At 41.1% G+C, this 135,765-nt stretch overlaps 7 protein-coding genes and 1 non-coding gene across 14 annotated transcripts; 4 read left to right on the top strand and 4 right to left on the bottom strand.

Annotated features, from left to right (window-relative positions):
- The first annotated feature begins 25,258 nt into the window (after positions 1–25,258).
- On the top strand, positions 25,259–40,699 carry cdc42ep1a (CDC42 effector protein (Rho GTPase binding) 1a). Its single transcript, XM_033611652.2, has 4 exons — positions 25,259–25,399; positions 32,943–33,051; positions 36,368–37,347; positions 38,957–40,699. Exons 3-4 carry the CDS (start codon positions 36,876–36,878, stop codon positions 39,673–39,675), a joined length of 1,191 nt encoding a protein of 396 aa, XP_033467543.1. The 5' UTR covers positions 25,259–25,399; positions 32,943–33,051; positions 36,368–36,875; the 3' UTR covers positions 39,676–40,699.
- A 202-nt stretch (positions 40,700–40,901) lies between these two features.
- On the bottom strand, positions 40,902–57,892 carry sh3bp1 (SH3-domain binding protein 1). The gene is made up of 18 exons (XM_033611651.2): positions 57,708–57,892; positions 53,509–53,551; positions 52,989–53,093; positions 52,824–52,900; positions 52,077–52,188; positions 51,626–51,702; positions 51,407–51,494; positions 51,225–51,293; positions 51,044–51,134; positions 50,811–50,947; positions 48,693–48,804; positions 48,158–48,239; positions 47,993–48,073; positions 45,723–45,836; positions 45,158–45,255; positions 43,848–44,019; positions 43,323–43,672; positions 40,902–42,078 (listed from the first exon to the last, which is right to left on the bottom strand). Exons 1-18 carry the CDS (start codon positions 57,755–57,757, stop codon positions 41,801–41,803), a joined length of 2,136 nt encoding a protein of 711 aa, XP_033467542.1. The 5' UTR covers positions 57,758–57,892; the 3' UTR covers positions 40,902–41,800.
- A 2,326-nt stretch (positions 57,893–60,218) lies between these two features.
- Positions 60,219–66,480, bottom strand: pdap1a (pdgfa associated protein 1a). The gene is made up of 6 exons (XM_033612137.2): positions 66,314–66,480; positions 65,248–65,330; positions 65,095–65,169; positions 64,630–64,754; positions 64,328–64,479; positions 60,219–61,757 (listed from the first exon to the last, which is right to left on the bottom strand). Exons 1-6 carry the CDS (start codon positions 66,324–66,326, stop codon positions 61,723–61,725), a joined length of 483 nt encoding a protein of 160 aa, XP_033468028.1. The 5' UTR covers positions 66,327–66,480; the 3' UTR covers positions 60,219–61,722.
- Positions 66,481–67,401: 921 nt separating this feature from the next.
- cby1 (chibby 1, beta catenin antagonist) lies at positions 67,402–69,163 on the bottom strand. Of its 2 annotated transcripts, none has more exons than XM_033612138.2 (5): positions 69,074–69,163; positions 68,734–68,832; positions 68,329–68,434; positions 68,077–68,189; positions 67,402–67,698 (listed from the first exon to the last, which is right to left on the bottom strand). In XM_033612138.2, exons 1-5 carry the CDS (start codon positions 69,077–69,079, stop codon positions 67,618–67,620), a joined length of 405 nt encoding a protein of 134 aa, XP_033468029.1. In that variant the 5' UTR covers positions 69,080–69,163; the 3' UTR covers positions 67,402–67,617. The 2 variants fall into 2 exon arrangements, with proteins under 2 accessions (XP_033468029.1, XP_033468030.1); XM_033612139.2 differs by having other exon boundaries at positions 68,989–69,126.
- Positions 69,164–69,606: 443 nt separating this feature from the next.
- trnar-ccu (transfer RNA arginine (anticodon CCU)) lies at positions 69,607–69,679 on the top strand. The gene has a single exon. It is a non-coding gene; the product is annotated as a tRNA-Arg (tRNA).
- On the top strand, positions 69,634–84,275 carry plbd1b (phospholipase B domain containing 1b). Its single transcript, XM_033612192.2, has 11 exons — positions 69,634–69,962; positions 70,512–70,734; positions 71,150–71,233; positions 72,228–72,369; positions 72,464–72,610; positions 76,316–76,460; positions 77,492–77,692; positions 81,741–81,881; positions 81,991–82,176; positions 82,340–82,446; positions 83,330–84,275. The coding sequence occupies exons 1-11, from the start codon at positions 69,896–69,898 to the stop codon at positions 83,504–83,506; spliced, it is 1,620 nt and encodes a 539-aa protein (XP_033468083.2). The 5' UTR covers positions 69,634–69,895; the 3' UTR covers positions 83,507–84,275.
- An 834-nt stretch (positions 84,276–85,109) lies between these two features.
- On the top strand, positions 85,110–107,726 carry kctd17 (potassium channel tetramerization domain containing 17). 4 transcript variants are annotated; one of them, XM_033610737.2, is made up of 7 exons: positions 85,110–85,576; positions 96,479–96,587; positions 97,330–97,421; positions 98,078–98,221; positions 100,332–100,457; positions 101,000–101,135; positions 103,357–107,726. In XM_033610737.2, the coding sequence occupies exons 1-6, from the start codon at positions 85,217–85,219 to the stop codon at positions 101,093–101,095; spliced, it is 927 nt and encodes a 308-aa protein (XP_033466628.2). In that variant the 5' UTR covers positions 85,110–85,216; the 3' UTR covers positions 101,096–101,135; positions 103,357–107,726. The 4 variants fall into 4 exon arrangements, with proteins under 4 accessions (XP_033466628.2, XP_033466627.2, XP_033466630.2 ...); XM_033610736.2 differs by having other exon boundaries at positions 98,075–98,221; XM_033610739.2 differs by having other exon boundaries at positions 85,112–85,576; positions 98,078–98,173.
- On the bottom strand, positions 105,120–133,039 carry gucy2cb (guanylate cyclase 2Cb). 3 transcript variants are annotated; one of them, XM_078163605.1, is made up of 28 exons: positions 132,541–133,039; positions 128,920–129,032; positions 125,743–125,810; positions 125,360–125,575; positions 125,012–125,124; positions 124,669–124,771; positions 124,204–124,318; positions 122,449–122,590; positions 120,185–120,267; positions 119,989–120,097; positions 118,650–118,731; positions 115,378–115,488; positions 115,098–115,200; positions 114,899–114,958; positions 114,732–114,803; positions 114,496–114,600; positions 114,245–114,331; positions 113,731–113,863; positions 113,491–113,628; positions 113,298–113,374; positions 113,114–113,205; positions 112,828–112,986; positions 112,542–112,734; positions 110,934–111,108; positions 110,671–110,769; positions 110,358–110,452; positions 110,108–110,184; positions 105,120–109,785 (listed from the first exon to the last, which is right to left on the bottom strand). In XM_078163605.1, the coding sequence occupies exons 1-28, from the start codon at positions 132,752–132,754 to the stop codon at positions 109,572–109,574; spliced, it is 3,348 nt and encodes a 1,115-aa protein (XP_078019731.1). In that variant the 5' UTR covers positions 132,755–133,039; the 3' UTR covers positions 105,120–109,571. The 3 variants fall into 3 exon arrangements, with proteins under 3 accessions (XP_078019731.1, XP_078019732.1, XP_033466625.1); XM_078163606.1 differs by having other exon boundaries at positions 125,743–125,807; XM_033610734.2 differs by lacking the exon at positions 115,378–115,488.
- Positions 133,040–135,765: the final 2,726 nt, after the last annotated feature.

Below are 135,765 nucleotides of genomic sequence, written 5' to 3'. Positions count from 1 at the left end.
TGTAACATTAAAATGATGAACACATTGATGTATCAGTAATTATAATCAAGTAATACATATGATTTTGAAATGGGCTATTCTGCATAAAGAGTACTTTTACTTTTGGTACTTTAAGTAATTTGATGCAAATACCTTTGTACCTTCTATTTAAGTAAGATTTTGAATGAAGGGACTTTTATTGTATTATTAAGTTAAATATCTGAATACTTCATCCACAACATCTCATGTAAATTGACTGTATATCTAACTGATAGTTGTCACATATGTACATGCATTTATTAGGATCCCCAACAACACACACACACACACACACACACACACACACACACACACAAAACCTCTCATCCATAGCAAACCCCCACATTCCTTCTCCAAAATTGGCCAGCTGTCGAATACCAACACTTTGGTGCAGCTGTTGACCCCTGGGAGGACACCAATTGATTGTAACACCTATACCAACACCTCACGGGGCATAAACATGCATGTGCGCACACACACACACACACACACACACACACACACACACACACACACACACACACACACACACACACACAATGTGAAAACGTTCCCTGACACTTGAGGCTTGGAAACTTGCAGCTTTTCACCTGTGAATGCAGCAGAGAAAAAGACACGGGAGAGTAAATAAAGAGAGAAACATAAGTTGGGGATATGAGCTAATGATATGTGTTGACTTCACCGTGATTCTCAATACTCAAAATTGTGCAAACACAACACAGATGTAAATTTGATCATGTTTTCTGGAGTCATCTTAAACTTTCACACAAGACTGATAAAACAGTTTGTATACAAGGCGTTAAGACACAGAAACGCAGTAGCAGGTCAGTTGCAGACAAATTTCTGAATTTTAAAGCATTTCTGGTAAAGGCTTACAAATGAACCTACCATATTCTTTCACTTTTACCTGCTCTAAAATATATTTTCCTGGAGTTTCTGCTCTTTTTATGTGCTTTCATGTGCAAGAGCTGTATCTTAACGTCTTAGTCTCAGATCACAGCATTACGTTCACAGGATCGTTCTGTTCCCTCCATTATCTGGGCACTGTGACTTTGACCTCGCACTTCTTATCCTTGTTTACACCCAACATTAATAATCTTGGAATTTAAACTTAATCTACTGCTGCTTGCACTGTGGATAAGAACATCAAGTAAAGTGTAAAGCAAGAGCAGGTCCAGACAGTACGTCTTTCAGTGTGGTGTTAACAGAGACAGGAAGTGGAGGTGCCTGGCCCAAGAATGTCTCTGCTCTCAGGTCCCACCCACAGGAAATGCCTGTCCAGCCTGTTTGAGTCTGTGCTGATGAAAAAAACTAGTCTCCCGTTAGTGGAGTTTGGCTTCTGACGGAGGAAAGGATGGATGGAGTTTGAATAATGAGGAGGCTGGGCCTGGTGCATGTACACTCTATGGTTTAGATAAGCATATGTCTGATGGTTTTCAGAGGTGTTCTGGTGATCTGTGCGGGTCAAGGGTTACAACCCAGGGAAGCTGAAGACTAAACAGAGACCACACATTCCTGAACTTTAAATTAATCATTTGCTGGAGGAGGCATGTGGAGTAAAACACCGATGGGAATATAAAAATGCCTTTCCATTCTCTAATTATCTTAAGATGTGTGGTATTAGCTAGTTCTGGTGCGCTACGTGTGTGTGCCCATGTTTTGCAAGCGCTCGTCCAGCCGTTCCTTCTCCTCTTTCTCTGTCATTACATTATGCCGTGAATATTTTTCCACTGCAGCCTAAAGCCACTGATCTAATTATACAACTTTGTAAATACTTCCAGATATCTTTGGTTAGGTTTCAGTGTTTCATAAGACTTGTGAATAGACAACTGATGATCTCTCACTGGACTCAGTTTCCATCAGACTGATAGCTGCTGTGAGCCTCTGAGGGACTGCCAAAGAGAAGCTGGAAAGAAATCTCAAACAGTTAAAATGACGACATTGTTTCTGTGTTTGTCTTCAGTGGCTCAAAGAAGGGGAAAAATAATTAAACTTACACTGGAATGCTTGCACTTCAGTTTACATTTCGTTTGTCCTGCAATTTGTTGCAAGCACTTTGTTAACTTTTTTAACATGCATGCCTAAACCAATGTCTCGCTGTTGGTTTTCAGTTCCTCAATTTCCAGTTTTATCCTCCTTTATTGAAGCTGTGGGGCATGCATTGGAACTGCTCGGTAAAACCACACTCTTCATCTGAACAGCTCCACTGGGACAGTTGCAGGGATTTGGTCACAAGTGAGACCAAACAAAGGGAGAGTGATGTGTTCACTCTCACACTCACACAATCCACACAAGAAATTTTATCCTCAGGTTATAAATCCAGCTCAGTCACCTTCAGGCTGCCAATTATTAGTATGAAACAATTTTTTAGTGAAATACAACCAATGATTTAATAACCCACCAAATTACTTACAGTGGTTTTACTCACTTCAAACATATGCCGCAGCAAAACAGCTTGTGTCACTTATACTTTATTAGAGGGTCATTGTCTACATGAGATGTTTTTGAATTGCAAACTAAATAGAATGAAAAATGGAAGTGTACAAAAGAATTTTAAAGATAATAAATGTGCCTGGACAAACAAGATTAAACATATTACAAATATCATGACACATCTAATTTACAGAAGCTTGCAATTATTTTTTAATGCCATTATCTTGAGATCACAAGTTAATTATGTTGTTATGTTAAGAAAACAAAGCTTGTCTTCTCATGGTAATGTGTGAATTTATGTTGTTTTTGAGAAAACAAAAGGACTTTTTTTTTTTAGATAACAAGATAATTAACCACGAGAAAATGACTTGTTTTACAGGATCCTGTGATCTTGGGTAAACAAAAGGGATAATTATTATCAAAGTGATAGTTATCCCTTGATCTGGAGAAAACAAAAGGGGATAATTATTATCCTGTGATCTCTGGAAAACGAGTTGTTTTCTCATGCTAAATTATCTCATTATCTGGAGAAATCGGCCTTTTGTTTTCTTAAGAATTTACATAATAGCCCCTTATTGCGATAAAATGAACTTTGTTGTCTCAAGATAACGAAATACTTAACTCCTGATCTGGAGATAACTCAATTGAAAAAGTATATTGCAAGCATAACCATTCTCAGCTTCCGTACTAAGTACAAAACTCACGTTAATTAGTGTGTTGATTAGTGAGCCTTTGATGTGCTTGTAGGTGGATTTTGTGGTATCAATGTTCTCATTGAACTCTCAGCAAGAAAGCAAATATTTCCCAAAATGTCAGACCTTTCCTTTCAATACATACAAGTAAATATTGTTATAATATTTTCTTTATAAAATGGAGCTGTCAGGACTTAGTCTCACTAATTGTTTTGTCAATAGATTCAGTCAAGTTTGTTTTGGTACTGCTGCCTCTTGGAGTGGTGAAGCTGGATGTTTAAACTTTTTTATTTTTTTAGCTTATCTGCCCTCTTGCTAACTAGTCCCCACACACTTAAAATCAAGGTGTATATGACTGTACCATCTGCCTACTGCAGCCAGATGATTACTGATCATTTGGACAATGAATATGTTAAAGATCTACCACAAGCTAATTTGAAATTCTATTTGTGATTTCCTTTTTGTCTTTATTTGTATATCAGTTATTCACCTGGTGTTAACTTGAAGTTGTGACGGAAATTTAGTTTCTCACATGCTTCCAGGGTGAACAAATTCAAAAATGAAGAAAAATTCTTGATGAATTGAAGTCATTGGAAGCTGCGTTTAAAAACAGCAAAACCTCCATTTACAAATTTTCACACAACTTGTGCAGTATAATCCAAGTCTTCCTAAACACAAGAATTTTCCCTAAATCATTACTATTTAAAACAGGTACTTAACACAAGTATGTGGATATATTTTTCATCAAGTGTGTATTCTTTTTCTTTTTTTTCTTTTTTTAAAATTAGCTGACCTACTCCACAAACTTCCTACATACCCCCAGGTAACTGTAAGTGCTGGTATCCCTTGCTTGAGCATTACTGCGTTAACACTTTACAAAATAATGCTTATCAACCATACTCCCCTTGAGCAGTGTTTTTTTTTTTTTTTGCCTCCACAGCCATGTTAGGAAGCATTATGTTTTTGGATTATCTGTATGTCTGTCTGTCCCATTTTCATCCATGCCATATCTCAAAAATGCCTTGAGGCAATTTAAACAAATTTGGCACAAACGTCCACTTGGACTCAACAGTGAACTGATTAGAATTCGGTGGTCAAAGGTCAAGATCACTTTGACCTCAAAAAACATGTTTTTGGCTATAATTCAAGAATTCATATGATAATTACAGCAAGATTTCACACAAATGTCTAGAACAAGATGTCTAGGAATAGGATAAAATGATAGAGTGATGATATTTTATATCCAAAAGGTCAAAGGTCAACTTTACTGTTACATTATAGTGTCTGTAAAAACATTTTTCTGGCCATTATTCAACATCATAACTCAGGAACAGAAGGGGAGGCAATTGGTCAGATACTGAATTGGTGACCCACTGTAGATCTTCATCGAAGATGTTTGTGAAGCATCCATGTTCGTGAGTCCAGACTGACATGATGAGTGTAAACTAACTACAACATAACTGCTTTGCGGAGAAGTATAACCATAAGGCAGTAATTCTAGTTTTGATCTGTGAAGGCCCTTTCAAAAGGAGACCTAATTAACTAGATCAGTGTTGATGTAATTAAAACATCTGATTGGAGTGTGTTAACCTGAGGGAGGCTCAGAAGAATCAAGAAAATTCATGTTTAGTTCAACCAATGAGGGATTTAAAAAGAGGAGAAAAAGAGAGAGTGAAAGAGAAAGGACTGTATGCGTGGCTCCTCTGTTCCAGTGTGGCTTGAGTTGCAGGCTGAGCCAAACTTTATCCGTCCCTCTATACCCACAGTCTGACTGCTACATCTGCCAGCACTTCCAAGAGGAGATGCCACACACAAACACACTCACACGCAGGACACACACACACAAAATCCTCTTTATTGGCCTGAATACACAAGCTTCTCCAAGCCTCAAAGCTCACACACACACACACACACACACACACACACATGAACTGAAGTGCGTAGAAGAAATAAGAGCTGAAGGCCAGGGTGGAGTCCATTTTGCTTTCTCAGCAAATCTTTTATTTTTGCACCTCAGCAGCAGCGCAGGCATCATAACTTACCTTCAAGATATGGCATTTCATTTCCCACTGCGAAAAAAGGGAAAAAAGAAGGCGAGGCTGTTTGTATGTGAATGCTATGTGTATTTTAGTAGACCCCTGCGTGGTCATACTGTGTGGGTATCCTGTGGCCTGAGTGAAAGTGTGGTAATGAGTGAGCGGCTGTTTAAAAGTGAGTGGATGTGTCTATAAACAGAAAAGGGAGGTTTATGACCAGCGGGCACGGTGAAAAAAACTGGAGTGTGACAAACAATTTGGAGTAGAAATGGCTCCTCGCCTCCTCAGCGAGGTCACAGATATATAACATCACACTCTATATAAGGAGACCCGCTGTGGTTCCTGCTCTCATTCCTTCCATTTGTCCTTCTCCTCTTCCTCCCCCTCCGATCCCTCTCTTCCCGTTGGCTCGGGGTGAGGAATGCTACCCAGTGGTGGCTGGGCATCGGGCCACAAGGAGACAGGCAATCACAGCAGCAGAGAGCAGGGAAAAAGATGAGGAGAAAAGGGACGCAAAGAAAGAGGCCGGAGAGGAGGAAGAACGAAAGAGCAGAGTGACGATGAGCGCTGCGTAGGCCATTACTGCTGAAGTCGTGTGAAGCAGTTTTACCTCTTCTTAACCACTTCAGTCTCGGCTTGTTGTTTTTTATTGTGCTCTCCAACATGTCAAGGAAAACCTGGTCCATGAAAAACCTCTGAAAAGACTAAGTGAAAATCAAATCCACCTTTAAACAGTTTTAAATGGCAGATGTTGGTGGAATATATATATACTGCATTCTCGGCAGCAAGCCTGGAGTTTAAAAATGTTGAGTAAACTCAAACACTGCTCTTTGTAGAGTTTTCAGTTGCAGTGTTTAAGGGTCATACATTTATTGTTGAGAAGGCACAGAGACACATTTCTCCACTGGCAGTTTCCTCAGTATCCCACAATGCAATACAACCGCAGTTTGCATCATCTTTGGATCTGACTGTCGCTGGTGGAGAGGGAACTCTGCGGCTGCCTCAGTGGCCTCTTTGTAATTTGCTCAGAGCAGCAGCACACCCTGACGATGTTCTCTGTCCACTGTCACTTTGATTCGCTATGGTATTGTCATCACTCTCTCTGCAGCTCATGTACTCTGAGATCTGAGAACTCCTCCAATGGGTGTTATCAGTGGCAGCCTGGGAGATATGGCTTATCGCTACTTGAAGTAAAAATTTTAAAGGTTAGTATGATGGAAAAATGCTACACTATAAAGCTACAATAAAAGACATTTTGTGAGGTCTTACTTTTTTCTTTACCTCTGTGGACTCAAACTCTTTACTTTAAAGCTGCTCTGATCAATATCTTTATATTAATACTCAATAAAATTACTATGTGTAACATTAAAGCAGGCACTTGTAGTAATGAACCCACAGAGAATTATGACCCAAATCTGCAGTTCCTCTCACTTTCAGTGTCTTTAAAGGGCCCCTATTATTCTCTTTTTCAGGTTCATACTTGTATTTTGTGTTTCTACTGGACCTTGCTTTAATGTTAAAAAATCAAAACTTAAAAACTAAACACTTATTTTTGTCATACTGTCCACTCGAATATACCTTTATTCACCCTCTGTCTGGAATGCTCTGTTTTAGCACCTGTTACTTAAAGCCCCCCTCCCAAAAAGCCTAGTCGTCTCTGATTTGTCAGTGTGTCTGAGTCTTTCGCATCTGCGGTCTTGCAGTCTCTGTACTGTTATTGAAGCAGGGAACTGAGAATAACAGAGTATAGTAGCACTTTCTACTGGGAAAAATCAAACCAAAAAAAGCTGAAATCTTCAAAACTTGAAATGTTCCAGCTGGAATATGATCTGAAAGTGTGAGAAATTAATTAAAAAAAAAACATATTATGACATCAGAAAGATGTTGGACAGTTGGACATGTTAAATTTTGGTTGGAATGAAAATGGGGTTGACGATACTTTAAATGTCTGACGATGTTAGAATTTCACATTGTGTGGTCGTTAGATTTTGATGTTTTGCAGATGTAGGATTTTGTTCCCCATACACACAACTGTCATTATTATATGTCAGGATGATGTTGGCATGAGACACTTGGAAGACGCTGGATTTTGGTTACTTAGCAACACAACTTTAAACCATCAAAACCATTCATCAGCGTCATCTGTCGTCAGTACTATACATACTACTGACATTGGCATTAGACATTGTCCTGACATTGAATTTTGGTCACCCATCGTCACAACCTAGATTCAACCAAATACATGTTACCCTGGTGTTAGCATAGCAATGAAAGTACTGTAAACATTTGTTGTAATGTGCCTGGAGCAGATGACCATATAAAGAAATCCGTCATGAGCTGACGTCAGCTTGTAACCAAAGTTGAAAACTTTTACATATGTTAACCTCATTATTTGAAACTTTGGCCACGTTAAATGTAAACATCCGACACTGTAACATTATATATATGACAGAAAATGAGGAAATGCATAATAGGTCCCCTCCCTTTTTTTTGGCCCACAACTTTACTGTTTTGGCTCACTCTCAAAGCTCTTATCAACCTCATTTCCAGCTGCAGCAGGCAGCTGTTTTTAACAGAAAAGGTCTTTCAAACCTATTGTACACTACCTGCTCAGCATCAAACAACAGACAGTCAAAGTTAGCAACAAGCTGGAGAACATTTAGCAGCTAAAGAGACAGATGTTTTCTTCAGGAGATGGTGGAGCCCAAAATGGAGCTAAAAGAAGAGTGATATTGGACTTAGATTCATTATGTTCACACAAATACACAATCAGAATGCTGACTGAGTGCAGGTTTAATCCATCTGAGCACTTGGCCAGAAACATCAGGTCAATTCGGGAGAAACAGTCTTTCCTGCCTCTGTTACCAGTATTTTTCCTAAACAGACATACCATCACAAGCAATAACAAGCACTCAGAATGTGACAAAATATAACCGTCATTCTCATTCACAGAAAAACCCTACTCTTAAAGCTGTTTTTCCTCATCATACTGAAATAGAAACTTCTAGCAGCAGACTCTGCACACACACTGCTATTTTCACACTTACAAACTTACCGCTGCAGCTACGCTCACACTGTTATTTAGATACCACCGAGCCAAACATATTGAGAACTAATTACAGTGAGGTGAGTGAAATCACACTGACACTGCCACTTGACACACACTGACTAGGATCAGCATCCACTTTTTGACAAATGTGTCCAAACACTCAGAGAGCATGTATGGCATGTTTTTGGTTTGCATGATTGGGGTTTTTGTTCTCGCTTTAGAAAAGAGGCACGTCTGGTGTATGTGTGAGTGAAGCCAGCACACACAGGTCTGTCTTCTGGGTCAATCATCCATACGCAAAGAGTAAAAAGGTCAGACATCAACATTCCTCACAGCACAAACACACACTCACACACACACACACACGCCTGCCCTGACCTCCCTTCTATCGGGGCTTTGGACATCGCTATTCGATGGATGAACAGAGTAAACACATAGTACAGCTTATATAAGAGTCTCACACCTTCATATTCACAGGCTTTGACGAGAGAATACACACACACACATACAGCACAGAAAACAGCATTGCCCCGCCAAATACCTCCAGTCTGTAAATAGCCTCCCTTCCTCTACATCTTTCCCTTCCTCTGACTCTTTTGACAGCCTGTGCGAATCCATAGATCATTCAGCGTGAGAGCTCAATTCTCCCACCTGACCTGAAAGGTGAAATGGACGAGGTCACAGGCTGAGGCATGGACGTGCTAGAGGACGTCGTGTGTGTGGGTACACATTGAGGTAGGGTCATGGAGAAAGACAGTGTGTCAAAGGACCAGCGTCTTGCCAAACTGATGTGAAGGAACAGTTCATCCAAAATACACTGAGCTTATTGGAACTCTTTGATGGGCAGTAATCTTTCAGTCCATGTATTTTAAATGTCAGCTGTGGCTGGATTGCGTATAATAGGTCAGTTATATTTGATCTGCTCTGAACGGTAAGATAAGGAGGGGTTGAAATTGTGCAGTCAATGAAATGCATGATTGAGAAACAGGATGGGGAACATGACGGCGTTTGCCGGGTTTTCTGTAATGCTGTGTGTTCGTGCAGGTTAGAGTGTGTGTATGCTTGTGCCCGTCTTAACGTGTTTTCCTGTTTTAGCCCTGCATGGATATAAAGTGCGGTCTTACAATAGCCCATTGTCCCATCTCCCTTCCACTCTTCCTGTCAGGTCAGAATTCACGGAAATCGGGACACAGTGCAAACAAACAGCGGCGGCTACAGCTCTCCACCCACTGTCGGGCCCTCCAAGAGGAGCCCAGCTTCGACTCCGGGGTTGGGTGGTAGCATTCCTGCCAGGAAGCTAATCAGCGTCGCATCCCAGTTTGACAAATGCAAGAGGTCTACATCTACAGTATGCATATGTGCACTCAGATGCGTGTGAATGTTGAGTGATGGGGACTGGAGCAGGAGGGTGGAGTGCAGAAGGGTTGGGGTTTGAAAAGCAAAACCAGGAATGGGGGGGATTTCCAACAGAGGCCTTTATGGTTTATAGTGTATCAAATAGAGTGTGATTACACCTAAAGTGAGTTGGTTTTCTTGGTGGGAAAGTGGACTTTTCACATTTTTAGGTTTGGCTGCAGATAGTTGAAACATGACCACTCTCTTTTTTAAGGCAGCCGAGGTTTAAAAAGTAAACATCCCCTTCATTTTCTTCATAAATATTTCAGAAAATCTCCACATACAGAGTTTTAAGCCTTGAACCAAACCAAGTAGTGATGATATAAATCTGACTTTAACAACTGCATCACACACAGTTTGCTGGAAAGTACAGGTGTCTGACCATGTTTGTTTGTACCAAGCTTGAATGACATCACTCTTACCTTGACAAACAGCATGACCTAGAGGAGATAACACGCTAGATTTGGAATAAATTACTCCAAGCATGCTTGGTGTAAATACAAGCCTTTATCTGACAGTCTCTTTTTGAGTAATGCCTCTGCACTCCAGGCCATTGGGTTCAGAGCAAACATGGCACTGAATTGGCACCAGCTTATGACACACTGTTTGTGAAGTCACTGTGGTATGGATTAACCAAATGAGATATAACATGTTAATAAGTGACCTTTACACGCTGGTATGTGGATTTTACCTTATGTTAGCTTTGGACAGAGCCATGCTAACTCTTTTACCTGCTTCCAGTCTTTATGCTAGGCTGTAGCCTCATACAGTATTTAGCCTACAGAAAAAAAAACAAAAAAATGAACCACTCCATCACCTCTGTCTGTTGTCAAACTCATGCAACTGAAAAGGATACTTCACTCACAAAATGACCATTTGTATAGATATTAATCAACCCATTTTCATATAGTTTGTATATTTTATGAAGATACACATACATCGGTTCAAATGAAATCTAACGAATTAGTAGCTATAAATGACATTATTTACTTAATGTAAAGTTACATACTCAATGTAAAGTTATGTTACTTTAGGCAGGTTACTTTGGTTAAGTTTAGGAAAGGAAACAAGGTGACAACTTACCGTAAAATAAGCCAAAGTTCACTTGGTTTCACATGGTTCCAAATACTAGTCTCCTGGGGGAAAGTCCTGTGTTTTGTGACCCACCCACCACCCCAACCTGCTTCATTTAGGGGGACGACTTCCGTCTTCACTCTCTTAAACCCATTGGTTATGTGATCACACCCTTCCCTGATTACATGGTTTGTACACGAAATACTGGGATATATAAAATCATGAATACGTGGGATATATACAAGATTGTGGTGAATTACTTTTTGTAGGTATATGTACAAACAGTGCATGAGAACAGCCTGTAATTAGTCGACCGCATGTTACCTTGAATTCGTGAAGAAAACTGTTTTTTCCACATTTCTTCACAAATTGAAGGTAACACGCAGTGGGTTAATGATATACAAATGGTCATTTTACTGGTGAAGTATTCCTTCAGTTGAATGAACCTCCCAGTTGTCATCAACTGGGCAAAGTCATACATCTGTGTGTGTATATATGTGTGTCAATATGTTGTGTCAATAATGCCTGCATGGTTGGAGCCAAGCCTAGTGCTTTTTGAAGACTATTATTATCACTGGACATTCCTTTGATTGACTTTGTTCATCTACTGTGTGTTCAGTGGAATTATGGACTCTGTGCGTCCATGTGTATTCGTGCATGCGTGTTCAACAGGTCAAAGGTCTCTGGGTCTGTGTTGTGGTTGCTTTTGTCCATGCATGTTTTCCTACAGATGAACGGATGACGGCACTGTATGAACATATTCTGGCACAGTTATGTATGTAAATGTTTAGTTTTTGAATTTCCTGTCTGTAGATTGAAAAGAAACTGAAAATTATTATTTTTTAAAATCTATTTTAGAGACAAAAAGTAATCGAAACCGCTGGTTACAGTTGGAAGATGGTAATCTGTAATCTGAGAGAGATTAACTGGCAGACATGCACTCATGCCTACATAGACAAAATACACACGCCCTCATGAGCACGCATGGACAAACACACACACGTGCTGCCAGATCCACAGACTAGTGAGCAAAGATCCAATCAGGAAACACACTTGATGAAAACAAGACATTTGGGATTTTTTCTCAGTAAAATAGTAAGACAGTCCCTCCTGAACACATAATTCAACCAGAATCCTGGAGAAAAGAGAGAGAGAGAGAGAGCACCTGTGTCCACTGCAGACTCCCTAGATGGACGTTTGGTTCCAGACTCCTGAAAAACACAGTAGCTGCTGTTATTCTAGGAGTCAAATTAGCGGACAGGCTACTGAAGGTTGGAGAGGCCTAATTTAAACCAGTCTGGCCGCTGGGGAGCAGACCTCGCAGCAGAAACAGGATTTACTAACTGGTACTCAATCTTTGTTTTAATGCACACCACTGCAATAAAAAAAGAGGATATTACTCAGACTGAGAATTTGAATTTAATTAAATTTAGTTTTGTTTGAAAGTGAGAATTTGTGCTTTATAAAACAGTCTGCTGGCAGGCCGAATGTCTGCTTCAGTGTCCAAAACTCACACAAAGGACACTGGACCACTTAAAAGTGTAGTTGGACTTTTGGGAGATTTCACTCTTTTCCTTCTTTACCAGCGAGAAGAAGTCATGGCTGCCTCTTTAATGTCCCAGCCTGCATTTTTCTTGGTATGCTAAATGGTGAGATCAGCCTGTTTTAGCTTAATCCGGACATGTTTTGAGGGTCAAGTAGCGGCAACATCATAAAACTCAACCAAAACACAACTATAATTCCTTTAAGTACACACATTATAACAGCACATAACTCTCTAATGTTGCTGCGCAATTTGGGAGGGAGACTGTTTTTTTCCAAACCATTACTTACAATTTCAGAGGGCTGTTGTTCATTACCTGAAAATGTCTCTGGTCTCAAATAAAAATACATTATAGTTCGCAGCTGGCTCAGCAGTGATTTTCTTTGAAAATTACTTTGGTAATTGGTTGAATTTCTTGGGCTTCTGCTGCTGGAAATGCTTTCAGCATACCTGGCAGGCATGTACACTGTGCAAAAGTCATTTCCTGGAAAGACATCCCCACGTTCTGTCTGTGAAATATTCATCCTGTTTAAGCACACCAGCTCACTCCCTTCACACTTTCCTTCTCTCCTCCTCCAGCTTCTTTCCTCCTTATCCTCTCTTCTGCATCCTTGTCTGCACCCTGACTTCCTCTCCTTCCTCCCTTTTCCTCATCAATCTCTTTGTCAGCTTTCTAGATCACACTTTGACATAAGATGCTTCCAAATGACTGTTTGCTAAAACCTGCACCATTACTAAATAAAATCTATCCATCTAGGTATTTTTCCTACTTCTGGCAAGCTTTCTGTTTTTCTCACAGCACAATTACGTGTTCTCACACAGTTTACAACGATAACAGCGGTACATTTTCCACTCATAGTTCTTGGTTATTTTTGAAACAATAAGTCTTTATTGGTTTCACACAGATATAGACAAAAGCACCTCATTTCTAGCTGGCTATCGTTGATTTTGTTGGCTTGAATGACAAATGTTGTTAGCAGATTTTACCAGTTGTTGCTAGCTAGGAAATGAAGATAACATTACTGGGTTACGCATGCTTTGTGTCTTTGGCTGACCTTTTAGTGTTTCCAGCTGACTTGTTTTTAAATGAGAATCTGTTAAAAAAAAAATCTTTTGATGGCTACATATTGTGCTAAAGCTGCTACTCCACATAGAAGACATGTACATAAAGAAACAGCATAACCTACTTGTATTACAGTAAAGTCCTTCTAAGCATGGTAAGAATCATACCTTTATCAGACTTATTCATTCTAGCATACTCATATTTGGATGCTTGGCTTGGAACCAACTACTGAAACTAGTATGCTAATTGGCTGCACATGCTAACGTTTACATCTTATGTTAAGTTGATGCTAGAATGGAGGTCTGGAGGAACGGGGCAGGGACACGTTTTTATGTAACCCACTTGAATGGCTAGACCAGGAAATATTGTTTGTCCTATCATAACAAACAAATATTTGGAGAGCAGGGGAACGAAATCCCCGGGGAAATTGACAAAGCCCACAGCTTCACATCCAGAGGTATGTGGACACTGGAGGAAAGCTGACAGAGGGCCCATGGGCACAGACCTCACTGATATTCTGACCTTCCTTTGGTTATCTGGCAGAGGAGCTCAGAGCACAGTCTGGGTCAGTGGGGCTTGCTTGCTGGAGGCTGCTCAGGGGCTGTGAGATAGAGCAAGACAGCTGAGAGTCAAGATCATGATGGAGGCTTTACAAGGGCTGGAGAGGCAGTTATAACGGGTGTGAGGAAAGCCCGGGCCTGCAAGGTATGTTAGAGAACCAGAGAGAGGGCCAGCCAGTGATCATGGCAGAGTGCCTGCTGTCGGCTGTTCTTCAGCGTCCACACAGCCCTGGTCGATTCCCTTTTCCTTTGGGCAACGTATCAAACAAAAATGGAAGTAGTCTCTGTCTGCATGTCTGTCTGTCCTTTGATTTTCTCAACAACCATTCGCCCAATCAACTTTCAATTCGCAGGTGTATTGGTGAGGACCCAAGGAAGTGCAATGTCAAGTGCAAGCTTTTAAGATCTATAGAACCAGAGGTACGCACTGTGTAGTGTATTGAGAGGGGACCACTATTAACTGTTACACCACTGAATGGCATGCAGGCTACAGCTTGCTCTCCGTCACTTGCTACAGTACATTCAAGATGAAGACATAGAGAGACTAGAAATGTTATATTCTAGCAAACTCAAACACACAACTCAAAGACAATCTTGCTTTCATCCCCCTCGGTTTAAAAGGCAAAAAAAAAAATCTTGCTTCCGAGCAAAATGCTGTGATTCACACCAGATGCGTCACAAAACATTTGCACACTCCAGCTGACAAAGTTCATGGTTGAATCTTCTGTCTTCCAGACATCACTTGGAAGGACTCACCGAGGCAACAAGCCACAGACAAATTGGTTGAGGCCAGACAGGCAGCATCAACACTCTCACAGACACAGAGTAAATCACACTGAGGGGTTAACAAGCACGTCAGACTCTGATTCTTGTCGTCACACACTTACTTATGGGGCAGGAGGCAGGTTTAGGGGTTGACTTTTGGGGGTCAGACATAAACATGTATTTTTCACCATCATCCCTAGCACTGGTGGCCATAGGGAAAATATTTTTGAGACAATAAACAGTCTGTGGGTCTGTGCTCCAACACTCCCCTCTCCTTTCCTCATCACTCTCTCTCCCCCTCTCTCTCTCTGTTGTGCTCCCTCTGGTTAGATATAATTACCCCTTCATCATGCTCGGGAAAGCAAAACAGTGATCTGTATCTCCATATAGGCATGGTGGCCTAGTCTAAACACAACCGTTGTATTGTTGTGTACAGGCATGTGTGTGTATGTGTGTGTGCACGGGGATATAAAAAGAAGCAGATCTCAGCATATGTCACAAGCAGAACGTACAGAGAAGTGGGTGTCTTTTTCTACGTGTGTTTTTATGGGAAAAAGTGTGTTTGTCACAAGATGCAAGAGTACACAAGCGCCTTGCATCAAAGGCTAGGCACTGTTGGGCAACCTGTTCGTGGTTCCACCAGTTCAATACGTGAATACACCAGTGGTGGGACCAAGTCATTGTTTTGCAAGTCTTAAAAAGTCCAAAGCACAAATCGCCCATTGGTTTGTGGACTACCATTTTGAAGCCTCGATGCCGACACCATATTGATGCTTTTGAGCCAGAAATGACCTTATTTTGGTGAGAAGCTGGCGGAGCAGAGGCTGGAGGAGTGAGTGGTGGATCTGACTGAGAAGCTGAGGACACTATCGGCAGACAGCCTGTCACTCAAAGTGGCTGTCCCTTAATTATACGTAATTTTAAGTCTTCATAAAATGTAAACGGGTGAGTTATGTAAAAATTCACCCCCGTTGATGTCTCATGAAGGGGGAAATTAGCTATAAAGACCAAAAACACCAGGCTGTAAACATGTTTACTTCTGCTGTAAAGTTGGGCACTTTAACATGTGGGTCTCCTTGGAAAACAGAGTTACTAGATTACAGTTACCTGTTGATATACAATGTGAGTTATTTGACCAGCTTATAGTGCCTATTCTTTTATATGAAAGTGAAGTCTGGGGATTTCATAAACTTGACCAAATTGAAATGCTTCACAGATCTTTTTTGAAACGTTTACTTAATGTTAATAAACGCACAGCAAATTGTATTATTAATGGAGAGTTTGGTCGAAATAGTTTAGATTTAAAGGTAAACATGAGAATGATTAACTTTTGGGTACATTTAATTAGTCATAATACAGCAAAAATCTCTTCGACTGTGTTTATTGTTTTCAAGACTTTGTATGATGACAATATTTTTCAGTGTAAATGGATTTCCAAAGTTAAAAATATTCTTGATGATTGTGGTTTATCGTACTTATGGCATGACGCTGGACTGATGAACCCTAAATATTTAAAATTAATGATTGAACGTAGATTATCTGACATGGAACTACAGAGATGGCATGAGAAATTACAAAGTAACCCTTTATGTGATAGTTATAAATTGTTTAAAACTGATTTCACTTTTGAACCTTATCTGATTATGTTAAGACCTGCCGAAAGAGTTTGTTTGTCTAAGTTTCGGTGTGGAAATCATAAGTTACCTATCTCTGAGCGCAGGTATGACCGTGAAAATGTCCCTCAGCAATGTACTCTTTGTTTGGCAATCGAGGAGACGAATATCATTATGTACTTGTGTGTTCTTTTTTTGATAAAGAGAGAAGAGAGTTGGTCGGACACTTCTATAGAGCAAATCCAAATATTTATGTTTCAAAAGTTAATGTCATCTCGAAAAGTAAAGGTCTTGTCAAATTTGTTGAAACTTTTAAAGAAAATCTTGAATAGTTTCTCTTGATTTGCTTTGACTTGTATGTATGTACACAAATTCTGTTTTCTTTATTTTGTTGTGCATTGGCTGCCGTCTGTTCTGATTTGTTAATGTTATTTTTTTTGTCTGCCCCTTATACCCCGGGGAGGGGTCAAAAGGAATAAATGAAATGAAATGAAATGGAGATTGACTAACTCCTGGAGCCAGCCTCAAGTGGCCATTCAAAGAACTGCACCTTTTGGCACTTCCATGTTGGTTTCATTTTCAGCACCAGAGGTTGCTGCTTGGTCCACTTCAAGACTGAAATGGTTACCTCACTATTAAGCTAACATCAGCTGAGCATTAGCACGCAAACTGTGTGAATATTAGTCTAGACCAGGGCTACTCAACTTAAGGTCTATGGACCAAATCTAAGTAAACTGATTCACACTCGGGGTGTTTTGTACTGTGCAAGTAAATAAGCTAAATAAAATAAAAAGAGTTTGTTTACCAAAAAAGTATCAGTGGAGGATCTGGATCCCCAGACAGAGGTCTGGGCTGTACCCCAAATGTCCACAAATCCTAGAAACACCCTTGACCTGTGTGGGACTGCTACTACCAGCTTTGCAAAAATGAGTAAGGACAGCAAACACTGAAAGGTTGAAAAGCGTCAATTCATTTATTATATATATTGAAAAATATTATTATTTATTAATGGGTCTCTGGCCTCCTGTCTTGCAGAAGTGGCCTCTGGCAAAGCAAGTTGAGTTTCTCTGGTAAAGACTTACTGTTCTTCATGCAACTTCAAATGTTGAATGAAGTTGGAAGTTGTTGCCTCTTTGTCTGTAATTTTCAACCCACACTTTTTGCATACTTTTATTTGTTTCTTGTTGACCACTGCATAGTTTTTGTACACGAATGAAATTATCTGTGGTATCATTTTTTCCAACTGGCACTCAGAAATGTAACGTTAGTTCTTTGTGGTTCTCTCCTGCAACTTGACTGGATGCTAATGGATTGGTTTAAACCAAGTGGATCATCTGGGGAATGAAGTGTCGACTTGCCAGGAGTGAATAGCGTTTATGTGAATTGATTCAGGAAATGGAGAGAAATGAACTGAGTGTGGCACATTTTTGAAATAACATATTTTTTAATCTTTGGGTTTGGGAGAAAGTATCAAGCAGTTTAGAGTCAAAAGGCTCAAGTCAAAGTAAAGTCACAAGCTATTGGTGTTAAAGTCCAAGTCAAGCTGCAAGTCTTTTTTGATTTTGTCAAGTTGAGTCTAAAGTCATCTAATTTGTGACTCGAGTCTGACTTAAGTTCAAGTCATTTGACACGAGTCCACACCTCTGTGAAACACACACACACGCTTTGTGAAGGAGGGAGACATTTGAGAGAATAAGCTAAACACTGAGATCAAAGAGAGAAAGAAAAGATGTAATCTGCGGTGAAAAATATTGAAGTTAGGATCATTTTGTTGTCAGAAAAACATGCAACACGACTGCAAGCCTTCAGACCACACAGGGAAAAGTGTGTGAACCGAAAAACAGATGATTGCTTTGAATGTTCTTGGGTTTATCTCACCACAGAACACCACATTCTGGACTCCCACCACACAAACACACGCAACCTTGTCACCAGAAAAATGTCCACATCAGGTCATCACACTATAAAAAGCTTCTCTAAACAAGTCAGTGATAAGCAAATGCCAAATTGGGAGTGTTTTGCCGCAGAGTCACTGAAGTGTGTGTTGTACTCTCACAGGGACTTGATACAGACTGCTCAGAGGCATGAGAACTGGTGTTGGCTTCTCCCCTCGTGTTAATCAGAGAAGAGCGATGAAAGTTCCTGACAGAAAATAAATCACGGTTTAACAAACAAGACGGGAATTTGAAGACTCTGTATGGTCTAACTGGTTTCACGAGGAGGAACATAAGGTCAAACAAAAAGGTGAGAGGGCATCAAAACTCACAAATCTGGGAATCACCAAGTTTCAAGTAAGAGATGTACAAGTCGTGAGAGCATTGGGAAGGAAAAAAAAGGAGCAGCGCAGACCAAGAAAAATGAAAAACAGAGAGGGAGATTGTGAAAAAGCACTAAATTTGTAATCTTGCCTCCCTTTGGAGACCCAGCTCTGAACGGCATCCAAAAACTTGTGAGCTTTTTTGAACAAATAGCTGACATGCCTCAGAACAGAGGTTGTTTATCTTGGGATGGAGCGAAGGGGAGAGAGAAGCGGGATGCAAGGAAAACTGGGGGGGGGGGGGGGGGGGGGAACAGGAACAGAGAGATGGACAGGAGGATTTGAGATTGTGCAAAAGAAATAAAAGGGAGGCAGAAGAGAAAGGAGATGCTTGGGAAAGTGGGCTATTAAAAAAACAAATGACAAGTTTCGGCAGATCTACAGAAACAATATTTTGCTTCTCACACTCACGGCAACAAAGACACGGGCAGCCTAGAAATCAAGACAGCCAACAGGTCCAGACAGATTTAATGTAAGAATAAATCTACCTAAGTGTGGAGTCGAGACATGCTAAACAGTGCTTCAAACACATGAGTCACAATGTGGTTTAGAAAGATAGGAGAGGGCTGGACAACACCAAGGAGCCTGCAGGGGAATAAGTGACGAACATAAAAACATTATGCTGCAGTATCAGCCTCCATACATATCTAAAATTGTACAAAACACTATTTTTACTTCTAATATCTTAAAAGGGTTTGCAGGCTGAAGTGCTGAAATAACGCAGATAACAAATAAGCTACGATAACAGCATTCAAGAAGTAGTGACTAATAACGACATTCAACAGACATATTTCAACAAGAGTCATGATGTAATAGAAATATACACCGCTGTAACAACATTTGCTATATAAACAAGTCAAAGATAGACTTATTATCAAGGCAACATTTAAGGTCAAGTGTGTAGGATTTAGGGGGATATACTGGCAGAAATGAAATATAAGAAGCATGTTTTCTTTAGTGTATAATCACCTAAACATATGAATCATTGTGTTTTCCTTATCTTGGAATGATGCGTTTATATCAACATAGGGACTAGGTCCTCGTCTATGGAGATGGCCATGTTGCACCGCCAAGTTTCTACATCAGCCCAGAACATACACACCAAAAACACTGGCTCTAGATAGGGCCGTTCACGTTTTTGTGTTTTTGAATTGGCCGCTGTTGTTTGCAGCCCTCTCGCAACAAACCTAACAGTTAAGTTATCAGAGAGGAAAGGTCAGTATACACTAGCAGGTGCTGGGCTGGCCGCCCATCTGTGATGAGCTGAATAGCATTGTAGATCGCAGAGCTGCTTTATTCAGTGATTTTATCAGTTTTAACCACCTGGTCCGTTTGTTTTGGACAGGATAGATACTTGTGAGGAGAAGAAGTTCATGCTCGGCACAGAAAAGGAGATGTCACTAATCCTGCACACTGCTCCTTTAAACACAAAACCTAATAGTAATCAGTCAGGCATCGTAACATCTTCACAGTACAAGTTTGAGCCCATCATTGACACAAGGTCAAAAACACAGGAGAGGAAAACATACTTTCTCTTTGCAAGTTGCCACTTAAAATCTACAAAAAGGAAGTACATTTAAAAGGTTGTAATTTTAGATACTGTAGCTGAAAGTGTTTGGCCACTTGGGTACAGTGCAACAAGCTACATAACACGTTGACAAAGTTTCATGTTGTTAAGTTGTTAGAGCTAGCACGTTAACGAACAGTTGTTTAGCTACATACCCAACAGATAGGTAGCAACATTAGTATTTAATTGGAGTTGTGTTTTTGGCCATCGGACAAAGGTAAGTGCAAAATTAAATTGGCTTTCGGCTCTGTTCAGTCTCCATTATCTTCTGACGGAAAAATCTGGCTCTTTGGCTGGTGCCATGTCATAATTCCGACATCCCATTATTTCGACATCCCATTATTCCGAAAATTACCGATCGTTCCGAAATCTCAATGTTACGACATCCCATTGGTCCGACCATATTAAACCCATTGTTCCGAAGTCCCGTTGTTCCGAAATCTCAATGTTGCAATGCAAAAAGTTGAAAAAGCAAGCAGCAAGGGAAAGCAGCAAGAGACCGTGTTGTTGTGTTGTTTACTGTTGCCATGACGACAACGGTCGCCCTGTTTTGAGGAAGTAGAAACGATGTTGAAAGTTATCATTTTAACCCAAACCATGATCTTTTCCTAACCTTAACCAAGTAGTTCTTGTGCCTAAACCTAACCAGACCTTAACCATGAAACAGTTATTTTGTAACAATGAAAAGTGAGATTTCGGAACAACGGGACTTCGTAACAATGGGTTTAATATGGTTGGAACAATGGGATGTCTAAACACTGAGATTTTGGAACAATGGGTCATTTTCGGAACAATGGGATGTCGGAATAATGGGATGTCGGAATTATGAGCGGACCCCCTTTGGCTGATGAATTCTCCACTATGTTTACCAGCTAGTTGCTAACGGTGTTTGTCTGCTGTTTGGTGCTGGGCAGGCAGTGTAAGTGGGTTGAACTGATTTTTTTGCTAAACAGGTGCCTGTGGTTGGAATTGACACTGATGAGAGTGGTAATACAGAACCAAAGCAGTAAAGTCGCGGGCTGTAAAACCAAAACAATGAGCTTAAAGGCACTAAAATGCTCCACACAGGTGAGGAGAACTGCAGAGTCATGTGTTAACTAACTTTGGGTTCACCACTTTCTTGACATCTTTCACATTACACGTAGTTAATTTATCCATTGTTAATACAAAAATACAAAAAAAGCTTTAACGTATAGGCCTGGTGTTTATTTTATATTTTTCTTACAGTCAGAAAATGAGTCCATCTTTCGAAACTTTCTGACTTCTCTGTAGGCTTCTCTGCCACGCTCAGCCACAAGAAGATTATTCTCCACTGAGGGCGTTAATCATCAAGCCTAAATAATTTTCTAAAACTGCTGGGTACTGTTGTTTTTAGTACACATAAATCAGAAAAAAATAAAACGGTGTATTTGTTGGGAACACATTTGGTGCTGTATGCGTATTTACAGCAACGTGACAGTGTATGTGGCATAGACTCAAAATAAACTACAGTGCCCATTTATGGTAATGAAGGAACATGTCACCCAGTGCAACAGTGTGGCTGATCAATGTGTTTTTAATAGTTTCTTGACAGCAATAGAAGTTGCTCAATGGCATAGAGGAGCAAGATATATCAGGCTTGGCTACACAAACAATACTTGATATTAAGATCAGTTCCCTCCTCAGTATTTTCATGGGGTTTATGGCAATAAGAAAAATATAGAATATCACCAGTGTGTTCCTTTTCAACTAGACACACAGACACACACACACACACACACATTAATGTGCTAACCTGTGGTAATCATGTGGAATGTTTTAACAAGAAATGATGTAAACCAGGACAAAAATGTGCCTCTGTGAGAAAACAGCTCCTTGATTCTGCCTGGAAACTGGATGGCAACGTTTTTTGCCAGTGCAGCCAAAACTTGGTCAACAAACATCCAAAGTGAAGGTCACCCAATGACTCTGCTGAAAGCACAGTGGAGCCTGGCTACTGGCGGTGTTAAATGAATGTCTGTTAGAGCTGCAGTTGGAGTGGCCGTGCCAGCACTTCATGCCCAGGAAGTGTGGGCATAGGTGGCAGCTGGAGACAGGACAGACCAAATACAGACGTGCTGTTTGACACACAGGCATGGAATGCGCACACACACATACACAACACACTCAGATGCCCTCCACTACTGTATATACAGATTAGAGGTGTGTATTAAACAGGGTATGTGCTAAAAGGACATTCAGCCCCTTTGTCACTAAACAAAGTATGAATCAGCTGCTGCTCCAATGATAACATTGATTAAACAATTAAATTAGTCACACTGAAAACATTTGAAGGCACAGTCCTAAAAAAAGTGGATCCTTATTGGCTGATAGGCAAACCTGATTGGATGGATTTTTGTAATACATCTATGAGGGGAGCTAATTAGGAAAAAGATTGCTGGATATATTCTGAAACTTCTAGTAAAAAATGTGGACATTTACAGTAACAAATTTAACCTCTTAAAAAAAGTATTTATTTTTAAAAAATCTTTGACAACGTGGGTAAACAGACGTTGTAAGATGAGGAAGGGTGTTGTCTGAAACGGTGAACGACGGCAGCATTTCAGATTGTGTGAGATTCTGTTTACTTCCGCCTGTCTACGTGTGAGCTCGTCAGTGTGTTTGTGTGTGTGTGGTACGAGGGGTGTGGGGGCAGCAGTAGCACTAAGAGGTGGCATGTGGCTGCGGCGTCATCGTTTGTGATGAACGCTGGCAGACTCACAGGCCACCTCAGAGCTTTAACGACAGACAGACCTGTTAGAAGCCTTTGAGGACGGGGTGAGGATGTTTCTGTTCCTGTTGATAAGGCACTGTTTCCTGTTGGACGGGTCAGCGTGGGACCACTGACATGTGCACTTCATGGGGCTACACCTCCGACGGCTGTTGTTCTCTGGATGAAGCTTTACAGGAGTCAGTCATGGAGCAGTTAATGAACTGAAGTTTAAAGCTAAACCTGCTGAGAGTTTGTATATAAAACTCTAGTTAACTCATCAGCTTTAAGTGAGTCTGCAAGAGAGTGAAGTCAACTTATCCCTGTGATGGAAATTCTATAATGTATATTTACTCGAAGTCAGATATTGTGTATAGGCATGTAAGCGCAAAGCCTATCCTAAACAGCAGTAAATGAACCATTTGTCCAATGACTCACTAGACTCAACTCTGGTTTCCTTCAGTTGAATCATCACAAACATGAGCCAACATGACGTAATTTTTTTCTTAGGATTCCAGTTTTCAGTCACATATAAACATTGCCAACTTAAAAAACTGCCCACAGTACAATTTCCAGCCTCCATCGTGGATTTTTAATAGCTTTGAAAACATGAAAACTATGTACATAACCACCTCCTGCATTTATTGTCAAATATATAACAGTATATCCACGGCATCAGCAGGCAACCATCAAGAACATTTGGATCTAAAAACAAAATTTAATTGTAGGCTAATTCATATGTAATAATACAACTTTTAGATATGTCCATTAAATATGAAACTACAACCAGGTCATGATTAGCTTAGCTTAGCTTATCTTAGCACAAGGACTGGAAACAGGGGGACACAGCGACCTTGGGTCTGTTCAAAGATAAATAAATATATATATATATGTATACAGTATGCGTATATCTGTCTACGAGCACCTATAAAGATACATATTCAGCAATAAACCTTTCAGATTTGGTTTTTGTATGGGTTAAACAAACAAGATATAACATGTAAATTAGTAATCTTTAGAGGTGCTGGTATCTTATTCCCTGTCACCCCCAACGCTGCAGGTGAATCATCTACGGCAGTGATTCCCAATTGGTCCAACCATGGGGTCCAGATTTCTCCTTAGGTAGTAGTTCGAGGTCTCAAAGTCTAATACATTAAGCGTCAGAAATGTATTGCACTTAAAGATAAAGCGTATCTAACACATTTGCGAGTCACTTGCGGTCCATTCAGAATGGGCCCATGACCCACTTTTGGATCACAACCCGCCAGCTCGGAACCACTGATCTAGGGTAGCAGTAATCCTCTGGGGTAGCCTACATATATAGCTGCTCAAAGTGCATACAAAGCATGGAGCACTCAGGGACAGTGGTTTCATGGGAGAAGCAGTACAACAGTAACACCATGTGTGTAAATATTACGATACTAAAACATACTGGTTTGTGTCATACTTTTTTTTTAAATACGCAAATTCACATTTGAATCAAGTAGAAATTTCTTCCTTGTGAACATACAGTTTTTCCATAACAACTGTTTTTGATAACAGGCTGCCATGTTCATGATGATATAATAAGATAAGTCAAGCATTTGATGATATTATGTACATGATAGTTTTCCACTTTTCACAAATGCATGTTAAATATGTGAAATATTTCCAATTTAGAAGCACATATATGCTGATTGATACACAGCTGAGATGACAAGGCTTCAGCTACCATACTTTGACATAACCCTGATAGTGTTGTTAAAATATCCGGACATATATAGTGGTTGCACTTGCTGATTTGAACATGGAAAACTGGGCTACTGGGTGGCAGAAGTCTTCGCTCTCTGAGGGCCCTGCTTGTGTTAGTTTAAGCCACATAGACACCCTCAGTGAAGGTTAGAGTCATTGTTAGATTTAGGTTTAAACTGTGTCACATTACTGTAACTTGTAGTGAGTTATTAAACATTAAGCCAAACTGCGTCATTGTGAAACAATTTCATAATAATGTATTTCCCTCCAGCTGAAAGTCAGCAGTTACTCAGCTGATGAAGTCTGATGATGACCACTTGATGATGGGAGGTGGCTGTCACACTGAGCCTCCTGTTTCACTCTTATGTATATGTGTGAAAAACATAAAGGTGAAATCAAAATTTGTCTTTTTAGAAAGCCTTAAAAATATTCACAAGGAGGCCATGTTACAGCGCCACCTAGCTTGGCTGTAAAGCCGCCTGCCTCGTGTCATTACATGTTTACTTACTGCTCCAAACCGTGGTGACAAGCCAATTGGCGTGTTGTAGGGAGACGTCAACTCGAAGTGTTAACCATGAGGCAGTGTGGGAGCTCCCGGTGTGGCTCTGTGATGCTTTCATTGGTATTTGATCCACGGCCCGCCCCTTTCCTCATCCTCCGCGCTGCGCCGCTCCGCACACCCGGCGCACCAGCGGGACAGTCCGGCTGCACCACCGGCTCCCTCGGACCGCACGAGCCTCAAACACACTGCTAATGGAAAGATAATTAAAGTGGAGTCAGGGAGAGTCCTGTTCTTCGTGTCGCAGTTTCCTTCGGTGAGTTTGTGTTCAGTTTTGACGATATATCACTACTTAATTTTCTCAGACAGACTCTCAGTGAGTGTAATACTGAGTGTTAAGTTAATGGAGACTTTTCTGTTATATTTTATATCATATTCAATAAGAGACTTTGATTTAGTTTGCAGTAGTGAGCTGAATCTGTAGTGACTTTTCAGTGCATATTGAGAACTTAATGTGTGCAATGTCATTTCATCATTGAGGGGATTTTATAGCCTATATATATCCTGAAGTATTCCTATAACATTTGTACAATATTCCTACATGTATTTTTCTGTCATATTTGTATTGTGTTCTCATATACGTACTGCTCCTCGAAGAGGAAAAATTACTTATCAATTGCCTATTGATATAGCTTCATAGGTTATGATTAATTATTAATAGCAATTGTTATTTTTTCTACTGTAGATATAGATTAATTAATAGGAGAAAAAGGCTCCTGTTGATCAGAGAAAGAGTAGTTTCAGATAAGATAATCCCATTAAGGCTTGTAAAAATGTTGACTGAAACCAAACTGTTATCAGACCTGGTGTTAATGGGCATATTGTGTTGAAGTGTAGGTTGTTTAAGTGTTGTGAGAGTCTCAGATGTCTGACATGAAACTCAATCCGCTCTGCAACATGTTTATATTCAGCAGCAGCAGTAAATTCTTGGTCAGAATAAACCCCTGCCAGTGCTTTCATATGTTGTCACTCGGCCTTGTAATTACGGTAGTTACATGACATAACCTATCAATTTTCATACATGTCACCGTAATGACCGAGATGGGCTCTGACTGAGTGGAACATGACAGGGTGAAGTTGAAGTCGGTGGCCTTGAGGTGTTTTAATTATGGGGACAAACAGACAGAGCAGTGTTGGACTTGTTACAAGTTGGGGGGAGGCAGTGGCCTTTTGACCCCTGCATCCTGCGAGCAGTCCACGAGGGAGGCCACCATGTGAAATACCACACACACACACACACATTGATTGAAGAGCTTGCTTGCCCTGCTAATGCCCGCCAATAAACAAACATCCCCAGTGGTGATCAATAAAAAGCCAGTCTGCTTCAGTGATAATAACACAGAATCCATTCTATGACGTGCAGTGATGAACTCAGACTCCATGTGACTTTTCATGTTTAACTGGCGCTCAGTCTACCCAGAGTAGGCGTACTGTACATCCTCTATGAGAACATGCTTTGATATTTCGATGTCAGCCTCTTGTATGCACTCAGCTCAGCCAGCAGCAAATGATTAACACATGTTGTATGTTTCCTGTACATCTCCCTCATATGATTTACACTAATGATACAGGTCTTGATGAAGTAAATGAGTGCAGACATTCACTGTGGTTTTCCCCCCGTTTTTTTTTTTTTTTTTTTACCTGAGTTCAACATTCCTCCGAGGGGGACCCTTCGTGACCTTTGGGTGTCATTGACGCAACCAACCAGGAAGGGGTTACTTGCAGAGGTGCGAACTCTGAATCCGGCTGCTGTATTTGTTTTCACACCACTGGGTTCCTTGGCTCTTTTTTTTGCCACACATGATGATGTTGGGAAAACTGCTCCTTCATGGTCCGTCGTTACTAAATGGTCACAACTCACTAATCTGACAACATGATCCAAATCCCCTGTAGTCGTCATATTTTATAAGTTAGTATTCAGTGGACTGTGTGGGTGAAATAAGACAACATTTTTGACCAAACCACCATGATTTTTTCATTTGAAAAACAGGAATAGGCTCGGGTCTGTTTGTTGATTGGCTGCTGTCCAGAATTTGACTGCATGTGGACCTTTCAGATGATGATTGATGTGGACAGTTTTATAGTTTCTTCAGCTCTGTCTAGTGTAGCTCTTCTCCCCAAAAGTATACAATATACTGCATGAAACTTACAACATGTTGTGCTGTGAGTTTGTGTGATAAGAACATGGAAAACAAAATCAGTGAGGTCATTGCTTCATGTTGAGGGATAGTAGCCAAGTACTCAACTTAACTTTAGGCCTTTTTTTTTTAACTTTTGAAACTGTGCCAGCTGCTTATCATTACTCTAAATTGCAAATGCGAGAATTTCAACATGGAGCACCAGCAGAGACATGTGGTTAGAACTCTCAGATACTGGATTTCTGAGGCCAGTATTGTTGCTGATATCAGTGTTTGAGGGTTTATGAAATGTAATAAGAAAATATCAGCTGATGCCCATTGTTATGTGTGGTTGTTTGCTTTTTTTGCTGACAGTTATATGAAAAGATCACTTGCAGATATGTAGAAACGGCAACCTCCGGCACTGAAAATGAAGCCAACGTGAAAGTGCCAAAACCTGTAGTTCCTTCAAAGGCTGCTTGAGACTGGCTCTAGAAGCAAATGTATATTTAAGAGTGGAGCCACTTGAGTGACAGGTTGTTGGTGAGGTGCAGCTACTGTACAGTCTGTGAGTCAGATCCACCCCTTGCTCCTCCACAGCCCCAGCCTCTCATCCAAATATGGTCACTTCTGGCTTCAAAAAACTAATATGGCAGTAATGCCAAACTCATGGTTTCAAAACCAATGGATGATGTTGTGGTAGCTATGTCCATTATTTTTTACAGTGTATGGTATGTGTAAGCTAAATATGAAGCAACAGCCAGAAGATGGTAAGCTAAGTGCAAAGACTAGAAACAGGGGGAAACACCTAGCTTGGCTCTGTCCAAAGGCAATCTCAGAAACCATCAGGTATAGGTCCAACGACCATAAGCCTCTTCGGGCAGTGGCCAAATTTTGGGAGATGTGATGTAGCAAGGGGATAGCTAAGCCAAGACTTTCTCTTCCTTGTGGCGGCCATTTCGTCTAATCTTTATAAACACATTTGTGCATGTGAGTGAAGATAATTTAAAAAAAAAAAAAAAGCTTTAAAAAAGCAAAATTGTTGTTAGATGATAGCTAATGTGTTCCGCCTCTCCACACAGACTATTTACCTGCTGCTCAAACGTGATTGGTCAGTACTGCTCAAAATGGAAACCAGAGCACTTCCTAAACCAAAAAGTTGTCCCCTTGCCTACAGATTCTGCATACATGTGCAGATATCTGTTTACAGAGATTAGTCCAAAGGTTACAAAATCTGTCTTCCAACACTTAGCTATTGAGCTAACCAGCTGCTGACTCTACCTTCACATCTATCATCGGTTACAGATATGAATAGGGCCTAGTACCTGTCTTCTCATCAACTCTCAGCAAGAAAGCAACAAAGCATAATTTCCAAAATGTCAAACTATTCTTTTCAAGCTGGACACAGAAAATAAACTTTTCACTGCTCTCTGGTGGACAAGCTACGTAATGGTTTCACTATTTCTACAGTAAATGATCTCAGACATATCAGTATACAGTATGAGTAAGATAAACTGACAGATACTATCAGTCATGTACATGTTTCAGTCTGGCTGCAGTGACGATGTGCTCTCATCACTTAACTGATAAACTAACCAATTTTCAAACTTTCTTTAAACACCTGTAATATCAAAAGAATAGAGAGGGAATGTGCATGTGTGAGTAGAAGAAAGGGAGAAGGAAGGAACACAGTTTATGTATGTGCGCAGTAGAGATATAAACTGAAAGAGAGAGGCAACAAAGAGGGCAAATTGGGACTGCCAGCTCCAGCAGATGCAGGAAGCAGAGAGCCTCAGAGAGTATGGATATTTGTTGAAGCACGAAAATGTTTTCTTGGCTGAGGAGGAAGTGTAGCAGTGTTTTGCTTGGATTCAGACCGAGCATGGATGGCGAAAATAGGGATGTAATTGAAAGTCAAAGAGTGAGCTTGAAAAATGCGGCCTTATCTTGTATGTTTGTTCACCTGGTTAGCGGGGTTAGTGAGTAAAGGACATGAGAAGCAGAAGGAAGGGAGGGGGAGACTCGCCATGAAACACAAAGTCCATGGCTGATTATACTCAAGACAAACTATAGCAGAGTAAACATTTTTGAGTTTAAGTCATCAGAAGTACAGATTAATGGGTGTATGTAGGCCTAACAGCTGGTTCAGCCTTCCAAAGTCAGTCAAGACACTCAAAGAGAAGCAAAGAAAAGAAATCAAAGGGACGGAAGAAGAGAGGAATTGAAAGAAAACAAACAGGGACATAAAAAGAGAAAAGAAAAAAGAGGGTAAAGAGAAAAAGCAGAGAATGGAGAGGAAAAGATTCAGAATGAGTGTAAAGTGAGTAGAAAAGGAAGAAAGAGAAGATAGAAGTTGAGATGAAGAGAAGACATTAGAAGGCAACAATGGAAAAGAAAAGACAAAGACAAAGTGAGGAGAGAGGAGAATGAAAGCAAAAAAAAGATGGTTCAGACCGAAACGTGGTTTCAATCAGCGCTGAGGTTGAGAAGAAGGATGTTTGATGGTCATAATCGAGAGAGAGACTCCACCGACCGATGCTCTGCTCAGGAATGTGTTCGTACACACACATACACACAACACACACGGCTCCTATTAGACTGTGGTTACTCTGGTTTATATCCAGCAAAGCCACCTCAAGCAAATACTGTACATAGTGACATGGAAATATTTTATTGAGCCCGTCTGTGATGTATGAACGCGCCGAAATCCCCTGAATGGTGAGTTGCCCAAGGAAAGCAACTCGAAGCTTCAGCAGAAAGATGAACCGAGCATTTTAATGCAAATATGCATTTTCATAACAAACTGGAGCTGTTTTCCCATCAACAGTGATTAAGTCTGGTCTACTGATGTCTCGCTGCAACATTTCTGGGTATTGACATCCGTTTTCAAACCACTACTACGAAGATATGTGTTTAGATCTGTCGGGTATACAGCGTTGAAAAAAGCTCACAATCAGTATGTGACACAACGTCAGCCTCCTGTTTTTTGCTCAAAGTCATGAAAACATCAAAACATTTTATAAATCATGAAGTTGTCTATAATACATCCAAGTCTCCAAACTAGATTCATCTGATAAGTGGCAAGAGTCACAAGACTCTACAGGACAAAAGACATGCTAACTATGGTTTTGCACGGTGCTTTAATAGGCCTTTTTCACACCAGACAATTTGACATGACACAGTTGCACACTACACAGGTGCAATTAATGAAATGAATCAGAGCTGAATTACATTTAGCTGCTTTGATTTCAGGATCCTTGTATCCTGCATGCTTGAATAGATCAGAGCCATCATTAGTGTTACTAAAAAAAACTGTGTTTTTCCTACTATGACAAGTCAAAATGTCTGCTGTGAGAAAGGTACAATGAATGAAATGCTAATGGAAGCATGCTAACATACTCACAATGCTAACATGCTAAGGCATAATGTTTACCATGTTCGCCAACTTAGTTGCTAAATGCTAAAATTTGCTAATTACTACTATAACTACTTGCTGGTATTTGGTAGAAAACCAAAGGATTGGACCTATGTGATGGTGCTAGAGGGAAATTTAAGGAATTAGCAAAATTAGGGGGAATGGGAAGGTATGTCATGCTCTGTGGGAAAGGGCGCCATCTTGTAAAGAAAGCACTGTTAGGCTATCAATAGCCCCTCTTACACTGCCAGATTTCCTGCAAATATTGGGCCGTTTTGCCGGCAAGCTGCGAGCGTTTAGACACACAGAGCCGGATTGGCGAGTTGATCCGAGGTGCCCAATTTTCCACCTCGTAGGGTAGTCATATTGGCGCAACCCTTTTAGTTTAAAAAGACCGAGGAGGCCTTCCGCAATGGGAGGGGCTGTTGAAGACTTGTGGGAGGAGCTGTTGATGACGCCGCACATGCGAGCCACTGGCGGTGGATAAACAGGAAACAGCTGATAGCAGGAATTAGCGAGAGCTAGTAGCAAGAGGGAAACACAAACCTGACAGACACTGTAAAGATGAGCAAATGGGGAGACAAGGAATTGCGCGCCATCCTTGTCCTCGCAAACAAAGAGACCATTAACCATCAGATGACAGGAACGGTGAAGAACGGGCCGACTTACAAGAGAATTGCCCAAGGACTGACCAGCCGCGGCTCCCCTCCCACATTACTGGTTACGTCACACGCTGAGCTACACATTTTGTTACTTGCTCACGCTCACCATTGCCCTGAAAAAGGCACATTCTGTATAAACAAAGGTAGGCGGCATTTTGCCGCACTCCCCGATTTTGTTTTATACTGCCAATGCTGAAAGAAGACTGATTGGGCTTTCCTGCAAATTTGCACAATTCCTATCCAAAAAGGGCTTTTGTGTGCTATGGTAGTTACCTGCTTACCTTTTACAGGATGGCTGCGAGTCCTTAAAAACTCAAAATGTCTTGAATACACACTGACTAATTGTCTTAAATTCAGATTGGATGGGTCTAAAATGTTTTTTAATCACTTCACTCTGAGAATTTCTGTCGTTGGCACTATGGGAAACATAGTTTTAACAGGAGGGAAATGCTGTGGGGGAACAGACTTTGACACACCACCTGTGTAAGAGGGTTTGAGTTTGAATCTGTTGGCCAGCTTGGGCCTCTTTTGTGTCAAGTTTGTGGGTTGTGTTGATTTTCTCTGGTTTCCTTTCACAGTCCAAAGACATGCAGGTTAGGTGCCCGTAGATGTGATTATGAGCTTCTGTCTCTGTGTGTCAGCCGTGTGATAGTCTGGTGACCTGTCCAGGGTGCACCCTACCTCTTGCCCAATGTCAACTGGGATTGGTTCCAGTCCCTCTGTGATCCTGAATAGCGTTAAGTAGTTACATGCAGAGTTAAAAGTTAGCACAGGTCACCAGCCAAATGCGGTAAAATATGCAAGTGGCTGCCAGATTTGCTTCACTCACCAGCCGAATAAAAGTAATCTATTGAGTGGTTGGTAGATTTTGGAATCCACCACCCACGGTGGCAGGTGGACAGGAAAGTTAATTTTCAACCCTGGTTACAGATGAGAGGAGACTTTTGAATTCAGCAAAGTGTATGCACACAGTATAAAAACAATCTAAGTGAGTGGAGGTAGTGTGTCAGGGTCTGTCATATAGGCTGCCAAGTCACATGGATCTATGTTGTTCATTGTGAGTAGTTTGTCCAGATACAGTTGCTTGGCATTGCAATTCAGTTTCTCCCAGTAGGGTCCCTTTCCTTTGTCTTTTCCCTTCTCTTGACTGCCAAGCAAAATAAAAGTTAAGCAGGTAACCACCTTAGCAGTTATAAATTATAAGATGAAGAAACAATGACATAAGAAAGGTGACTTTGATATGTGTTCCAAGACTTTTGTCCATTCACTAAAACCTTACTGGTTCTTTTATGTCTTAGTCTGGATATGTCTTTCCTTTCTTTTATGTCCTATCATTCTGCCCTCCTCTCAACACATTGCATCCCCTTGTTTCCTCTCCTCTGACCTTTTCTCTGTGACTCAGTTCTCTTAGCATCCCTTCCTGTCATCTCTTCTGCCTTGCTTTGGCATTCTCCCCCTTCACTCCTTTATATGAAAATGAAACTGACTTTTTACATCCCCTGCTTCCCTCCTATGATCACTCCTCACCCTGCCCCCATTTCAGTTTGAATTGACTCTCTCCCTCCCTGAAACTCATCTTGTATTTTATTTCCTCTACTCTGACAGGAATCTGAACCAGTGGAGCAGCCGTCCAGGGGAAGCAGCCAGGCCTTGCTTAAAAGAGGCGCCCTACCGGGGGTAACGGAGAAGATGAAGGATTAGAGGATAATCTAGGGTACGTCCGAGTCCCTCCTGTCGAGAGCTCCCCTATTCTTTTCTGATATCCAAGACGCAGGCAGGCAGGCTGCTACTGGGATTATAGCGTTAAACTAATTACCTTTTAAATAGTCAAAATATTGGGGTTTTTGTGCTCGTGGTGCTTTTAAGTACATTTTATCTGAGGCCTGAGGGTGCTGGTTGCCGAATTTCCGTGACTCAGAAAACAGAGAGCCCGTGCAGAGAGGAGCGAAGGAGGGGATAGAAGCATATGTGCAGATAAAATGAGCTTTGCCCAGAGGGTCCAGATATACAAGAGGAGTCGGAGGGAGCGACCCCCTCTGAGCTGTGGTCAAAGGTCTTTAACAGGATTACAGGCAAAGACAAAGCCAGAGCTTTCCGTAAGCACACAGTCAGAGTAATTAATGGCCCTGTGTGTATTCCTGTAACACTGTAGGATATCAATTAGACTGAGGTTTTCCTTGTGCAGCCTAGAACAAGACAAACTATTTCCCTCATTGGAAAGAACATAGTGCCATTGTGTCTGTGAAGGCTGTCACTGAGGAGTTGTAATCAGAGAGGTGACCTGTTGCTTCTGCTAGGTTCATGGGAACGTGCGCAAAGTCCCTGCAGGCTAGAGCCATCTCATATGAAAGATCACACCTTGGTGTACTGGTCCCTGGCGTCCCTTTGTGAGCTTTGATATGGCTCTGCTCAGTGCTGGTATGTGCTGTGTTTCCACCCTCTCCGCTCCCAGATGCCCCTCTTAATACGCCAGCCAGGGGAAGTGGAGCGAAGGGCCTGGGACTGCGGTCAGCAGCAAATTAGAAGGGCTGCCTTGGACCTGACGCAATCCCCCATCTCTTGAACCGTAGCAGGTCATTAATGAAGCCAGACGGGGCCGTGCATGCGTGGGAGGCCTGCCGACATTTAGCTGGTGTAGTGGAAAGCTTTTAAAAAGAACCAGAGGTCCTTGTCAGGGCTGCCTTATGCTATCAAAATATTTGAGAACTGGATATCCATTACTCTGCTGGCAAAGAACAACACATGAAAGAAGGCCAATTTTTTGTCCGCCTTCATTACAGACTTACAGACTTAGGGAAGTGTGGAGCTCCAAAATCGACAAAAGGCAGTAAAAGGCTGTCAGTCAACTCAAAAACACAGCTCAATATATCAAGTAATAATGCTGTTACTCAATTAATACAATTGGGGTGCAAAAAGTAATATAAAGCTTTATACTTTTTCTTTAATTTCAAATCAGTTGGTAAAAAAGAGAGATAGATAATGGATGCTAATATTATGAAGACAGAAATATGCACTGTATCCACAATTACATAGTAAGCACTCCATAGCCAATGCATAGGCTACTAATGTTGAACATACTGTGCAAAAAACACAGTAGTATGTATCTTTTCCGGCCCACTGAGCTGTAGTTACCACGTCACTTCCTGAGAGCCTCCTTGTCAGTTGGAGACATGTAACCATGGTAACCTGTGCCAACCTGAGCTCCATCGGTAATTTTGAAATAATTTTAAAACTATATTACACTTAACAAAGTGAAATCTTATAAGTTTAGATTTATGAGATTGACGTTAGAGAGCTGTCTTGGTTGCTATCTATTATGAACATTTGTTGCACTGAATTGTCGGATATTTATGCCGGCATAGTGTCCAGTGTTTGCATTCTGTATCATTTCACCGAAAATAGTATGTAATCCACATACAATTTTTTTCATACAAAGGTTTCAGGCACTCTAAAAAATCTTACATACTGTTTTAGCTTACTAAATACCATGTTAGTATGGAATTTTGGACAAAACCGTGGTATCTCAAGAATGCTAATTTCCGCTAGCCAGCCTACTTTTTTAGTGTTACCTTGCGGGCCAAAACATTTTAACTACTGTAACGAGAGTTTGTACAGTAACACTGGAGTGTGAGGTACAGCTGACTGAAATTATCTGCACAAAAGTTAGCTTTAGCTAGGTAGCTAACTGAAAAGGCCAGTGCCATGGATGTATTAGAGACATGGATACAGTGTTGGAGGCAGGACCCGTTCATTCCTATGAAAGCCAAAAACAAAACAAAAAACATTCAGCTGCCACGTAGGAATTTATTTTGATAATTGGCGCTGCTTCTGCGTCATTGGACCCATAGAGCAAGCGCACTTGAGACTCTACAGTGCTCTGCTAACTTGAATGGAGATAAAATGATGTGATCTTGTGGATCTTCTAGACCTTCCAAATGTTATCAGACAGAATGGATAAAATCCCTATAGTGACATGAGTCATGTCGTGGGAGTTGTGACTTACAGTTGTCTTTATCCCAATGTTAAGTCTATGGGAAAAGTTCCTTTAGGCCCAATGGCATCACGTGATAGATCGGAAGTTGTAATTCTACTGTTTGGCTACTATGACAAATTGACTTCAAAGTCCGTTGCACTTCCTGGGGGCCTGGCTGTCGCTCACTGTACCTCTCCGTAAAGCTAGCGTGCCACACAGTCCTCTCATTGCTCCACTGATCCAAAGCACACACAGGCAAAGAAAAAAATGTGGGCTAAATGAAAATAGAAATAACTGCAACAAATTGAGCCAGTGAAAGATAAATAGAAGAGTAAAATTAATTTCATCCACATATTGAAGGCAAAGGGGGAAAAAACAGGCTTTTATCTTTCTTTTACCAAGTGGAGTACAAATATTTATTCTTTTCACTCACCATTTGAATTAGTACGATTAATTAATGCTTTCCATTTCTTAAGTTGTACGATAATCTTTAAGTGCTTTCAACAGTGCCGGGGCTCTGTACACAGGCAGTGTAGCAGTACAGTTAAGTAGCAGCAGTGGTTTTCTTATCAGGAAATGTTCATTATCTCTTCCTATCTGGCGTAGCATACTTTGCCTGTTTATAAACAAAGCTAAGGCTGTTGAATAAGAGCTGCTGCTCGGCTTTAAGAGCGTGATAAGTCTCTTCAGTGAAATGTAAAATGAACTTTGTGTAACCTTCACGCCAGACAAAGCAGGACAAAATGGAAGCAGGAATTCCCTTAAAAAGTCCACCCATTTTATGGACAAGAGGCGGACTTTGGTTTGCTACACAGAGGAGTGTCTGTGGTCTAAATTTAGATGGTTCCAGACCAGCGAAGCTTTGGAATCCTAAAAACCTGCAGAAAGGCAGATCTAGTTTACATATAGTATTCAGCACAGTGGTCTCTCACTCAATCTCAGCTTCCACAGAATAAACTGCAAATGTCATACGTTTCTCTCAACATCCCTCAAAATCAAATACATCCCTGTCTCCTTTTTAAAGATAGATGTTTTTTCCCTGTTTTTGCTCTCATAGATGGTTCCATGGTGCGACCGCAGAACCGTTTGCAGCTGGACTCAGACCTATTTCTGAGCTGATGTCGACAAAGCCAAAGCCCAAGGCAAGCGGGGGAAACCAGGCAACCTGACCACACTCCAACTGGCTGTTTCCAGGAACACAACTGCACAGTGTTCTCCTCAGTTTATGGCCGTTTAATTCAGCCAGCTATGCATAACAACGAGCTACAAAGAGTGGGACAGAGTTTGGCCTGCACATGATAAACACAGATAATATTCCAGTGAACTATTTGGCGATGCAGGCCTGGAGTTCAAGCTTTCACAAATTACACGTTTTCAAGATCTTGGAATAACCTTTCAGAGCTATTTCTTAGGTCCGTACTTTGGACTGCTGGACTGTCAAAGCTTTTGGCTCAAATCTAAGAGGAGAAACATTCAGTTTTGCCATTCACTGGGATTAAAGGCAATTCCAGACATTGTTCAACGTTGATTTTCAAGAAATACTAAGCCATTCACCTCTTGTGAACATGAATCTTCAGGAAAAGCTGTCAGGCCTAAAAGGTCTGGTCACACACTCCCACAGCAAGCGCCGCTATAAAGGCGACCTCACGTTGGATATGATTAGCCCTCCTTTGGGTGACTTCCGCCACACCATGCACGTCGGCCGTGGTGGCGACGTATTTGGGGACACCTCCTTCCTCAGCAACCACGGCGGCACGGCCAATGGGAACAATGGGGAAACAGATTCTGTCTCCAGCCCTGACAACAAGATCGGAGCGTTCTTCTCCAGGACGCTGCGTCACATCAGGAGGGGCTCTGAAAACCGTGCCACAGCAGGACCCAAGGATCTGTCTCCGCCGCCTCCAGTCGTTTCTCCCATCATCAAGAATGCCATCTCCCTCCCCAGGCTGGATGTGGATATGCCGAATGGGAGTCCCACTGCCAAAGTGCTCTTCCCCAGTTCTCACAGCACACCAGAGGACAAGAAAAGCTCTTATGGTGAGTATGGTGATAGCCTGTGCATATTTTTTAAAGATGGTATGATCAATATTTTTACATCAGCAATGTATCAGACAACTTTGTGTGTGAAAGGGGTCGGTCATGGTGTTTTCTGTTTTAGTTCACTCTCATTTACGGATACAGCAGACAGCTGTTTTCAGCAATACTTAATTAATCCCACTTTATGCTACCTACCCATATGAGCAAAAACGTGTTAGTGTTGTTAAACAAATTAAACATTGTAGGTGATCTACTGAGGCTTCTGTTTAGGTGAAAATGTGTCTTTTACACAGGATTTCTCCCCCTTAAAATGACTGAAGCTCATTGGGCTTTTTGCTTAGTGTTTTGGATCACTGGAAAAGTGCAGTTTATCTACCCCTGGGAATTTCTTGACATAATGTCCTGTCATCTTTTTTTGCTCAATCATTTGAGGATTAAGAAAAAGTGCACCACCAAATCCAAAAATGGTCCCCGAGATTAAGGGTAGATGTTTCCTTGACATTAAATGGCACTGTGGTTGCACAAAGTGAAACACAGGGGTCAAATGAGTTAACCGGTGCTAAGTGGAAAACTGCAGAGAAGTGGAAACTGTCTGCAGAGCTGCAGTGAAACTCATCTATCAGTTCTACTCGCTAATCTAGACAGATTTCCCCCAGATGTCCTTATGAATCACCTTGGTTCTTAATCAGCAGCGCTCGCTCGCTGATAACACACAGAGATCCAGACAGAGCTGGCAACAGGCCGTCTGAGTGGCTCGCATTAATACCAAACTTATGGCTCGTGTGTGTGTGTGTGTGTGTGTGGTTTTTATATGGAGTTGTGTACGCAGACATTCTTATCAAAAAATCTTAAACTAAAATCACATAATTCACAGCTGACTTTTGTAGGGAAAACTGGAGCAACTCTACTCTCTAGTAATTACGCATTATGACACAGGGATAGGAGAATCTGCAAGTTAGCATCCAAATAATTCCCTCATAAGCTGGTTTCACCAATTACTGCTTTCTTGCAATTGGTTATTTAGCCCCCTTCTTGACAAGCTATGTTGATATGGTTGGTACCAATGGGTGCATCACGTTGCCTAGTAGTCACAAAATACCACTACCTTCATGATAGCTTAAAAAATGAGCGCACCACAGCCTCTTAAAGACAGTAATATCAGCCAGTAATATCAGCCCCTAATTATTTTTGCAGGGGAGGCCAGCAAATTGTATCAAGGGAGGCCCCCCCAGCTCCGCCCTGTCCCTAGTTGGTATGAAAAACCTCCCGACTCATTGCCCTTTGCGACTGGGATTGAGAGATGCTGTGGTAATTTTAGCCCTTTGGGTCATGGAGGCGGCAGTGTGTGAGCGTGTGACTTGTTAAGTGATCTGGCACGGTCGGGTAGATGATTCACTGTTCACAGGGCAGAACAACTCAGCACTTTGCTGGCTGGGGTTTGCTGGCAGGATGTTTTCAGATGGGTTTACATCGCCCCCTGTTGGAATTGTTTGATAAATCATGTGAATAGTGTGACTGAATTTTATTTAGTGTTTGAAACAAGGCACAACCACATAAACAAAATACATGCCACTGAATGTCCTGTATCAATCTGTGTCTGCGTCCTCAGGTCTGGAGTCTGGTTTCGTCACTCTGCCTCGTCTCTCCCGCGCTGAGCGACAGCAGCCCTCCATCTCCCTCCCCATTTCCTGCCCCCCTAACATCCACCGTGGCTCCCTGACCGACCCCACTGAGGCCATCTTATCCACCTGCTCCACCTCCATTGTGACCTCTGACCCCAAACCCACCTCCACTGCCTTCTCTGACTCCCTCCCTTCCCTCACCTCTCTGGACACCTTCACCTTTGACCTCGGCCCCTCCCTCATGAGCGAGGTGTTGGGCCTGATCGACGGCCACCCAGAGGAGCACGGCCACACCTGGGAGGGAGAGGAGGCGGGGTCAGCGTGCGGGCTGACCAACGAGGGATCAGAGATGGACTCGGCCACTATCTCCTACGTGGATTCCCTGCTGCGAGAGGACTGTGGGGGCAGGAAGAGCCCGCATGGGGCCGAGTGGGAAGAGGAGGGGATGGAGGTGAACGGAGTCGGGCTTTCTGTCAAAGTACCTGATGTGGTGATGGGGTCTCCTGAACGAGTGAGGTTGGGGATTGGGATGGAGAGTGAGCGGTTCCAGAACGCTACAGATGTGCTCGCGCGTCACTATGGCGTCAGCCACTTTAAGGGACAGAGCCAGATGGAGGTTGCAGATTCAGAGATGATGATCACCAGCCACTCCAAGAACAAAATATCCTACAGTTACATGGATGACGAGGATGAAATTAAAGTCTGAGCCGAGCAAATCTGAGACATTTTGACACTAAAGAACTGTTGCTGATGTATGATTTCTCTGTAATTCCAATCAAATCAATCATCAAAAATCTTTTTATGGTGAACGAGGCTGGCTCTTTGGACAGGATAACCATGAAAACTCCAATCCAATATCCTTAATGTTGGATCCTTTACTTTAATACAAATCATGCTTCAAGGATGTACAGTTCGGATGAAAAACTGTTGCTGAATGTACCTAAAAGGAGGGAAAGACTTGGTGCCGCACGTTTCCAAGCCCAGCACAGAGAGGGAGAATGCTTTTTTCAAAGGACAGGACTTAAAAAGGACTGAAACAAAGAAGAGGCGTGGACAGCAAGGATGTGCCAGAGAATGTGGATAAGATAATCTCAAAGGAAACGCCAACATAACTCAGTGTAGAAGCAGTCATTTACTTTATACTTTTCACACTTCCTCACATTAGAGGGGAAAAGATGTTCAGTGTGTGTCCCAGTCACTCACGAGAGAGGAAGTAGGGATTAGAAAAAAAAGATTTAATCTTATTACAGCCTTTAGGCCTCACTACAATCTCCTGTCAACTCCTTTCACTCAGGAATACACTACTAGGAAACAAAAAGGGAAATAAGAAATCTGGAATCTCAGGCCTCATTAGATAAACACATAAAACATCTCAGTTATTAGACTACATGGACTGAGGGAATATGACAAGTAATACTGGTATTTGCTAGTTGCAACCAAAGCTGAACCATATAATTGGTCATTGTATGCTGCAGACTTTTATATATAGAGACTCCTTGCACCTTTTATGATTATGAAGTCCGACTCCTGTATTACTTTTTAAAGCAGAGTTGTCATTTATGTGTTCTTTTATACAATGAAGATATTAACTGACCTCCTATAAATATGTACTTACAGTATGAGCGCCTGCAGCACATAGTGCAGTTCACATCCATATGCTGCAGTCAATACCAATGATATATTATGATGATATAAATTGACAATAAAGATGTTTCTAATTAGGTTGAATATGCATTTATTTACATTTTTTACAGGTCTAATTTTGAAGGTTGATTTACAGGAATAACCCAAAATCTTGAATCATACATCAGGAGGTGGTTGTAAAAAGTTTATTTACATTTTCCTGTACTTAATGAGCTCACATGAACACTATTAATTTGTATATTTATGGAAAAAAGCCACCCTGAAAACAGCACACATAGCAACTGGCAATCAGTTTGGATGGCTGGATTAATTTATTGTGTAGCTAGATACCAGAAAGACTCGCTCTCTGGAAATTACTTTGCACACTGAGAAATATTGGACATCAGTAACTGAAGTATAAATAAATGTAGCTGGTTACAGAAATGTTTGTAGACCCAACAAAAGGAAATTAAGCTGCAACACTTGAAGGAAGATAGTGAACAGCACAGACTTACAATAACGAAACCTTTATGTTTAAAGGGGACCTATTGTGCTTTTCCTTATTTGCTGTCATATATATATAATGTTAGAATGCGAGACGTTCATGTTAAATGTGGCCAAAGTTTCAAATAATGAGGTAAATGTATGTAAAAGTAATCCCTGTAGGCAAAATCCTCAGTACACTGCTACATGTAGCTACATGCTAACGTCAGGGAAACATGTATTCTTGGTTGCCAATGTTCCTTTCTTCTCCGATTCCGGTCAAATTTATGTTGGAACGTGTCTGGTTGTGAGGATTTTGGTTCATAAGCTTTTATTGGTGATTTTTCATGGTAGACGTTTTGCTGACCATACCCTGGGCTTAAAGAGACAGGCGCTAAAATGGAGCGTCTCAGACAGAGGGTGAATACAGGTGTTCCAGCACCGACAGAAAAGGAAAGGAAAATGAAGAGCTCTTTGAACATCTAAGCATGTAAACATGTTCTAGTAGAAACCCAAAATACACGTATGAACCTGAAAATGAGCACAATAGGTCCCCTTTAAAGAGCAACTTAACATCAGACTGAAAAGCAGTGTTTTGCTGCAAACTCTGGTTGATAGATTTAACCCTGTGTTACACCGGACCACAGCCGGCATCACTGATAGGTGTGATACAAGAAAAACAACCTTATTAATGAATGACACATATGTCATTTTTCTCACTGTGCTTAAGAAGGAACTTCTTTTGCCTGTGACGGTGGAGGAAGAGGCGGAGGGCAGTTTGGGGCTCTGAGTCCAGGCTTTTTCGGAGCAGGCTTTTTGAGGTTGGCCGACACAGCTCGAGGCGCAGGTGTCGGGTAGGTCCTTGTGTCCGCAGCAGCCGGTGCTGTTGTGGGGGGTGGAGGGGCCTGGAGCTTAGGAGGCGCTGGAGCTTTGGGTTTAGAGTACTGAACTGTTACCTGCTCGTTAGCTTGGTTGCCTTTGGTCACGTTGAAACATCTCTTTGCTGTAGGATGAGAGACAGAAGACAGTGGGGTTACAGGGATGCCACATGGGGGCGAATAGATTAGGGAAAGGGTTGTGATGCAATGCAAGACAGTTATCTACAACACGTTATCTACCCATGAATTAACCAAAAATGTAATGCAATTTTAAACTCGTTATATTAAAAAGTCTCACCGCTATGCTGCTTTCAAGTTCAAGAAAAGAAGTCTAACATTCATCTTACTGCTAAAGACATCTGCATTACTTTTCATTAGGAAGCAAATCCTAGAACACAAACTACACTCACATATGAGTTAGTGTTGGTGAAGGTATATGCTCTACCAAGAACTTTGTACTTTAGATTATAAAGTACCTCAGTTGGTTGTGATGGAAAAATCAGTGAAACACAACTTAACACAATGTCAGAAACAGTAAAAAACAAGTTTGTCATGGGAATCAGTTTCATAGTCAGACAAACATATCAGGAAGGGACGACTTATTAGGGAAAGTATTTCAGCCTCTACCCGCACTTGAGGCAGTTACAACAATGTGAGAGATGACGCATGACCCTAGAGGTTTATATTTTGGTCAATGGTGTGAGACTTCCTGTTTCCTACTTCCTGGTTGTTACAACAAGAGCAGCAGATTTATTTTCTCTCTGTCAGCCCGACGTGAAAAGTCGCCACTTTAGCTTTGTGAGAGGACAAGGGTTAGAAGTAAAGAATCTGCACAGGACATTACACAATAAATAGAGACAAATGATTAATGAGACGTGCTTTGTGCCCTCAGCCCAAAAACAAGAGTGAGTCAAATTTGACATGTGAAGATTGCTTTACTTGTCATGAAGAGTACTACCCAGCTCATGAAAACTTCTGTGGCTCTTAAAGGAGCTTTTTAAAATCTCAGAAAATAACCCTGATGATGTAATGGTGATGTCATCAAGGTAATCTCAACTTGGACTTAAGGTCTCAAACTGTTAACAGCAATTCTGTGTTGTAAACTTGAGGTGTTAAGTTTGAAAAATGTTGGCATTTACCAAACAGGAAGGGTGTAACAAAAGACACTTGATTTGCATTATGGGAATGTAGGATCCAGTTTTTGTGGAGCTAAGAGTCATGATATCTCAGCTTCTGCTACTTCAATTTGACTATTCTTTTACAAATATGTCTCTTGTGTATGTAACAAAAGTGAAACAAAAGTACATTGCTAAAACCCTTAAATGTCTTGCCTTTGGACAGCCATTGGGCACAGCAGACTCTGACTTACGTTTATACGGTGAGGTGATCTTTACAAAAGCTCTTGGAGAGTCTGGAGTAGCCTCCAAAATTGGCTCCAGCTGGCCTTGGTCTGAGCACTGCTTCTGTGTGGGACTCCTGATCTGACCTGGGGTTGGTGCTGATCCCATTGCTTTAGGAAGTGCTGTCAGGTCAGAGGTGGTGGAAGTGTTGGAGGCCCCAACGGGGCTGGGATCGAGTGAGGACGAGCTGCTGGATGTTGTGCTCTGATGGGTTGTTGCTGTTGAGTCAGCTGCAGGGCTGCCCCATGTGGAGGTGCCAGTACGACTCAGGGAGCCAGATTTCACAAAGACGAAAGCCCCACTGTCCTGTGAGGCTGTGCTGGTGGGAAGAAAATGAAACTGGAACATTACCTTTTGCTGCCAAACCCAGAGCAGCTTGTCATAAGGTCATAATCTAAGGCAGTCAGTGTGTTATGATTGTGCTGTCATCACAATAATGATACAAAGCTGCGTTGTGAATGCAATTTGTGAGCTGTGTCGTCACCGAGCGGTACCTGTTTGACTTTGAGAGAGGAAGGTGATAAGAGGAGCAGGAGGAGGAGGCAGTGGATGATGAGGAGACTGTTCTGCTCAGTTTCCCCCTTTCTGACATCAGAGACTGGGCAACAGGAACTGGTAGGGACACATCTGAGACCTCAGGAAGTTCTGGGATCTCAAAGGATACAGCTGACCAAAACAAAACAGAGTGAAATTTATGAGTGCTCCATCAAATAGACAGCATTTCTTTATAAGAACTGTTCTTCTTGTGTTTTATTTGTTCAGTTTTGGCAATATTTCCCATCTGTGATACCATTGTACTCAACTATTCTGTCCCTGAGATCTGACATCACAAACAATAAGTCCAGTTGGGCAAGAAAGCAGCAGTCAAATGACCAGACAGGTTTTAAACAAACCCACGTGTCAGCTAAATTGATTTGGAAAAATGAAACAACCCAAACTATCTGTTGTAAACATTTAGAGTTTATAGACTGACTTCCTGGTTCACCCTTGACTCATTGTACTTGCAGTAGTTGTTTGTGTTTCCTGTGCAGTGGGTGTGCTGACTTTCAGTTTTACCTCCCAAATAAAATTGTTCAGATTTGCAGTTTCCAGAGCGGGTGCAGCAGCACACTGCGATGCGTTAAGGACGGGCCAATAGTGCCACAAGATTTGGCCATTGTCATTTTTTTATTGGACATTCTAGTAAGGTGTCACTGTATTAAAAAAAAAAGGCATCATTTACATTTACCGCTTTTTGTATTATATTTTTAGACATAAAAATAGAACAAATAAGTAGTAAATATCAAAATCACCATATGAGAAAACCTGTTTAATATGAAGCTATGCTGCATGTAATGGCATGACAGCTTATACATTAAGGTGGCACCTGCGTCAATACATTATGCTGAGGCTCCATCTTGAAAAATTAAGATCTAGATTTATAAATCTGTATTATTTCAGTTTATCTTATGCTTATATGGTACATATTCCTCAATAAATCTGGGCTTAAACACAGCAACACAAACTAATTATTAATTACTTATTAATACAAATACAACTGCAAAGACAAGGGAAGAAATGGAGGTCAATAGGGGCCTACAGCTCCTTCTCACCCCCAGGCACCAGCCCTGATGTTTACAAATTGTCTGATCATCTGACTCATTGTAGCGATGCCGCTATATTCTTAGATCTCAGTTGTGGGTTTGAAAATTACAATGTCATTATAGCTGATAAAAATGCTAAATTCAAGTTGTATTAAACAGAATAACCCTTTAAAGACTGTGTACTGAGAGCACGTGAAGAGAGTACGTCAGTGTTTGTATACCTTCAGGGAAGAGGCTGGAGCTGTACTGAATAAGAGGCTCAATGACCGTCACCACTTGCACCGAAGACGCTGACGCCATGTCAAACAGAGCAGCTTCCCTAAAGAGGCAGAGAGGTGGAGGGTTAAAACGTGGGACGGATAAGGGTTCAGGCTGCAGAATATGGTGACATTAACTTAGGTTTTCATGGTTAGAGATACAAATCTAACTATGGTGTCACTCAAGTAAGACATTCTGTCCATTGAGGTTTAACCACTGAGAGTATATTTGCCATCAAGACTGCACTTCCTATAATTAATGCACCCCCCCCCCCCACCTCACTGCTAAGAAAACGTTAGCCTCATGAACCATCTGTCACGGTTTTTCAGTGAACAGGATGCTGCGGTTCAGTATCATGTGACCAGTAGGTCTGGTTTTGCTGATGAAATATGTCACAAATGCTCATCCTTCATATTAAGACACAAAGATGATGAAAGAGGAAGAGCAGGCAGGACAGGGGAACGTGTGAATGGAGTATGGTTACAGTACACGCAGGGTAAAGACAAAGATAACCAGGTTGCTGCGCACCCTTCAGCTCGTGGCCAGAGCAGGTTGGGCCCCAGCACGATGGCAATGTTACTGGGTGTCATCTTGTTTACAGCTTGCTGCTCAGACAGCAAAGACAAGAACTGGATCAGGTACCTGATAGGAAGAAAGAGGAAGAAAACGAGTAGTAAAGGGAGGAAGTTACAGAGCAATATTAAGCTGGCTATAGTCAAGAAGACCTAACTGCATCACAATAAACAGTTATGGTGCCCTGGTGTGTACAGGATGAAACGAGATGACAAATTAATGCTATCAGGTGAGAGGCAGACGTGGAGGAAGTATTCAGATCCTTTACCAAAAACCAAAAGTAAAAGTATTAATACCACACTGTAAAAATATTCTGTTACAAGTAAGAGCCCTGCATTGAAAATGTTACTTACAGTAAATAAAATCATGGAAGTATAATGAGGAAAACGTTCTTAAAGGAGCAGTGTGAAGGATTTAGGGATATTTAATGGCGACTAGCATTGAGGAGTGCTGATTGCAACCAGCTGACACGTTTTTCATGTGTCAAGTGTGAACTCCCGGTCAGGATTTTTTCAGCGTTCAGGTTTCTTCTTCACCACAACAAACGGACCAGGTGAAATCACTGAATAAAGCAGTTTCATATTACAAATCAGTGTTTCACCAACATTCTTATACTCACTAGCCCAGTGCCTGTTAATCCATGTTCACCTTTTTCTCTGATAAGATCCAGGCATTTAGGAGGTTTTTACTGGGAGCTGAATTATCCACAGAGGTCTCTTCCTCTCAAAAACAAACAGACCCAATGAATAAAAAAAATTAAAAAAAAATACTGAATTAAAGCAATTTCACATTAAAAATCTGTGTTTTTCCAGTGCTGTTTGGCTTGTTGTGGAGGGGCTGCTTACTGACATGAAAAGGTGAATGGCCCTATCTAGAGCCAGTGTTTAGTTTGTCTGTTTCGGGCTGCTGTAGAAACATGGCATTGCAACATGGCGCTCTCCATAAACGAGGACTCACTCCCTATGTTGATATAAATGACTCATTCACGGGTAACGAAAATGCGAAGATTCTTATTTTCAGGTGATTATACACTTAAGAAAACATACTTATTATATTATTTCTGCCAATATACCCCCTAAAATCCTACGCACAGGACCTTTGAGATATTAAATATTAAGTACTCAATACAGAAAAATTCCAAACAACAAAACAAACTTAATTTTGTTTATAATAGGTGTAAATAATTAAAATATAAAGCAGCATATCATCACATTTGTGAACCTGGAACCATGAAATGCTTTGCACCAAAAACTGACAATAATCAAAATAGTTGCCAATTAATTTTTTGTCAATCGACTTATTGGTAAATCAACTAAGCATTGCACCTGTACTTGTATATCCTGTTGGGTAGTTTTATAAAAAAAAAAAAAGGTAGTATTTCATAAGCTTTTTATATGTTTTGTATGCAAAAATCTTAAATTGTAAAGTAACTAGTAACCATAGCTGTTAGATAAATATAGTGAAGTAAAAGGTACAATATTTCCCTCTAAAATGTAATAGAAATTGAAAGTAGCATGAAAGGAAAATACTTGAGTAAAGCATAAGTAGGCCTACCTCAAATTAGTACTGAAGTACAGTGAGTAAATGTACTTTGTTACATCCAACACCAATGAGAGCTGAGATACCCTAACATGATGATTTCAGGTTTTAACCCCTCTTAAAACCCTTTGGATAAACCAAACTAGCTAAATGCTAATGTCAACATGCTAATGTGCTCATATGACAATGCTAACAAAGAAAATAGAAATAGAAAGAACTTTATTCAGCCCAGAAGGGCAGTTCATAACATGCTAATGATAGGCAGGTATAATGTTTACCACTTTAACTGGCTTAGTTTGTGTGTTGGCATGCTAATATTTGCTAATTACAGTAGCGCTAAACAGGAAGTTCACTAAAAATCACAAATGTTAGTCTCGTGGTGGCGTTACAAGAGAAGTCAGGGGATCACTAAAGTCAGTTGGCCTCATTCCCTGAGAACCATCAATGTGAGTAGCCACAATATTGTTGAGATATTCTAGTCTGGAGGAAAAGGTTGACCAACTGACAGAGCAACATTGCTATCTATAAAGCTACATCACTAGTGTGGCTAAAAATGTTGTCCATTTGAGTTGAATATGAGGATGTCCTTTGCCCCTGAAATGCTTTCTTTTTCAGATATGTGTATCTAGTAGCAGCAACATTTGATGATGTGATTCTAAAAACAAATGTACACAAAGAGTGCAGACCTGAGGTTGTTGTAGTTTTCAGGCGGTAGTTTCTTCAGTAGCACTTTGAACTGCTCCAGCTTCTCATTCAGGTCTTTCTCCCTGTGAAGAAAGACATCGAACTCAAGAAACAGACATGATACCGGAGTAGAAATAAGAAATATGTATTGTAGATATTATACACACCCTGCTGCTTTAAACCAGTCATTGTAGAGTTCAAAGGTCATTAGAGGTTCGGGGAGTTCTCGCAGGTAACACTTGAGAGCTCCTGTCACAATACATTTAGAGATAAATCATCACATCATCGCATATAAACAAGCTAAGGTAATATGTAAACTACTGCCCCTTTTTGTGTTGTCAGATGTATAATAATAATATATGACCTATGATATAAATAAACAGATAAATAAATAATATATAGTCATGATATTGGCTGTTTTCGCTCACTGTTTGGTAAAACTAGTGACTCATGCTCTACTTAAGTTATGAAAGCTTTCCTGTTGCTGTTCTAAAAATTCTCCAGCAAACAGGAAATTAAGTATTTTACATTACTGGAAGCTGCAACAGCGGCTGCATTTGGAGTAAACAGAAGAGGAACTGGGCAGTCAGAATGAGCCGCATAAGTCACATTGGCTTAGCAAACGAGGAAGAGTCCCCACAGCAGAAACTCAAGCTCAAACTAAGAGGAAATCTAAGGAAAAACAAGTGAACACATGCTTACCGGCCACAGCGTGAGGGTCCATGCTGAATTCGCTGTGGTCGACCGCTTCTTGATCCAAACAAGTCTTCAACCTCTTCACCACTGAGGCTGCTGCTGCCAGACGAAACAGACCCTGAGGGACGAAGAGGAAGAGGAATGAGAAAAAGATGGAGAAAAAGAGTGTTGAAATGAGAGCAGTTACCTGACAAAAACACTTATGTGCAGCCCACCAGCACCCAAAAATATACAATTTATTTTGACTTAACATCTGCACATCCTCCATATTCCTGGAGGAGATACGTGCCATTCCTCGCATGACTCAAGACAAATTAACTAACAAGTTTCTAGTGTTTTTAAACTTATATAAAGACTCTGTATTTCCTCCTGCATTTCTCAAGCACCTACAGTAGCTTGGAGCCAAACTCTGAAGAGATTTTGACTCTTTTAGCCACACTGGGTATGGCCTGAGGTTTGGTTATGTCGGTTAATCAGTCCGTCACTTTGGTCCAAACTCAAAAGTCTCAACAATTGAACAGCTGTACAGGTTTATCACAAAATTTCAGACATTCAGCTTCAGTTATGGTGCTTTGTGCCTAATGCTACTTTTTTATTACCATTGTTAGCATGCTAACACACTAATCTAAGATAGAGGACATGTGGAGAACATGGTCACCATTAGACCTGCTTAACATTAGCCTGTTAGCATTGTTATTGTTAGCATGCTGATGTTAGCATTTAGTTCAAAGCACCACTGTGTCAGTGCAGCCTCACAGAGCTACATGGCTGTAGAACAGGAAGTGTAGCATGTGGGCTAATGGCTGCCCTCAAACTCATTTTGCGTGGCCCCTGAGGGTGGCATGAAATGCATGCATTGGTTTTAATTATCTGTGGTCCATTTTAATATATTCACTCATAGGTGTAGATTAAGGAATGAGAATGTGCATTTGTTCTCCCATTAAAAAATTGAAAGTAGCAGAGAACTTCCATTTTACAAAATTAAAGACATTTACACCATAAATTGATGCAGTAAAGGCACAAATTTGTGCATTAAAATTAACCAGAATGCAGGTGTGTTTGATGCGAAAATTTTTCTGACTTTGGACCCCCAAAACCCCTGTTTCATATGTGTCTCCTCCAATGCAAAATGAAAGCTACCTCTTGGGCTTACATTTAATACACTACTCGGCTACTGCGTCAAGCTAACAAGTGTCTGTCAGGGCCGGGCCGACAACTTGTAGAAAGCCACTGGTGCCATTGCTGTGAGCTAAAGTTAATGATTGCAGTGGATAACTCAGCAGTTTCATATGGAAGTAAGATGGGAAAGATATTTTGTAATATGTGTGCACTTTTCCTGTGCAGCCATCAGTGCTGGCTTCTTAAAATGGCACTCACACAAGAAATAGAAAATGTGATGGTACGTCCCGCTGCATGAGACGGGGGCGCTTTTTTTGAAGTATGCCCTCTATTATCAAAGTTTACACACAGCCCAAAAATGAGATAGTTCACAATGTCTCGGTAGGCTACGTAGGTTGAGGTAGTGAATCAGGGTCTGTAATCCAGCCTTGGGATGCCAAGTCATGTGGATCTATGCTGTTATCATGATAAGTTTGTCCAAATACCGTTGCGTTGTGTTGTTTACACAATAACACAGTGTGGCCCTCACAAAATGGCGCCCCTGTCCGAAACATTTAACACAGTGTGATGTGAACTTCACATTCTCTCTAGGGTACAATTCTTGGCTTATGTAATGGCAATGTTTAAGAAATTTCATAAGGATGAGCTGATGTTTATCTACATGCAAAATGTTCGGACCCATCAAATGTGTGTTTATACATAGAAGTTTAAGGAACCTGCTGGATTCCACAGCTGAAATCTGTTTAGAGTGCCAAGAAGAAAATAAATCTAGCATCAATAAAACTACATATTTCTAAATGGCATCAGTCATCAACGTTAACAAGCAGTATTAGAGAATGAGAAGAGTCAAAATAAACCAAAATAAAACAAAAGCTGCCTGCTAGGATGGTGCACAGGTGCATAACTTGGTGAAGAATAAAACTAAAAGCTAAAGGCAGAATTTACATGCTTATCAATCTGAGTTTCAGGATTATAAGCCCTGGAGTCTCATCCCATCAGTCCTACCTCCTCAGTCATTCCCGTTCTCAGCAGCATGTGAATACACTCCTGGATGGGTGCCGCGATTTCTCTGTTGCTTTGAGACAGATGAGAGATCAGAGGCTCCCCATAGACCTTCTGATTAGGGAGGCTCAGCGGTTGCCCTGCGCAATCAGATAAGCACACAGAGGAAATAAGAATGCACGTAGAAATATCGCAACGACAGTGCAGCAAATAACATGGAGCAGATGAACTTTTACCTTTTTGGCTATGATTCTCTTTGAGCTCGCTGATGTTCTTGTCCAGGAACTCGTGCGAAATTTTGTGATAATCTGCCTGCAGCTCGAGAAGCTATGGACGCAGAAACAAGGGAGGTCCGTTTTTACATTTTAATTTGTTTGCACGTTTAGAAGACAAAAAGCCGTCACAACTCCAACTCACACGGATGAAGTAGTTAGCGTAGTCATCTTCTTTAGTTGCAAAGTGATACAGATCTGCAGAGTACTGGTCCTACAGAGACAGAGAAACAGAGAGGTCAGAGGTCGAGGCTACCGTACTGATTCCACAGAGGTGTCGGAGATGCATACTGCAGCCCAGATGGTTCTAAGAGAAAACAATGTTACCTTGATGCTCTCCAACTTCCTCCAAGCTTCTTCCACTTCCTCCTTGAGCCCATCCTGCCTCGCCTGGGGGCCAGTGCTGGCTTGGCTCCTGACCACACACACACACACACACACACACACACACACACACACACACACACACAGAAATGAGTGAAATGTGTATAAGCTACTTGGATAAACTGTAATACATGTAACTGTGACTGTAGCTGTGTAACTCACCTAGTTTTTGCATTGATCCAGTCTGTAGTGAGCTTTGCAAACTGCTTCTTGTTCTTGAGAATCTCCGGCAAATCATCCTAGGAGGGAAAATTAAAAAAAAGTTAAAATATTGGGGTTCAAGCCATTCAATATAAATTAGATTTTTATTCAGTTTTGTTATTAACAACTAGACATTTACACGTGCATAAAAAATATTGAAAAATGAAGATTAAAAGGACAAAGATGGAAGATCTGATAAAAATGAAAGAAAGATATTAGCTTGTTACTGGCTTTCTCTTTCCGCTTTATTATACTTCAATCATACTGGATCTTAAAATTAACCTACTTATTTATAGATGTAGTGCAGCTGTGGTCACCCTTGCATATACACATAGGCTGGCGCAAATGAAGCGCTGTAATCAGTATTACATTAGTTTCTGTCTGACAACATGCATTACGCAGCCATTCTCACCTCACTGAGCTTGTTGAGCGGCTCCAGAACTTCCTTCTCCACTTTCATCTCAAAGTCTGCCAGCATGCTGGCCAGCATCTTCTCCATGAAACAGCACATCTCCAGCACCCTCCTGCCACGCACACACACACACACACACACACACACACACACACACACACACACACAGTTTATGGTCAACTCCTGTCTTGCTGTTTCCATATTTTTTTTAAATGGATGTCAGAACTAAAACACATGCACATCTGGAAAAATAAACAAGTTGTAAAGAGGATCTTGCAGTCTGGAGAGGCTTCAACAAGCAGAGTAACTCGTAACTAAATCTGAAAAATAGTTGTTATTTCCCTGTGAATTGTAGCGGAGTAGAAGAAGGAAGTGCCATAAACCTCTAATTTGTGCTTGACTACGACGCTTAAATAAATGTATTTCACTATATGGCAACACTGGCAACAAGAACTAAACAATCTGACCTGACATGGATCTTCCTCGGGACTAAAACACAGTGGGAACATCATAAATCACCATCAAGTGACATGTAACTCACCTAGCTGGGTTATCAGAGCCTCAAAACTATAAATAACTGAATAGAGTTCTAGTCACAAGCTGCAGACAATGTGTAGGATCCTCTTTCCTTTCCATCCAGAACTGAAAACCACTGCACTAAAGTCATAAGGTTTTCACATGACAGCAGTCAACATCTAATCAGTCAACAGTTCAGGTCAAGAGCATGGAGGGAGCGATGGGTGTCACCTGATAGAGGACTCTGCGTCAAAGTCTTTGAGGCTCTCTGCCATGCTGATGGACAGCAGCATCAGAGGGAGCTTTTTCTGAGGACACAGAAGCAGATGTAACACCTTTTAGTAACCAGTCAAATGATTTTCAGACATGGCCACATGGATACTGTGGTTTCAGTACCATTCGTTTTTCAGCCTCCAGTCCCGTCTGACTCTGCATGCAGCCGTGCAGCTTCTTGTGAAGGACCTGGGCGGCCTTCTTGGCTGGTTCCACCCGCTGCTCAACCTTCATTCGGTCAGACACACACATACAGTAACGCTTTGATCTGTTAACCAGAAAATCTTGTGCATGTGTTAGTGTCTGAGGTTTCATATAACTTTGTCCATGTTGTGGTGATTAGGTCTGTATGTTTCATGTGTTTTTACGTATGTTGATATGTTTTAGAATGCAAAAAACATTTTCCATAATAAGCCTAAAAGCTATGATACAAACGAAAAACAGATGGTGTGGTGCTTGTGAAAAAATCAGTGATATGTGATGTGTGATATAAATTTCCCATAATCACGACTGTTTAGGTTGAATTACATTGTAATAAAATACAGCTTAAGCTATAAAGTCATCATATAATAAAAACTATATTAAGTCTTAATAGCAGATTTATAAGCTGTAAGGATGAAACAGAATCTTGTCTTTGTCTCACCATGACCAGGTCCTCGTGTAGAAGTTCAGTGGCATCTTGTGACCTGCAGACATGCGTGTTGTATTGGTTAGTGAATATACAGGTTAACAACCCTGATGTCAAAAAACAAAAATAATCCATAACAGATTTAATATTTAGCAAGAAAGCATATACACATATTTGACAATCTCAACTATTTGTTTAATCTGCTATTTTTGTGCACTGTTTCTGTCTACACCACAGACTGTATCATAAAGATGGCTGACATGACAGCACCTCAAAGTGAAGCCAAAACATCTTGATTGTATGCCGGAGGCTGGTTGCAGTATAGGTCATAAACCCCGCCCCCTCCATGTTATCTTAAGGGACATGGGCAAAACTAAAACCTCAAAGTACAATCAGATACCTTTTCCTCAAAGATGGTTTCTGTTGTTTGTTTCTGTTGCTTCTTCTGATGGTTTTAATTTGTTATTTGATGCTATTAAAAGGGGGGGGTCTGACATTATGATTGACAGCTGTGTGTGCCAGCTGAGTGACTGCCATCAGTGGTGCTGCTCGTGATTCGTTAGATGGTGGGCCCATTTTCTGCCCTTTAATTGTCACAGGGCTGCATTCAGTGACTCGCAGTGCACCATATCTAGAGTAGTGATGGCTGCTCAGATGTGTATGTCCAACCTGATTTTAGTGTTGGTGTGTGGTTTGGCGTGGCTGACGCTGAGTCCCCTCCTGAATGGGTTTCGCAGCAATTGAAACTGGGGCTGGCTTGTCTTCTGGCAGACAGATTCAGTTGTTTGTAGAGTAGGTGAGCCGTGGTCTGGTAGCTGTCATCTGCCTTTTGGCCTAGAGGTTGCATCTCTGCTCTCTGGCATGTGTATGCATCACAGTGTCTGTGCATCACAGTGGGCGGCTTGTTTCATATTCCCGGCCTTCTCTCGATGGTGAAACTGCTGCTTTGTTTCTACAAGGCTTTGTTTCTGTGAGTGTTGCTTCAGCATGTTTTCACGCCTTCATGTTTTTTGGCTGCTGCAATAGCTGGAGTTATTTTTTTATGCTCTTTGTGCCACAATCCTAGATGACATGTTTGGACTTTCATTGTTTCATTTTCTTTGTTTTTGATTAATCTAACTGGTTTTACACCGCAGCCTTGGCCTTCATTGCTTTAATCTATGGGCCAGGCCAAAATTTGGTACCACATTTTGGCGCTTTGAGCACCACAAGCCGAGTGCCATCTAGTTCCATTATAATGGAGAGAAGGCTGACATCTCTACAGCCGATATCTCCAACACTCAGCAACTCACACCAAAACAATCTAGACTGATAAATAGCACTACAGCTAAGAGGAAGAATATGTATTTTTGATTCAGGGGTGAACTGTACCTTTAATACCAAGTATGACCATGTTATATTCTGCATAACAATGACAACAATGACACAATCTAATTACTGTGTTGCATTCATGTGCTAGTGGGACAGTCTGAAATACAGGATTTTAAAACACAAGTCGACTGCATTGATGTCCTTAATCAGATGATCATTAAATATAAACTATTGTAGAGGCTTTGCATTTTAAGATTTGAGTACACTTTATCTGTGAGGGCTTCTTCTGTGGTTTAGTTCAGTACCAGCTCTATGAGAGGAAGGAGGCGCTGCCACACCATCTCTGCCACAACACGTGGCAGTGTAAAAAAAGGAGGGAGGGAGGGAGGAGAACAGCTCCACAGCTTTGACAACTTCAGGTTTGGGTGTCACACCAAAAGGAAGCCCAGCCCAGTTTGCAAAGAGGGCAGATGAGCTTCAAGCACCTTCATGGTGCAGCTTCTTATTTCCTCCAGTGAACACCTGAAGTTTCAAAACACAAAGTGGAGAATTCCCCGTAGTGTTTGAACCACATGCCAGTTCCTTTTTTTTTAAATCTCTGACTCTCATTTCAGCTTTTCCTTTTGAAAGCAACTCATTCCACAAAGAGTAGAATTACATCAGAGCAGATGTGTTGTACGCTCTGTTAAGAAAGTAGAAGTGTGTGTGGAGGTGTGTATGCTGATATAAGGGAGGTTACTCCCCACAGTGACATAAAGACCTGATTGTTACACTTTGACATAAAAACAGCTCTTTTCATACATAATGTACAGTACGTGTACATCTGAGTGTGTGCATGTGTTATTTTTGTACGTATGTGTTCATCTCATCAAAGGCCATAGTGCTGCAAGTGCAAAACTGAGAACTGGGTGAAGTGCTGCTGTGGTAGGTGAAGCCCACGTTGCTCTGCTGCAGATGCACGCTGCGTAGGTTTATTATTAAACCAGAGTACGCCACAGGTAGAGGCAACATGGCCCGCACGTAAGCACACTCCTATACCCCTGCTGCATGCAACTGTGTGACAAGAAAATCAGACAGGGTGGAAGTGTATGGTTATCAGACGCTGTCACGCACAGGCACAAACCCTCTAGATGAGAGGAATTCAACCTGTTCGACAATGACAATAAATACTTCTCCCACAAATTTTGTACATCAATTAGTCATGCCATGTTACGTTGAATTTGTGAAGGAAATATTTTTCTCGCATGCCTCCAGGAACATGGCAAGCGAATTGATTTATTAAATAATTAGGGAGTGCATTTTTTAACAACAAAACTACATCAAAACATCTGTTTTACACAACTTCTACAGTTTAATCCAAGTCTCATTTATCGAGTCGTATGTTCAGTACTTTCTAAACACATGTATTTTTAACTTAAAAGCCTCAGTAGGAAACCACAACCTTTAAAAAAATGAGCTTAAAGTGAAACTTATCTATGCTCTCTTCAAAGCCAGACTACAATACTACATTTTTTTGTCTTTGTTTGTACTGAGCATACAACTGGATAAATAAGACTTACATGCAGTCCCAGGTCAATCAATAAATCAATATGTCCACTGTTTTCTGTGCAGGCATGCAAGATAAACAATGCTTTCTGTACAAATTGAAGGTAACACAACATGACAAACTGATATACAAATGGTCATTTTGTGGGTGAAGTGTTCCTTCATGGTGTTTATTATCAAATTACTGACATATTAATACAAAATACAACTGCAATAAATCCTTTTTCATGTGTCAAAGTTTTGTTTCCTCTCAGAGAGATGCCACAAACATCACCCCCCTTTGGGTAGATAACCACTGCCTTCATAATTCGTTGCAAACTCGAGTGACTTTGTCCTCATGGCTTTCACGCCCCGAAGAGCCTGAGGTTTCCCTCAAAACCCAAACAGCATGCTTTGCTTTCAAGAGGAACCAGCGACTGTGTCATTCCAGCTTTACACACTTTTCAACACAGTGTTTGCAACAGTCAGATTGAGAAGATGGAAACAGAAACTGAACATTTCCTCAAATTTGAATAACACGCTGAAATGAAAACTTCTCCAGAGGTAATGGTGCACTAGAGTTCCCACTGGCTTTGCAAAAGGCCCAAAAGTGTCTCAATTTAAGGGGAAAAATGAGCTCTACAATTAAAATGATCCATCCATAGGTGCAGAGGACTCTTATTTTGGCAAAATTAGACATTTACACAATAAATTTGTCGCATAAAAGGCACAAACTGCTGCATTAAAATCACCAGAATGCAGGAAATTAATCATTTGATGCTTAAATTTTTCCTAAACCTCTGGTTTCAAAACAAAACCTACATCCTTGAATTAATCTTAATTAATTAACACCCAGAATCCAAAAGAGATTTAGATTTACAGGGGCAGCTTAAAAGTGAGACGTAACAAAATCAGCCGCACCAGGCAAGTCACAGTTAGGGGAAGAGGGTCACTGATAAAACAGCGTTGCACAAGTAGAGCAAAGTCATGAAGGCAGATGTCAGTTTTACAGAACTATCTATCCAAAGTTTGACCACACAGGCCACCATAAGCTGACCAGACTAAGTAATGTGTAGCAGCAACATCTGCACGGCTTTAAACAAGGCTGCATTTCATTGCTTGTGTATAAACTTCTCATTTTAAGAGGAAGATTGTGTTCTTTCTATGTTCAGAAGTTAGATGAAGTTACAAACTGTGATTTCTTAATGTGGTGTGACATCAGACCAAAATCCTAACCCACACCAAAACATGCCACTTCTTGGTTTACACGTCTTGAAAAACCCTTGAGTTCAGTGTACATGTGAGTGTGAGAGCCTTGATGTGCAGCTCGCAGTCTCAATGCAACAACAAGGAGACATATATCAGATTAAAGCACTTACTTTCCCGCAGAGCCCAGCTGCTTCAGGATGCTCAGAGACTGCCGGAGCATGCTGGCAGTGGAGTCAGACCAGTTTTAGTCCCTGACCTCTCTAAGTCCTGCTCAGCACCACGAGATATCCTGCTCTGAAGACGTCCGGCTGTGTCACTGCATTAGAGAAGGACGGCACACACTGGTTGCCTCTGCCTCTGTCTTTGTGTGTGTGGTGTGTGCGTGTTTTGGTTGTCAGTTTTCGTTCTTGTTTCAGGACTGTGCGCTTAAGTCACACTCAACACAAGGCAGTGAATGAGGAAGTTGCATAGATGAAGTGTCAGCTGTGAGGGGGGAAGAGAGAGTTTTTTTTTCAGGTTTGGCTGTCACACTATGATTTCAGTTAACTAAAACACACACTCCACCAGCACAAACTCACAGAAGGTAATGAGAGATTTGGTGTTCACCCTGACATTAGAGCTAAAATGGAAGAACATTTGTTCAAGTCAGCTTTCCAACCAGAAAAGTACCATTTCTAAGAACTGTCTGAGAGGGTAAATCTGTATGTAATATATCTGAATTGTAAGAGCACATTTGCAGATTTAAATCTCATTAGAGGTATTTTCACACTCTTCATATTACATGTCTGACAGGCTGCGATTAGTAGGTACTTCTGTAAATGCTAACAGTATGTGTTAATGAGTTAAAAGGATGTGAGAAGGCCAAAAGAGGAAACTATCAATGCTGCTGCCTGAAGCAGGATCTGTTTTTCAGTCAGTTTTTAAATGATTTTTTATTTAAATGTGTCTCTTCTCAAGCCTTCTTATTGGCATTAACTGCTATTGCTTTTAGTTTTTAACATAAAGTTAATTTTTTAATTATAGGTTTGGTAACAATTACTTACACTTCCTGTTACAAATACGTACAGAACCACTTTTTTCCTTATTTTTCGAACTACTTAAAAAAACAAACAAAAAAACAGGTGAGGTCACTACTTTGTGAACACAATAATAAAATAAATAAATAAAACACACACACACACTAGTAACTAAAAGTTTTTAAGTTGTACTAAAAAAAAAAAAGTTTTTTTTGCCCACTGTAAGCTTTAAAAACTGATATATCACATCCTTTCTATGTTTGGCCTAACTTGTAATATAACTATGTTCTGTAATTTGTCATTTGCTCATGATTATTTATTATATATGCTTTGTACCTATACATATTGAATACTTTAATTTTCCATCAGTGTACAGTTACATTTTTACAAAAACCCTTGTTGAACTTGTGATTAGACGAGCTCACCTGACAATCTCAGTGACATCCCTTCAGTCCCAACCCTAAACATTTTAGTGAACAGTGCAGCCTGAGTCACGGCTCTGCAGATTATATGTGGTAAATCACCATGAGCGCTTCTGTTGCTGTCTTTGGATTGTGGTGAAATGGCATCCTCTTCAGATGCTGGCAGTCACCAAGGCATTAAGAGCTGCACACAGGTGGAGGGTGTAACCCTGGTGACTGTCAGATGCTGCAGTCTAGTGGTGACAGTGGCAAAATGCACAGAGCAAGAACAACATGTCTGACATCACCGACTACATGCACAATACTATTCCACTATTATTTAGAATATGACAATATTCTGAATTTTAAATGAGTAACAGTATAGTCTATTTGATCTTTCTGATTTAAATCTTTTTACAAATGTAACATTTCCCAATTGAGATGCGGGATATGGAAGTGTTAAGCAGGTTTTAGGAGCATTATTTGGACACATATACAGCACATTAGATTATGCGTCTCAGCTGGGGTTTGTACCATACTTTGTGACACATGGCCTGTTTACAGTCAGCTCTGTGCGTTGTCATGGATATGTTGTACACAAACAAGCCAGTTTGGGTTTCCAAGGCTGGAGTAGAGATGCATGCCCAAAAGAAAAGCACACATATTTGGTCAAATGAAAAACACATCTACTTATTAACATTATGAAAGACTTGAGTATCAACATGTTTTTGGTGCAAATATCACAACGCTAAACTTTCAAGAAGGTGGTTGAAGGAAGGAAAGGAGGACAAGGCCGCCACTAGTGGAAAACTCTGGAAAAATCCTATTTTGATGCACAAAACGGCACAAGCAGCTCCAGCTGTTCCACCTTTCAATGTATTGATGTGATAGATAATGTTAGGGCACGTTAATGGGTGTATACACGGCTGCATGCAGACAGGAATATTAATGGAATATTCATTTTCATTAGCTATTTAAACACTTTAGTAGAAAAACTGTCTTTTCCAGAATAAAGGAATATTTTGTGCATGTAAACTTTGACATTGTGTCATTTAAGTCTTTCTTGAATTGCTTCTGGATCTGACTTAACTTCTGCGACATTCAGTATTTAATACACTTCTGTCTACTGGCGTCACTTTCAGAGTCAAAACAATTTGCAGGTAAAAGACACTTCACAGAATTAATCACGAAGGACTACAACTTTCAGCTGCTTTGACAAGTACATGATAAACATTTACAAATTTGAATACAAAACACAAAATAGTCATTTATCTATTGTTGAATTTATTCTTTAAAAATGACTTCAAATACAGGTTGGAAAACTGGAACTGGATTGTGGCTACATTTCTTACACTTCTCATCTCAACAGTTTGTTTTTTAAGCTATTTCCATGTTATTGGGAATACTGGTGTCCTGATCAAGGCAAATCCCCCACACACTGAGTTAGCGGTTTATCATGTACACCTGTGCAGTCCACACAATACAAATGCCCTGCAGTAAATCCTCTCCTTGTGGAGTTTAGAATTTTGTGTTCTGGTTTAAAATGTCAGAGAGCTGAGTGGTCGCTGGTAATTTTGGTACTAGTGCTGATGTAAAGGACTGCATTGAATTCTTCGTGTACCTAATAAACTAACTCAGTGTAGGTTCTTTGTAGGACTTCAATTACAGGAGTAAGACAGTGAACTGGTCTTGTGTAAACTGTGTAAAGGCAACAAAAGACACAATCCCTCCAACAGAACCACAGAGGACCCCATCAGAAACAGGGCAAGGCGACGGTTACTGAGGAACTTCGAGACGATGCTTTCCAGCACTGATGACAACTTAAAAACGCTTCTTGTAGGCAATTCAAGTAATATTCCAGATGCTTTGAACAAAGGATTACAAAACACATTCTGAAACACTTTTGAACTGACAGCAATATGATGATTCTAGTGAGCAAAGTGAAAATGTGGAGGGAAAGATCCATGAAAAAGCAAAGGAAACTAAATATTTTCTACTTTGAATACGTGTTGCGGAAGGAGGACTGCCAATTCTTCCAACTGTAACTTGCCAACTGAAACAAAGGGGATCAAAACATGGTGACTCTGGGACAAAAAGAAGCTGGTGGAGAAAGATTATTTGTGTCTAAATGAAGGGGGAAATCTTTAGAAAATTATACCAATGCCTTGTGCAACATATCCACAAATTCTAAACTACATTGTATAATTCCTATATATCAGTTTATCCTCTGAATAGTGTTCTTTTTCTCCATCTGCAGCTGCCGTATTACAAAACAGGCGAGATGGGAGAAAAAAAAGGTAAAGCACCAAAAAATATCCCCATGCATGTTCACTGTAACACCTGTCCAGTCATTAAGTAAACTCGTATTAGGTAACCTTGTAAAAATGTATAAATCAAAAGGAATGAAAATAACTTCAGCAGCTTCAGAATTAAAACCCTGCTGGGTGGGGGAAGAGCAAAGAGGCAGTGAAGCACTTGGAAAACCTGTGATTGTCTCCTCTGGAGGAAGAAAACTAGAGGCATCCCAAATGTTGCATTCCTCTTCGTCTTGCTTTGATCCACCCGTTTTGCCCCGTCCTGACCAAACTGTTATGGAAGACCCACGCCTCTCTGATTTGAAATGAGGGACAGGAGTTCAGGAGCACCCCTGATCTGATGCCACTCGTACTCGTCCCCCTCCCCGCTCTTCTCCTCCTCCTCCTCCTCCAGATCTCCGTCTCTCTCCATCCCTCTGAGACAAGTGCATGTTGAAGCTTTCAGGTAGTGGACTAGCGCTTTGCTTTGGCTTCTTCAGCTTCTTTTTCTGAAATAAAAAAAAGAGGCAACAAAGAGAATTATGTAAAGCTCAAAAGAAAAAGATGATAGTTACGAGGAGGGCCTGCTAGAACAACCCAATAAAGTAACAAATCTTGTGTGATGCCAGGACATTTGCTGGAAGTTCCCACCTCCTCCTTCTGACTAAAACACATTTGCATTTCATTGCCTTACGTGTCAGGACACCGTGTGTACACAGTAAGTAACCAGTACGTGTATGAACAAATCTTTCACAAAAAATCCTCAAGCTTAACTGAGAAAAAAAAATCATGACATCACAATCAGTAGCTTTCTGCACTGGAGCTCACTGGTGACTGAGAGCAGCATGTTTAACAGTAGGTAACTTGCTCATTAAAACCCATGATCATACAGAGCAAAAAAGGAATATGCAACCAGTTGCAAAACACGCTCCAGCTAATCAGGGCAGCCTTCAACAAAAAGGCAGTGTGGTGCACCTTGTATTCAGAAACCTGCATAACGCACTCTGTCTGATAGGGACCTAATGTTGTGTTCACACTACAAGCAACACAGCAACAGGTTAAAGGCCCTGACACACCAAGCCGACGGTCGGCCGTTGACCAAAGTCGGGCCATCGGTGAGTGTCTGTCGGCCTAGTTTTTGCAGTGTGTCCTGCGCCGTCTGCCCTTCGGTGTCGGTGTCGGCGGCTTTTTGGCTGATTGAGCATGTTGAATCGGCGGCGGAGCTAGTCGGTGAGAGAGATCACTCTGATTGGCTGTTCAGGTTTTATTTCCTTGCTCCTGTAGCAAGTGAATCTGCCTGTAGTGAAACTGGGGCTAACTGGTGCTTCCTCCTCAGGCTCCACTTCACTCAGCTGCCCACAGACCAGCAGCTTCTTCCCACTTTAACCTGAATAACAAACCGGAGCTAGCTGGGAGGCAAGCGGAGCGTTAGCCGCAGCATGACCGGAGGAATGCACAGCCAGTTAACCTCCGCTAGTCTGAGCTAGCCCCGGCTCTCTGTTTGGATCCAACCGGAGCACTGAGCCCTGGTTGGGTTATTCAGGTTAAAGTGGGAAGAAGCAGCGGGTTTATTGGGCAGCTAAGTGAAGTGGAGCCTGCAGAAGAAACATCAGGACCGTCTGAATGTAATAGTCCGTGGAGGTGCTGCAGTGCTCGGCTGCACAGATAGGTAACACTTTGGCTGTCAGGATGCACCACTCTGCTCTCTCTCACGCAGGCGCAGAACGTACGTGCTACTTGGCCGTCGGATCTAGTCCGTGTAGTGTGTTCAAATGCAACTGACACAGGGTGACGTGAGGCGACGTAGACGATGCAACAGTTGGCTTTTGTCGCCGCTAGTTCTTTGATGTCGGTTTGGTGTGTCCGCACCTTTAGAGTCTTTTTCAGTGGAAGCTGGAGACACGAAGCTACAAACTGACATCCGACACTTGATGCTGCTGATGGGCATAGAATAGAATAATCTTTATTGTCATTGCACAAATAAGGAAATTCTGTTGGAGCAGTCCTCCAGTTGCCCAGGCTTATAAATATAAAGATAAAATAAGTAAAAACAAAGAGACATATATACACAATAGGGCACAATTATCAAGCATGACGCACTACAAATAAAAGTTAAGCCGGCCTCAACTTATTTCAGCACTCTAATGACATGGTGAGGCATCAACCAATCATATGTTTTAGTTTGTAGCTGTGGTAGCCTACTGTATCATTTAGGTTACTTAGCGGACGCTATACTAGCTGTCTGTGTATTGCGGTGCACAGAGGGATGCAATGGGGAGGTGAAAGGTGTTGTTAAAATGTGGCTCAAACACTAAACAAAAGCATAGATCTTGTTTTCACCTAATACAAACTTTAAAGGACGTTCAGTCGAGGTGCTTTGTTGCAAGGAGCAGGCACACACAAGCCTGTGACAGCATAACCAGAGTTGGAAATTAACTTTTTGTCCACCTGCCACTGTGGCTGGTGGAATCAGCCACTCAACAGATTATCTTTGTTTGGCTGGTGGATGAAGTAAATCTAGTAGCAACTTGCATATTTTACCAGCATTTGGCTGGTGCTAACACTTCAACAGTAGCTCTGCAACAATGTAACTGGTCATGCTGTTGCTGTGTCATGTGTAGTGTGAAAACAGCATTAGAGCACCTTGAAAGCCACAAAATCAAACATAACTCTGTTGATGTAGATCAGTGATCGTAAACTAGTGGCCTATTCATATTTATGAATTCAGAAAATGTGAGGAAAAATAAAAATGCGTTCCAGTATTTTGGATATCTCGCAACTGAGATAGAGGTAATATTTATTAGGAATGATTTACCAACTTTATTAACTTACAGAAACATTATATGCAGTGTACACCTTCCACCTAAATGGAAATGTTCGAAACAGCAACAGAGTAAACTTGCTACTGAATTTAAGACAATCAGAGGCAGTCAGACGTGACTGATGATGTGTCTACAGCTGTTAAACAAAACTGAAATAAATACTCAAATCCGTGAAGTGATTTATAATTTCCACCCCGAGGACAAAAAGTTTTAACTTTACAGAACTGTTTGGTGTAAAAATCATTGCAACCTCTCACCTTTCCTGAGTTCATCTCTCTTCTTGGCAGCGTCCTCCCTCTGTTTCTTGATGATGGCCAGTCTGGCCAGGTCGGCCCTGGCCTGCTCAGTCTTCCCCTCATAATGGAGCTTCATGTAGCGTTCCTTTGATTTCTGCTTCTCGATCTCCTCTCTGGCAGAGAGAACAGGGGGGCATATGCATAAGATCAAGTTAACAAAATAAAAAGCCTGGTGCCAGGGCAAATGATTTGATTTAAGAACCTCAAAAATACAGCAACATATATACAAATATTCCTTTCCTAAGTAACTGTGTGACACCTACCTCTCCCTCCGAGACAGCTCTCTGGGAGCATCAACGTCTAACTCAGCCACCTTCTTGCTCTTCTGAGACACACGGTTGGGATTCTCGATCTCTATAAGCCCCTCCACTCCACTCCTCTTCCTGGACTGTGTACAAAAAGGGACACCTTTATAAAACACAAGTGAGACAGGAAACCACGCCTGCAGAGCTGGGAAATAATGGCAGAGGGTAGTGAACTTTTCAAAACACACTTTCAGACCCATTTTATTTTTCATGTGCATTTTCTAATTCCCACCAATGCTAAAAGTAATCAATGTTACATTAGAATACAGACAGCAATGACAATGGATTTTCAGCTACATGCATTTTAGCAAGGCAAGACTTAAATGCTAATTATTAGGTGTAGTGTCAGTCCTTCAACCCCACCAAGTTCTAGATCGAGTAGTTTCACTCCCAAGTCAACATTAAACCCCTGACATCACTCACGTCAGATTCATCTTCACTGCTGCTCTCTTCATCAGAATCTGCAGAGCTCTCCTTGTCTGCACCAGGATTTTCTTCCTGTTAACATACACACTGAATCAAACCAGACCTAGTTTGACAGTACCTCCATTTCTGTCACAAAAGGTTTTCACTCACCAACTCTTTCTGTGCTCTCATCTGTCGGTCAATCTCATCAGGGTTGCTGAATTGCTTCCCTCTGCCCTTGTGGCCCCTCTTCCCTGTAAAACAAATGTAATAGTTGTTAGAGGCAATTCAACTGCATCCATCTGTTTTTGAAGTTTGTCATTATACAAGCAAACTACAATGTGTGCGAAATCATTTCCAGTACAGGGACACATTTACATTTATGCTACATCCACTCAACAACTGTACGATGTAATGTCATTAAAATGTTGCCCTTGAATTAATAACAGCCTCAAAAAAGCTTTTTTAGTTGATACTGAAAGGCCTAGACGATACACTATGATAATTTCATCAGTCACAGTTTGCGGTGCTGTATAATCAAGATGGCATTATGTGGTACAGGTGTGTCTGTCTGTATGTATGCTCTCTGTATGTGGACACACCTGTTCCTAACCATCTCTGGATGATAACATCACAACACAGTTCAAACCTGTAATTACAGTTCTACATTTAAGATCTCAAGCTGGTGCAAAGTGAAAACAAGGACAGAGAGTATGTGGGGTAGGAGATGAGTCACACATGACGTTCACTGAGGGCCAGCTATTTTCACAGGCAAATGTAGAGCTAGTATTCGGGACAAGGCGGCAAAAACAGCCAGATACATATCCAGTGAATACTTAAACAAAAGATTTGCGCACATATCTGGTGGTAGCAACAGTCACTATCTGCTAAGAAGCAAAGTAAATGCTAATACATATGTTTAGGTAAGCTACAGCGCTCTACTTTGCACATGGTGCTAGCGGTTATAGATAAGCGGCCAGAAATAGACTCGTTAAACCATTTAAATGCTGAAATTATCATCAAGTATTCATGTTAAGACACTGATTAATCACTAATGGTACATGCTGTGTCTTTCCAGAATCGCTCACACCGGCAAATATTCCATGCTAACCGGTTAGCATGCTAAAAGCTAAGCATGTGAGAGTTCATAGGAATTCTTAGTACTTTAGCGAGCTAACAATTCGTTAGCTCGAATTAGCTTGCTGACATTAGCATTTACTTTAATGTCAATACTTACCGCCCCGAGGCATTGTTAAAAGCGAAGTGTACACAGATAAAGTCCGCTACTGAATCGCTGAATATTGTGATAGTTGTAAAAGCAAAGGCGACGGCTTGAAGTGTTGAAAGAAAAAGCTAGAAACTACTTGGTCTCTCCCACTGTCGGCACCACCAACGTTGAAACACTGCAATAACTGATGAAAGTCTGCGCCTGCGCAGTTAGGGCCATTCAACCAATCATTGCACTGAGCATTTAAACTTACATGTACAGCCATCAATTAGATAAAGAGGGTCAAATTTACTCATGTAAGGCCGTACCTTTCATTGACAGGAACCCATTATTAATTTTAATACAGTATATTATCATGATATGCAGTTGTACTTTGAAGAAAAAGTCCCATTTCAGAGGTGCACTCTCACAAGAGCAATGAAATTCCAAACTACTTTTCAGAATGGATAAGAATGTGATCATTACATCATGATATGGGGAATATTACAGTGTCATAAAATATGAGCAATGCAGAAGAGAATAAAAAGCCAAGATCTTCTATGCAGGTTGGTGTAAAAGCATTACATTACATTATCATGATCTAATTCTAATGTTGTAATAAACATTACCAGCATTTTGACCAAGAAGCTCTGCAAAAAGCCAGCAAGTAGCCTTTGAGAGTCAAACTACTGTCCCCAAGGTCAAGAATAAACTTTTAATTTATTAGGATTATTTAAGCAAGAGCAGGCAGCACAGGTGGAGCTGGATAAGGAGTGAAAATAGTTTACAATATGCTGTAAAAACTCAGATTTATCCTCGTCTTCTTGTCAATGTGTCACTGATTATGACTCAACAAACTTTCAGTCCAATAAGTGGTTTTAGCAATATTCTGAAAACTGAGTGAAAAACTGGCACTCCCTGTGATGGCTTTTACTTTTAATCTAGATAGAAAATACAGTAATACAAAAAAATGTAAAAAGAAACAGTCAGACAATACTTGTCATATATATGTAAAAGATGTAGAAGAAGATGTAGTGCATTGAACAAAGATGTTCACAGTTGTTTCAGATTTACAGTTACAAATGCAGGACATGACAAATAAAAGAAGGCACTAAATCTGATTGAAAGGTAGCTGCTTTTAACTACAAGCAGTGCCAAGATCTACAACACAAGAATCCTCATTATGCAAAAAAAAAAATGGGCTCATTACTTTATCTCTGTAGTTATGAGCAAACAAAACAAAAACAAAGTAACACTTCTTTTTACATCAGCAAACTTCAAACTGTCTGCAAATAAACAACATTTTCCATGATGAAGGCACTGGATCAGATTTGTCATTTCTTCCTTCGGTGTTGGGTCTTTATATCTTCCACTTCTTTTTCTATCAGATGGTACTCAACAGTCGTCTCTGTCAACTAGGAGGGAAAGATTAAATATCAGTCATTTAACAGATTTTGTAGGATGATAAATGACATCTAATATCAACTGCTTCTGATACCCATCGACTGGAAATTGAGTGTATATTAAAATGTATTACGCAAACTTTTAGAATTAATCCAAGCAGTGTTTGACTTGTGTTAAACCTATGTTGCAAGCATTGTTATAGAACCTGATTGCCTGAGCCATTCATACATGAAAAACACAGGTTTATCCAAGGTCATTGCATCTGTCTGAAAAAGGTTAGAGGAGGAAGGGGCCAGAATAAATTAGTAGCATGCTTGCAGAAACTTGCATATTCCATCTTTAATGCTACTGAGAATGTTAAGGCATGATGAAAGCTGCTCAGCTCTTACCATGTCCAGGAGAATTTCAATCTTTAGTTTCAAGAGGTTGTTCTCTTCCTCCAGCTGCACATTTCTTTTCTTAAGCCGCTGCAGCTCCCTACCAGACCCATTCCCACCAGATTCTGGTTCACCAAAAACAGAAAAAACAGGAATTAATGTTGTTTTGGCCATTCAGAGACCACGGAAATGGTGAGATTCTATGCACGTAAACAGTGGAAGCATCCATTGCACTGCTTTAGATCAGCATTTTTAACTCATTACCTGATATCCACTGTCCATCTTCAAATTTCCAACTCTGACCTCCAAGGTTCATCACAGGAGGTCCATACTCAAGGCCCAGCTCTATTTCTCTTGTTGAGCGATCCAACTAAGACATGAGGAGGTACAAATACAATAGGTCATTCTGCATGCAATGAATGAATGAATGCTTACACAATATCAAGATGCAGTCCCTTTGGCATAACCCACACCTCTATTATCCCAAAACAAGGTGTTCAACACATTTGCTTTTGTTTATCCCATCAGTATATCCTCTTGGTTGATCAGTGTAGATTAAAAGGTCAATGAGAGATAAGCCTTATTTGACCTTTTACATCAGCACACTTTATTTAAACAGTGTTTTTAGCACAATGACGTTAACTAAGAACACAAAGTCTCTAAACACACCGTGTGGAGGCTGGACAGAGATGCAGACTTGCGAGGTGGAATCTTCTTCGGACTGAATGTGTTTCCAAAGAGCGGCATCTTTAGTGACTTCTTAAGTTCCTGTATAAAAGATGGGACACAGTAGTAGCATTAGTATTTTACAGACGGAAGCATCACGTCGCCACAGTCAGTTGACTGTATTTATCGTTGCTAACGGCACGTTACCAAGCTAATGCTAGGTGGCTAACACTAGCTAGCTGTGAGTACTACCCATACCTGACATTAAATTGAAACTGTCGACTGCCTCACAGGCGGGTTAGTAGTTGTTTTGTCACTGAAAATATATATCTAATATATTTACCTCCATACAGACTATTTATTTAAATTCCTAACGTAGCGGTGGAAATTCTTTTCTCTCAAAACCATACTTGCTACTGCGCAAGCGTGTAAAGTCCAGTCTGAAATGGGCAACACCGTGAAATATTGCACAGCTTTAATACAAAGCAGCTGGAAAAGATTTACCAACACCAACAAGTTTACGATATTTAATATGAAATTCTATGCTTTAATGCTCTACCTAGGAACTTTTATGCATATTTTAATAGTAAAGTCACATTCGGCTAATGTAAACACCCCTATATAGAGGAGATAATGGAACCATCCATGAAACGTAAAGGCATCACCATGGTGACGCGTCACTCGACCTTTCCAACTGTTTATATTCGTGCATATATTTTATATTCAGAGAAACTAATAAAAATGTTGTTTCGGAAACTCAACTTGTAAAAATGGAGCTTTTGAATTTTACAAATATTATATCTACAGACATACCAGTTATAAACAACCGGTAGTTCCGGATATAAATAAGGTTGACCCCGCCCTTTCTCTCATACCGCCCCAGTGGCCTAATGGATAAGGCACTGGCCTCCTAAGCCAGGGATTGTGGGTTCGAGTCCCATCTGGGGTGAGCTCTTTTGCTCAGGAACGGAGAAGCTGTATGTTATGAGATATATCGTTGTTACGAAAAATGTTTCAAGCAACTAAAACAAACAGCAACCGGAAAACGGAGGTTCATCGGGTCTTGAAAACACACTCCATCCCCGGCGCCCTCACTGGAAGTACTCTTAACAAGGACATATATTTATTAAAGTAGGCAGAGATTCGCAGGAAAATATCAGCTGGCATGGAGAAGCAAAGCATCAAACTGTGCGTCCTGCTGAGCACTTTGGCCGCATCAGTGCAAACTAACCGTGAGTAATTTAAGGGAAACCTATTTTTAATCCAGCATAATACAATTAAACTTACTGTTAGGTTACTGTTAAAGACAAGCTGGGTGTTTATATTTTAATAGATACATTTCATGTTATCATACAAACATGTCACCTAAATGTTAGGTGTTATATCATATTTTTCTTTGTTCTATTCCGCACTATTCTATTTATATAGGCTATATATTATTTTTTAAACATATAAATTATTTTGTGTCATGTTATAGTTACTAAATCGCTCATGTTTACTTGTATGTATATACCTACCCATGCTAGAAATCAGATTTAGCTTCAAATATTACATTAAATTCTAACTGTATGTCCAAGTAACTACACTAATCAATGTGAACCCTGAGTCATATTCATTTAACAGTAACAAGTCAAGTCACCAAATAATAAAAAACAATTTATTTTTATTCATAAGTCCTGTTTTCCTTATAGTTCATTCAATTGGTGTCATGACATTATGTTACATAATATGTGTTATTCAACCTCAACCCCTTAACCCTGTCAATCCTCACACAATGGTAGAGCTCCAAGAGGCCACTGTGTACTGGGATGTTGCCCAGAAAAGTGTGATCCTGAAAGAGGGGGTGATGGAGACAGAGGGGGGAGCCTACGGTTACTTCAATGACACCCTGCTCCTCTCTGGATGGGGGGTCTTGGAGATCTGCGCGGGTCATGGGGGAATGACACAGGAGGATGAGACCACCTTCTTCCTAGCGGGGTACCTGGAGGGTTACCTCACTGCTGGGTGAGTGTCACAGGCCAACACAAGCAGACTTGTTTGAAATATCTCAAACTAAAACTCTCTGAGCCCACGCAGCCGCACCTGTAGTTTGCTACTGACGGACAAACTCACCTGAACACATCATCAGTTCAAGTCTTTGTTCTAGATATTGAATCAGAAAATAGAGAATTCTGGGCTTAACAAACAACCTAATGTTTTTCAGATGGAAGCCCCTGAAGATGGGGGTCTTTGGCATAATGTGTATACATTTTGGGTTCCTTGATATGAAAAAGGTTGAGAACCATTGGTTTCATTAATTGGATTACAGTACTGACTACAGTTGTGACAGTGTCCTTAGTAACTGCAGCTCTAACTGTATTTACTTGGTGTGTCATAGAAATGGTTTAATTCCCACAGTCTTCTTATTCTTTCTCCACAGACAGATGTTCAATCATTACTCCAACATGTACCCCCAACTCGTAAAGGATGAGAAGGTCTTGAATCCCCTGAAAAGGTTTTTAAGGTACAGTCCCACCATCTGCTCATGTCCATGGCTTACACTGAGATTAGATGCTAAGAATACTTTTAATATACCAGAGGTTCCTCCCTTCAGCTGCAGAGAAACAGTCTGTAAAACTTGCAAGGAATGAGAGAAGAGAGAGATTCACTGAAGTGATATCATGTCCTACGGTGGTTGAGATACTTTTTTACCTGACTAAATGGGTTTGAAAGACCAAGGGTGGATTAATGAACGGGCCTAATGGGCACAGGCCCAGGGGCCCAAAGTGTCAGAGGCCCCTCTACCTTTAAAATGCTACTCAGATTAACATGTACCAGCCATGACGAAATTGAAAATGACCACAAAGAAACACAAAGCAACTACAAAGACATGCAAAACAGCTGCAAAGAGACACAAAGAGACAGACACAACTATAAAAAGGGGCAAAACAACCACAAATAAACACAAAATGACTACAAAAGCCCACAAAATGACAAAAAAGAGACACAAAACAACTACTAAAAGGGGGAAAACAACCACAGATGCAAAAAAGAGAGACACAAATTTATCAGAAAGGGGAAGAAATTAACTACAAAGAGCACAAAACCACAGAGAGATGCACAACAACCACAAAAAGACACAAAACAGCCAAACAACAAACAACTACACAGTCTCTGTTTCTTGCTCCTATGTAGCAGAGGTGGTGGGGCCGTCTGTGTGTCTGTGCCCAGGAGCCCAGTGTGATCTGCCTATGTGAAATACTTTATATTTGTATTTATTTTAGTATTTTTATTTGTAGAAATTCAAATTTTAAGATTTTGATTGATGACTCACTGTCAGCTTCAGCAGAATTGTCTCATATTTGGTAAACACCAATTGCGAAATTGACATTTATGCATGCAGTGAATGCTATAATTTTGTACTCAGATGGACAGCTAAATCAAAAGAAGCTGCCAAAAGCACTCATTAGTGACAGAAACAGTCTGAAGTGGCTCTCAGCTGTCTGAATGATCTGCAGCAAACAGGACCAGTGGGCCAGAGAGCAGGTGAAACTGAAGAGATACAGTGACCCCCAGTGGAAGCATCTGGGACTGATCCTGGCCCAGCTGGACGGACTCCACGCCGGAGCTGCAGAGTGGGCCAAAAGCAACCATAGAGAGGTGTGTGAATGTGTGTGTGTGTTTAGAGAGCTGGTGAGAGAGTTGTCACAGTACCATCTCAGTCATCTCTGCCACCTCCGCCCTCTCTCCCCAGCCTCTGTCTGCGTTCACCTTCCAGTTTCTGAATGGCGTCGGCGACCTCCTGGACCTCATCCCAGCTCTGACGCCTCGCTCCAACTCCTCCACAGGGACCGGCACTTTTAGGATGCCAGGAATGGGCCACTGCACTGCTCTCATTAAGGTTAGGCCAAGCTCATTTGGCTCAAGCTGTGAAGGAGCACTTGGGAGGCCTTGACGCCTAATTAGTTTTATTGTGGGTCCTTGTGCATAGGGGTTCCTCTTCTGAAGTGTGTCGATGAGTGCAAAAGGCCACTGGGAGGAGGATGTTTTTCTCTTCCACCTGCACTCATTCAGGCAAAACAAAGTACAAATGGAATGGAGAAGATTGAGTGATGCATTGCAATCACATCATTAGGTTTTAATTAATGAGACTTTATTATTCTTTTCTCGTTTCATTACAGGAGCCTTAAAGGAATACTTCAACCCAAAAATGATCACGTGTATATCAGTTAGTCACCCAGTGTTACACTAGATTCATGCAAAGAAACTTTGATTTTCTTACATGCCTCCATGGTGAATGAGGGATCAAAAAACAAGAACATTCTTGATGAATTGAAGCCATAGGGGTCCACAGCAAAACTATATCAAAACATCCGTTGATAAACTCTCACACACCTTGTGAAGAATAACCCAAGGCTCATTTATTCAGTTGTATGCTCAGCTCTTCCCAACCACATGCATTTTCATTAAAACCTTACTATTTAAAGCACTTTTGCATGTGAGCAGCATGCTCCATTGGAATGCAATGGAGGCTGTAATGGAATAGAATTAATGGCGTTATATATCTAAATCAAAAATAGAAGTAACTCTGTTCCGTTACAGTTCAGCTACAGTTTAAATTGGTAGTATTCTGAATATGGTTACTGTCTTTAAATATTGATTATTTAAAGAGATTACATTATTTGTTTTTGTTATATTTGTTCTAACACCATGTCCTTTCTGAATGCAGTGTGAACTTCAGTTTGATTGTATTGTTTTCTACTGGAATGTTCTAACTGGCTGCGAGCAATGCAGCACTGATGTTTTGAGCTGAACCTTTTGTCAGTTGCCCTTTTTCTATCGATCTGTCGATCGCTTTTAAAGGTGCAGCTAATTTATGAAGTTGAAATGAGACATTATCTACACAACACCTCCTCATTTCACTACAAAAACCTAAATAAGGTGAGAGCTGACTGAAGGGACATTGCCAGGGAATGAAAGTTACTGGTAAATGACCATCACAACCTACTTGTGGAAGTGCATATTCAAAAGACTTAGTGTGGGCAGAGAGGGATGCTCACTTACTATTAGGACACGGTGTAAAATTCATATGAGGCATGCATTTTGCATGTAAAGATTTTTAACAAGTGTTTGCAGTGCATCGCTACATGACAATGGCAGTAGAGGTGCACAGCCAGGACACTGCCGCGTGTTTTCAGCACAGAAAAGTAAGACCCAGTCAAATGAACTCAGCAAGACAATTTTAAAGTATTTCAAAAGTAATCTAAGTATATACAGTACAGGCCAAAAGTTTGGACACACCTTCTCATTCAATGTGTTTCTTTATTTTCATGACTATTTACATTGTAGATTCTCACTGAAGGCATCAAAACTATGAATGAACACATGTGGAGTTATGTACTTAACAAAAAAAGGTGAAATAACTGAAAACATGTTTTATATTCTAGTTTCTTCAAAATAGCCACCCTTTGCTCTGATTACTGCTTTGCACACTCTTGGCATTCTCTCCATGAGCTTCAAGAGGTAGTCACCTGAAATGGTTTCCACTTCGCAGGTGTGCCTTATCAGGGTTAATTAGTGGAATTTCTTGCTTTATCAATGGGGTTGGGACCATCAGTTGTGTTGTGCAGAAGTCAGGTTAATACACAGCCGACAGCCCTATTGGACAACTGTTAAAATTCATATTATGGCAAGAACCAATCAGCTAACTAAAGAAAAACGAGTGGCCATCATTACTTTAAGAAATGAAGGTCAGTCAGTCCGGAAAATTGCAAAAACTTTAAATGTGTCCCCAAGTGGAGTCGCAAAAACCATCAAGCGCTACAACGAAACTGGCACACATGAGGACCGACCCAGGAAAGGAAGACCAAGAGTCACCTCTGCTTCTGAGGATAAGTTCATCCGAGTCACCAGCCTCAGAAATCGCAAGTTAACAGCAGCTCAGATCAGAGACCAGATGAATGCCACACAGAGTTCTAGCAGCAGACCCATCTCTAGAACAGCTGTTAAGAGGAGACTGCGCGAATCAGGCCTTCATGGTCAAATAGCTGCTAGGAAACCACTGCTAAGGAGAGGCAACAAGCAGAAGAGATTTGTTTGGGCCAAGAAACACAAGGAATGGACATTAGACCAGTGGAAATCTGTGCTTTGGTCTGATGAGTCCAAATTTGAGATCTTTGGTTCCAACCGCCGTGTCTTTGTGAGACGCAGAAAAGGTGAACGGATGGATTCCACATGCCTGGTTCCCACTGTGAAGCATGGAGAAGGAGGTGTGATGGTGTGGGGGTGTTTTGCTGGTGACACTGTTGGGGATTTATTCAAAATTGAAGGCACACTGAACCAGCATGGCTACCACAGCATCCTGCAGCGACATGCCATCCCATCCGGTTTGCGTTTAGTTGGACTATCATTTATTTTTCAACAGGACAATGACCCCAAACACACCTCCAGGCTGTGTAAGGGCTATTTGACCAAGAAGGAGAGTGATGGAGTTCTGCGGCAGATGACCTGGCCTCCACAGTCACCGGACCTGAACCCAGTCGAGATGGTTTGGGGTGAGCTGGACCGCAGAGTGAAGGCAAAGGGGCCAACAAGTGCTAAACACCTCTGGGAACTCCTTCAAGACTGTTGGAAAACCATTTCAGGTGACTACCTCTTGAAGCTCATGGAGAGAATGCCAAGAGTGTGCAAAGCAGTAATCAGAGCAAAGGGTGGCTATTTTGAAGAAACTAGAATATAAAACATGTTTTCAGTTATTTCACCTTTTTTTGTTAAGTACATAACTCCACATGTGTTCATTCATAGTTTTGATGCCTTCAGTGAGAATCTACAATGTAAATAGTCATGAAAATAAAGAAAATGCATTGAATGAGAAGGTGTGTTCAAACTTTTGGCCTGTACTGTAGAATACGTTACTTAGTTTGAGTAATCTAATGGAATACATTACAAATTACATTTGAGGGCATGTATTCAGTAATCTGTAGTGGATATAGTGAAGTTTTAAATAGTGAGGTTTTTGCAAAAATGCATATGTTTGGGAAGTACTGAGCATAAGACTGGATAAATGAGACTTAAAATATACTGCACGAGTTGTGTGAGAGTTTGTAAATGGATGTTTTGATATAGTCGTGCTGTTGTTAAACATGGACCCCTATGAATTTTCTGTTTATGGATTCTTCATTCACTGGCATGAGGCATGAAAGAAAAACAAAGGTTTTTTTTTCAGAATTCCATGTAACACAAGGGCGAGTTAATGACATTCAAACAATCATATTGTGGACGAAGTATTCCTTTAATGTTGCTGTCATGCAAACATTTTCTTATTAGCACTTAACACAAAGTACAGCTGTTGGGAATGTCATAGTTCTGCAGGTGCTAAATCATAAGCCAAATTATTGGACTGTTCAAAATTCTGGCGTGATCAGGGGAGCTGGTTAAAAAGTTTAGGGGGTAAGGAAATTACAGTTATAACAATTGTGATAGTAATAGTGATTCAGTAAATTGCATACATGCCCTAAATAGTCCACTGTTTTATTACTGCCAACGTCAGACACAACATGCACACAACCCTCACCACAACCTGTTCTCTCCCTCCTCTGTGTCCAAGGTGCTGCCAGGCTTTGAAAACCTACTGTTTGGCCACTCTAGCTGGTACACGTATGCAGCCACCATGCGAATCTATAAACACTGGGATATCAGGGTGTCTGACACACACACCGCCACCGGAAAGATGTCATTCAGCAGCTACCCTGGTACACACACTTGCACAAAGTACAGTGTCTCACTTGAGTTGCACAGCCTGTATTTACACTCTCTCCTCCTCCAGTTTGTCAACCTATGTTACAGCGATACACAGCTTTCTTGTAAAAGCCCTGCACAGAGGTGAACTGCTTGTCCTTATTAATCCACATGGTTTCATTTCCATCTTGGAAAATATAAACACTGACATCAGGGACTTAACCCAAATCCTTAATGTACATTCTCTTGCCTACTGAAAGTAATTCTTCTGCTAAGCACACAGCTTAGTCAGTGATGAGGAACCTTCCACCGCCGTGTGTGTACAAAACAGAGAAACAATGATGTATTCCCTCACCGTCGAGTCAGAGGAGGCTGAGTAATTTTGTGGGCAAAGATTTGCAGAGTGGTCCGGGCCATAAAAATCCTCTTACGGGCTCCGTTGCTATCAGAACAGTGGTTTTAATGCACTATTTTTAGAGACCAGCAGGCCAAGGATATCACTTCATTATATTAAAACGAAGAGATGAAATACACCCCTGCCACTGGAGGTGGTGTGTGACCCCTGCAGCCTTCTTAAGCTGCTTTCTCTCTGACAATGTGAAACATTCAGCGTACACAGTAGCAGGTCGGGGCCCACAGAGCCAGAACAGATGCAGATACATTATGTAGAGGTGGACGTGGGGGTGGTGGAAATATTCCTCTGCCTATGATTTACATTATTGATAGCAGCAGCTGTATTGTATAAGCATTAATAATAGTAGTAGCAGCAGCAGAAGTAGTAGCAATAGAAGTAGTAGTAATGGAAATATAATTTTAGTAGCAGAAGTGTTAAAAGAACCAGAAGTATGTCTTTCTGTATGTAGTTATAGTAATACCAGTAAGCAGTGGTGGATCTTCCTATAGGCAACATTAGATTAAATTTGCAAATTTGCACAAACTGTATTCTTGTTATTTATTATTATTGTTTATTAGCTCATGTGTCTCGAGTATTTCCCTAACATGACCCTAAAACCACCACCTCCTCCTCCTCCTCCCCCTCTTCCAGGCTTCCTGATGTCTCTGGATGACTTCTACCTGCTTGGGAGCGGCCTGCTGATGACTCAGACCTCCATCGGTGTTTTCAACGCCTCTCTGTTCTCCCAGCTCAGCCCTCACAGCCTACTGGCCTGGCAGAGAGTCCGCCTGGCCAACAGCCTGGCGTACAGCGGAGAGGAGTGGGCACACGTCTTCTCCAAATACAACTCAGGTAAAATCCTCTTAATGTGAGTTAAATCAAAGTAGGTTAAGTTTGAAAAATTGTTACCCACTTTTCAAATACATGAATACACCAGTCTCTCTTCAGTTGAACAGAATCTGTTCTAAACCCTTAAATCCCTCCAGACGTGTCAGCAGATGACATGATGTAGAACTCCCTTATCTTTGCCTGAGCAAACATTTTGATCGTACGGATTATAGCTTCTGCCTGCCTCGCATATTATTATGTAGACTCGATCATCTCACAACCAAAGAAATGGCTGACAGACTAAAGATCAACCATGACTAATCAGTGCCAGCAGATAGTGGCCAACCAGGTATCAATACTGAGAAGGTAATTTAAATAAACAATCAAATATATAGAGAAAAGGTCAGGGGATCATTAATATAAAGAGATATCTGCATACGTTTGTAGAATCTGTGGGCAAAAAGACAAGATTTTGGTATCAAAAGCCAGACCCCCATAAAATTTTACTAGTGGCCAAATGTGGAATTACAAGTTCCAGGTTTGTCATGTGATGCCATAGACTTAGGCTACATTGTGAAAGAGACGTCTATGAATGAGTGGATATGAAAATGACTCATTTCACTATTGGAATATGATCCATTTGGTCTGATAACCTTTCTCAAGTCTAGAAGAGCCGCATGACTAAACTATTTTATCCCCATTCAAGATAGAAGAAGGCTAAACCAGACGTTAGCTCCTCAGCCAGCAGAAGATAGCCACTTCTGTTGGACTGGAAACACTGTATCCAGTTCTTGTTATACATCCAGGGCGAAAGTGTCTAGATTTATGTTTGTACTATTGACCAATGCTGTTTGAGTAGGCTTTGGTTGCATGAAGGTAAACAGTCTATGTGAAGAGCAAAAGAGACAGACCTCATAGGCCGAAATGCATTCTCGGAACCCATCAGCTATTGGCCGAGGACTTTTTATCAGCTTCTATTTTTTTGTGTTTATCTACATTCATATGAAGATACCATGACTCTGTGTATACAATGTCTCAAATTGCTAATCAGACAGCTATCAATAACCGGCGCATGGAAGAGAAAGTCTTGGCCGTCATCTGGATATCCACACCCAAACCCCTGAAATACTGGTCGTTGTCCTCCGAAGCTAAATCGTTGTCACACTGACAGCCAATGGCTTCGGAAACTGGGGATCACCAACGTTATTACACTTTATCCTGTGGGGGGCATGAACATCAGTACTAAATGTCACAAAAATCTGTCCATTAGTTGTTGAGACATTTCACAGAAGTTGGTAGAGTTCATCCCCTGCGGACCATGAATGTCTGCACCAAATTATATGCCAATTCATTAAACAGACGTTGAGATATTTCACAGGATAAGGGGAGAACTTTTACCTGCTTGTGGCGCTGTAGGAAAAGTCAGGGGCTCACCAAAGTTATTACAGTCCGTCCTCAGGGGGACATGAATATGAGTACTTTTACTTTAACAATTAATGTAACCTATATTTGAGTAATAGTAAGATGGGAGAGGGCAGAGAATTAAGAACAGACAGGAAGAAAATCAGACTTGCAGAAAGGCATGAATGATGAATTACCTTGGTCTGGAGCTAAAACCCTGACTATGTAAAAATTCACATGACAAATTTCCATAGAGATTTACCAGACTCCCAAACAGACCATCCTTCTCATTACATGACACTTGTGTTAATTGGGCAGCTGCTTTGATCTTTCACGTCATGTTGCTATGGGAGGGCACAGGAGAACAGGACAGAGTGTTCTTGAGACTGAAAGTCCTCTCATCACCCAACAGCGCCTGCTCTCATACTATCCAGTCCTGCCAAACTGTTGTGGTGGCCTGCAGGCATGAGAGCCTTTACCTTTGCCTGTTCTTAATCTTGACGTAGACATGGTTAGGTTAGGGATTTATTGTCTGTGCAAGTCAGTGACTCCAGAGCCAGAAGTTAACCATCTCTAGTGTCAGATCCCTCAGGCACATGCAGGACTGTGCATGTTATTTTTCCTGTGCAAATCACACACTGGAAGCAATGCAACTAGATAATAATGCAACTTTTTTTTGTATTACATAAACCCACTATACTATTGTGGTAGGTGTGCATCTTTTGGTCCAAATCATGTAGGTTTTATGTCAATGCAAACTTTCCAAAGATTAAAGGAAGTTTTAAAACTAACTTCCTTCTTTGTAGAAAGTAGTGAGTTTATGCCAATACAGTATTGCAGTGCTCACAGAGACAGTCTAACTTTACCTGTTGGTGTGTTCAAGGATGTGTTGATATCTGATATTTGGAAGATCATTGTGTTTGATGCTCCTTTTCAGCAGCTAGCTTAAAGGGATAGTGCATCCAAAAATGAAAATTCAGCCATTATCTACTCACCCATATGCCGAGGGAGGCTCAGGTGAAGTTTCAGAGTCCTCACATTCCTTGTGGAGATCCAAGGGGAGAGGGGGTAGCAACACAACTCCACCTAATGGAGGCTTACAGCGCCCCAGATTCAAACATCCAAAAACACATAATTGAAACCACAAAATATCTCCATACTGTTTGTCCGTAGTGATCCAAGTGTCCTGAAGCCCCGACATTTGAACTCTATTTTTAGCCTCATTGTAGCCTGTAGCTCTAACTGCTTCTCTGTGCACAGTGCCCACGTGTGCGTGCTTGCGCGAGACCGTGAGACATGGGCAACACTTTCATGTGTGTTCATGTGCTTTCCCTGGTTTCGCGCGTAAGCGTTTTTGAACGTTTGAATCTGGGGCGCCGTAAGCCTCCATTAAGTGGAGTTGTGTTGCTCCCCCCTCTCCCCTTGGATCTCCGCAAGGGATGTGAGGACTATAAAACTTCACCTGAGCCTCCCTCGGCATATGGGTGAGTAGATAATGGCTGAATTTTCATTTTTGGGTGCACTATCCCTTTAAGGAGTTCTTTAGCCGGCTAGCAGCATGGCTCTAGGATTGGCAATGTCGGTCCATTACCTAAATACAGATTCAAATATCTTTACTGATTGATGGATTGCAGTGAAATCTTATGCAGACATTCATGGTCCCAAGAGGATAAATCCTACTGACTTTGGTGATTCTCTGACCTTTCCTTTCGCACCACCAGCAGGCCAAAATTTTTAATTTGTCCAATACTTGACATAGCCTTTAAGCTCAAAGCACAGTTGGTTACAGTGCAGCCACTGGTTCTGATGTGTGTGCGAAGTTTTGTGAGTTTTGGAGCACCTTTAACCCCTCAAAAATGTGATTAATTTCAAGGAATAAAAGAACAGTAATAATGTTCCTTTATTTAATATAATATCACATTTTGCACCCCTTCTGATGTGTGTGCGAAGTTTTGTGAGTTTTGGAAAAATGCAAAAACGTGATTCATTTTGAGGAGGAAGAAGAAGACGCCATGGGTACTAGCAAGGCGCTGAACAGTGCGGCTGTGCATTTCTGTAAAGTCGGACACTTAACTGGTATTTCCTGCGTGGAGTGTGTGAGCTGGAAATAACCCAATGCAAACTTCGTTCCTTCCTGTATCCACTATGTGGTGCTAGAAAACAAATACTAATTATACTTCATGTTGATCTATATCAGTTGGAGACCTCGCCATGTAAATTTCATGTAAATCAAATGATGACTGTCCCACAAGTTTCACTTTTCCATCAACACAACCGCTTTTTACCAACTTCCCTTTACTTCTGATCTGTCAGAGTGTCCTTGAAAGTGGCAGCAAGGACAGTTTTAATGATGATCCAGGCTTTAATACCACACTATTATGATGTAACCATGACCAATAATAATGGTAAAGAGAACATATTGTTCACTGTAATGGTTTACCTATTTAAAGCATGCAAAAGTGTCTCCAAATTGATTTCTGTGCAACCAATGTCTGCTGTAGAGCTATCAGCATTCTCTGGAAATATGTAAAATTTGTGTAATTTGTGGCTAAAACATGCAAAACCACTACTGTTTAGGTTAATCATTTATAGTGATACTGACTTCAAAAACCATGAGGATTCTTTGTGCCTGTGAGGCAGGAAACAGAGCATGTCCCCCTCTGTGTTTTAGGTACATATAACAGTCAGTACATGGTGGTGGACCTCGACAGGGTTTCTCTGGGTCACAGTATCAGGGATGGAGCTCTGACTGTGGTGGAGCAGATTCCTGGGAAGGTGATGCACTCTGATCAGACTCAAGCTTTACGCAGAGGTAAGAAATAAAACATAGGCCTATAGGTTTATTGGTTTTATCCAGGATGGCTGTTTTAGGTGGTGATTTGTCTGGACATCCTCCACCTTTGGTGTGCTGCATTTGGCAGGTTATTGGCCATCATACAACATACCATTTCATGCTGAAATCTACAACCTGAGTGGGTACGGTGTGATGTGGAAAAGATACGGAGAGGATTTCTCTTACGACCTCTGTCCCCGAGCCAAAATCCTCCGCAGGGACCAGGCCAAGGTGTCTGACCTCAGCTCCCTCAAACACATCATGAGATACAACAGTAGGTACAACAATAAGTCATACATTCCTCATATTTCATATCCTTTCCTGAACTCAAAGGGCTTCAGGGATGTGACAGAAAACAACACACAAATAATTCAGGATATTGTTGCTATTTTCAGACAGTAAGCAGTGTGACTTAGGTCAGACTGATTCTATTTCAGACTACAAGAGAGATCCCTACTCCAAGGGCCATCCATGTAAAACCATCTGTTGTCGGAACGACCTGAGACCAAGGAGACCACGTCCAGGAGGGTGCTATGACACTAAGGTCAGAGGTCATTAGCACATCAGTGCCCCAATCAAGTTTAAGATTATGTACATTAAAAAAATGATTTTATAAAATAAATACAGACTTGTTTTGGGTGCATTTATGTGTTTTTGTATCGGAATGATTTCGTCTTTTGTTTGATATTGTTTATTGGCTAGGCACCACTGTCAGTGGGTGGCACCCCCAGAAATTTTTCATAGGGGTTGGCAGATGGGGTCACGGAAAATCTTGGGGTGGCACACCAAAACAAAAAGCCAAAACTGAACTTAAGGAATTCGATTATATTGTACCAGCCCTCCCACCCTGAAGTGCCACTATCTCTGCCCCCAACTTTCTAAAATGTTTGTAAAACTTGCAATGATATTTTACAGTCTTTACCCATTGTGTTGAGTCATTTGATAATTTTACTATATTCTTTGTTCAACAAGACTATAGTTTACAGCCTAGCTAGCTGATGGGGGCTAACATGCTCACAATGACAATGCTAACATGCCAATGCTTCATTGGTATAATGTTTAAAGCAATGTAAACTGCACATGTTTCAATCAAAGATGCCAGATTTTAGAATATGCACATATGTACCCTGCCTTAAAGAGCTGCAAACATGGAAATAATTTTGACAGTCCGTTGCTTACATCAACGGCTTTCCACTCTAAAAAAAAAAGAGCAATCAGCAATTTAAATATGACATAGAACAAACACTGATTGAACACAACCATTACAAGTTAACTGCAGGTTCTGAATGACTAAACTCCATTAACGGCAGCAGAAATGTCCTCATGGATGTCTATTAGATTTCTGAACCATATTAAGCGACCTCACTTCCTTCCTGTTGCTCACTCTTTCCTTTGTGCCCTCCTCACCCATCTATCTCATGGTACAGGTGACGGACTACCAGATGGCTGTCCAGCTGGTAGCGGAGGCAGTAAATGGCCCCACGACACAGGGGGGGCTGCGTCCGTTCTCATGGCAATCCTTCAACCTCACGACTCATCAGGGGCTCCCACACACCTACAACTTTCCCTTCGTCACTATGAGGCCCACACTGCGTCAGCCCTGAGAGCACAGAGACAGAAGATATCACCCATCCAGGAACAACTAGTCAGGCTTCCCTGTTTAAATCAGCAATACAGACTTTGTCACGACACTAGACATCCTGGTGCACCTGTGATTACTGGGCACAATGTAACAGCTTGGCAAAATATGGTAAACTGTCTCTCTAATTTGGACAAAATATAATTGAATTGTAAGTGCAGCACTAGTGCAAATTCTCCAACTGTGCAATATTATAACTAAAAATGAGTCATGAAAGGGTTAAATACAATCACAGGACAATATGAATGACTTCTTCTCCCATTGTCAAATATGCAGTCTGCATAAATTTAGTGTTATAATCACTTTTAAAGCTGATTAATGCAAATTTAAGGTAGAAAGACAGTTTGATTGTTTGACATTAAACACTAACCATTAGTATATTATCCTAAAATGCATTTTGTTTGTATGTTTAACTGAGCACCAGCCATTAGCCACAAGATGATCCTGTTAGAATCACTGCAGCTCTCATTTCTCAGTGTCCATCCAAGAGTGGCTGCATTATGACAGTGCACTCAACAGTGGTGTCTCACAAATTGTGTAAAGGTTTGATCCACACCATTTGGGATTGTAGCCATCAGGGAAATGCTATTCACCTTTTTTTTGTCTCCAATAAATACTAATTTATCTGTTTTGATGTGTTTTTCCAAGTTCTATGCAATGTTTACTCAGGTTTATACAGTGTGGAGCAAATTTATCTTACTAAATACTGACTATAATAAAGTCTTAATATTGTTCTTTGTGGTGCGTTTTCTCCTTTATTTTGTGTTCAGAATAGTTTTGCAAAAAACTACAAAACCCAGTATTTTGTCTTTATCTTTGTCAAGTTTTCCATGGAAAACTAGACCAAAACTGAAAATAGGAAACCTTTCAAAATAAAATGTTGAAATTTGCTTTTCAGAAGAACTGCTAAAATGTGTGAGGCATAATCAAAGTCCGCCCTAATATCTACAGAATAGTTACACAGCATGTGATTGTATGACAAATCAGGTCATCCACCATTCCCTCTGAAATATATAACTTTGGTACCTTAGGACAGGGGCGTAGCAAATGTTGCGCCTGTTGCATAAGCAGTCTGTGTGGGCCCACCCTTCCTCTCTTGAGCCATGTCTCTGTTACACACCTTTTTATTTTTTTGTTGTATTTATTATCATTCTTTTTTTACAATGTCAATTTGCTTTTTCTGCATTTCTATTTATTTATTTATTTTTTTACTTTTTTTGGAATCCTAATTATCCCTTCTTGGGGAGTTATGTCCTTTATATGATTTATTCAGCCAATAAGTTTTTTTGTCAATTAATTTGTGCAATGAATATATCAGGCAAGAAGCATAATTAAGTAAACTAGTAGTAAACGATTTCATTTTTTAAGTTCTATAATCTGCGTCCCATATAACAAAGGTAACGTTACAGCCAGTTTAAATATCCAATAAATCTTCTACTGGATTTTATTACTCCACGTATTAACATGCTTGGGTTAGCCGGATGGAGCTTTTATTTTGAAAGTATTTCTCGGATGTTCTACGTCTGACTTTCCGTAACTTCACACGCCTGATCTTTCAGTTCGGTTGGGGGCGGAGCTTACTCCGGCTGGTAACGGGGAGAAGAAGCCGAGGCAACAGCGGACACGGACGGACGCCCTCGCTCATCTTCATCTCGTGTCTTGCGGCTGTTTCCAAATGGCAACGACAGCGGACGACCAGCGGGAACCGGAGGACGTCGCCGCGCTGTCGACGCACCACGGCTGCCACCACAACAGCAACAACAACAATAATAATAATAATAATAACAACAACAAAGACAGCGAGGCGGGAGAGAGCGCGACGTCCGGCACCGCCAGCACCACTGAACCCGGTGGGACGGCGTCGCAGAGCATCGGTAACGGCTCGGTTATTAACCCCAGCGGGGGGAACAACGGGAAGTGGGTCCGACTGAACGTCGGCGGCACCGTGTTCCTCACAACGCGGCAGACTCTCCTCAAAGAGCAAACTTCATTTCTTTACCGGCTGTGCCAACAACAGGACCTGCACTCAGACACGGTGAGTCCGGTCAGGACACTTCAACTGCCGGTGAACGTTACTTTACAACACGCCTAACACAAGTATTACTTTGGTACAACACTTTGTAGTACTTAGTTATTAGCAATTCACTGCGTTATTAACTGTGGTGATGCTTTAATATTCCTATCATGTTAAGTTTTGTTATAACATGTTAGTGACTGCGTGTCTCTGTAAGCCAACATTTAATATCTCTTAAGGATATTAAAGAAGAAGGCTGGTACTGGCCTAACGTGAAGGGTATGTGTAACAAAGTAGACTGTTTCCTTGAAAAAACACAATGACAATTCAGTAACATTCCTGTAGTGACTCACAGTGACGTGTAGTAGTGAGTTATGATACCCTGACAGGTGGTTGTAGTTTGGCTTGACATACATTTTACAGAATATGTCATTGATTAATTTTGTAAGGTGGATTTTCTCTAAGCTGACTAAAGGGATTGCCAAAAATACATGTGCAGGTATTGGCATGAAGAAAAGCCTTGGTGTAAAAAATCTGCCCAATAATAATCATTGAATTGTGCTCTATGATGCTTTTTTAATCTCCTAAATTACCACAGTAGTGTTAAAGTGACCGTCTTACTGTGTTATGTGTGTGCCATTCCCAAAATCACTACACCTGTAATCTGCAGCTTTAAAGCAGGTGTACAGTTGACTAATGACCACCTGATATACAGTATATGTGCAGTATGACGCTCTCTCCATGGCTCCTCTGTGTGTGTGTGTGTGTGTGTGTGTGTGTTTCAGCATCATTTTGTGGTGTGAATGTAGCTTGGGTCAGATGGATGAACACGTGCCTCCTCTTCTGCAGGGAGCTGCACAGTCAGTAGCTGTACAGCTGGCATCTTATAGGGAGAGAGAGGGTGAGAGAGAGGGAGAGAGATGCATTATGTGACTCCCCGTCACATGGAGAGCGAGCACACTGTAAGGACGGGCAGGTCTCATGAATGATGCAGATTTCTATTATGCTGCTGCCTTTGATATGCATGTGTGTGACAGGGGGAGGAGGGGACAGGTCTACTGTAAGTTGACATTTTGTAGATGTCTGGTGAAAGGCTTGTATCTCTAAAATGTCAGCTGTTATAGCGACTGTAAGACAATTCGCCATAGGAGGGGGTAATGTGGATGTCCAATTATGGTATATGTAGTCTTATAGGTTGGTACAAATTAGAGCTGTAATGATTAATTGATTAGTTGTCAACTTAAATTAATGGCAAGCTAACTTGATAATTGATTAATTGGTGTGAGTCATTTTTAAGAGCTTCTTGTATGTAAATATGTTCTGGTTTCTTTATTTCCTGTATGAAAGTAACCAGAATGTGTTTGGGTTGTGGACAAAACAAGACATTTGAGGACGTCATCTTTCCTTTAGGAAACACTGATTGCATTTTACACAATTTCTGACACTTTGTAGACCACACAAAATAGGGTTGCAACTAACACTTGCAACCCTACCATTATGTGGGTTGTTTTGGCTATTGTACCGTATGCTTGTATTAGATAAGATAGACAAATAAGACATCTGAAGACATCGCCATGGGCTCTGTGAGTGTGTGATGTGTAAATGTTTAAACATGTACTTGAGAAATTCATCTGTGCAGTAATCAATAATGGAAAAAAAATGAAGAGTAAACTGCAGCCCTAGTTAACTTTTTTGAAAATCAATAAAATAACTTTTTAAAGATGAATTAAGAGAATGAAAGATGAAAGAAAAATCGAGGTATTCACATTTGTGCAAAACATATTTCGGAATCCGTCATTGCTGTGTAACAGTCCTGCTCATTTCATCTGCGTTCTGGATCACATACTTTTTCCTTTACTTTACATACTGCACCTGCCGTTACAAAGCACATACTGTTGCATGAAGGATGGATACAGTGGGGACATATTACTTTATCATAACATTGTGCCTTGAACTTTGACCCTCATGCTCATATATCTGTTGCAGTCTGTGGTGCAAAATTTGAAGTAACAAAAAAAAAAAAAGATGCAAATGCAGCAGATCTTGATGTTACCTTGGAGATACAATAAAACCAGAGTCGCAGGTTAACCTGGAGAACTCTGCTTTTGCTATTTTGTAGATTGTTTGTGATTTACGGATTGATTGTTGTCATTGTGGGTTCTGTCAGCCGTCAAGCTGTCATCTGTCTGCGGCTCAGTTGGTGTGACATATTTTCCACTGCACAGAGGATTGTGGGTCAGAATAGAAAGAAAAACATGACATGCTGCAGAATGTGACTGGATGCTGTAGGACTTCCTGGTATTTTTGGCATATTGCATTTGACATACTATGTACAGGGATGAACTAAATCCTCTGGTATTCTAAATAGTATGATAGTATGATAGTATGGGTACTGGATCACACCATTACTTACGTCACCCACAATGTTGAAATACACCCACAGATACTACCACAGTACAAACTATCTATAACAGTTGATACATTTATATCATCTCACAGTATACATCGTCACACTGCCAAATCCTAATCAGCTCATGTTTAGTGTCCAGTCCAACCCAGTTGGGGGTTTCAAACTGTCTCTGGTTCGCCTAAAGAAAAACCTCATATCAGCAGAGCAGCAGGTTTGCCTTCAGCTAAAGTGACTAAGCCAAAATAACAACCACCAGAACTGGAGTTCAGAGATTTCTCCCCGACAGCAGTGATGACTGTTCCCCCACTGCACCACTAGACTCTGTGGAAAGAATATTCCCATGTGACCTTCAGCAGCGACCTGACAGGAGCTCCCTCTGCACTGCCCGAAGACACACACAGTCACACACAAAATCTCTCTCGGTCTCACACATGCACAAACACACACCTACATTTCTTTCCTTCACCATCGTCCTGTCCTCTCCTCATCCTCGCTCTCAGCGGCTGACTCACTGTGAGAGCTTATCGCGGACTTGTTCTTTCTCGCCTTTTATTTCTGCTCTTTATCACAAACTCTCAAATGCGGAGAGACGCAGAGAGGCTTAATTTTAGTGTTTTCTTTTTCTTGGGCCATCACAACACTGTCATCCTAAAAACAGGAACTGAGCTGTAGGCAAGGCTCTGGATCCTCCATGAGCTGTGACCCGTGAATATGATGGCGAGGAGAGACAGGGCTGCTTTTTGTCAGGCATCTAACACAGCCATCCAAAGTCGGTATTTAGTATTTACACATGATACACTATAGAAAGACTTGATGCAAGAGACAAAGCCTGTGCTTCTGCCATTATGTAAGTTGTTACCATAGACACAAGGACAAGTTCCTTTGTATCGTACCTAGAGATTCAGATTTTCAAGTCAAGAACAAAACACCGGTCGCTGGAGGATTAAGGATTTTACTGAGCAAATATGTATGCAGCTAAGGTTGCCCGTCGTCAGATGTATTCAGAGCAACAATCCAGTAGCCAAAGGAAAAATGTTTGGTTAGATAACCACCAGCAAATCAAATCGCTGTACAAAGTAATTCTGTTGTAAGTCACAAGAATAATTGCAGTAGAAATGTGAAATCAGGAGTAAAAGGAAAAGTGAATTTGCTTTTATTTAGTGGTTTTACCCTCAGAAGCCTCATGATAAATGTTTCTTTGGATCAGTAATACCCATTGATCCTAACAGCTGTGAATGCACACAAGCATGAGCCGCACAACAGATTGAGTGCACAGCTAGTTTGAAAATTGGAGTCTGTCTCGGTATAAATTTAGCATTTTTCTAAAATGCAACACAGAGGCAAGTTTATCTGTCTTTTTAGAGGAAATGTTTAACATACAACTGCTCGATTGTGGCAAAAAATCATGGTCACAGTTATTTGGGTCAATATTGAGATCACGATTTAACACAATTACTCATTGACTTTGAAAATACTGTATTTATTTATTGAACTTTTTTTTAAATGTCTTTTTGGCAGTGCATTTTCTTGAATGTAAAATACATAATAGAAATGTAAAAAGCAGAGTGCAAGAGGAGGGGGATAGAAAACACTTTATCTAGCAAGGAAGTCGCCATGTTGGCAACACCGGGTGCACAGTTGTAAAGGAAAGATGTGGGCTGAAATTGTAACAAAGACAAAAGCGAGAACATCATTGCAAAAGAGAATGCAGCACAATATATTTTTTTTTAATCTTAATTATCCTGTGTTCATAGCATTGGAAGCCAAAATCGGAAAAGAATCCTCTCAGCTCGTTGAACCAGCAAAGTTGTTTTACTACATTGAAGTTAATATTACAGACCAACCCGTACAAGTTGCCTGCTAAATTTGACCTTATTGACAGTGATCATGCAAGTGAGGCAGATCTGCAAAGGCTTCCCCTTCACCTTCACTAAAATCAGAAAAAGTGAATACACTTTCATGAAAGAAAACAGTAACCCTCAGGGGAAAAGAGCTACTGTTGTCTTTGTTTAGGCAGCCATCTACAAGCTAAATGGATCAAGATCTGGGTTTCCTCCCACCTCTGCTAAACAGTTAACAGGGGGCACCCTGTTGCTGACATCCTGTAATGTTCCTTGTTGTATCAGGGAAACAATAAAATTAGCAAACTGCAAAATCCTGTCCCAAATCTAGGCCTGGAAGGGGGGCTAATTGTGCCAGCGTGCTATCTTTCCCAGCAGACATCAGATTGAAACTAGCCTTTGCTCAGGTTGTGTAGAGAGACAGAAGAATCTGAAGCTGTATCACACAGAGGAGCAGTTCAGCCTGTGTGTGTGTTTTCTTGTCTCACTCAGGAGGGAAGCTGATTTTATCCATGCTGGATGGAGTCCCCGTCTAATCCACTGGCGTTAGTGTGTACCTTGTCAGGGGTTCTTTGCTGTTTTTAACCACCCCCACACACACACACACACACACTGTCTGGCTGTGTGTGACTGTTTTAATGAGATTACCAGCACCTCAGCTGCCCTGCCCCCCTCACCGAACCAAACCCAAAGCTATCTGCCGTTAATGCGACCCAAGCTGACCTCAAGCCGTCCCACGCCAATTACATTATGCAGCTGAGATTCAGTTTTGATGATGCTGGATTATGTTAGCTGAGCAGGTGTAACAGGGCAGCCAGATGTTGACTATAACTGCTTAATCTTATTACCACAGATTTGTGATTATCAGCAGCTTAATTCATATGAATTACCACGGGGATCACTAGGTGAGTTTGTATCCTGGGTTATTTGTACAAACCTTCAGATGTTTTTATCTTATGTTAAATCCCTGTCCCATCTCGCAGTGTCAGCATGGATTCCACGACATGCCTTGACTCGCTTTACCGCCGTATCTGCACCGTGAGAGGTCGAATATGAGGCGTTGGCAGGGACCAGTAATCATGAAAATGATGCAAGAACCAAGCATTTGATTTGAATAAACAGTGCATAGCTGTGTGAACTTGTCCCCTGTCTCCCCTCAGGATACATGAATAAGACTTTGGTTTGGGCTACACAATAAGACCTTGTTAGATATTTAGTTAAAACACAGGGCTGGGATTGACAAACCCTTTTCAGGAAAAAAGCATTGAAATTTTGCCATTTTTCACCACAGTTCTCAATTATTTTCATAACAGATTTGCTGTTTTGTTTATGTACACTTACTTAAAGCTGGAGTGTGGAGATTTTTTGTGTAGTTACACGAACACTGTGGAAGTGTGCTTATGACGTATGCCTGCCGCATCTCCACCACCCCCAGGAGCACCCGTTTCATACTTGAATCCCTCCTCCAAACGCTGAGTTTACTATTTTTTTTCTTGACCATCAACTCCAGAAATTTTTAGACGCTTCTGGCTGCTGCTCCGTCACTATGGTTTCTACCCCCTTCCTGCCCCCTTTGTAAAACACATCACTTCCACAGACACAACAGCTCCAGTATATACTGCGAAATACAGAGAGTTTTACCTCTCAGCAGTAGGCCTACTCAGCATTTTGTGAACTCATTTGGCAAGGGCTTGAATGTAATGGTCATTCATTCATATGGTAAAGTTCCACACTCCACCTTTAAATACATAAAAACAGGTGAAAGTAATACAGTTTGCAGTGAGGTGAGAAAATGCACTTGAGAAGGTTACTGCCACTTTGGAAACAATTGCAGCAAACAAATTAGTTACAAGCCCTTTTAAGAACTTCCTAAAACATCCAAAGATTGCATTTAACCCAGAGCTGTTTCATTCACCCAGCATGGAGTCGAAGCACATATATCTAAATGTGTTAATCAGCGTGGAGCTCCCGTGATGCCTCCTACATCAAAAATGTCACCAACACCGAGATGTCGGTGGTTCAGCCAGACCATCTGTGGTGCGACGGATGATAAATTAGGCTGATCCGTAATTAGATATCTCACGTATGTCCAGTTTTTTTCCCACAACTCTTGTCCGCCTTTAGATCAGAATGAGCAGGCCAAATATTTGTATGTGTGTGTGTGTTTTCACGTTTTCACTTAGGCAGTATTAACAGTATTTCAACATCTACATCACAATTAATGCCAGTGTTATAGTAATAACACAAAGACTCCAATGTGATATTAGTCATATTAATCCCACTATGGTACTCTTAAATGTGGCAACCTTAGCTTTTTAATGGCTTAAAGTAAAGCTTGACATTTTAGTCTTTCAAATGATTAGGTTGATTTAAAGCAACTGCATGTTGAATTTTACTTTGTACAATCAAAAACCCCATACTGGCAGAGGCAAGGTGCTAGTTACAAAGCTACAAAATGCTAAAGTAAAGAACTAAAACTTCCCACCTTTTAAAAAAGAACTTGGCACCCCTTCAGGCTTTCTAAATATTTAACTAAATCCACGACAAAAGGAAAGAAATACTATCCTGAACCTTTTTTCCATGCTTGCCATGCCACAATTTCACAGTCTGTGTAAGACAAGGAAGTGATCAATTAGTATTGATTGAATGAGACTGATGCGACTGTGTCATGTGCAATCAACTAAAAAATTTAACAACTGCCCTACTTTCTCTTAAAAATGTCTTTTGAGCGATACATATTAAATTATGTCGAAATTAAACTATAGAATTTTGGAATGTTGATATTTTTCAGTATCATTCAGCCCTAATATTTACACCTGCTCAAGCAAGCACCAGTATGCAGACAGGCGTGTGTGTATATGTGTGTTTTGAGAAGTGAACAGGGCTTTTGTTTGGCTATTGGTGACAGCCCGTGGGATGTACTTACCTCTGCAGGGAGATGTTGTGGAGTCACATCTTATTTCCCTGAACAAATGCTCTGTAAAACATTAACTCACCAACTACGCGTCCCCGTCCTCTCAACAACTGAAAACATCAACTTGTGAGAAAGGGAATGTACTGTGGCTGCAAACGGGTCTGTCGTAATGAATAACAATACTGATTCTGTGTGTGCGTGAGAAAGAGAAACGGGGCTCTGACACATTCAGGAAGCTTTTCCCCAGTGTTGTCATGCCCACACTGTCAAGTCAAGTCACGTTGATGAGGCGTCGGTCTGTCCTCCACTGCAGCTCCGCTCATTTAGGATGGTGTGTGCGTGCATGTGTCTGTGCTCTGTGCTGCAGTCCCAGCCTTTACACACACTAATAATTGTGATTTTGGGTGCAGACACAAAGACGCATAGTGGTGTCTGTACATGCTGCTTTTTGGGCTTCATATCGCGTCCCTCCATCTGTCTGTCTCGATCCTCTCTTTGTGTCTCTCTGTCTCACACACAAACACAGAAATCCCATGTGTCTACATCCTCCGTCTCTATGGCAGTGTCCCTCTATGCTTCTTTGTCCTTGGAATTTGCAAGTGCGTCTACCTGTCATTTCTATTAGGTTATTCGTCATGCAGTTTTCTTCTAAGATATTAGTCTTCTAGCTGTTTATTTCTCCTGTTGATCTGCAGGTCTCTCTGTCTTCTGTCATGCCTTTTTGCCTTTTTCTCCACCAATCCATCCCTGATCTAGCAGCATCGCACATCCTACGGACTGCTTTACAGTCTGAATCTGTCTATTTGTGTATGTAGGTGTCCTCGTTCATTGCATTCGTTCCATGCCTCACATGGGGAACGGCTCATCAGAAGCTCCTGTCACGCTTCGCCAGCAAAGATTGGCTGGACTTGAAGAGATGAGCGTCAAGACACCATCTATCATGAGTGTCCCTATCTTGCAGATTCTGTCCATCTGACTGTGGGTTTCTTCTGGGACTTGTTCTACAAATCTGTCACACTGGAGATGATGGATTAGAGGAAGATGTAGACGACAATGCTTTACTGGCATACACAATCTCTAAGCACTAGATAGTTTCAAACAAGTGACTTATTAAGGAATGTGTTTGCCAGTAATAAACCTTAGCAATGGGTAAATTGGTTGCTGGTAAAGATCTGTTGTTGTCCAATCAAATCTGTAAACAGGAAGTCACTGTACTGTCACAAGCAACAGAACATGTTAAACTTTCAATCCTTTTTAAATCAAGGCATCATTTTTGTTTTATAACCTCCGCAGAGGAATTATAAATCTGGTTCGGTTTGTTGGTTGTCAGCAGGATTACAGAAAAACTACCAGCTTGATTTTCATGAAACTTGGTGGAAGGGTGTAGCATGGGCCAAGGAAGAAAGGTCTGAGTGCCCTTCTAGGTTATACATGCATAGATGGAGAAGCGTGTCTGTCAGAGTTTGTAGTATTCATGCAGTTTAAAATGGGTGGTAGAAATGTAATTTAAAATCGTCCCAGTCTATGTTGTTATTAAACAGCATTGTATGAAGTGTGAGGTCAGATGTGTCAACCAAATTGCTGCTATATTACGCACGAAACACTCCTATATTAGCAAGCTAACATTTGTTTTTGTCAGTTCAGTTGGCTACGCAACAGCTACACTGGCAACTACTTTTGTAAGACGCAGTTTGTGTGATGCACATTTTGATTTAGTGATGGATACATTTCCACTAACACTGAAGTTATTAGTTGGTGAAGTTTAGGTAAAGAGCTGGTGCAACCACCTGCAGCTCCATAAGATGGGGGCGGAGGCAGGACTATGGGGTTGGTGGTCCTACAGGAGTGTATGAAAGGAGGAATTCCTTGATACCCCAGTAACACCTTGGTGACAGCTGCACCAATGAGGAAGAAAGAAAGAAAACTGAAGCACCCACAGGACCTGCAGGTTGTCCTTTGGCCTCCTCACAGCAAACACACTCCCACAGGGCCGGGCTTCAGAGTGACCTGAAAGCCTCCACCGCCACCCAGTAGGACAGAGTATGGCCTCTGATTCTCATAACTGAAGCGTAAACTGGCTGTAATACAGCTCTTTTGCCTACAGTTCAATTGGACAACTGTGTTGTTAACCTGGAACTCTCAAGCTCTCAGTTCCAAATAAACAAACCGGGTTTTGCATGAACAGCCCGAAAGTCCGGTTAATCCCCTTAAATATTTATAACAGCACTAAACCCTAATCAGGTCTACCTGCAGCAGCTGAATTACACCACTAAACTGGATTAGGAATGTCAGATACATTGACTTTTTTTTGTTTCTACACTGTACAAATGTCTGGATTCAGCATTTGAGGTTAGGATTTTAATCAAATAATTAAAGGACATAACAATTTCAGTTGGTGTGAGTGGTGCTGTCTGAGTCACTAAGGATCTGCTAATAAAAGCGCTAACATGCTTACGTGCAAAGATGCGGCTGGAGGCTACAGTTGTCCATTGCCACTAATGCAAATCATGAAAAGAGTCAGTCATGTGAATACAGTAGGTTCACATTATGAAGCTTCTTCTCATTTTTCTCACTTAACTTAACCACCTCTTTAACCATTATTTTTAAGGTCTCGATTTTAAACATGTAGTGGGTGTAAAGCGGTGACAGTGGTTTGTGAATTGTGGGACTTACTCGTCTGGAGTTTGATTTCAACTGAGGAACCAAATGACATGTACTTGTGTTGGCCTCTGTGCTCCTTTCTGTCCTGAATGCTTTCTACAGAGGCCACTGAACCATGTGTTAATGACACATGATCAGCAGATGTGACTGATGTTATTTAACTTCCTCTTCCCCTGTATATCCCTACGCCTGGGTCTCCTAAAGGCCTGTATGTTTTTGTATGGATTTTTCCAGCTGTAGCTCTTTTGTGAAGTCAACTCTAAAAAGGGGGCTTTAAGCGTTTGTCACGAGAACGAGCAGAGGGAGGATTTGTGTGCATGTTGGAGGGGCAGTAGACATGACATAACAGCCAGGCAGGCTTTGCAGATGTAGCCTGGAGGTGGGAGACAGGCAGCCTGTCAACAAACGTGTGTTAACAAAGTCAGCAACAACTACTCAGGAGTTCCAGTGAGCAGTTGCTTCTGTGTCCAGCTGCAAAAATGCTGTTGTTGTGGCAGGAATGTTAAATAGCAATGTTGTATAACAGGGAGCAACAAAGTTTAATGTGATATTAGGGAATGCAAGAACTTTTTATAATCAGTGCTGAAGAATTACTTTCCTATCTGACTACAGGTAGTTGCACTGCCTTTTAACGCAGCAATACGGCAAAAAAAGTTTCATAAAGTTCCCCATCTGCTCTGTAGGGGGCTGTTATTTTGGAGTCTGCAATTCATCTTCATCAAACATCTGCTCTGACAGCCAGTACTGCATACGTAAGATGAAAATAGCCAACCAGGATGTTATTCCCCAGCTGGTGAACTTTTGGATCTAAAAATACTTGTTATATCTCAGAAGAGCTCCATTAATGGTCCGAAAATAAAAGTAGCCACATCCTATGTTTATACACATTACCACAAAAAGTTGTCCTTAGTACTGTAACGACTTACAACACACACAGTTAATAATAGAATAACAGTGCTCAGTTTACAGCCCTAGTTCAGGTCAATAAAAACCCAATGGTTCATTAGGGAAAAACACAAGAAAAGCAATGTAATTGCGTACAGTTTATAATGTGTGGGTTCTTTTTCTCTGTCTCTGTGATTATTCGTGTGTAACAGGATGAGTCAGGAGCCTATGTGATCGACAGAGACCCGACCTACTTCGGGCCCATCCTCAACTACTTGCGGCATGGCAAACTGGTCTACAACAAGGAGCTGGCTGAAGAAGGTCTTTGATTTGCTTTGACTCTGTTCAGATGGGTCCTGGGTGCATGAGGTGGTTTTGCTGGACAGTTAGAAATTAAGAAAAATATGAAAGAAGGATCAGTCACGATGACAGTGATGGCAATCAAGGGGTCAGACTTTGGTGTGAGTTGCATCTCAGCCTCTGCTGGGTAGAGCCATGATCTCTTTGGAGATCAGTAACAAGGAATATGAATGTGTGTTTAATCTGGTGGAGGGATTTTTCAGTCAAATATGAAACAAGAAAGATATGATGGGTTAAAATGGGATTTGCTGTGCTCACCCATTGACTCTAATGGAACTGACACCAAAGTCTGACTCCTCGAACGCTGTCACTGTCGTTGGGACTGTTCCTTCCTCTATATTTTCCTTGGTGGAAATAGGGAACTGGCAAGCAAATACGGTGTGCCTGATGTCATGTAATTTCTCATTAAGCACTTTATATTCTAGTTTATTAAATCTGGAAAATATATGATATACTATATATACAGATAGTAAATGTTGTAGATTGTAATAGTTATCTGAAAGTGCTCGATTAATAGGTGCTAATAGTTCATTGCAGGGGAAAAAATCATATCCGCTCATTAATTTCTAAATAATATCCATTTAAAAATCTGTTCAAATGAACACATGACTGTGGGGTTAACATAATGTCTGACAAACATAGCTGGGAATCACTCTGCTTCGGTGTGCACACAGGAGCTGAGTCATGTTTCTTTTGTCTCAAGGTGTCCTGGAGGAGGCTGAGTTTTACAACATCACCCCACTGATCAAACTGATCAAGGAGAGGATCGTGGAGAGGGACTCCAAAGCCACACAGGTATACACAGAACCTGTCAAGTAGGGCTATTTTTATGATCGAAGAGTTCGCTTTAAAAACCTAACAGCACATTGCCTCAGTCGCTGCAGTCGTCTTTAATGAAACTACCAAATACAGTACATCATGTGCATATGATGTTGAAGATATACTGTAACACAGCACTTACGATATGTACTGTACTATATTTTTCAATACCGTCTGCGCCCAAAAGAAGCAGACACATTGTACATATCCACATACACATCATTGTGATGCAGTGCCTTTCAGTCATCTTCTTTTTGTTTGTGATTTCACCCTTCTTTGCTTCTCCAAAGAGAGCTCTGCTGTAGTGCACCAGGCTTCTTTTCTTTTCTCAGGATGGTTGCACTCACTACTTACATAATCCCGCTGCCCTCTCAAACAGACACCCACTTTCCCTGTGTTCTACTGTACTTTGCTGGACTCACAGCTAGTCTCTGCCTGAGGTCAAATGTGGTGCCAAAATATGAATATAGAAGTGCTGGTGTTGTAACTAGCCCACAACTACTTTATTTTTTCTCTTTCATTCTTGTCCACCACCTCCATGCCATCTTGCAAAGGCTCGGACAAGGGAAATAAATGTGCTTCTGAGATGTGACCCTGTCTTCTCAACCCCCTCTTCTCTCTCTCCCCAGCAGGTGCCCCCCAAGCATGTCTACCGAGTGTTGCAGTGCCAGGAGGAGGAGCTCACCCAGATGGTCTCCACAATGTCGGACGGCTGGAAGTTTGAGCAGGTCAGCGTGCGCGCCTGCAGAAAGCCCCGCACCGGACTGCTCTGGACTGTGGGTTGGACTCACGCTGCTGCTGACCCTTCAATCTTGACCCTTGGCCTGACCCCTTGGCCCTGAGCCCTGCTATCTGCACTCCCAAAGTTTAGGACTCCCAGATAGTATCAGTCTTAAGATCACTTTATTGACCTAAAGTTGGACTAATCTAGTGAGTTTTTTCACTGATAGTCCCAACAAGTCAAATCTTAAAGATTGTCCATTGCACTTGTACTTAGAAAAAAACATCCCGCCACAGGCACAGCACCCAGTCTTCAGTATCTTTTACCTTCATACCTTCATCAAGGGTTCAGAATCCATATCAGGCCCACATCCTGCAGTGGTGCTGGAGTAGTCCTGGGTGTGGCCTGGGATAGTCACAGGCTTCAGTCACTGTGTTTGTTAAAGAGGTTTGTCTCCAGCTGTTAGATTTATAGTTTATTTATCAGAGTCATAGACAACCAAGTGCCCATTAGGTGTTGTAGGACAAAAACACCTTAACACAGTGTGTTCACATTATGAGCAACAAAATCAAATGCGTCACAGACTAGTTAGCTAGTTTTATGTTTCTGTTTTGGACGCATGAAATTTTTTTGCGTGGCTGAGCTAGTGGCCATGCATGATTTCACTGCCAGCAAGGGACTCAGACCACTACGTACATATATTCTCAGAAATATACATTTTTGCTTTGATATTTTTCTCTTATGTTTTGTCCCCTTAGAGTAGCGATATTCTAACAGCTAATTTCCCTTACGTTTAAACTGAGACTCTTCAACGAGTCTGAAAGTAAGACAGCAGACAAAGGTCAGTCAAAATTGAGCACATTTAATCTATAAGGTTAAACATTGTCGGGAAAAATATTGTATATACAGTATAAACGGAGCCAGTTAGAATTGTTAATCACCTTTTTCCAATAACATGGAAAGTATTTCAAATGCCACTGACGTGTCTGGCACTTTGCACCAGGCATTTATAACTATTGCCCATTATCCTGCAAACCATTACACCTTACTAAATAAAGTAAATAAATATCGAAAACAACTTATCGAAAATAAATCTTAGGAAAAGTGTCTGATTATTACAATGACATTTTCTTTGGGTTAACACAATTGCACAAGATAATACTTCTAATAAGAGGTTGGCACCGACTTAGCTAGGGTAGGTACGTTTAATAGACTGGTCGAGTAATCAGGAACATCCCTAAGTTGGACCGTCTTGACTTTTATCAACAGTAAATTAATTTATTACAATTTCAAAAGTCGTCTAAACTTCTTGAACCAAACAAACGATTTGAATATGTCGACTTAGGCTTTGTGAAATTGTTAGGTATTTTTTCAGACCAAATAATTAATCGATTAATTGAAAAGAAAAAATCGTGAGTCTGAGCCTACTCCTAAGAGTCAAAATTTTAAGTGTCGTACTGTGGCATACAAATGTTAAAAAACGAAGCTGCAGACCAGTATTTACCCTCACACTATCGACCATCTCTTAGAGTAGAGCAGCCCGTTGCTCACAGTGTGAACACACAGTAAAAGCAGGCACTGTTTTATTCATCTTTTAGTCACTGTTACATCAGAAATAGGGAACGTCTGTCAGTGTTAACTTTATCTTTTAAGGTGAAGGCCTTGCCTCTTAAGGGAGGCTTTAGTTCACAGATGTCCTCTGCAACAGTGACACACAGACTTACAACTCAGAGCCTGGTGAAGCCCTAATAGGTCAGTCGTCCCCACTGTAGCCCTAAAAGTCACAAGTAGACCCCCCCTTTTCCCACTGCTTTGGCACCAAGCTCCACTGCATGCTGCACAGCTCTGATTTGCACACAATTCCCTGCAGAAGCTCACCCACAGTTGTTTGTGCTTTTCCTACAAGTAAAAGATGCTTCCTGTCGAGTCCACTGCTAAGTGTGAAACAGCAGGCTGTCCGCTTTTTAGCCCCCCCTGCCATGCATGAGCACAAGAAGTCTTTCCTCGCTTCAGTCTGGGATCTCTCCGTTACTTTCTTTCTTTCTCTTGCTTTGTTTTCTCTCCTGTGATCTCTAATTCTTCCTGACACTCACTCTGTCTCTTTGTCTCTGTCCCTCTCTCCTCTGCATATTTTTCTGTGCCCATGTCTGTGTGTCTTTTTCTAGATGGTGAACATCGGCTCCTCATACAGCTATGGAACAGAGGACCAGGCTGAGTTTCTGTGTGTCGTGTCCAAGGAGCTTCACACTCCGGGATCTGGGCTGGCTACAGAGCAGAGCCACAAAACCAAGGTGAGTGTCCGTCCATAACTTTTTTTCCTCACCAACACACATATGTACGTGTAAAGACCCGCTGTAGGATCAAGCTGGAAGGCTGCGTGTCCATGTGTGGTCCTGTCCTTGTTTTGTATGTGTGTGTGTCTGTTTTGTTGTGGCATGTGTGAAAGAGAAGGGGGGTATCTCCTCTCATTGAAGCGAGTGTGCTTTGATCCTGCGCTCTCCACTGAAAGCTCCAAATGTCACTCGCCTCGAAATGTCATTCACAAACACATTCACTCCATCATTCACACAGCTCTCCCTCTCCTTCCTGCTGTTATCGACCTCTCACTTTGTCTTCCTGTCTATCTGTTTCTGTACCAATCTATTCTCTCTCTCTCTCTTTCATATGGATATATAGATATATATCTGCCTGTCTCTGTATTTACCTCTAAGCTTCTCACTATCCACTCACTGACACTCATCAGCGTGTTCATTTTTTTTGTTGTTTTCTGTCTTGTTTTGTTTTTTTCCCCTTTCTTTTGTGTTTTCCCCTCCGTCCTTCATGCTGATTGAAGCCGGCGGAGATGCAGGAGGAGGAAGCCGCGAAGGATGAGGAGGAGGAGGAGGAGGGAGGGAGAGATACCACACCAAATGAGTGGCTTAGAGAATGAGGGAGTCATGTTTCATTGTTCCAAAGAGAGGCGGGAATGGGTGAGGAACTGTACGATAGATGTGCTAGTGGGTAGACCAAGTAGAATATAGTGTGTGTGTGCGCGCGTGTGTGTGAGTATATATGTGTGTGATGTCTACAGAGATCTGGGGTGTTTCATGGCGCTGCATTGATTATGACCTCTAAGCTGTCCATCAGTAAACCCTGTGCTCACTGAAAACACTCTTAAATATTTCTAATAGACAAATGCAAACAGCTGTGAAAACAACTGTACACTGAAGTTTAAGGCTTTGATATTGCTTTTGTTTAACATTTGGATACGAGACTCAGGAGAAATGTTGTCTTCTGTGCCGATAAAATCATCATTAGGAGCTAGGGTGACCAGACATCCCAAAATCCAAGCAGCTGTCCCGAATCCCGAATCCTGCCCTAATTGTCCAGAAAATTACACTAGAGCAGAGTCTGGAGTAGTTATTGCTTGATAAAACATTAAAAACTGATCATGGTGGTTGAGTCGTCCTGCAGCTCCCACCGGCTGCATATTGGCTGCAGCAGTTCCTACATGAATTATGGGTGTTGTAGTTTTTAAATTGTGTACAGCAGTGGTGATGAAGTGGATGAAGAGAGCACAAGTTGCAGCCGCGAGGACAGGGAAAGCACAGGCAGCCACGAGAAGGAGTCTTGTTCTAACTGTTCAAAACTGTTCTACAAACTTGTTCTACGAACTGATACGCCTGTAACGAATGTACCAGGCATCTTGTTTTTTGTTTTTTTTTGAGTTTAAAGGGCAAGTGCACTTATATCGATCACTTCCATAAAATAAAACGAGAAATCGGGAAAGAAGAAAAGATTGAAAAAATTGTTAAAATTAAATTAGGGAACTGATCACAGATGTGTTGTCTGTGTGTTTTTACATCTATTGTTGCTTTAATTTGCAGCTATGCTTTTAATGAAGCTGACATGTCATGAGACTGATCAGCTGTTTCTGCTGTCAGTGTACTCCTGGATATTCCCATAACGACATAAATAACGACTATTATCTTTTTGCTGCCACTGGGTGACCACAAAATTTCCCTGTCAATCACTTGGTAAAAAGGTGTTAACAGTATCATAGATCTCATTTTCAGAGAGATTTTAGTTCTTACATATTTGTAACTCCTTGATTTAGAGCATAAGAAATGTGAACCACACGTTCTTTAAGCCATCTAATTTTAAAACTGTTGTACAGAAATACAGCTAACATCTAATAACATTAATTAGTCATCAGTAGGGCCGAGGGATAATTCAATATCACTATGTAAGAAAGGAAAATCTCATCATTATTTCAGTCAACACCCTCCAGTGCAGATACTGTGTACTGATGATGTCTGCCAGCAAACCAGGCTGACCTGAAACAACCACCATCATCTTTTCCTCCATTGTCCCTTTTCACTGCGGGCATCACAGAAAAAAGACCCACATCTTTTAGAAAAAGATGCTACAGTAAAGCTTATTTTTTGCTAGGAGGAGAACATGTTTCAACAGTTTCAGACTCTCAGAGCATATCTCTACAACCGTTAGGATGTAGGATACAAAATGCTTCAAGGTCATTAAATACAAATTAAAATGTGTCCCGTGTTGATTTAAGATGTCGTAATCTAAAATGCCCATTCGTCAAAACACCTCGCATGTGATAAATTTTGCTAATTGTCCACTGTCTGAAAATGTCACTCCCTCTCGCTGTTTGTCACAATGACCCACATCAGCTTGTGTAAGCGTCTGAACATGGACATGCTCGGTGTGGTCCAACAGTGACCTGACACAGCCCTACTAGATATTGATCGAACACTGTGTCTCTATGGGCTCTCATTACCAATGCTGTGACATGAAATATCCCTGACCTTTCAGTGCAGCAGAAGTGTTAGATGTCCTTCTTCCCAGTCTGTGTACATACTGTATGTACAGTCTCAACGTAGAGCCACACAGTCACACCCACAACATAACGGACACATATAAAGACATTTAACCATACAACAATAAAGTAAATGTTAAAGGGGCACACATTTTAAACATGTAATATGTGGTTAAGACATGGCTGTGGATGTATTTGTTCATTTGTCCATTACACATGTCAGTAAAGTCATTTGCTCTCATTCTATCACCATTCTCATCATCATCATCACCATCATTACAAATCACAGCATAGATTGTATAAACTGTTTATGGATTAGATTGCTATTGATCTACAAATCCTTATGTTTGTGTTCTTCTTTTCTTTCACAGCTTTTCCAGATCCATGGGTCCCGGATGTAGAAATGACAAGAAATTTAAGTTATTTTTTTCTAGGCTTATCACAACATGGTGTATGTGTGCGTCAATGGACACTCATCGAAACAGATTTGTAGCATTGTTATCAGTTCATTGACAAAATGCCAGTTAGGAAGATAACCAAATGACCAAAAAGAAGAAAAGAAAAAAAAGATCTTAAATCTCACAGTCAGACACAGCAATATGTTCAGAAATATTTTTCAGGCGAATTAATTTTATTAGTAGAGATGATAATGTGTCGGTGTGTGCAAACGTTACTTTGCCAAGGGCAGTAGTGGAGCTTAGTAAATTATAACCAAAGATCCAGATTAAAGCTGGCCGAACCAAGGTGCTGAACCGAAATAGAAAATCTGCCTGAGGAAAAATTGACATTGTCTTGCCGTTGTTACCCAGTGAGGAGCTTTTTCAGTGTCACTATGATCTGATGAATGACGGATGATGTGAAAGGATCAGATTTTAACTGTGTTACACGTACCCTAATGTTAATTCAAGGCAAATCCTGTAGTCTTCTCATTTATTTTGCACTTGAGGCAAAAGTTTTGACTGCAGACATTTCAGACAGGACCAACTTTACTTTACTTGTTAAATGAGGAGGTTATAATGATGGTAATTTAATTTAATGTTGCTGTCAGTGTGAAAACTAGGACGGCACCGAATGGATGTGGCTGTTCAATATGAATATTCATTCCTTTTTTCTATGTAGAGTTTGAGACTTTGAACAGGGTTTGGTCATACACGTAATACAGTAAACAAGCCAAGTGGGCCCTTCGAGGTAACGCAAGCTAACTATGCTAATGATATCAAACAAAACCAGAGACAATATCGTATTAAGTAGCCGTGAGCTGTAAAGGCAGAAGATAGCGTTATCTCAAAGCCTGACCGGGCAAAGCCTCTCTTCCTCTGGGCAGCTGCCTCCGTCTTAGTCAGGCTTACCTTGGCTCTTGGTCTGCAGCTACCTGTAACAGAGAGCAGCATGACAGCAAAAAGCTCTCACTCTGCAGCCACATCTGGGGACTGAATCGTCCCCAGAAATATACTGACTGACCAAAATAAAAAGACTGCCCGACTTGAGATCTTTGTTGACTATGGGGTCACCGACACTGATGAGTTGAATCTTCAGGGACTCTCAGGGGGCAGCCGTAGTGAAAACACTGGTTTGATCTTGTACACTGACCTCGCAACCCCTGTAGTCGAGGCTGGAGCAGATCTTGGCAGTGTGCACTGCATACAAAGCAGATATGAGTCAGTGCGCCTTTGGTTCTGAGTTGCATCGGGTGCATTGACCCTGGTCTACCTGTGTGAACATGTTTTAACCCTGGTGTGATCTCATGGTATTAGATGTTAGCCATTTATGGGTTCTCTTTGCTGACAGATGGATCAGTGTAGCTGGAGACAGATGTATTATCCTACGCCATTATTTACTGGTCACCTTACAAAGGCTTCATCTCCTTACAGACAGGCTATCATTGTCCAACAGAGCAGCCAGCACACCGCACTGACAGAAACACACACTGCTCTACATTTTCTCCCTGCGCCAACATCCTTCCTTGAGCTGATGCACACCTGCATCACCTCGTGCCACTGCATGCTCAGCAGCACCGTCGTCTCAGGCTGTCGCCCTGGCTGAGATCCAGAGCCAGCTTTGGCCCCAGCTGACAGAGAGATGTTGGTGTGAGTCAGAGAAGGCTGTAACCGAGAGGGGTAGAGGGCGGGAGGAGGGGGGGATCAAAATAAGGAGGAGAGACAGGAGAATGAGGTGTATCTCTGCCTTGCAGTAATGATAGTCACACTAGGTCCTCTATCATCTTTGTTTGTAAAATAATGAACAGCAGATCTGCCGCAGTGCAGGTGTATGATTGAAAAGGTTTTTAAGAAGCAGCAAGTTAGATCACACATGACTTTTAATGACCTCTGTTGGCAACTTGTAGGAACTGCACCACGGATCAAATTTGGAACCACCTCACAGGTCTGTGGCACAACCCCTGACAGTCTGTATAGTGCTGTGTAATGACATGAATTAGCAAATGTACCTGCCATGAGGTCTTCACAGCATATTCACTGGTAAAAATCTGCAGCTGCAGTTGTTGAATGCTGGAAAGTATCTTAAAAATAACAGGGTGTTCAGTTTTTATCAGCAGGTAATAAACTGTGTAAATACACATACAGCCTAGAATACACCTACAGTACCACAGCGTCATGACGTAGCCTATTAGAAAACATTTAACCAAATAAAACACAGAAATACATTGTAGAACAAATGCTAATGGGAGCAGGGCAGGTCTCTTTTAAAGCATTTCATGGAGGCATAAATAATTTAACTCATTGAGTTCATCTGCAGTGGTAGGAGCCAAAAAACAAAACAGTTAAGACATTACAATACAAAGGGGAGAAGAAGGCAAATGGGTAACTATGCTATGATATGTTGGTTGGCTACATATTCCAGTTCATGTTCCAAATTTAAAGTGGAAACAGACAACTTTACAACCCCCACACCAGGTTTTAGACCATCTTTGAAAGCCTTAGCAATATGCGGTCGCTCATGTTAACCCATTGTGGGATATTTATGCTGACAACATTTCCTTAAACATGTGGGAAGTGAAGTTTTTAGCTGCAGTTACTCTAACACGGGTACACATAGCATTTGCTAACCCAGAAGAAAAAAGGAAACACTAAACCAAACCACTCATTAAAGCTGTTCTTCACTAACCACTTTTTTGGCCCTGCCTGCAGAAGTTTACCTCACGCAGAGAGATTATTTCTGCCTCTAAAGATTTCTGCAGCCATATTGAGCGTTGGCTGTCAGCAGCTTATGTCTGACCCCCCCCTGCTGTTCAGCTCCTTTGTAACACTGACTGACCAGCAACATGCAGTCAGGACACACACTAACACACACGGCTGTTTTATACAGGCAATAAGCACTTAGAGTTACGACGTGAGACAATCGAGAATTAAGATCATGGTTGGCTACTTTTTTAAAAACATTTTGATAATTAAATCTGAAAAAAAGGCTGCAAATACAATACTGAGTGTTTGTGTGTGCGTACATGAAATTAAATGTCTCGTCCATCCAAAGTGTAAACAGATACCCTGGACTTTTAAGGTTCCTCGCAATACCTTAACGGCTGATTAGCAGAGTACAGTAAATGTTAGGATAGTGATGTTACATCATGCTTTTGATAATCATAACAGTGATATTAGCAGGAGGGAGAAGACTGTTTAATGTTTTGTCACTTCAGCTTTTTTTTTGCAGCTCTATTCACTCGAATCATTCGGTGCCTTGAGTTCAAGCAGCAAAACTGACACGTCAAAAGACCAGATGTGTCCAAATGATCATAGGTGTTTTACATTACATGCATTTTTTTAAAATGGCTGTTTTGATATTTTAGTCGACAAATGGGTAGTTTACAGTCTCACTGAGAGTCTAGGTTTGGTATTTGTGTACATTTCTTCCAGTGCATGTTTGATCTGAGAATTTTTATTTTTCATAAAGTAGAGATTGAGAGTACACGCAGCTGTGTGTGTGAGCTGAAGCTGGTTTCACGCAGCTCCTGTAGAAGGCTGTTTTGTATAAGATATCATGCCTTTTTGATTTTTTTTTGTACGTTCAGTTGTCTAATTTATTCTCAACATTTCTTTTTGAATGTTACATAGTAAAAAGAATCTGGGTTTTGATATTTTTAGGTGGGGAGGGGGTGTTAACGTCATCTTAGGGTGACTTTTGCTTTTTTCTACTTGACGACCTGCTTTTATTTTTGACTAACCTGATGATCTTCAATTACATAGAAATATATTCATCAGGTTTACTGAATATGTTAGTTAAGTTCACATAAATGCTGTTCAAAAGACATTTCCCAGATGATAGTCTTTTTTTCCTCCAATGAAAAGGAGTTACCAGTCGGTCCGTTTTATAAGCCTCCACTTGTACACTACGTGTTGAATTGTTTCTGCTGTACAGTAGAGTGTGTTTTCACATAGTGTTAGATGTGTAAAAGTCTACTTGGCAGTACTTTTCTTTATTCCGTGCAAAAAACAAACATCTGTCAGGCAGCTGTGGATAGAAAAACATTTTAATCTGATGCTGGAGTTTTTTTTTTTCCTTCTGCTGTCCATACTCAGTGTCTGTATACGTCAAACAATGTGACACATGCATTGTAACGCCTCAGATGAACCTGTACAGGCTTCGAGAAACGCTGTTTTCATTTCTGTATTTCACCTGAACAATATACAGCATTTTCAACAGATGTGACAGAAAGTGATTTTTTTATTTAATGTAAATGAATGTCACCATTCTCAACAAAATAAAATCTTTGTCCTTTGGTTTAAAATACAGATTTGAATTTATTTTTTTTTCTGCCAAGGCAGATGTTCCAACCGTGGCATGCTCATTATGAGTCCACATGTCAGTATACCCTGGTATTTAGTTTGAAAATGACGAAATAACAAAGCTGGTTATAAAGTACAGCCATGACAGCAATTATCTCCTAAACCAGTGCTTCCCAACATTCAGCGTCATAGTTGCGTTTGGACATGTCATCAAGCTAGTTTGCTGTCTCTGTGAAGTAGCTGTCCGTTAGTTACTCCCTACATGAAACAGCACTTCCAAAATAAAAGCTCTGTGCTAAAAAATTCACAGTACTTCAAAATCAAGTGTGTTTTTTACAATCTTGTCACTTGAGGTCCATTCAGAATGGACCCACGACCCACTTTTGGACCGTGACACAACAGTTGGGAACCACTGTCCTTAACCACCTCATATCAATCTGTGTTTGCCAGCACTCGATGCAGCTGCGGTCAAGTTGTCATTTGGGTAAAAAAATATATGAATAGAAAATAACTAGTACAAGAATAATGGCATTGCTCCATTTCAATATATTAGAAATTTTACACAAACAAAATGAACTTAAAAACACTTTCAATCAAAATAACATCACTCAGTAAAATGTCAGGACATTTTTAAGAATGAAGAATATGGCAGATAAAAGTTAAATCCTTTTGTCTCATTGGCTGATCCTTCTTAAAGCATACATATGATTATTTCTGTTGTGATTTTCAGCTGTAACTAACGTTTAAAGATATATATAGTTAAACACTGTGATCAGACCTATCTGACACTTCTGCTGTGCCTATTTTATGAACTAAGTAAATTGCTATCATCTTTGACAAATCAAATTTACCAGCACAGAAGCGAAACAATGTAGCAACCTAAAAAAATCAATATCAGTTTAAGTGAACTTTATATTTCGAATATTTTTCACAGCTTTACCTTACACACTACAAATCCAGACAGCGGTAGACTGGCAACTCTCGTGTTCTGTGAAGTAAAATGGTTATTGTTTGTCAGTGGAGTTTGGTGGCTCTGATATAACCACTTCAGTCTCCCATTGGAAAGGGTTGTCTGGTGGGGAAGTAAAGCCGTAAAAACATTTAAACACAGCGAACACTTTAACTCATACTGATTGTTTTTAGGGTGAGGCTTTTTTTTAGGTGGCCTAAGACTATCCAATTGAGGCAGCGTCTGCTCAGCACCATATTATTTTAATGTATGTGAAACAAGGAAGTTACTGTAAACAAATGTGATTCGGTCTATAGATTTATACCAGATCTAATAGGTTACTAGGTCACAAACTCACACTTTCATTGCAATTATGTTGAGTTGCTTCACACCTGACACAATAAAGCTACATCCAGAGCTTTGCTTTTTTTTTTAGTTTTTATGCTCCTGTTAATTCCTTCATATCGCCCTGCTTAACAGCAGTGATACACAAACCAGTTTCCTCCACAATGACAGACATATTAAGCACTGGGAATTAATAACTGCAATATCTTTTAGCTGCATATGACCCATGTTTACACTAAACAGCAAATGAATTACATATTTAAATGAATTAATGAACCTCACAAGAAAATGCAGGAGACATGTTGATATATACAAGAACATTATTAAGTTGTAGTCTAGACATTGATGCTGATCATAGCCTCAGTTTAGCCTTAACAAAATGGAACTGACCAACTAGTCTATACATCTCTGCTTGTTGTTATATTTATACTGTTATACTGTTGTAATGCATATACTTCCCTTCTTGTCTTCTGGTTATCTTCCCTCTCTTACTGCATAGTGTAATCACATACATACAGATTGTGTCAGCGATGTATTCAACAGTAGGCGTGTACTAGAGGAATGTACTGAGGGTGTTACCCACAGTGGCCAGATGCAGGTACTCAAGCTGGTCACTCTCAGACTCCACCCCTGATTCCTGCTCCTTGTCATCCTCCCTGCTCTGACTCAAGAGCGGCTTCTTCCTCCGCACAGAGCCTCGAGAGCGCCGCTCCAGACACTCCACGATCATGTGGGCGAGGTCCTGTTGGAGCCGCTGGAAGTTCTCCCTGGAAAAGCAGGAACCAGTACATTAAGAGAACAAAGGTTACAGTCCAGTCTGCAGTAGAATATCGTGTCATGTCTTTGTGTCAAATTTTAAATCCAACTGTACAAATTCAGTTTTGCAAAATGGTTATGCCTGATGCCTATTTTAAGAAAACCCAAATACTGAGAGGGTGTGTACATCTATATATTCCAAAAAAGAGAAAAACAAAAAGCAATTGCAAACTGCTCACCTCATAATTAGACTCACAAAAGCAGCTCAGAGAGCTACATAAGTTTAGAAGTATTAAAGAGATGTATTTGAGAGCAGGTGAAGGGTTTGCTTACGTTGTGGGTGGAGTTGGGAGGTCATAGTCTTCGCCCTTCTCACCCGTTAACCAGTAGGTTGTCTCTGTGCCTTTACCCTTAGAAAACACACACATTTACAACATTGTGCTTCAGTGTGTGGCAGTGAAGTCTGCAGACATCCAAGCTTCAGTCAGGGCTTTTTGCACAATTAAATGTTTCTGGATTCATTTAAAAAATTGATCATTTGTCTGACATTGTTAGTAAATTTAATGAAGAGGCCCATCTTTACCTTCAGATATGTTTCTCCTCTGAGCTCATACTCAAACTTGCAGTCTGTCCTCTGCAGGATATTTATAGTAGGCTGACTGACGTGGATCCGCAGGGCTAAAGGATATTAACAGATAAAACAACAGGCATCTGTTTTTTACCAAACCCTGGCTGTGGTTTATTTCTCTCATCAGATTGATTGGTAGCTTCTGTAAATGCACAGGAGTAATGAGCTGTACATTGCTATTATAACATAAGTGGACGGTCTTGGTTGGCAGCAGGAACATCAATGTAACTCGTGCTCATGGTATGGATGTTTTTATTTCTCTACTCACGGTGTCCTGTAGACTCCATACGAGACGCAGTGTTGACTGTGTCTCCAAATAAACAATATCTGGGCATCTTTATCCCCACGACACCTGCTGCACACAGACCTGCACACACACATATTCAGTCTTCCATCATTACAGCCGTGGCCTCACACTGCATTTAAAGATCAAGTCGTCTTAGCTCTTAAGTTTAATTTATAAATAATGTGTATGTTTTGACTGGGAGATTGAGAAATATTAAGCACAGCCCAGAGTTTGGTGCTGTCTACCTGAGTGAACACCGATGCGTATCCACACAGGGATACCAGGCAGGTGTCTGAGCTGGAAGGTACCCATGAACGCCAAGATGTCCAGCGCCATGCGGCAGATGTCCACTGCGTGCCTGTTCCCATTTCTGTTCGGAAGCCCAGAGGCCACCATGTAGGCGTCACCAATCGTCTCCACCTGATGGAGGAAATGGGGATGTCTGTCCATCATTAGTGAATTTCACCCTTGTTAAAGGGTAACTTAATTTTTTTCAACCTGGACCTATTTTATTATGTTCTTGTGTCTAAATGAGTAATGGGAAGAACAGTTTTCAAAAGTAGTTCAGAAATGAGCAAGAACACTGCAGCCAGCAGCTGAGAATCAGGCTGCAATGTAAGCACTTGGGGCATTTGTGCACCTTCAATGTACGTCCACTAAAGGTGCTTGTTTTTGCCACTGAATGGCTCAGATTGTTATCATAAGTGTCTGACAGCATCACAGAAGGGCTCCTGCAGAGATAAGACCTTTTTGGTCATGGGTAACCAAAAACAGACCCAAAATCTGCATCTCCAAACCCATCAGATTCCATTTAAATAAACAGTCTTGTTACCGCGTGTAGAGCCAGCATATTATCACATCTAACTGGGTGAATTAAGGGTTTATTTCAACCAAACCAGAGCTGGTAATTGTTGGAACAATTGAAAAAAAAACCCAAGGCTGTTATCTTGAGTTTTACTTAGTTTATGTGGACTTTGAATGAAGCGTGTTTTACAAAGATAAAATTACTATTTATTCAGATGTGTTGTGAGTTTGACAATAGAGATTTTGGGGCAAAGGATCTTACTCTTTAACAAAAAGTCTTATCGCTGTAAGGATCCTTTCCATAATGCTGTCAGACATTTAGAATAACAATCTGAGCCTGTCAGTGGCAAAACAAGCACTTTTAGTGGTAAATCAATGATGTACAACTGCCCTAAGTGGTTACACTGCAGACTGTGTTCGCCACTGTCAGCTGCACTCACTATTCAATACTGGACCAATTTTAAAAATTGATGTTCCTGTTAGCATGCATTCACACTTGCCCTATTTGGTCCGCTTTAAACAAACCCTGGTCCACTTCTACACGGATAGTTCAGTTCGTTTGGAGTGGTGTGAACGGACATTCGGACACTGGTGCGGACCAAACGAGCGAACCCTGGTCCACTTGAAAACTGGGGGTCTCGGTTCACTTGCAAGTGAACCCTGGTGCGGTTCGCTTAAAGTGGGAAATGCAAATGGACTATCCAGTGAACCAAAGAGAGGAAGTGAACCAAAGAGAGGAAGAGATGTAGAGCGCAACACATTTTGGTGTTTTTGTGGTGACCAAGCCAGCTGAGGGGGATGGATTTCCGTTTTCGGTCCTGGCCAATCAATGAGCTAGGTTTTCATCTTCCTCATACTTTCTTTCTTCCTGGTGAGTGGTCGTTTCGGGCAATACCGTCCCCAAATGAGCAGCTGTTTTTTAAAATTTTTCGGCATTCCCCGCCCAATCAAACCAAGTGCCCCGGACTATCCTGGTGTGAATGCACCCTTAGACAAAAACACTGGAAAATATGGTCCAGGTTAAAAATGTGCAGAGTTACCATTTATACCTTGTATACATCGTGGTGGTCAACAATGCCATCGAAGCCTTTGTAGATGTCGTTGAGCATGTCCACAACTTCCATCGGTGTGCTGTACTGGCACAGAGTGGTGAAACCAACGATGTCGCTGAAGTATATTGTCACTTCCTCGTACAGCTCTGGCTCCACCACACCAGTCTCCTTCAGGCTTTTCACAACTGGGCTACACAGAGAGAAACAAAGACAAATGAAACAGAATGTCCCTCCAGTTAACTTAGCCAAACCGGTTGCTTTTTAAAATGTATCCCCAGCAGACCGGGGAAGCAGCATGAAGTTGAGGCAGTCTGCTCTGTCCCTCTCAGCTTTGTAGAGGACCGTTCTCTCCTCCACCAGGTGCTCTAGGTTTCTGGAATACATCTGTAGCCGTCTGATCATGTTGTCCATGTAGCTCTCATTGTCCTGGTTATGAATTTTACTGAAGGACAAGGGAAAGGAAGAAAAGGAAGCAAGAAAACACAAACCTTAACTAAAACCAACTACAAATATGTCATCAGCTTCCCAGAGCACGAAGAGGAACCTCTGAAAGAAAACACAGTGACTACCTGATGATTTTCCCCAGACAGTTTTCTATCTTCTTGAAGTCGGGTCTTTTTTCAGGATCCTCATCCCAACAGTGTTTTATCAACGTGTACACCTACGAGATGGAGGACACAAAGCTTTAAAGACACTTCAAACACACAAAGCCCAACTGCAGATAAAGACGGGGCACAGCTGGCATTGACTCACCTCTAATTCTTTCTCTGAAGCCGTCTCAAAGTTAAGATCAGGTCTGAAGTAGGACATGATGACCTTGGCAAGCTTTTCTGTTAGGAAACAGAGACATTCAGTCTCCACAAAGTTGCTTACAATAGTGTTGAGTGGGTGGGAGGGTGAATGTAGGGGCTTAATTTTGGACAGTGGATGTGTAAGTGAGTCCCACCTGCTCGGTTGTGGTAGGTCTCAGTATAGAAGGTGTTCTTTCTGAGAACAATCTCATGAGCGATGATGGCAAAGCTGTAAACGTCTCCTTTCTGAGAGGTGCCCTGTTTCCTCAGGTGCTCCGGAGCTGTCCACAAGTCTGTCAGGAGGACAAGGAGAAAGAGGTGTAAGAAAGTGATGAAAGTGAAGGAATGAGCATAAACTCAGTGAGGGATTAGGAATACTGCGGCTGTTGCTTCACCTCTGCCGGGGCTAAGAAAACTGTTGCAGCCAAAGTCTGTGATCTTCACCACCATGCGATTGTCCATCACACAATTGGTAGACTTAAGGCGACCATGTACCTGGATTTGGCTGGAGTGGAGATAGGACATGCCCTGCACAGAGGATTTAAACACCAGACGTTTTAGATTAAAGAGGCACTAAGTCATCTGTGATCTTTACTGACATCTACTGGCTGCCAGAGGAAACTGCAGCCGCAATTCCTCCTAGTGTATGTGTGCCGCATTCAAGTTTAGGCCTGGATTAATGCCAAAATACACATAGTGGAAACACAAAAGTGAGCAAATTCTAGTATAGGAAGTAAAAACAAGTAATAACTCCTCACATTACAATTTAAAAAATGTTATTAGTCAGGTGTTTATACTAAAAATCAAAAGTAATTTGACTTTTATTTGTTGTTTTGTAATTTATTACAAAAGAACATATGATCCCTGATACTATCATTGAGTACGTCTGGCCCAGAGTCTCTGCCTCACCTTGGCAATGTCGTACATGACAGAAATCTTGAACTCCCAGTCCATGAAGGTCTCCTCTGGGTACGAAACCTTGTCGTTCAGCACATACTGGAAGAAATGGACATAAAATCTGGTGAATATTTTCTTGCTTGTTCTGTACTAAGCTACTGATATTACTGACTTGTCAATCAAAGTGATAATGTGACATGTGCAAACTGAACTTCTGGATGGACTTGACCTGCACATGAGTGACACGAGCATGCCATACTTACCCTGAGTGACCCCCTCTCGCCGTACTCAAACACTCCGAACACACCCTCATCGAACTTCACGGTTCCATAAAACTTGGTGAGGTTGTAATAGTCGATTTGCAAGAGCTGCAGAGAAAAGAAGAAACAGTAGCTCTTTGACTCGCACAATGGCTAGCTTTGAAAAAATTTAACACAAAGGACAGGCACACACGGGTCATCAGATCAGTAAAACCCTGACATCACACAAACCACCATACCGCATTAAGTTCTATCATCTGGTCCTCCTTAAAGTTCCCATCTGAGTGCTCCAGCTCCTTCAGGATCACAATCTGAAAACATCGCAGCACCAGTCAGCAAATCTAAATGTTCAGTGCTGTGCAAAAGCATGTTGATTCATTTGAAACCACTGTTTGTGTCCAGCTACCTTCTTATCGTAGTGCGCACGGCGGATCTGGAATTTTTTGTTTTTCCTCACCTCTTCAATCTGATGGAGCAGATGGAGGACATTTTAACAGAGCAAACATGTTCAAACTGTTTGTTTTTGTCCTGTTTGTCCTGTCAATAAGTGACAGAGTGTTGGAAAAGAGCCCCCACACTGACTGATAGACTTACACCTCATTTACCTTCAGAGAGACGACATTGAGTTCATTGTTTTCCAGCGGTGTGATGAGGTGAGAGGCGATGTGGGACCAGCGCTTCCTGTTCAGACGTTCTCTCCTGTTCTGTCTACATAAGAAAAAAATACCATAATGAAATACAAAGTGCAAAGTACGGCAGGGATCCACATCCATGAGCACCCAAGACATGCACTTTAAAGAGGACCTATCGTGTTCATTTTCTGGTTCATACTTGTATATTGGATTCTTACTTGAACATGTTTACATGCATACATGCTGTATTCACCCTCTGTCAGAGATACTCCATTTTAGTGTCTGTGTTTTTTTAAGCTCCCCTCCCAAAAAAAGGTCCAGTCTGCTCTGATTGGCCAGCGTCTCCAGATTGTCCGTATCCCGTCTGCACCATCATCGCAGCAGCAACATGATCCAAAGAAAACAACATCAGCAACTAAGATTACAAGTTTCCCTGATGTTAGCATGTAGGTACATGTGTGTTAGCAGTGTACTTGCAGCTGGGAATGATTGTGAACAGGCCTATTTCACGGCAGACATTTTGACTTGTCATAGCAGGAGAAGCACTGATGAAACTGATAACACTGACAATGTTAATGTCCCAGTGAGCTATTCTAGTGAGCCAGCACACACAGGGCCTCCCCTACATGAAATGCAGCTATCATTCATGTTATTAAATTTACTTGTGCTTTTCCTACTAAGAAATGTCAAAATGTCTGCCATGGAAAAAGGTCTATAGCCACATTCTCCCGTTAAAAATCACTAACTGAAGCTTCTAAACCAAAATCTTTACAACTGGACCTGTTCCAGCAGGAATATGATCCGAAATCAGAGAGAAATTAACAACATTGACGACCAAATTTACATGTTTCTGTATTGTTAGCATGGTGCTTCATGTAACAGTGTAGGGTATGTAATGTAAACACTGGAGCAGATGTCCATATAAAGAAATCTGTCACTATTTGACGTCATCTTGTCTCAAAAGACAGTAGCCAGAACTATAACTATAATATTATTACTTTCAATAATGTTGTTGTAAGCTACTGTTATTACCTGCATCTCTCTCTCTGTCTCTCTCTCTCTCTGTCTCTCTCTCTGTCTCATTGTGTCATGCGGATTACTGTTAATTTATTATGCTGATCTGTTCTGTACGACATCTATTGCACGTCTGTCCGTCCTGGAAGAGGGATCCCTCCTCAGTTGCTCTTCCTGAGGTTTCTACCGTTTTTTTTCCCCCGTTAAAGGGTTTTTTTGGGGAGTTTTTCCTTATCCGCTGCGAGGGTCATAAGGACAGAGGGATGTCGTATGCTGTAAAGCCCTGTGAGGCAAATTGTGATTTGTGATATTGGGCTTTATAAATAAAATTGAATTGAATTGAAAAGCATAAAAAACATTGAAAACAGAATATTCAGAACAGTCTGAAATCTGGGGGTTTTATTTATAGGGATTACTTTTACATATGTTGACCTTATCATTTAAAACTTTGGCCACATTTAATATGAACATCTTTCATTTTAACTCTATACATAAGAGACAAAAGATGGAAAAGCATAATAGGTCCCCTGTAATATCTGTACAGCCTTATTGAGCCTCCAGTTTTGTAAATGGGGTTAGGGTTACCCTTACTCTAGCTCTTACTCTTTAACTCCTACTCTAACTCTTCACTTTGCTCTAAAATCAGGACAAATGAATATTTGGCCTCAAAATTCTGCAGGTTGGTGAGAAAATATCTTTCAGGAGATCCAGAAACCAGCCATTTAAAGTGCTGTTATCATTTTAAATTTACCCTAATATTCATGCATCACACAAATTATATGTCCTGCTTTACGCGGATGATACAATTGTACTGGCAGAGAAATATAGACCACATTAAATGCAGTTGATTCTTATTGTAAAAACTGGTATTTAACTGTTAACACAGACAAAACAAAGGTTGTTATTTTCTCTAGGGGGAAATTACAGATACTCCCAGAATGGTTCAGATAAATTAGAAGTTACTTTTGAGTATGACTATCTTGGAACGCTATTTAATTTTAATGGACGATTTGATAAAGCAATAGCTAAGCAAGTTAAACTAGCTAAAAGAGCTTTATTCTCCTTGGAAAACAGAGTTACTAGATTACAGTTACCTGTTGATATACAATGTGAGTTATTTGACCAGCTTATAGTGCCTACTCTTTTATATGGAAGCGAAGTCTGGGGATAAATAATAAACTTGACCAAATTGAAATGCTTCACAGATCTTTTTTGAAACGTTCATTTAATGTTAATAAACGCACAGCAAATTGTATTATTTATGGAGAGTTTGGTCGAAATAGTTTAGATTTAAAGGTAAACATGAGAATGATTAACTTTTGGGTACATTTAATTAGTCATAATACAGCAAAAATCTCTTTGATTTTGTTTATTGTTTTCAAGATTTTGTATGATGACAATATTTTTCAGTGTAAATGGATTTCCAAAGTTAAAAATATTCTTGATGATTGTGGTTTATCGTACTTATGGCATGACACTGGGCGGATGAATCCTAAGTATTTAAAATTAATGATTGAACGTAGATTATCTGACATGGAACTACAGAGATGGCATGAGAAATTACAAAGTAACCCTTTATGTGATAGTTATAAATTGTTTAAAACTGATTTCACTTTTGAACCTTATCTGATTATGTTAAGACATGCCGAAAGGATTTGTTTGTCTAAGTTTCGGTGTGGAAATCAGAAGTTACCTATCTCTGAGCGCAGGTATGGCCGTGAAAATGTCCCTCAGCAATGTACTCTTTGTTTGACTGGCAATCGAGGAGACGAATATCATTATGTACTTGTGTGTTCCTTTTTTAACAAAGGAGAGAGTTGGTCGGAAACTTCTATAGAGTAAATCCAAATATTTACAAGTTTCAAAAGTTAATGTCATCTCGAAAAGTAAAGGTTTTGTCAAATTTTTTGAAACTTTTAAAGAAAATCCTGAATAGTTTCTCTTGATTTGCTTTGACTTGTACGTATGTACATTAATTCTGTTTTAGTTATTTTGTTGTACATTGGTTGCCGCCTGCTCTGATTTGTTATTGCTATTTTTGTTTGTCCCTTATACCCCAGGGAGGGGTCAAAAGGAAATAAATGAAATGAAAAACCTGCATTTAATGTACATCTATCGAAAGAAATTAAAAATAGATAGAAACATTTGTACATAGTATATAAAAAAAAAAAAATCAAAAACCATTGTCTAAAAATGTTTCACATTATCCATTATGAGATTAAAAAAAACACCCATACATATCTAAAATACTAAACCTTTAACCTATGACTTGATTTGTGGTTCAGTAATAGTAAAAACTGACAAAATGTGCGCACATCATAAGTCAGTGTTTGTTTCAGGGATCACTTTTTTCAGTTATCTTGAGCATACTTTAAATATTGACTGTGATCTGCCATGGAAACTGTGGTCAGAGTGACCTCTGGGGTTTTCCACATGTGCTGTCAGCTCACTTTAACCAGCATGATGTCCTTGATAAGAGATTTAATGCATTAGAGTTTGTTCATCACTCACCTGTAGAAAATGAAGGCGATGGTGGCCACCACAACCACTGTAACAGCCAACACGATGACAATGATGTCATGAGTTGCCAGGCCTGAAGGTGTGAGCACAAAAACCCCACACTGTTATAATTCAAAGTTTAGGCATTTACTATAACAAACCCTGTTCTTATTTAACTAAGGCTCCCAAAGAAAATGTATGTAACCACTTCAACCACTTCAACTAAGTTGTTTTGGAAACCTTTTTAAAACTTATTTTTATTTATGCAACTGCAAGAGCCAAGTTCCCCCAGTCATCACCCAAGGGTCTCATAATGGAAAAATAGGTCTCTACAAGAACACTAAATTTAAATATGACCTTTGGCTGTTTACAAGAAAACTCCACAGGCCAGGGAGATTTTAATCTAAGCTGAACCAGCGTTTCTGTGTAAAAGTGCTTCAAAGCTGCGTAACATTTGAACTTCACATGACTGACACACGATAAATCATTAAAAAATCCCAGCAACCAATATCCTCAGCAACTTTTAAAGATGTTCAGTTGAGTGTCCTCACCAGCTCAAGCTTAGTCTGGTATGGAAACTGTACTGCTCAGGGCAAGAAGGCCAACCAGCGTGTGATAAAAGCAGCACAACTCATTTCATGAGCAGGCTTCCCTTCCATTCAGGACGTTTATTTTTTATTAACCTTTATTTAACCAGGTAAAGCTTATTGAGATATAGAATTTCTTTTTCAAAAGCGACCTGGCCAAGAGGCAGCAGAATTTTATAGTACAAAATATAACAGCAGGGTCATCAGGAGGGCCCACAACGTAAAGGACAGTACACACCCCAACCAACCACAGTGTTTTCACACTTCTGCCATCAGGCAGACGCTACAGGAATGTGAAATCAAGGCCAACAAGACTGACGAACAGCTTCTGCCCACAGGCCAGACTTTGTCTCTGCTTATTCTTTTCATAAAAGCTAACTTTAATTCAAATTTTATTATTGTTTTGAGTGAATGGAGACTGGCAGATTGAGTTTTTACTGTATATATGACAAAAAAACTTCTTGAATCTTGTAATAGATGCAACCTGATTTTAGCTCACAGACAAACTGCCCAACCAAGACAAAACTTGCCACTCTAACTGTGACATTTCCCACTTCACCTTAGAGACAGTAAAACTGATAGCTTACCTGACTGACAGCAATAAACAGCCGGTGATCACTCAACACTGTCATCTAACAGGTGTGCTGTGTGTCTGTTTATGTGTGTGGACAGGTGTGAATGTGCGTATAACCATGGTTTATGATGAAGGTTGTGATGGCCAACTGACAACTGACTGTGTGTGTGTGTGTGTATTTTAGCTGTACCTTGTTCTGGTTTGAAATTAGGAAGTCTTTTTCCCCAGATGAAGGCAGGATCCATCTCCTCCACTTTGGTGGAGTTGTTCTCAGTGTCGAATGTGAATAAAAGTCGGTACTGAGGATCACATGAGAGGAGAGAAGTGCACATTTCAGAGTAAAATACTGTGTGACAGCAGCTGATTCACAGGGGGAGGTAATGTACCTTGTTGTCGGTAGAAGTGTAAATGACTGAGAGATTCACGTCTCTGTCTCCGTACTTGTCCAACTTGTAGTGTCCAGCAATTCCTGAGCAGAATCATAGAAGCGTCTTTATAGACCAACATATGACAGACCACCTAATCACCATAGTAAATGTTGTGCATTCCTGCAAACACTGATGGGCATTTCATATGTAGCAGAGATGTGGAAACTTTACGTTTCTTTATGTCTCAATTTTCAATCTAATGTCGTGACAATGCTGCAGTTAATATGAGGTTAGGTTTAAGCACCAAAAACCACTTGATTCAGGTGAGAAAAGGATGTTTCAGCTTAAAATACCCAGTTTGGTCGCCACAAACACAGCTGGAAATGTCCTGACTTCTTAAAAAACCTGCTTCTGTTGTTTGGTGGTCTGGAACAGTGGACAACTAATGAAAGAGTGTGATAGAGGGAGAAGCTTCTGTCTCTCAATCACACTCACAATTACACACAGGGTATTTACAGCTGCTGCCTGCAGGCTATAACACCTCATCGCTTCGCCTTGTCAGTAAAAAACAAAAAAAAAACAAAAACACAAATCAGTGACAGCAGGTGACAGCTCCCATCTGTTGGGCCTCAGCCTTCTCACAGACACAACAGTGACCAGTATCAACTCTAACTGCTGCTTTCACAGCCTTTAAGGTCAAGTCATTCTCTCTGGAAGTCCAGGGGCCAGCTACACTAAGCACCTTAAGTTAAGATTTTCCTAGACGTCCCAGTTAAGGTTTCCTTGCAATAAAACCGGTTGCACAAAACAACCTTAAGTCTTCTCCTTAATGTTTCCTTAAAATGTTTACTTATGGATTTAAGTTTTTCTCATTATCTTGGTCTTGTACTTAAGGAACAAAGCGAGTTTGTTAAACCGTTGGACCTTAGTAGCCAGAGTAAGGACAGAAACACAAAGCACCTTTGTCTCCATCCTAACTGCAACATGGCTGAGTTAATGGAAATGAATGAGAAAAAATAAGGCTTCCTGAGAAGAGTGTTCGGCAACCAGGAGAATGAGATGGACACGCTTAAAGATGAGCAAATGATTTTGAGCTATAAATCTGACCAGAAGTCAGTTTATGATTGTGACCATCTGCTTTTGGAGCACTCAACTTTTCAAAGCTGTGCACTATCTTTACAGTTTAATGATTGCTCTGCAGTTTTAAGCAACGGGATCTTTCCAGTCAGGTAATGGTGAAGTATTTCATTTAAGCCTTTTGTGTCATACTTAAGGAACAAACTTAAGGTGTTTTGTGCAACCAGCCCCAGTACAGCTCTGCTAGCTGCCCTGTGAGGCTGTACGTAGACACAGAAGTCCTTTGGGCTAAATGCTAATATCAGCATGCTAATATTCACACAACAGCTGTGTCTCTATTCAGGGGCTGCAGCCTTAGAAGGACGCAGCCTTTGGGGTCTATGTCGCCCGTGTCCTTTGAAAACCACAACAGCTGAACTGAGCAGTCTCCAAAATGGGATGGTCTGGATTTACTGATTGCATCACCAGCTGTTCCCGCCTCCACCCCCTGATGCTCCCGTTACCTAGCAACCAGCTGCATTTGACAAGAGAAGTTAGTAGGCTGCAAGTTAGTTAAATAATGGAGCCAGAAATTATCATTACTTCTTCTACATAACTTCTTATTTTATTACATAGTCGAGGAGATGCTTCACTACTGACTCCTTTAAATAGAAAAACCCAAGTGTCATCAGCATGCAATGAATCTTGGGACAGACTGAGCCACGAAGGATTCATTTGTGTATCCTCTAAATTTGGGCCAAGAAGGCTTCATTTCATGGCCGCATTTGAAGGAGCCTTCAAAATGGGACAGCCTTTGTCATGCCGCTGTGACACAAACAGTCTTCAAATGCAGCCTTCGAAGTCTGCAGCCTCAGAATTGAGACACAGCTTATAAGAATGCTGACGCTGCTGACAATGATGGGAATGTCATTTGTTTTGCAGGTTTACAGTCATCAACCAAAGTGTTGGACAACTCTGAAATTGTGATGATGACCTCAGGATTCTAAAATCATATCCACAGCACTGCCTTCTCTCTGTTACTCAATGTTTTCTGAGCTAAGCTATATTTTTCCACTTAATTTTATTATTACTTATCTTCAATCATTTTTATGTTTTTGTCTCATCCCAGAAATGGATCTAAAATGATTTATTCAGCATTACACCCAGAGTGACCGCTGGCAAACACATCAGAGGTTCAGTCCCCCTCTTCCTTCCTCCTTCCTTACCATTAAAGGAGATGTCTCTGAAGTAATTCACATTGACATACTCCATCTGCTGAATCTCCGACTGATTGTTTTGAATAAGGTCCCTCATCACCTGGCCTATCAGCAGCACTGAGTCATGGTACGCAGCCATGTAGTCATTCATCTGCAGAGAGAGAGAGAGAGAGAGAGGGAGAGAGAAATTAATGATAAGAATTCATTTCTGGATATATTCAGTATAAGAAAAGTAAATTATTAACAGGAACACTAATGCTTGAAAAAGATTTTGCTGTTAATTGTTTAATATGTAATATTTCAGTGCTGTGAGCAGCACCAATAATATTCCATTCACCTCCACTGTTTTAGGGTGGATGTAATGAAGACAGTTACCTTGGCAAATAAAGCCCAAACCATCTGTTGGGTTATTAACCACTAGTAAGAGAATGAGACCAATCTGTGCACTCATGTTTTATTTATTTTATGATATGTCTGGTTCCCTCCCATTCAGACAGATTTCCAGCCAGCCTGGCCCTGGTTGGGGCCATCACAACAGGTTATCTAATATGAGAGGTGTTTCACATGATGACAACTTGAGGAACCCTAATGCTTTTTTCAAAATATGTGATGATCTGATTTTTGTCTCATGCACCATCGCGCTGGGGACACTATGGCAAGCATAAACCTGTTATAGTAGAGAGGAGTGCTGTTCTTGGAAACCAAGCTGGCTGCAGCTAAGGAGGAACGTATTTAAGTACTAGTTTCAGATCCTGATGGCCAAAACAGCAACAGCGCTACGTCTCATGTTTGGGTCTACAGCAGTTGATAACATTCCCTTGGAATCAAAAATGAATTGGCGGTGTTGGTCTGGTGATGTCAGGCTAAATAACTACTGGAAGTAAGTGAGAAGACATGTTTATCTGTAATGTGTGAGAACTGGTCCTTTAACTAGACAAGCCAGCTCTCATCTAATGATGCACATACAACAGATCTTTTAGAACGGGGATACTCAAATTCCTTTGTCCAGGGGCCACTTATGGAAATTGACAGGTGGACAGGAGCCAATTGAAAAAGCCAGGTGTACAGCTCAGGTGTTTGCAAGGGTGTTTCTTGGATTTTAGGACATTCAGGGGTCAGCCTGGACCTCTTTCAGGGGCCATGGGGGACCCTCCCCTGGCACTTTTTGATAAACAAGTTCTAATTTGATGCTTTTTATGCACCTCATTTTACATTAAAAGTGAAAAAACCCATTATGAATCAACTTATTTTCACTGTAAATTAGTAAATAGGTGGGGACCACCCTGCACCCTGTTGCAGGCCAGATTTGGCCCACGGGCCGCTAGTTAAGTATCACTGTTTTAGAAGAGGAGCCTGTCTGGAGTCAGTAGTTGGCTGACTGCAGTTAATGTCAGCTGATCTTTAAGGGAATACTTTTACTACTACTATTCACTTTTTTGCTGAGAGTACTGATGAGATGCAACCATGCCAACCCCACCGTGACAACAAGAGACCAGGAAGTCACCCAGCAGGTCCCACACAAAGCCCCTCTAAAACCACATCTTGTTTGTTTTTATACTATTTTTCCACTTTTTTTTGAACAATTAAACTACATGATGTGATTATCAGCTGTACTGGTAGTGCCACAACCAAAATTAGTGGTCTCCTTACTGCAGTATGTAACTCGCAACATAAAAGCAATGAAATTATATTTTGCAGAATATCCAGCTATTCCTTTAAACAGCAGTAGTCAAAAGGAGTAATATGGAAGTCCTGTGTCCTCACCGTGTTGTTGCCTTTCAGGTCATTGTTGATGATGTAGCTTCTGTTGTTGGGCATAGTCAGCACCAACACGTTCCTCATGAACGGCATTGATGATGTGTTGGTGTAGTACTGATCACTGTGGAGGGGAGGCGACCATTTATCCATTACTGTGTATTTCAGTGATTTCTTTACTTTCAGCTAAATGTTTCAACTGTGTATTCATTAGCTTACTTGTACCAAATGATTTTAACTGCGTATTTTCATGCACTTTGTCATAAACTGGTGTCTTTCCACATATTCCCTGTTAATAGCAGAAGTAGGCTACTCCTTGAAATACAAGTAAGGCTGGTTGGGAATCACTGCTGTGTACAATGTCAAAGAGAAGGATGTAGGAATACAAAAAAGCCATTATGAACATTAATTAACTAGACAGTACAATAAGTGCAAGCGTGTCATAAAAGAGATGAAAGAATAAAGAGCACTGACTTGTACAGATCAATAAGGATAAAGAGAATATCACTGCTGTCTGCCTCTGGGCTACCATTTTTCACCTCCATCACATCCATTGGGGTTCCACACATGATGAACACTGCAAACAGAGAGGCTGTATGTAACACCACATACCAACAGTGTAATGCATTTTTAGTGTAGTAGCCTCGAGCAGAGTCAAACCACCTTTTAACCTTGATTTGCATTTAAATTTCCAATTCAACCTTGAAACTAAAGTTAATACCAAAACCCAAAGTGCCCTTTTTATAGCTGCGTCAACATGTATTAAAAAACTATGGCATGTGAGATTTGTGTTTATGTTTTTAAAGAAAAGACTTACAGTTGCTCGTCCTGTTGGATAATGTCAGTTCTCTTATCAGGTCTGCTGGTCTGCGCAGCACTGTTCTGCTAATATTTAGGGGGAACTTGCCTGCATCAAGTGCATTAATATACCTGTGGAAGAACATCACTCCAAGTAAAGTCCAAGTAAAGAAAGCAGCAGATGTATGAAGCCGAAGGAACAGGCAGCCATATCATTGTTTTGACCTTAACGCACAAGCAGTACCTATCTGTCCTCACACTGCTGGTAACAAACACAGCAAAATGTAGGTTCAAGCAGCAGATCTACACACCTCGACACTCACCAACCTCCTGTGTGCTCTTTAAAGACATCTCATAGGCGACTCACCAAAAACAATCCTCCATGTTAATCTGCTTCTTGTAAACATAAGCTGTCTTCCATTCAGGTTTGATGTGGTTGATGTCTCTCCAGAAGTGAATGAAAAAGTCAGAAATCTTGCGTGCCGGTGGCAGCAGGCGCTGCAGGTTGATTGTGTAGTCGCAGGAGAGACCAAAGCTTCCAGCCGAGATGATGGGCGTACCGAGCTTCAGGCCTTTGTCCGCACTGACGGAGAGAAGAGGAGTGGAAAGAAAGAGGGAGAGATAGAAAATGATGATATATACATGGTGGAAAAAAACAATAAGGGGGATAGTAATGTAAAGAGATAGTAAACAGATTTTCAAACTTATCTGCACTAATGTGGACGTGACCTTGGAAAAAAATGCACTTACTCAGACATTTGGTAAGTAGCTAAGGTGCATGTGGGTCCAAGCAGAGCACATCCCAGGGATTCTGACTGCTGCAAGAAAATACAAATGAGTGCAAGTTAAATGTTTGTCAGCTCTGTTTGTTTCATACAGTACAGGCCAAAAGTTTGGACACACCTTCTCATTCAATGCGTTTTCTTTATTTTCATGACTATTTACATTGTAGATTCTCACTGAAGGCATCAAAACTATGAATGAACACATGTGGAGTTATGTACTTAACAAAAAAAGGTGAAATAACTGAAAACATGTTTTATATTCTAGTTTCTTCAAAATAGCCACCCTTTGCTCTGATTACTGCTTTGCACACTCTTGGCATTCTCTCCATGAGCTTCAAGAGGTAGTCACCTGAAATGGTTTTCCAACAGTCTTGAAGGAGTTCCCAGAGGTGTTTAGCACTTGTTGGCCCCTTTGCCTTCACTCTGCGGTCCAGCTCAGCCCAAACCATCTCGATTGGGTTCAGGTCCGGTGACTGTGGAGGCCAGGTCATCTGCCGCAGCACTCCATCACTCTCCTTCTTGGTCAAATAGCCCTTACACAGCCTGGAGGTGTGTTTGGGGTCATTGTCCTGTTGAAAAATAAATGATCGTCCAACTAAACACAAACCGGATGGGATGGCATGTCGCTGCAGGATGCTGTGGTAGCCATGCTGGTTCAGTGTGCCTTCAATTTTGAATAAATCCCCAACAGTGTCACCAGCAAAACACCCCCACACCATCACACCTCCTCCTCCATGCTTCACAGTGGGAACCAGGCATGTGGAATCCATCCATTCACCTTTTCTGCGTCTCACAAAGACACGGCGGTTGGAACCAAAGATCTCAAATTTGGACTCATCAGACCAAAGCACAGATTTCCACTGGTCTAATGTCCATTCCTTGTGTTTCTTGGCCCAAACAAATCTCTTCTGCTTGTTGCCTCTCCTTAGCAGTGGTTTCCTAGCAGCTATTTGACCATGAAGGCCTGATTGGCGCAGTCTCCTCTTAACAGTTGTTCTAGAGATGGGTCTGCTGCTAGAACTCTGTGTGGCATTCATCTGGTCTCTGATCTGAGCTGCTGTTAACTTGTGATTTCTGAGGCTGGTGACTCGGATGAACTTATCCTCAGAAGCAGAGGTGACTCTTGGTCTTCCTTTCTTGGGTCGGTCCTCATGTGTGCCAGTTTGGTTGTAGCACTTGATGGTTTTTGCGACTCCACTTGGGGACACATTTAAAGTTTTTGCAATTTTCCGGACTGACTGACCTTCATTTCTTAAAGTAATGATGGCCACTTGTTTTTCTTTAGTTAGCTGATTGGTTCTTGCCATAATATGAATTTTAACAGTTGTCCAATAGGGCTGTCGGCTGTGTATTAACCTGACTTCTGCACAACACAACTGATGGTCCCAACCCCATTGATAAAGCAAGAAATTCCACTAATTAACCCTGATAAGGCACACCTGTGAAGTGGAAACCATTTCAGGTGACTACCTCTTGAAGCTCATGGAGAGAATGCCAAGAGTGTGCAAAGCAGTAATCAGAGCAAAGGGTGGCTATTTTGAAGAAACTAGAATATAAAACATGTTTTCAGTTATTTCACCTTTTTTTGTTAAGTACATAACTCCACATGTGTTCATTCATAGTTTTGATGCCTTCAGTGAGAATCTACAATGTAAATAGTCATGAAAATAAAGAAAACGCATTGAATGAGAAGGTGTGTCCAAACTTTTGGCCTGTACTGTATGTGTGTGCACAGAGCTGACATACTTGCCTTTAAGTATGTTTGATAGCCACCCCTGTGAACCCTGAATTTCTCTGCAGTGTTGCTTGTAGACATGTTCACAAATTAACTTTGTGTCCACAAGATGCAGCTAAAGCCTGATGCACACATACACAGGTATTTCTGAAAACAGGGTTTTCCCTCCTTCGTCCTCAAAAATATTTCGTTCACACAAGCACTGTTACAAATAAAAATCCCAGTTCACATGAAAATGCATAACACAATTAAGGTCCTGTGAAGAGTATGTGTGATATTCTGTCAGTTTATGCTCATGTGTTTGTGTCCACTTCCTGTTTTATTTTGAGATGTGATCTCGTTGTGTTTAGTGTTTCTTTTACACACGGAGTTTTCCCGCCTTTATCTCATGTGTTTCACCTGCGTCTTCTTCCACTCACCTGTGTGTAGTTAGTCATCAAGCCAACTGTGGCGTAAGACAATTCTGTGCAAGCAGACAATAAAGTATACTGTATCGCATCGCATCACATCGTATCGTATCGTATCATCATTGTCACCCTGGTGTGATCAAGTCTTTTCCTCATGTTGATTTCTTGGTCTTTGACTCAGCTTGGAATTATGGACTTTTTGTGTGATTTCCCTGAGTGGACTTTTCAGCCTCTACTGACTGCCTTAATGTGTTTGACCCCTGACCTCCTGAGTAAAGATCTGGATTTGACCAACTGTTCTTGGTGTTTTGTGTTTTCCTCTGCAACTGAGTCCCAGTTTTGTACTAGACTGTTACAGTTTGTCAAACCAAAAGGTGGTGTAACTCTAAAGCCAGCCAAAAAAAATAATGATGATGATGATGATGATGATGATGGCCAATGAGAAGCCTGATTAAAAGCCATTACAAAAAAGGTCGCCTGGAGCAGTGACCTCCATAGCATATCCTGAAGCCTTTGTTCCTCAGTATAGTGGAAGAGTGGCTGTGCATTTACGTGTAAACATAAAAAAAAGTTCTGTTAGCAAAGTTAGAGGCAGCACTATTTTGGTCACACACAAAATGATGCTTCACTTGTGACACATCACAAGGGCGATAACACTCTGACGTTTTTAGCCAGAAACTCTTTTCCCTGTCTACATATCAACACTGAAAACAGAGTCTCTGAAATAGTCACCCTGGAAGGAGGGTTTTTTTGTTTGTTTGTTTCAATAACCTAAAACAGGACAAAAGGCCAAAACGCATAGAAAAGGCTATATATTATAAATATCCATGTGTTTGTGTGGACAAGGCCTAAGTGAGAGCAGACCTGAAACAAAAAGTGACAACAATTACTACCCTGTAGAATCCCTCTACAAACTGAGCATACGGGCAAGTTTATCTGTACATGTTATAAAGTGAGTATACCACGAGTTGACGGTGGATGTAAAACAGCAGCTACTCACCATCAGGTTCTTTATCTCCTCCACTCCCTCACATGCGCTGCTCTGGCAACCTTTATGTCGATAATAGGTCGTGTTTAACCCGCCGTAGTTCGCCGTGAGATTAAACTTCACATCTTTGATTTACATAAAGAATGAAAGGCAGAGAAACAATTCATTAATTTAAAAAATAAAAATTTAAAGCAACTTTATTCTAACTTTGATATTCTGTTCAGTAAATCTCTTCCCTACACACAAATAATCATAGCTTAGTAACCACAAATAGACACAGCAGGTCTGTCTAGCTTTGGATGATGATGATCTGCGTGATGACACTTCGTGGATGGAGCTGTCATAAGCACAATAATCTGTACATAAACAGTTTTTCCAAAACCAAAACTGCAAGGGCAAACATGTAATTAATAGATTAAACAGTTAAATTAAACAGATCTGACTGCTCTAACACAAGCTGCAAACGTTAGCATGTCCAGCTAACTAGCTTACTGCTACAGTAGTGGCCTAACCCAGAGTTTCATCCAAGGCCAGTAGCAGTTAATTCTACATTATTTTGTGGGGTTAAACGTTACATTTAAGAAGCCCATTCATGACTAACACAACCTCTGTATAGCATTTTCCAACAGTGCTCCAGTGTTTGGTTTGGCCACTCTGGGCCACTGTAGAAACAACATGGCGGACTCCGTGGGAGAGGACTTGCTCCTTTAGTAGGTAAATGGTTTATAAATGTAACAAAAGCACAATTCTTAGTTTCAGGTGAATATACACTAATGTAAACAGTTACAAATAACATATTTCCTTTTCTGCCAATATATTCAACACATTCTCACTCCAACCTCTTCACATATCGACTTTGGCACTGGACTTTCCCCATCCACACATGACGTGCAAGGTACCCTGGGCTGTTTCTTCAAAAACACTAGCATGTGGTTGGGTTAAGGCAACAAAAGCACGCCATTGGGTTTAGGAAAAAAAAACAGGGTTTGGCTTTAGAATCTTACGAGAAGCAAACACCAGACTCCCGGGTGAAAGTCAGTGGTTCACCTACTGTGCACCATTAAACAGTAACAGCAACCAGATGCATATCATGCCAAAAACAGCTTTTTTCGTCAGTGTCTGACCAAGTGGCAGTTTTCAATGACTCTGGAGTGAGACAGGGTTGATATATCCACCTAAATCCTACACGCTGGACCTTAAAGCTATAGTGCGTAACTTCTACAGGTCCGTAAATGTCCGTTTCACCCAAGACACTACTAGAGGAGATGACACAATGCTGATTAAGCCGATCAGCTCCTCTAACATCTCGCGGTATTTTTCAATATATATCATTTTTAGTTTGCGTGTCGACCGGCGACATTCCCGCGCTGGTGCACAGGAAATGCTTCCTCACAACAAGAAGGGAGGGGGAGGAAGAGCGGAGAGTGTCATAGCAAGAGGTAGAGCACAGGTAGAAAGAGAAAGCAACATGGTGGAGAAGAGTAGTATGTGTTGCTGTTACATGTACTGGACCTAGTACTTTATTTTCTTGGAAATGGTGCTATGAACGTAATGTAATGTTAGCAGCCTGGTGTTCGCACACGTTGTGTAGCATTGTGTACATGGTGTGAAGCGAGTGTTACTCTGTGTAAACGGTGTGTGGTTAGTCTTACTCTGTGTACACGGCGTGTGGCGAGTGTTACTCTGTGTACACGGTGTGTGGCGTCTGGCGAGTGTTACTCTGTGTACATGGAAGTGCCGCCGGCATATTAGTTGTAATAACGCATTATCCGCTGGGAGGCGACAGAAGTTAAGCACTGTAGCTTTAATCCTCATCCTAAAACCTGTTTTAAAATATGAATAGTAAAGCATAAATCTATCTGCTTGCTGTATGTAAGCTAAGCAGCTAAACAGAGTTGCGTTAGAATAAAAAACAATTAGATCTTATATTTTTCCCTATCACACTTACAATACTAGAACCAACTAGCTTTAACTGCAACACAAGTGCAATGTAATTTCTTCATTTTGCTGTTATCTACATCAATATCTGATGAGGATGAAGCTTTAGCCTCAGTCTAATCATGATATAATGTGGCCATCATACTGGGTTCTCCTTTTTAATGAAAGTCATCTTGAAACATTAAGAGGTCAGTCAAAGATCAGGTTGACCTGACAGATAAAAGAGCTTAATAAGCCAGCTAGCTCCAGCTGATAAAATATGCTAACAACTGTCATTTCAGAAGGCAAAAGCCCCGCTTAGAAATGAAGAGATGCTTTTGTCTGCCTGTGTTTAAAATTTAGATTTTTTTTTCTGACCCCTGGCTATGGTCTTGCTGAAATCAAATCAAAATGTATTTAATTTTCATTACATATGAGTTGTTTTTTTGGTAACTGATTAATGGCACATTGGTTTGGAATAATGCTCAATATCACATCAAATTATATTATCATTACTATATCATTACTATAAAAGCTCTGGAGAGCTCCTTCAGCGATAGACTGATTCACCCACAGTGTGTGAAGGAACGCTATCGCAGGTCCTTCCTGCCTGCTGCTGTCAGGCTTCACAACCAGCACTGCTCACAGTAAACTGCACGGACTCTTATAAACACCACTATGAGCATTGCTGTCCCCCATGTTGTTGTTTATTTGCATATTCAATATTCACTTTGCACTAAATATGTTCACTTTAACCCATTGCTCACTTTTTATCCACTGCTCATTATTATTGTTATTATTTATTGCTGTTTTCTGTATTTTTGTATCTTTTTTGCATGCCTAGTGTTTTTAAGTCTTTTTTTTAAATATTGCAGCTTTGGGGGCATTGGTGGCTTAGTGGTAGAGCAGGCACCCCATATACAAGGCTGTTGCCGCAGCAGCCCGGGTTCAAATCCAGCCTGTGGCCCCTTGCTGTATGTCATCCCCACTCCCCCCCCCCCCACCCCCGCCTCCCCCCCTTCATGCTTACTTGTCCTGTCCATTAAAGGCATAATAGCCCAAAAAATATCTTTAAAAAAAACTGACATCTTTAATCTGACTCTTTCCCCTGACTGCTGTAACACTGGAATTTCTCAATTATGGGATCAATAAAGGTGTATCTTATCTTATCTCTTATCTTATCTTATGTATTTGAGATGGGAAATAATTGCAAAAGAAATGTTATTAACCAAATTATCACAAACCCACAACAAATGCGGGTTAGCACGTAGCAGGCCATGTCTAAGTGAGTCAAAACATGATAAATGTTATCATTATCAGACCACAGATTGAGCTAAACTAGCATAAAACATTAAGTAATCATTATGGATGATTAATTTCTTTTGCGTCACAGTATGATGAAACATATCTAAGAATTTATTACACTGACTAAGTCGAATATCTTATCTATTATCAGTCGCCTAATAGTTTTGAGTGTCCCCTGTTATAACTTGTCTAGTATAGTTTGGTGTGGTGGGCATTAAGAGAGGAAACATTGGTTCAGATGGAAGCCAAGAAATTAAAACTTAAATAGAATAATATAATACTAATATTTTCTGCTAATTTCTGTTCTAATGAATGGTGTCCCATTTTTATATTGTTGAATCTAATACAATATTGAGTCCATAAAGTAACATCATTCTGTGTACACATGCAGACGTCTTTATATTCCATTACCTTGGGCAGCATTAATGTTTGTATCCGTCTCTAAGGCTTTCAGTATTTCTCCTCGCACAAACTTCAGACTCCAGGGAGACACTTCATCATACAGCAGGATCACACTGATTGTGTTCCCTTCCAGACAGTTTCTGCTGCCCCGACACGGAGCAGCAAGAATCCCCACCACACACAAACCCAGCCACCACCACCCTTTTCCCATTTTCCTCTCCATTTTTGAGCTATTAAACAGAGTCCATGACCTAGTAAAGACTTCCAGTGTTTTTCTTTCTCCACTCCTGTTCCAGAGTCCAGTGCATGCAATAAAGTCCAAGAACTTCCTTTTGAATTTTGTGGCAAATTCCAGAGATTAAATTTTGACTGATCCACAACGGAGAGTTTATTTCACAAGAGCAATATCCAGTTCTCACGTCTTTGACTGTTTTCTCCTCTGAGCTGTGTTTGGCGTTTCTCACATTCACACTCCCTCTGTTTCCCTAAGTGGCTGCTCACCTGTCCTTCTCACATCAATTTGTTAATATACAACCTTTAAAGACACATGGGCGGGCCATATAACCTTCTCACCTTCTGTTATTGTGCCAAGGTCTGCATGAATTACAAGCTTCAAACACAGGGAGCACAGATTGTAGCTGGTTGTGAGCTTGTTGGTAACATACAATTTAAAGGGAAAAAAAAGGACAGGTAAAGATTAAACCACTGGATAACTGATGGCAGTGTAATGTGAAACACACTGCACTGACCTTCAGCAGCAGAGTAAAGGTGAGGTCTTGCACACATGTCACCTCTGGGAGACCTGAAACTCACATTGGCAGCAACACATGAAGGACACAAACTGCTGAGCTTGTTGGGTGTGAGCTAGCAGAGCGCACCTGAACACACCAGGAGTCATGTTGTTCCTTGGTGAGCAAAAGGAGTTCACAACAGTGTGTTATGTTCCTGGGGTCAATATCCAGTCAGTATGACACATTAAAGCTGGGGTAGGCAGTTTAATTTTGGCTACATTGGGAAGAAATCCCATATTACCTTTCATCAAGTCAAGTAGTCTGAAAGAGCACTAGACTTTTTCACCTCCTCTTGGCTCTGTCTCAGGCTTTAGAAAATCTAGGCCACAATGAGAGACTTTAGCCAATCATAGGTCATTTTAGAGAGAGGGAGTTCCTATTGACTGTTCTACAAATGCAGATGTACGTGCACAACCCTTGGTAAACAGCCTGACTCAATGGCGAAGAATCCTGCAGAGAAAGTTACTATTCTAGTGTCTGCAACAACTGTCTACACTGCAAAGGCGATCTTATCAAAAAGAGAGTCTGAAACTAAATGAAAAAATGACACGTGTCAGTATTGGCGAGGAGTTTCAGAAACGGACAGAACATGTTGCTAATAGTTTAGCCTTCTGCTAACTGGAGCAACAGGCTCATAGCTAAGGGTTTCAAGTTTACATAGCTAGCATTAGCGAGAGTCTCACTCCCCGCCACTACAGACCACATCCTAGGGAAGAAAGCAGGCAGCAGCTCCACAGACGGACCCCAGTCAGCGACTACAACAACCCAAACTGAGCCAGCACAAACCCCAGAACCAAGGGACTGGACAGCTCTAACTCCTCGTCGGATCAGAAAAATTTGCTGTTGCTGTTACATAGGTTAGACCTGGTGGGGAAAAACGCTGACCACCAGCCCACTGTGACACCCAGCATGAGGTTTGTGCTGGCCGAATTCAAGCCACTATAGCTGCTTGCTCTCTTTCTGGGGAAGCAGTCCACAGCAATGGGGAGGACGTGGAGGTCTCTGTGGGGTGGTGAGTTAACCAATTCTCATTTGTGGTCTGATAAACAGAGAGAGAGATGCTCTTTAAAACCCTCGAATTTGTGGGCAAGACAGTTTCTTTTACTCTTGATTGATGCCTCCACAATGGGTGAGCAGATTTTCCCTGTTCAAACAGCATATCAAAAACATTAACCTTACTTCATGCTTTTGAAATTTTGACTGAGAAGCTAACCCTTACCTTTCTCTTACAATGTTAGTTTATATCAAGAGACGTAGGACCCTAGGAGCATGGAACCTGGACCAGGATTTAAATGAGAAGATCTGTACCAATTTAATCTCAGTGCATTCCGTGCTTATCTTAATACACATAAACACCGCGATGTAATCTTAAAATGATCTTTAATTTTTGTAATTTAAAGGTCTAGTGTGTAGGATTATGTGACATCCAGCAGCGAGGGCGCAGAATTTGAACTTCTCTTGTGTGCCAAGAACTACAGTGGCCAACGCAAAAACACAAATGGCCTACCTAGAGCCAGTGTTTGATTTGTCTGTTCTGGGCTACTGTAAAACAACATGGCTGACTCTATGGAAGAGGACCTGGTTCCTATTTACATATAGACGGCTCATTGTAAGGTAATGAAAGCACAATACCTACTTTCAGGTGATTATAAACTAATGAAAACATTTCTGCCAGCTGACGCCCTTAAATCCTACACACTGGACCTTTAAGATGAAGTCTGTGTATATTACAACAAAAACTTCAAAATCTGACAGATGATATACAGCATGTGTTGTGTGTGTGTGTGTGTGTGTGTGTGTGTGTGTGTGTGTGTGTGTCTTCACTATATTATGTGTCAGAGATAGGCAGACAGCAAACACAGACACACAGCTCGTAAATGTCTGAATGGCGGCTATGGAAAGGAAATCAAGGAGAGAAAAGAGAAGAGCAAAGGTTGGTCGGGCCATAAAATTCATTGCAGATAACATGCTATAAACCCCCCCACACACACACTTCTCAGTTCAGAGGCTTTTTGTGGTGTTTATCTGCACCACATATGTACATACACATCCTGTAATACAGTCACCGGGAGAGACTGAGTGAAGTAAATTAATCCTGCAAAGTGAGTGTCCTCACTCAGTTAGTACAATCTCTTCATCTTAATTCATCTGTAAATGTTCAGGTTACGCACAGGCAGTTAACTCTGGTGTCTGAGCAGTGCTGTGACCCTATTGCATCAACATGTAGGATACACACACACACACACACACACACACACACACACACACGTAATTTAATGACAGGAATTTATTATCAATTCATTACTTGGAACAATCACCCTACGGAGGATATCTCATCTTCCCTCTATGTGTGTGTGTGTGTGTTTGTGTTTGTCTCTCTTTTACACATGCAAACACACACACACACACACACACACACACACACACATACACATGTTGACAC

The sequence above is a fragment of the Epinephelus lanceolatus genome, chromosome 21, assembly GCF_041903045.1.
Source record: "Epinephelus lanceolatus isolate andai-2023 chromosome 21, ASM4190304v1, whole genome shotgun sequence".
Taxonomy (NCBI): domain Eukaryota; kingdom Metazoa; phylum Chordata; class Actinopteri; order Perciformes; family Serranidae; genus Epinephelus; species Epinephelus lanceolatus.
This window is presented reverse-complemented; position numbering and strand designations above follow the sequence as displayed.

What these genes read in the sequence shown, in the direction of transcription:
- cdc42ep1a (XM_033611652.2), top strand. Translation starts at nt 36,876, where the DNA reads ATGAATCTTCAGGAAAAGCTGTCAGGCCTAAAAGGTCTGGTCACACAC. An exon ending in GGACAAGAAAAGCTCTTATG is followed by an intron (nt 37,348 to 38,956) that starts GTGAGTATGGTG and finishes CTGCGTCCTCAG; the next exon opens with GTCTGGAGTCTGGTTTCGTC.
- sh3bp1 (XM_033611651.2), bottom strand. Translation starts at nt 57,757, where the DNA reads ATGCTCCGGCAGTCTCTGAGCATCCTGAAGCAGCTGGGCTCTGCGGGA. An exon ending in GGACCCTCACGCTGTGGCCG is followed by an intron (nt 48,240 to 48,692) that starts GTAAGCATGTGT and finishes GTATTGTGACAG; the next exon opens with GAGCTCTCAAGTGTTACCTG. An exon ending in GAAAACTACAACAACCTCAG is followed by an intron (nt 45,837 to 47,992) that starts GTCTGCACTCTT and finishes TCTTCCTATCAG; the next exon opens with GTACCTGATCCAGTTCTTGT.
- pdap1a (XM_033612137.2), bottom strand. An exon ending in GAGCTGTCTCGGAGGGAGAG is followed by an intron (nt 64,480 to 64,629) that starts GTAGGTGTCACA and finishes TCTCTCTGCCAG; the next exon opens with AGAGGAGATCGAGAAGCAGA. An exon ending in GAGAGATGAACTCAGGAAAG is followed by an intron (nt 61,758 to 64,327) that starts GTGAGAGGTTGC and finishes TTTTTATTTCAG; the next exon opens with AAAAAGAAGCTGAAGAAGCC.
- cby1 (XM_033612138.2), bottom strand. An exon ending in CTCTGTCCAGCCTCCACACG is followed by an intron (nt 68,435 to 68,733) that starts GTGTGTTTAGAG and finishes CTCATGTCTTAG; the next exon opens with TTGGATCGCTCAACAAGAGA. An exon ending in AGATGGACAGTGGATATCAG is followed by an intron (nt 68,190 to 68,328) that starts GTAATGAGTTAA and finishes TTGGTGAACCAG; the next exon opens with AATCTGGTGGGAATGGGTCT.
- plbd1b (XM_033612192.2), top strand. Translation starts at nt 69,896, where the DNA reads ATGGAGAAGCAAAGCATCAAACTGTGCGTCCTGCTGAGCACTTTGGCC. An exon ending in GAGGGTTACCTCACTGCTGG is followed by an intron (nt 70,735 to 71,149) that starts GTGAGTGTCACA and finishes CTTTCTCCACAG; the next exon opens with ACAGATGTTCAATCATTACT. An exon ending in GACTCAAGCTTTACGCAGAG is followed by an intron (nt 81,882 to 81,990) that starts GTAAGAAATAAA and finishes TGCATTTGGCAG; the next exon opens with GTTATTGGCCATCATACAAC.
- kctd17 (XM_033610736.2), top strand. Translation starts at nt 85,217, where the DNA reads ATGGCAACGACAGCGGACGACCAGCGGGAACCGGAGGACGTCGCCGCG. An exon ending in AGGACCTGCACTCAGACACG is followed by an intron (nt 85,577 to 96,478) that starts GTGAGTCCGGTC and finishes CGTGTGTAACAG; the next exon opens with GATGAGTCAGGAGCCTATGT. An exon ending in AGCAGAGCCACAAAACCAAG is followed by an intron (nt 100,458 to 100,999) that starts GTGAGTGTCCGT and finishes TGCTGATTGAAG; the next exon opens with CCGGCGGAGATGCAGGAGGA.
- gucy2cb (XM_078163605.1), bottom strand. Translation starts at nt 132,754, where the DNA reads ATGGAGAGGAAAATGGGAAAAGGGTGGTGGTGGCTGGGTTTGTGTGTG. An exon ending in GCTACTTACCAAATGTCTGA is followed by an intron (nt 125,576 to 125,742) that starts GTAAGTGCATTT and finishes TCTCTCCGTCAG; the next exon opens with TGCGGACAAAGGCCTGAAGC. An exon ending in GAGGAGAAACATATCTGAAG is followed by an intron (nt 110,185 to 110,357) that starts GTAAAGATGGGC and finishes GTGTTTTCTAAG; the next exon opens with GGTAAAGGCACAGAGACAAC.